At 36.8% G+C, this 139,961-nt stretch overlaps 12 protein-coding genes, 1 long non-coding RNA gene and 1 pseudogene across 18 annotated transcripts; 9 read left to right on the forward strand and 5 right to left on the reverse strand.

Moving 5' to 3' along the window:
* Positions 1–1,166: 1,166 nt before the first annotated feature.
* LOC137738404 (uncharacterized) lies at positions 1,167–3,657 on the forward strand. Of its 3 annotated transcripts, XM_068478042.1 has the most exons (7): positions 1,167–1,468; positions 1,657–1,693; positions 2,085–2,321; positions 2,423–2,470; positions 2,808–2,982; positions 3,067–3,253; positions 3,342–3,657. In XM_068478042.1, the coding sequence occupies exons 1-7, from the start codon at positions 1,167–1,169 to the stop codon at positions 3,412–3,414; spliced, it is 1,059 nt and encodes a 352-aa protein (XP_068334143.1). In that variant the 3' UTR covers positions 3,415–3,657. The 3 variants fall into 3 exon arrangements, with proteins under 3 accessions (XP_068334143.1, XP_068334142.1, XP_068334144.1); XM_068478041.1 differs by having other exon boundaries at positions 2,808–3,253; XM_068478043.1 differs by lacking the exons at positions 3,067–3,253; positions 3,342–3,657 and having other exon boundaries at positions 2,818–3,003.
* A 5,677-nt stretch (positions 3,658–9,334) lies between these two features.
* On the reverse strand, positions 9,335–12,752 carry LOC137737189 (amine oxidase [copper-containing] gamma 2-like). The gene is made up of 4 exons (XM_068476593.1): positions 11,179–12,752; positions 10,845–10,958; positions 9,947–10,497; positions 9,335–9,860 (listed from the first exon to the last, which is right to left on the reverse strand). The coding sequence occupies exons 1-4, from the start codon at positions 12,484–12,486 to the stop codon at positions 9,650–9,652; spliced, it is 2,184 nt and encodes a 727-aa protein (XP_068332694.1). The 5' UTR covers positions 12,487–12,752; the 3' UTR covers positions 9,335–9,649.
* A 15,254-nt stretch (positions 12,753–28,006) lies between these two features.
* On the forward strand, positions 28,007–34,494 carry LOC137736945 (DNA-directed RNA polymerase 1B, mitochondrial-like). The gene is made up of 18 exons (XM_068476271.1): positions 28,007–29,089; positions 29,491–29,748; positions 29,831–29,964; positions 30,074–30,140; positions 30,294–30,352; positions 30,459–30,576; positions 30,757–30,870; positions 31,035–31,166; positions 31,249–31,665; positions 31,780–31,830; positions 31,969–32,039; positions 32,266–32,350; positions 32,594–32,746; positions 32,824–32,898; positions 33,090–33,179; positions 33,349–33,511; positions 33,595–33,698; positions 33,827–34,494. Exons 1-18 carry the CDS (start codon positions 28,268–28,270, stop codon positions 33,935–33,937), a joined length of 3,024 nt encoding a protein of 1,007 aa, XP_068332372.1. The 5' UTR covers positions 28,007–28,267; the 3' UTR covers positions 33,938–34,494.
* A 2,189-nt stretch (positions 34,495–36,683) lies between these two features.
* On the forward strand, positions 36,684–40,178 carry LOC137735921 (putative U-box domain-containing protein 42). The gene is made up of 3 exons (XM_068475273.1): positions 36,684–37,841; positions 37,942–38,251; positions 38,353–40,178. Exons 1-3 carry the CDS (start codon positions 36,825–36,827, stop codon positions 39,936–39,938), a joined length of 2,913 nt encoding a protein of 970 aa, XP_068331374.1. The 5' UTR covers positions 36,684–36,824; the 3' UTR covers positions 39,939–40,178.
* A 2,477-nt stretch (positions 40,179–42,655) lies between these two features.
* LOC137738194 (putative pentatricopeptide repeat-containing protein At1g68930) lies at positions 42,656–46,155 on the reverse strand. Its single transcript, XM_068477825.1, has 3 exons — positions 43,642–46,155; positions 43,055–43,160; positions 42,656–42,892 (listed from the first exon to the last, which is right to left on the reverse strand). The coding sequence occupies exon 1, from the start codon at positions 46,124–46,126 to the stop codon at positions 43,895–43,897; it is 2,232 nt and encodes a 743-aa protein (XP_068333926.1). The 5' UTR covers positions 46,127–46,155; the 3' UTR covers positions 42,656–42,892; positions 43,055–43,160; positions 43,642–43,894.
* A 714-nt stretch (positions 46,156–46,869) lies between these two features.
* Positions 46,870–50,975, reverse strand: LOC137736882 (transcription factor bHLH49-like). The gene is made up of 8 exons (XM_068476190.1): positions 48,827–50,975; positions 48,515–48,727; positions 48,381–48,446; positions 48,205–48,273; positions 47,876–47,947; positions 47,578–47,778; positions 47,329–47,416; positions 46,870–47,247 (listed from the first exon to the last, which is right to left on the reverse strand). The coding sequence occupies exons 1-8, from the start codon at positions 49,715–49,717 to the stop codon at positions 47,210–47,212; spliced, it is 1,638 nt and encodes a 545-aa protein (XP_068332291.1). The 5' UTR covers positions 49,718–50,975; the 3' UTR covers positions 46,870–47,209.
* Positions 50,976–62,230: 11,255 nt separating this feature from the next.
* On the forward strand, positions 62,231–66,311 carry LOC137737200 (WPP domain-interacting tail-anchored protein 2-like). 3 transcript variants are annotated; one of them, XM_068476610.1, is made up of 5 exons: positions 62,231–62,454; positions 63,343–63,912; positions 64,016–65,151; positions 65,345–65,540; positions 65,811–66,311. In XM_068476610.1, exons 2-5 carry the CDS (start codon positions 63,417–63,419, stop codon positions 65,816–65,818), a joined length of 1,836 nt encoding a protein of 611 aa, XP_068332711.1. In that variant the 5' UTR covers positions 62,231–62,454; positions 63,343–63,416; the 3' UTR covers positions 65,819–66,311. The 3 variants fall into 3 exon arrangements, with proteins under 3 accessions (XP_068332711.1, XP_068332709.1, XP_068332710.1); XM_068476608.1 differs by having other exon boundaries at positions 65,345–65,536; XM_068476609.1 differs by having other exon boundaries at positions 63,374–63,912; positions 65,345–65,536.
* An 8,887-nt stretch (positions 66,312–75,198) lies between these two features.
* On the forward strand, positions 75,199–80,967 carry LOC137737767 (serine/threonine-protein phosphatase 7 long form homolog). The gene is made up of 8 exons (XM_068477319.1): positions 75,199–76,029; positions 76,120–76,411; positions 76,498–76,596; positions 76,711–77,870; positions 78,746–78,892; positions 79,522–79,629; positions 79,744–80,458; positions 80,788–80,967. The coding sequence occupies exons 1-7, from the start codon at positions 75,199–75,201 to the stop codon at positions 79,822–79,824; spliced, it is 2,718 nt and encodes a 905-aa protein (XP_068333420.1). The 3' UTR covers positions 79,825–80,458; positions 80,788–80,967.
* A 1,447-nt stretch (positions 80,968–82,414) lies between these two features.
* LOC137736557 (uncharacterized) lies at positions 82,415–84,069 on the forward strand. Its single transcript, XR_011068768.1, has 3 exons — positions 82,415–83,064; positions 83,391–83,573; positions 83,686–84,069. It is a non-coding gene; the product is annotated as an uncharacterized lncRNA (long non-coding RNA).
* A 16,977-nt stretch (positions 84,070–101,046) lies between these two features.
* LOC137736572 (fe(2+) transport protein 1-like) lies at positions 101,047–103,226 on the forward strand (annotated as a pseudogene).
* A 13,152-nt stretch (positions 103,227–116,378) lies between these two features.
* LOC137735932 (basic leucine zipper 43-like) lies at positions 116,379–117,365 on the forward strand. The gene has a single exon (XM_068475285.1). It carries the CDS (start codon positions 116,452–116,454, stop codon positions 117,064–117,066), a length of 615 nt encoding a protein of 204 aa, XP_068331386.1. The 5' UTR covers positions 116,379–116,451; the 3' UTR covers positions 117,067–117,365.
* Positions 117,366–125,134: 7,769 nt separating this feature from the next.
* On the forward strand, positions 125,135–129,403 carry LOC137737745 (ruBisCO large subunit-binding protein subunit beta, chloroplastic). 2 transcript variants are annotated; one of them, XM_068477297.1, is made up of 14 exons: positions 125,135–125,371; positions 125,620–125,745; positions 126,143–126,280; positions 126,536–126,631; positions 126,813–127,055; positions 127,133–127,367; positions 127,443–127,612; positions 127,726–127,803; positions 127,903–127,974; positions 128,056–128,160; positions 128,265–128,357; positions 128,480–128,572; positions 128,694–128,913; positions 129,030–129,403. In XM_068477297.1, the coding sequence occupies exons 1-14, from the start codon at positions 125,219–125,221 to the stop codon at positions 129,050–129,052; spliced, it is 1,845 nt and encodes a 614-aa protein (XP_068333398.1). In that variant the 5' UTR covers positions 125,135–125,218; the 3' UTR covers positions 129,053–129,403. The 2 variants fall into 2 exon arrangements, 1 of the variants encoding a protein (XP_068333398.1); XR_011068837.1 differs by lacking the exon at positions 129,030–129,403 and having other exon boundaries at positions 128,265–128,328; positions 128,694–128,746.
* A 1,405-nt stretch (positions 129,404–130,808) lies between these two features.
* Positions 130,809–131,492, reverse strand: LOC137737843 (GCN5-related N-acetyltransferase 1, chloroplastic). Its single transcript, XM_068477411.1, has one exon. It carries the CDS (start codon positions 131,427–131,429, stop codon positions 130,851–130,853), a length of 579 nt encoding a protein of 192 aa, XP_068333512.1. The 5' UTR covers positions 131,430–131,492; the 3' UTR covers positions 130,809–130,850.
* Positions 131,493–135,807: 4,315 nt separating this feature from the next.
* On the reverse strand, positions 135,808–136,251 carry LOC137736339 (protein SOB FIVE-LIKE 3-like). The gene has a single exon (XM_068475624.1). The coding sequence runs from the start codon at positions 136,249–136,251 to the stop codon at positions 135,808–135,810; it is 444 nt and encodes a 147-aa protein (XP_068331725.1).
* Between the last annotated feature and the right edge of the window lie 3,710 nt (positions 136,252–139,961).

Consider the following 139,961-nt stretch of genomic DNA (forward strand, 5'->3'; position numbering starts at 1 on the left):
ATCATTTGATGTTCCCTCGGCCATCCCCCACCCGGCCACACACTCATTTTATTTTGCTTATTTTTCATCAATTACCCCAGAAATTCATCATTCATTTCACTTTTGCATTTTGGCTCTCTCAATTTTTAATTCTGCTGGGTTGGTCTGCAATGGAAGTCATAAGTTCATAATTAACCGGAATTCTGAGGATTTTTTAAGAGCAAACATTCAAAATATTTTTTTTTCAAATTAAATATTTCTACTTAAAACATCTCACTCACAAACAAATTTTTATTTTTTTAAAGAACATATTTGCCAACAATTCATTCATTTCCCAAGGAACTCCTACTAGAAACTCTTTGTGTTTGAATAATAAGTTTAGTGCTTATGATCAAAACTGTTTATAATATAAATCACTACGTAAAGATCACCACTACAAAAAATGAATTAAAACTATGACCGTTTAGTCAATCTATTGTAGCAAATACATAGACGGTTCGTAATGTTTTTACTAATTTCGTTATTTTGTTTTTATACAGTTTCATGACCAAACGACCTTATTTTTAATTAATTTTTTGAAGAGACAATATTTATAAAGTGATTTATAATATAAACGATTCTGATCATAAATACAAAATTCTATAAATCGGTAACAAACAATTTTGAGTAGAAACTCATGTTCATCATTTCAGTAGCCAAATGTTATTCTTTTCCATTTATTTCAAAGAAATCAACGTATCACAATCCATTTATTAGTTGTAAAATGGCCTCGTTGATTTTAGTTTTACGAAAATAAATTCAAGGGACGATTTTGAGGCAATTGATTTGCAAAAGTTTTGCTCTTTCTTTTTTCTTTTTTTTTTTCCTTTCTTTTTCCCTTTGATTTTCTTTTTTTGTTGTCCCGTATGATTATCCGACAAGAATTCCTTGCTCTATATCTCTTTGTCGTGCCCTTCAAATCTTTCTCTCTTAAAACAGGAATTAATTCAAACACTTTTATCTCTAAAAACCCAAATGGAAAACCTTTTTTTTTCGTTTCAAGAGAATTCAAACACAAATCTTTTAAAGCTGCATGCTTTAAACTCCTATATGATTCAAATATTCTCATAAACTTTACCACGCACTACAATTCTCTCCAGACCACTTAAATAACACCCTCTGTCAAAAAAATTTCCACGGATAAAAAAATGGGGTCTGCAACATCGTCTATGGCTGCAAAGTTTGCATTTTTCCCACCGGACCCTCCGTCATATGACACGTACGTCGACGAACCAACCGGGAAAATGAGGATCTCCAATGTTCTTCCCCGAGACGACGTTGATGTGGTGAGGCTGAGCACAAAAAAAGGGAATGAGATTGTGGCCATGTATGTCAAAAATCCATGTGCTTCACTCACTCTTCTGTACTCCCATGGAAACGCTGCTGATCTTGGTCAGATGTACCACATTTTCACTGAGCTTAGCCTTCATCTGGGTGTCAATCTCATGGGGTCAGTCTATATATATTATATCAGTTTTCATATGTTTTTTCTTCTAATATTTTCCGAAAGTGATTTATGTGCAGAATTATTCATTTTTGACATTTAAATTAAATAAATCAAATGAAAATCATCTCGTTGTTTCTTTGTTGCTTATCCAGATTAGTTTTGATTTTTTTTTTCTTGTGCTATATTTGCAGGTACGATTATTCTGGCTATGGACAATCTTCTGGAAAGGTATAATCTGCCTACAGTTAACTAGTTCCTATATAAATTTCTGTAACTAAATCAATTGTGTCAAATCCAGTGTTTAACTGAACACGTGTCACTATTTGACATGACCTAATTTGGCATGTTCTGAATCCCGATTATTTCGTAAAGAACTGTTTGTTTACTTCTTTGTTCTGGATTGGGAAAAACAACAGTACCATTAGCAATTTGATGGTCCCAAGTTTATGGATAGATTACTTCCATATCCCGGGGGTAAATCCCCTCTTTTTTTCGCTCGTCAGTTAGCTAGGACAAGTGAGAAAGCGAAAAAGAAGATGAGACATATTCCGGGACACGAGAGGTTATTTCTCCAATTTTGTACCATATTGATGATAATGTGCCCTTTACTATCAACTAGCCAAGTGAGCAGGACACATATGCAGACATAGAGGCAGCATACAAATGCCTTGAAGAGAAGTTCGGTGTAAAGGAGGAAGATGTCATTCTGTACGGACAGTCAGTTGGAAGCGGACCTGCTTTGGATTTGGCCGTTCGTTTGCCTAACTTGAGGGCTGTTGTTCTTCACAGTCCAATATTGTCCGGCCTCCGAGTAATGTACCATGTCAAGAAAACATTCTGGTTTGACATTTACAAGGTTTAAACCTCGTACTTTTCCACTTTTATTGAACAAGACCAGACTTTTCGTGGACTGGATTATCGAATTCTGTTATTGAATGTGCTTTGCTTCTGGTGTAGAATATCGATAAGATCCCACTTGTCAGTTGCCCAGTTTTGGTGATACATGTAAGTCTTCATCTTTATTTCTATGTGGTGATTTAATTACTTACGAAGTTACAATATGCATGGATTCCGACTATGGAACAAACGTCTTTTCAATAAAGAACTAATGGAAATTTTTGCTCTAATCCTACCACATCTTTTAGCACTTGAATAGTTGCAGTTTTGGTAATTCATGCATGTCTTCATCCACTAGTTCTTTATAGAATAGGCGTTAATCTTTTAATAAAGAACGGACATCCTGCACAAGAGAATTTATGTTCCAACTATAGCCTTGGAGTTCTCGAACCTACCACATTTCTTGGAATTGAATCCCAAACTCTTTTTTGTTAAAATGTTGTAGGGAACTGAAGATGAAGTTGTGGATTTCTCCCATGGAAAACAGCTGTGGGAGCTTTGCAAAGAGAAGTATGAACCTTTGTGGCTCAAAGGAGGCAACCATTGTAACTTGGAACTCTATCCGGAATACTTGAGGCATCTCAGGAAGTTCATATCTGCCATAGAGAAATTACCCCGTCTTCGAAATTCAACCGAACAAAGCGCAGATCAATCAGAGTCTCCTCTGAAGATTGAAGACATCGGGGACAAGGCAAGATCAAGCACTGACTTAAGGGACAAGTCTAGGTCCAGCACCGGGAAGCGAGACAAGTCTAGGCTAAGCACAGACAGTAGAGAAAGATCAAGTACAAGCACTGAAAAGAGAGAGAAGTCAAGAAAGAGCACCGATCGGTCTGGAAAGTTGAGGAGCAGCACAGATCAGTCGGAGAGGGCTAGAAATAGCTTCGACCGGTAAGTTGATTATCGATGAATCTATGTTTTCTTTTCCATTTCGTCTACAGTTTTTGTTAATGCTGACTATTGAAATCCATGGTGGTAGATTGGGAGACATGGTGAGGTCAGTTGGATTGTGTAACGTTGATTGTTTGAAGCAGGCGGCTTTGGAGGCTTGAGTGCTCTCATCCTTCGGATTGCAACTAGTTTATAGACCACTACATGTTTGGTTGACGGGATGTTTGGCTCAAGGGAAATTGTAACAGCTCACCGAAGCTCCGCTCCTCGTGGGGTTTACCTTTCTAATCCAATCCAATCCGATCCTAAGCACCAAACGTTTGACCCTCGAGACTATCCTAGTCTCTTGTGATTTGTTTTCTTCTGAATTTTTGAATGTTTAACTGCAGAAGTTAAATTATACATTGACCATTTTGGAATCGTTATATCACTTCACTAAAAAGCTATGTTTCAGATTGTCTTGGTTGAAAGAGTTGAGTTGACAAAAGGTGGGGGAGAGTTTCCAAAAACTAATTAGACCCTAGAGTTTTTACTTCTCAGCTCTTGAACTTAAATTGGTATTTAATTGCTAATACAATCAGACAAACGTTTACTAGCTCAATTTGTTAAAAATATTCACTTCTGCATTCATGTTTGATTCTCCTCTTCCCTAATGTTACTTATATCAAAAGAACAAAATTGCAATTACGTATACAAGACAAGGCCGATTGGCGACTATTTTTGGATTTTGGTCATGCTATATAAATTAGTGGTCCCTGCAAAGGTTTTACTTGGTAAACTCTGGTCTTATATTGGGATTGGAATTTTGATCTGGTACTGATGAATTGCACGATGACTGTTAAAGAAGGTTGAAATATCTCTGTGAGTCTTTTCCGCCTCTTGAAGAATGGACTGACGTGGCGAAATCACCAATGAGCCCTTTTTCAAAGTGAAAGAAAAATGGAAAATACAGAAGATAAAGTTGAAGGTGGAATGGCGGATAATATCTAGGCCTCACAAACTCCATAGAAGAAAACTCGGAGTCCAAACAAAACGTAAAACCTCCACAGTGTTGTACTTTCTAGACCACTCCACTCTCCCTACTTAGAACATCCCCAATGGGGGCTTTATCCTCCATGAGCCTACCATATTTTTAGTCTTAGCGAGAAATGTCATCTCCAATGAGCCAGAAAATAGGGCTAGATCCACCACTGGGGTTAGCAACTTTCTTTTTTGGGTAGCATAAAATCAGGTTACATCTAACCCCAAAAAACAGTGGGTCTCACAAAAAAAGTAGAAACCCATATGAGCAAAATTCTATCACTCTCCCTCCACTTGCAAATACACTTATACTCTCCTTTTATTATTTTTTAATTCTTTTTTCTTACTTATTTTTCTTGCAATTTGGCTAATTAATGATTGTTTTAAATTTCATAAGAATTAAAATTTCAAATTGATATAACATTCATGGGCATTGATCGGTGAAATTTTCAAATAATTTTTTTCAAAATTGTATGTGTGTTAGGTAAATTATTGTGTTATACGTGAAAATCAAATTATTTTAGAGGGCAAAGTGGGAGTTTGTTTCTTTCAATGAATGAGATTAAGATAAAGGAATCTAATCCAACGAACGATTCATAAGTGATGAAATCAAACTTTGTCACCATTTAAACTTTTTAGGTTGAAGGGTTCATATAAAAAAAAATATATATTTAAGATAGCACGTCCAAAAATCAACTTAAGAAAAGCTAACAAAAAAAAAAACATCGCTAAATCAAATTACTATATAAATAAATATATATAGCCCCAAAGCCCGAAAGATATAGCCCCTCATTGAGAGATATTCTTTTATAAAGCCCCAAAGATTCCTCGAAGCTCTAAAATGGGCTATATCCACCACTTTTCTAGCTCCATATAGAGCCCCTCACTGGAGATGCTCTTACAAGCTATGATGAAAGAAACTTTGCGCTTGCACCCAGCCTTGCCTCTGTTAGTCTCTCATTGCCCAAGTGAAACATGCATTGTGGGAGGCTACACTATTCTGAAAGGGTCTCAGATTTTCATCAATGTTTGGGCCATACTAGAGACCCTTCGATTTGGGAAAACCTGTTGGAGTTCAATCCGGAGAGGTTCTTCGACACCAAATGGGACTACAGTGGGAAGGACTTCAACAAATTTCCATTTGGTTCGGGCAGAAGAATATGTGTTGGGATTGCAATGGCTGAGAGCATGGTGATGCATTCACTTGATACACTTCTGCATTCTTTCGATTGGAAATTGCCAGAGGGAGAGAAGTTGGATCTTTCTGAGAAGTTTGGGTTGTGTTGAAGAAGAAGCTTCCTTTGGTTGCCATCCCAACTCCAAGGTTATCAGATCCAGCACTCTATGAGTAGAACAATGCTGCTATCAAATTCCTTAAAATACTTCACTTGTAATAATTAATACCAACTTAAGCACAAAAATATTTCTCGAAAGCTGCACGTTTACGATAATGTTCTCTTGTGAGACATCGGTATATCAATTATGAATTTATACCAAACTTTTGTTCCTAGATATTTCTAGGTATAAGAGCATTTGTTTTGAAAACCTCAAGCTTATGTTCCTCTTTCTGCAATTTTCTTTCTCAAGCATTTCCAGATTTGATTTGTTTTATTTATCTTCTTTGTTAAAATGATGAAAAATGATATTTCAAATTGCTCAAGTCTGAAGGGTAGGACTAATCCCCAATAAAACTCGGGAAAGCTAAGTTACACATGAAATGAATATCAAGAATCTTCTTAAATAGAATTAGTCGATGCCTCTATTAAGAAGATTTTGAAGAAATTGTTTTAGTAAAAAGGTTTAACATTAGGATTTGGAGGTAACTTGAATGTTGTTGAATGAATCTATTTGTTGGTTTATATAAAAATAGATGTAGCATGATTAGGGTAAAAATATTGTTAGTCGATGGGCGGCATTATTTTATTATTTTATTTTGAACAAACAATATTATCTTCACAATAGACTAGCAATAATGTGATTCAAATTTATCTTTGACGAGAATCGAATATAAGGCCTTTCACTAACAAGTGAAGAAGAATACCACTAACCGTTGTACTAAGTGGCAAAACATGCTTAATTTATTTCTACTCAAATGATACCGCTGAAATTAGTATCTTTGATGTTATCAATAACCAGAAAAAAGAAATGGAAGCCTTAAGTTTAAGGGAGTGTATTGTATATGACTCTTAGGCCTCGTTTGGCAACTCGGATTGTACAGACTATTTCAGTCGGATAGAACAAATAGTCTAGTATTGACTAAATTAGTCGGGCGTTTGATGTTATGTCAGATTAATTTGTCCATCGCATAATACGTTGGACTATAATTATTATTTTTTTTAAATCACATAATAATTGTTGTTAAAATGAAAAAACGGAGAAAAACAGAAGTAAAAAAAAAGTAATTAAATATCATTAAGACAAAATTAAAAAAAAAAATTAGAAAAAAAGGGAAGGTGAAAACCCAGGTCTCTTCCCAACGTGCCTTCCTTTCTTCACCATCTTACCCAAGCTTCAAATTACACCCTTCCATACGAACCCACTTCCTCATTTCTTCAATCACTCAAAACCCACATCGATTCACCAACCAAAACAACTACTGATTAAATTGAAGATCCAAGTTGATGAAGAAAAGAAATCAATTTGTGGCATTGTCCGAGTTAACCGAAACCGTCGGAGTTGGATCCAACGCTGTTGGTGACGGAAGATGATTGAGTTGCTAAGCTTGTTGTTGTTGACGATCGATCGGGCTTCTTGATCTCAACTACCTCTTCGTCCACATCGTCGTGCTTTGACGTCGACGGCTGAAATGTGACAGAAAAAGAAGCGATTAATAATACCAAGCTTTGGGGTTGTATTAATTGTCAAGTGTCAACCGTACTAAATTTGATAGATGGTATAATTAAGCGGGTGCTTATTTAATATGAGAGTGCACCAAACAATGGCTACCATATTGTGAATCCTCTCCGATGCTTAATATGATGTGCCAAACTAGACTTTAAATTCAAGTGTATTCAATCATGGTTTTGTTGGAGACTAATACAAGTCACCCTGTATTGAATAAAGTTTTTTTTTATGACTTTTAAAAAGTCTACAAAAATCTTGTAGTATTATATTATGACTTTTTTACCAACCTACAAAAGTCTGGATGTATTCAATATTTCATTCATTTTAAAGGATTTTAAAAATGGAGTTTTACCGAAACACTTCCGGTACTGTTCACTTTTAACGAAAAACCACATTTTTACCTTTCCCTGGTACTCTTCACTACACCTTTATTTGTCATTTTTCATTAAAACTAAAGTTTTTTTTAGACTTTTCGTTAGTTTTTCATTTTAAAAAAGTCATGGACTTTCAGAGACTTTGATGTGTTTTATGGTATACTTGTTGTAATAATAAATCCAACCTCTCCTCCTAAATTTTTGATGGATTTTGTTTTATTACTTCTAATGATTACTCCACCATCCGTCATGATGCAATAAGAATCAGATATCTCCACTTCTGCAACACCATGTCGTCACCATTGATACCGCTACCGTCACAATCATCTCACTTCTTCTACTAGCACCTTGTCATACAGTCATCACCGTGTCACAAGCTCCTAGAACCTTATTTAAGCCTCCAGAACCTTATTTAAGCCTCCACCGATACAACCAACATGATCGCCACTTGAAATAATACCATGTTAACTTACCTGCTGCTACCGCCACTCCCTCCACTACCTCTACTACCACCACATTGTCACAACCATCATCATCATAACCTTCTGCGACCATTTTATCGTCGCCGGCCCCGCCTATGACTGTTGACACTGCCATTATCATGATCGCCACCTTTACTTCCCTCTTATATGCCCATCCCCACTCCACCCCCACTCCACCACTCTAGCACGACATTAGAAACACACAATTTACAAGAATTTGGAATAAAAAGATATAATGTTTATGGGTTAAGGATTCTTTCATATGTCTAACAATTTTGGTCATATCAGGAAAAAGTAAATTACATAAGTGTAACATTACTTACTCCTAATTAGTTTCTTAACCAAAAAAGAGGTATAATTATTACAAAGTTTGTTAAATTCTCTTGAACTCTAAAAAAAGTCGAGCATTAAACTCTCAAAAATATATAGGAGTCTATCAAGAAAAAGTGTGTGGATTTCAATAAAAGTCTATGAATTCTACAAAAGTCTTGTCACATAAAAAAGGTTGGAGCTCTAGAATTTTCATGCAAAAGTGATGTTGGTATATCTTAGTCGATCACGTACTACTTTATAATATATTTTGTGTATATATAGGCATATCAATGTTGAATATAAGTTCCACATTTAGGAATTAAGAAAATAAAATACGATATATAAGTTTATGATTTCACTTTTAATAACATCGAAATATTTTGTAATAAAATTCAACATTAGAATATTAGTATGGTTAGGAGTGAATCAAATGATCCGTCTCTTTAAATTTCTGACAAATCGATTGCATTATTAGAAAATATAAAACTTGAGATATATTTGGAAATTTAGAACTTGAGACCTTGTCCAAGTAGGTATATGATACCACTAGAAAAATCAAGTATGGAGGTAGGCATGCATAGAAATGATGGTACCATTTAGACAACCCTAGGTCATCACCACCATGTTAACCTGCCGAAACAGCCGGTCTGTCCATTTTTATTCCACCATGTTAACTAACCAAACACAAAATAACGTCTCACACTAACCAAATCAGCCAAACCGTTGCGATTCCTCCACAGAAAACAGCGGGAAAAAACAGGCTAACCATCCTTCTAAAGGATCGGATCGCGATGAAAACACCAAGACGCACACAGAGATGCATAGAAAAAGAAAGATAGAAAAACAGAGAGAATAAAAAAAGAGGAGAGAGCTAAATGAAAGATGCTTCCAGCATCTTCTCCACAAAACCCGATAGCCACGCACGTGCAACACACATGACCAAGGGCAGAATTAACACCAATGCACAAACTTCAACACTGAAAATTGCAAGTTGCCACAGAAAAGAAAGTTAAAAAAAAATAAAAAATTCAGTTGAAAATCATAATGAATGAAGGGCTAATGAGATGGGAGGTGAGTGGGTTGTGGTTTATTATTAAAATAAGATAAATCATTATAAGAAAGTACTTTTATAGTAAAAATTAGCCACAAACTTCAACACTGAAAATTGCAAGTTGCCACCGAAAAGAGAGGTAAAAAAAAAAAAAAAAAAAAAAAAAAAAAAACCCCAAAATTAGCATCAAAGCTAATTTCATAGAAAATCCCAAAGTGGGCACATATGGAGGAAACTTTCTACAAGCAACTCATCATAAATACATCTTTGAGGTTAAAGCAACGGATTTCATGTGGAATGCGCTCTACCTTAATTAAGCTGAAGCAGCAGCCGTGCAAACGGGTAGATCTGTGGCAACGTTAGGCGGAGTCCGAAGTATGGGGTTACTCTCAAAGAAATTGACAGGTTTGATATCGAAGCTAGATGACACAGTTGGCATTATAGGGAAGTCTTCTTGACAGGGTATGTGATGAAACCCTAATGTGTACCAAACCACAATGTCCTTGTTCTCGATTGGTCGGTCCCTACAATATCAAAATGAATCGAATTGTATCAGTATTGTGTACATGTGATCAGTAAATTCAATGCAAATAAATGAGTATGTAGGTACCTGTTAGACCACACGGCAAGCGTATCTTCGCCCGTGCTTTGGTCTACAAACAACCCACCCGCCCATTGTTCACTCCTATTGTATGGGGTAACCCAAATTTGATTGTTTGTAAAAGCACCTCTCTTTTGGGGAGGGTCGTCAAGATCAAGCAAGCTAGCAGCAGTGCCACCGGGAACCAACTTGTACCCTACAGGGTTTCCAATCCGTGTCTTTTTCGACGGGTTGATCACGTGGAATTCGGACGGGTCGTAGAGTTTGAGCTTAATCTGTGCATCTTTCTCAGTTTTGGCAACGGTTTTAGTAGCTTTCAAGTAGCTTTTCCTTGGTGATTCAGTTGGGGGGTTAGACTGCCTTTGGAGATTCACCTTCATAAAGGAGTTATCTGAGCCGTCCACGTCCATATCAAGATGAAATGTGACGTAATGATCGTGAATAACGCCAATAACGTTCTCCGACAAGAGGGTGCCATAGAGATTCTCTGGGCTAGATGAGACTTGGTTCATGTTCTCATAGGAGGTGCCTTTCACCATCAAAATGCCACTAAGTCCAACCTATATGTTTGTTGCACACACGTATTATATGTAGCATTAACAATCTTAACATACAAAATATTATGGTGAATTTCCTTAAAAATACAATAAATGACAGGATTAGTCCATCGGTCAATTCTAATTATTCAAGCTTGTAAGACTCATAAATAAACGACCACAATCAAAGATATTCATGCTTGCGAGACTCATAAAGTAGAAACAAGCACAATCAATCAGGTGATATGTCATGCACTATTAATCCTAATTACACTCTAAGAGAATATATATATCAGGATTTTAATCAAACTCAAAAGGAAACATAAAATGCAAAAATGATTGTAATTATAGGAGAAGTAATCACCACTAACCTTAACTCTGATTAGTCCGTCTGTTTGGAACTCCCAGTCGACGATATAATCATAGTTAGCAACTGATGCTGCCATTCTAACTACCAAGGTCACCTTTGGCCTCACTTCCCTAACCTGTCACAACGCATTATTTTTGTACTAATTATATATTATCATCGCCAATGCTATTTACTTGCATAAAACCGATGCACTTGCTAAAAACATCCTAATATACTAAATATTTTGTTTAATAGAAATGAAATTACATGTATAGATGAGTCTTACTTCTATTCAAAATATTAATAATGTAACATAAAACTAATAAATACGACACATGTAACATTAAGTTCCTCACCTCCATGCCCGTTATTGGACACTCTGTGTGCCGCCACCCGATATCGCCCGTATAGCTCTCGAATATGCAAACCATGTTTGATCGGACGTATGGTTTTCCATCAGCTGCCGCAAACACACCATCCATATAGTAGGCGTTACGCGGACAATCATTAAGCGGCTCCAGAGGCATTCCCTGTAACCCGAACCCGTATTCGCCGGCATCCATATAGGTCTTAAAGTACCACGCATCGGTGGGGTCCATGTAAGGCACAAACAACTCTGACGTAAACCCTTTGTACATCACATCCCTCAACTCCCCGGTATCCGGGTCCCGAACTTTGGCCCGGGATACGATGACGCCCGCCCTGGCGTCAGGCTTCAAGTGAAATTCCCAATTTGCCCATTTGACCAAATGATCATTTTCTACCGTAAAACTCGGCCCATCCGGCTGTTCTATAGATATGGGCTTGATCACCTTTTTCACTTGATCGGGCCTTTGGGCTGAGTACCTATAATCTGTATTGGCGGCCTTTGGTATGGGGATGCTCCTGCCCTTATCCGAAATCTCCAGCACTTGTTTGGTGTCCAGGTCAACGAGAACAGTTAACCCTTCGATTGGACGCATGTAGAAGTTCACAGTATCCTTGGTGGAGTAGCACTGCACCTTAATCAACCTCCTGTTCTCGTTGGCCACGCCGTACCACCCCGTGGAAAGCGGGAGACACCTCAGGTCCGCCAGATCGACCCCGCGGTCGACGATCGTACGGTTGAAATCAGCGTTCTTGAGGGGGCTGAACGTGGCAGCGGTCAGCTCCTCCAGCGTCATCATCGGGTAACCGTAGTGGGAGCCGGTCTCGTGAACGGTCACCTCGGACGTGGTCAGGTCGACGGTTAGCACGAGCGACTTGCTGTCGACACGTGCGACGATAGAGGCCTTTCTGGGGAAGAGAGGGTCACCGTGCTTCCATCCGAGGACGAGGGACTTGTCGGGCTCCTGGAGCTCGACGGAGTGGAGCGCGTAGGAGGAGGTGGAGGTGAAGAGCGCGTGGGAGTTGAGGATGGTGCGGACGGCGTTGAGTTCTCGGATGGTGAGGGGGTCGAGAGGGTGGTGGGGGGTGTCGGAGCTGTGGTCTTTGAGGCGGCGCGTTGGGATATGGGGTTTGGATTGGATGCGGTTTTTGGAGGAGCACCAGGCGGAGTTTGTTGTGCAGTCGAGGAGGTCGGAGGCGTACGGCGGCGCGTAAGGGAGGTGGGACCAAGTGAAGAGGAGGACTAGGCTTATGCAGAGGGAAAGGGAGAAAAAACGCAGGAATCTCCGACCTTCCATGGATTCTGTGTTTCAGAGTTTGAGTGAGAGTGAGAGAGAGATCGTAAATAATGACAAGCTAGCTGAGAGCTGGGTTGAAATAGAGGGCATAGCTGGGTACAGGATAAGCGGCCGATGACACGAGGAAGATTCCAAACAAAAAGACGAAAAATATTAGGGAATTAGAATATGCAAATGTCGATTGTTGTGCATAACCGATCACCCATGCACTTGTTCATGTACTGCACGGTGACGTAACGTAACTTTCTTGGCTATCACAAACTTTATGAATTTTCGAGGGCTGAAATTATATTCTATGTATACCAAAACCTAAACTTCTGGTTACTGTTCTAGGATAGTGTGCGGATCAAAATACTACTCAAGTTAGTCTTCAGATATTACTTTTTGTTTTTTTGTACAGTAAAATTTCGAATTTGCCCTTTCTATTCACCCGTACCTCCATCTGCAGAGTCTTTCCTTTAGTCTTTTCTTAATTCTTTAAACCTATGTCTAGCTGGTGGGCAAATAAAAAAATATGATTAAAACCAGAGCACGTGGTTTTGTGGCATAACAAACAATAAAAATTTATACCTTCTTGATTTTTTAAACTCACGTATAGCCAGTGGGAAGACCAAAAAAATATTAAAACATGTGATACACAGTGAATTTACCCTGCTTTTTGTTCCGTTTCCCATATCCATCTCTGTTTTTTTCTATTGTTCCGTTTCCAACCTCCTCTTAGTTTTTTCTTTCCGTTCACTTATTTGATATGTGCGCGCTTATTTGGTTTCAAGAAACACTCATGTCCCAATTTTGGGGCTTTCATGCGCAGCTTTGCAAGCCCTTTGTGTTCAAGGTGTGTATATACAAGGTATATATTGATTTCATTTATCCAGATCCTATTTGTTCAGGTTTGTTAATTTTTCCTCTATTTTTATGAAATTGATTGATTAATTTTCGTTCGTTTTCAGTTTATGGCGAATTTGTGGTTTGTTGTTCTCAACTGTTGTCTTCTGCAGTTCGCAACTCTTTCCTTCCTTGGAGAACCTTGCATGCATTTTGTGAGTTTTTTTTTCAGATTTTTATCTTGGTTTCAAAAAAAAAAAAAAAATCTTCTGTTTTATTTAAAAATATTTAAGCTTGGTTCGATTACGTTATGTGCCTTAACAAACCTTCAGTTGCTTAACTTAGGACAGAATAATATGTCGATTAACAACTTCCGCTCCGCAAGCCAACACTCTCTCTTGCTTGCTTAATCTTACAAATTTGACGATATTATCTTTGAGAGAATCCATTAGAAAAATTAATCTTTTGTTTCTCCGATACTTGATTTTGGTGGTTTGTTTCTACTGATCCTTTGTTTCTTGGGCTTATTACACTTCTTTTTCGTTATTTTTGGTGCAGATATGAAGATGATTTGTAAAGATGCTGTGATTTCATGGTAAGTTTCTTTGAACGGATTTGAGAATTTGGGAAACGTAATGTTTCCTCTGACTTGGTTTTTGAATTCTGATATATAATCATATTTTAGAGTTTTCTATTGGGGAAACGTAAGGACCCGATTATCCTACATCGAAAAAATAGCGGCAGCGGGTCCTATTTAAAATGAATCTAATTGAAGAGACTAAGGATTGGGCACCTTTTACAAACTGCAGTACTACTACTCTTGCTGAGGTCGATTTCTTTTCCTCTCTGCTCTCTGAATCTTCATAACTTGCTTTTATGTGCATTTTTTTTTTGTTCATATTTAAAATTCATCTAACTGAATATTTGTAACCAAAAGGATTAATTTTTCTAATTGCCCAATTTTGCAAGTTTTGCATCATTGGAACATCAGGCCTATGTCATTGCTTTACCTAAGGTAGTTGAAATGTACAGATAATATCTTAGCTTTTAGTTTTTTTCTTCTTTGGCTGCTTAGAGATTATGTGTCATGAGCCTGGCTTTTCATAGTATAGCAAAAATTTGCATCTTTTTGTAAGCTATGAATTTAGCTTTTGGCTTCCTTGAACTCAAAATATAACATTTCAAGATTTATGTTGGTATGAAATTGTAATTCCTCACCCGTCATTACATTTTTTAACAGGGATTTCAGTTCATAGAACATTAAACTGCATAAATTTGAAAAAATCTACTTTTACAGATGGTAAAATCTTGGATTGCCAATTGAGGATATAGTTGCAATTTTGAATTCAGTCTACTTTCCGTGCATATGTGGTATGTATGTATGTATGTATGCACTAAAATCTCCAAAATATAAAATTCCAGTTTCATTCTCTCCCTTAAGAACGTTATTACTAAAATTAAAGAATATTTTTAGTTCAAAGTATGACTGCTATGTGTTTCTTTCATTGCTAGAAACTATGAGACATAATTCTGCAGAACTTAATTGATGACCGTATGGAAGCAATGAGAGAACTCTCCATATAATTCTTTAAATTTGGTTCAGTTTTGTCCTAGATATGCATACAATCATTATTTGTGAGATAATTAGTTGCATGGATGGCTTTTAGCTGTTTATTTGTTGATTAATTACATATGGTTCTTAAGGAATTATATATGATTTGTGAGGTTTGAGATCAATATCAATATCCATGGCCTGCCACAATCCCCAATTGTACCATATGGGCATAAATTTTGGCAAAAGTATGATTGATTCAACTACTACTTTTTGTCTTTGTTAGATTTTCTTTGTTTCACTGTGTTTTGCAGCTCATGGAATACTCTTCCCAAACTTCTTAATCAGTAAGCAAGTGGACGACATAAGTTTCTAAATTACAGGTTAGTTATCCATTTTTGAAAATCCTGTGCAGAGTAGTTGATAGATTTACATTATTTGAAAGTTTTTATTATTGTGATTGTGTTGTGCTTGTTGTGTGTTTGCTTAGCTTAATTATAAATTAGGGGTGGTTGAAAAATTGGAAATTTTATTCATGCATGTTTTTTGCCTTCTTCCCAGCATTCAGTTTGTTGTCCGGTGTTTCAGTTTTATTCATCTTAGCATCATTCACTATATTTAATCCGGTTTCATTTTTTAAATAGACTACCATTTTTGCCATTGTGCTGTTTGTGCAAAGAGGAGATATCTCATTACAAAGAACTTAATACAACAGAACATTTACTACTCTTAAAAGCATTATGTGAACTCCAAGCTCACGTCGGTCCTTAATTTTCATGTATTTTTTTATTTCTTTATGTCCAGGTGGTTTACATGGTTTTTAATGTTGGAAATTGGAAAAACTGTTTGTGTAATGTGTCCATCCTGTTGTAATATTTTAATGTTGGAAACTGCTGGTTGTGAATCTTTCGGAAGAAATTAGCCCTACGACGTAATAAAACAAGGTCATTTGTGGAGGAATGAGATTGAATTGTTTGCTTTGCTCAGGCAATTCAGTTTAGATTAATGGATGTTATAGTGCATTTTTGAAACCTAAACCCTATAGTCTATAGACTTCTCCACCATTATACAAAAACCGAAACATGTTATTGAAACTTCATTAATTAATTGATTAATTTCCCTCTTTTCTTTTCTTTTTTTCCGAATTAATTTCTACTTTATACCTATATTTTCGGGTTGGTTTAGGCTCTTTAACAATTAATTAAATTACGGGCAAGAAGATTAAAATACGAAGCTACTTGCCTTAGCAATTAAGTTACAAGCTACTTGCCTTAGCAATTAATTAATTTGAGACATCTTTTTATGTTTTTTTTAACAGACGATATTATCTAAACTAAGAGGGCCGGGTGGACTTAACCTCACAATAGGCTAGCAATAACGTGGTTCGAATTTGCCTTTGGTTAACACAGCTAATTGTAACAAGTGGTTGGAAATACACGGGGCACAAAGCCTAAGCATCAAGTGACCGAAATATTTTTTTCAAGTATCCAACCACTTGTATTTTGATATTTAGTGTACCGGGTTGTGTTTCGGTAAATTGAAAAATTATGGTCGAGAAAGGAGCGATTAGCACTAAATCATCCTTAATTCTAAATCCTTAGAATGATCTTCCTGCACGGTCACCAAAGAAAATTTAGTGTTGATGGAATAAATTATAATTTTTTTCACCGCCGCACAAATATATTTTGTTATGGAATTGGATTCCATCCGGATTCACTTTGTCAGAATTCTAGGAATCCTAATATCTTAGTCATTTATCGTGCGGTCAGAAATCATTTGATTTTTTTATTTACAATTAAACACAAATATAGTATATGACGAAAACTAACCGTATGATGTACGATGAACGGCTAGAATATACAGATCCCTAGAATCCCCATAAAATGGATCCGAAGATCATCCTCTTCCTTTTGTTGTGAATGAAAAGGGAATCATAATAATTATTAGTATTATTTTAAAATAATTTACCTATATTTAAATAAATGTAGGTAAATTGATTTGAATTCTATTTTTAGTTTGTACCGTTTTTAATATGCAACCTTTTTTTAATTTGAACTAATTTTCTTTTTAATTTTAATTTGTACTCATATATTAATTTTATTTTGTGCCCATATTTTTAAATGTTTATTTATACTCATAATTTATTTATAATGTACCCATTTTTCTTTATAAATGTACCATTTTGTTATATGTAAACTGTACCCATTTTTTCTTTTGTAAACATACCCTTTTTTTATGTAAAATGTACCCAATTTTTAATGTAAAATCTCTTATTTATTTATAATGTATAGATATTTTATAATAAAGTGTACCCTTTTACATTTTTTTTTAACACTATGGGTACATTCTTTTGACATTTATTATTTCAAAGTTATATTGTTACATGTTTTTATATATTTATATTCAATCAAAATTGTTGAGTATTTTCATTTTATTGTATTAGTTTTTAATTTATATGTAATTTAATATGGGATTTTAAATCCCATAACATGTCAAGTAGTTCAAACCCCGTTAGTGGCTATTCTAACATTTAATTTAACAAAATTTATCATTTGACAAAAAAATTAATATCAAACATATGAAAATACATATTAATAGCATAATGAGGTGTATAAAGTCAATGGACTTTGATAAAAAATTAAAACCATATTATTTTTCAATGTTTAATCAAAGTCCATTGACTTTGTACACCTCATCATTTTACTATTTATTATATTTCCATACCATCTTTTTTTTTTTTAATTAATAATTGTAATTTAAAATTGTTGATTGAAGTCCAGCATTTAAAGCACTCTGCCGTATTGTGTTTTTCATTTCAAAGTTGCTTTAATCAACAACATTTAAGGTATTTAATCCAAACCACTTAGTACTACGGTCTAGTGGTCTTTTTCTTCACTAGTAAATGAGAGGTCTTAGGTTTGATTCTCACCAAATGTGAATTTAAACCACATTATTGTTAGTCCATTGTGAGGCTTAGGGTTGGTTTGGTATTGCTGTGCTTTGAAAAAAAACTGCTTCTGTTGTGCTGTGAGAATAAGCTCATTTTTGCTACTTTACGTTTTCAGCTTTTTTCACCCAAAACTGTGAAAATAAGTTGCTTTTAAGTGTTTACCAAAAGCATTTTTGAGCTCAACTTTTTTTTATATCCACTTTTTATAAAAGCACCTCAGTACCAAACCAGTACTAAGCCCACCCCTTTCCCTTAGAGTAGATAATATCGATTGTTAGAAAAAAGTATTTAAATCCAAGAATTTATGTAATTCAAAATCCCAATAATTATGAAACTTAGTCAATCGTTCAAATCTAAAAAAAAAATTATGAATTTTAAAATTTGTGGGATTTTAGATTTACAAATCTCATGAATTATGCGACTTAAAAATAACAATGTATACAATAAACAATCGTGCACATATTTCTACAAATTTTATCGAGTAGTGTTATGGGTACATACAAAAGCAATGTACCCTAAATTCCAAATGGATACATACCAAATTTACAAGAAATATATAATAAACATTGTCTAAAAAGAAATAAAAGAGAAAAAACTCATGGGTACAATTAAAAACTCAAGGAAAACAAATGTACCACAATGTTTTGTAGGCATGCATATGGGTACATAAAATACAGCAACCAAAACTATTTGACGTAATATTCTCCAAAAAAACATTGTACCCATATTAATATGTAAAGCGAAATTGAACCAAATAAAACATGTTGTAGCCATAGAGATATTAGCATGAAATATAAAAGTGTAGCCCACCATAGGTTGAACAACCAAAATTAAAATTTCATAATGGAATATGGAAAGGGGAGGATGAAGGATCAAATGTTGCGATAAGCATAGGCTTAGGAGCAGGAAAGAAAAATAAAAAGAAGAGAAGAAGTTGACTGTTGCTAGGGTTGCCGCTGTTACAGAGAGAGAGAGAGAGAGAGAGAGAGAGAGAGAGAGAGAGAGAGAGAGTCTGAGGTATGTCTGGGATCTGGATGATGAAGAAGCATTGGGGGTTGGGGTGCTGTAGATTCCACCTCCTAGAGATCGCAGTTTTCCAGTTCATTTATACAATTATTTTTATCACTAAATTCTGTATTTTAGTATAAGCTCCCAATTTTCTGCTACTTTGATAGTTGAAGATTTTTCATTTGATGTCCTTTAATCCTTCATCTCCTGCAACTTTGATTGATTAGTTTGCAGTATTTACTGGGAATTATGCGGAGAAACTCGGCAAAAAGGTTGGTTCCAGAAAGGCAAATTCTAACTTTTAGGTCTATTTTCTCAAGGATTATGTCTAACAAAAATACGCAAATTTGAAACTATAATACAGTTGTTATAAATGATAGTCATTTTAGTATTTCTTGGCAAAATTGTATTAATCTGCTCATTTTCTTTACAACAAATGAATGTCTTAATAATTTTGAATTTGTCTATTTTTTTTTCAACTACAAGCTAATAATTACATGCATGAATGCTTACATGCGCAGTTGTATGTATGTGCATCTATTACTTTTATTGAACACACCACTACACAACCTATCCAATTAGATAGGTTTTGTATTTATTCATTTCACATACACACCTATATATCACGGTAAGATTTAATAAGGGTTTCCAGGGACGCTACCCACAAACATCACCTGATGATCAAATCCGGGAATGGGCTATAAAGAGATCCATTCGACAAGGGTCAGGGTTTGGGTTCACAGCGCAGAGGATTGAGTCCTCGCCCTGAACACAGTATGGCCTTAGGTAAAGGCCGCTTTGCAGGTGGACTATTCGGAAGATCACATTTTTCCTGGTGTTTGGTCCAACATTCAAAGGCTCGAATAGTGTGCAATCCTCTTCGTCTCGGTCTTCGTTTGGTGTCTTAGCAGTGGCTGGTTTGCTGCCCTCTTCAAGTATATATTTTCCGTTGGCGACATCTTTGATATGCACAAATCCAGTGGTTTGTGCATTCTCAACTCTGAAATTCGTGTCACAATCCTCTACGCAGAATTGGAGATCCCTTTTTGATTGATCTTTGCACAAGGTACGCAGTTCAGGTACCTGTGGTTTTTGTTTGATTTCGACATAAAAAGCGTTTGGTAGTATTGTTGCCATGTTGATTCTCAGGTGAAATTCAGTTACTCCTGTTAATGTAGAGAGGGATTGAGAAAATGATTAGGGTTTCAAGAACTAGAGAAAGAAAGTCTAAAACTGTTGTATTGATTTCTTATAGAAGAAGATATTACAATGAAGTATACATAGAGAACGAAGTCTCTAACTAACTAACTAACTAAAGTTTACAATCTTGTGAGTAGCATAAACCTAACCACTGTCTATATCCTTATAGCTCCAATCCTGCTATCATATTTATAGGCAGGCACAAACCCTCGCCATGCATGCATGCTACGCATTCTACCAAAGAGAATTGATGCCAGCTGTCACTGAAAGAATATTGGGACTGTTTGTTTTATTATTTGATATTCTGATAAGACAAGATTAGGATTATCTGATATTTTGAATAATATATTGCACAGAATATTCAAATTTATAGATAAGAGAGAATACGAGGAATTGAAAGATTAGGATATGGAATTTGTCCTTAGCCGATGATGGAATTTGGTCTTTCTGCGCAATGGACCCTTTCTTTTTTCGTTTGAAGGAAAAAAGTTTACACAAATATACACTACCATAAATTATCATTTGCTCAATGAAAGTTTGCTTTTTATGAATTATTTTTTATTGAGTCAAGACACTTTATCTGACCAAAAAATTTGGTCGGGCAAACTTGGTTAATGTTTAGGTTTTTATCAAAGGCTTTGTGGGACGATAAAAATTTGCAGGACAAAATAAATTTTGTCGGGTGATGCTTTGGTGCCAAGGTAAATATTAGTGCTTACTGTGTCACCATTTGATCACCGAATAATAAGTTCATCGGATTTTTGAACTTTATAGCTGCTGGACAAAAGTCCACAATGAATTGTCAAAAACCCCACGTAAACTTTTTTTGCTCGACATCGTTGTTAACTTTGCACAACGAACTATTTCGTCAGGCAAAACCCTTATCATTAAGGGACTATGGGTTATGTGCCTTCTTTTTCTCCTTCTCCTTTCTTTTCTTGTTCTTCCCCTGCGCTGCTATCCTGGAAAAAAAAAAAATCTATTAGAGATTTCAATAATATATATATATATATATATATGAATTGTAACTTTTGATTAAAAGACATGATCCTTACTCAAACTGTAGGAGTAGAATTAAAAGATGTAACTGGTCAGTATTTATTTTCTTGAAACTCTAAATAGAAGACATAAGTAAGAATGTCCGCACTCTGCTTCGGCTTTTAAGAATACCGTTTGAGAATACTGTTTACATATATAATATGTTTTATATATCAATATGTACATTATTTGATAAACTAAATTAGCAACATATTACAGTGATCAAAAGATTAAAAACATTATTCGAAATATTTTAGATAGATTATGAACATGTTACTAAATGTATATCTTCACTGTTTCCAGCTCATCTTCATCTTCATTATGTAGAGGTTTACGGTTTCAGCTAGTTCCTACAAATTTTTAAAAAGAAGAGTTTTTAGCAGGGCCGGTGTTGAAATTTTAGAGGCCATGTGCAAGACCCAAACGGGGGCCCTTACATGGCCTAAAATTTTGGTTGCTATATTTTCTTTTATACTTTTTATTTTTTATGTGTACAAATTGATATAATGCACAAGAAAATAAATAAAAAAATGAAACATGGTGTGTTGGGCTTGTTTATCTATATGCATCCCTTATGTCTTTGGGTTCGAAACTCATTGCTTTTTAATAGAAAAAGCATGGTATGATGGATATGTACTTATCATATCATCGTTTAAATATTATAATTAGAACCATTCTTGCTCTTTATTATCACTAGAAAATAAATGGTGAAATGATATCATATAAGAAAAGAAAATGAGGCTTTTAAAGATTATATCTTCAAACTTTTAAAATTTTAATTTATTATGCCTAATTATAGATTTATTAGCAAAAGTTATCTTTTATAATGAAAGAAAATAACTACATATATTTAAAACAAGAAAACAATAGTGTAGCTAAAAAAGCCCAGAGAAGGTAATCGTGCGGCACACTCTGTGGCATCTTTTGCATTCAAAAATGGAGGGAAGTATATTTGGGCCTGTATTGGTCCTCAATTCTTGTTTCATATTCTTGCTGAAAATGCAAATGTATTCATTTCTATCTAATAATATCTATTTACCTTTGGAGAAAAAAAAAAAAAAAAAACCTCAAAACATGCCCAATATGAAATAAACACAGCTGAAAAAAAATCATAATTAAAAATAAATGTATCCATTCGTATTTAATAATATTTATGTACCTTTGGAGAAAGATAAAAACCCCCAGAAAATGCCAATTTGAAATAAACACAACTGAAAAAAATTCATAATTAAAAATAGGAGAAATTAGGTTCTCATCCTTCTTTTTGCTACCCCATTGATTAAAATCCTATTCATTTTCAATTTTTGATCAAGGTCCTTGGGTATTAATAACATCATTAATTATTTCAATAATAAAATATTTTTTTATTTCTAAATATGTCACAACCCGTCCCGGAATTTTAATTCCGAGGACGTGAAGTTATGAAAATGCCCTTAAACGGGACTAAGGGGCGTAAAATATGTTGTAACTTGATGATTTGGGGATTGGGTAGGATCCCACCTCCCTCAAATCTCTCCCTCATTCCCGTACCTTGTCTCTCTCTCTCTCCTCCCTCACAAATCTCTCATTCACTCTCCGTTCTCTCTCTCTCCTTCGAACTCACACGGACCACCCACAAACCACCCTAAAACTATACCAACGAAGGATCTAAGATCACCATCGTACTCCTGAGGACCACACGAACACGATGGTACCAATTTCAGGTGAGTTTCACTTCGGAAAACATGGATTTCAATTTCACTGTGCGTGTGCACTGTTCATGCACACGTAAAACTTGATGTTTTCTGGGATTTTGAAGCTTGTAGGAAGCTTGGTGAGGTCCTAAGGAAGCTCGGAGTGCTTCGTTTGAAGGATTTGGACGTCGGGATCACGAACTGTAAGTTCGGCCGAATTTTCGTATTTTTGGAAAAGTTTGATTCCGTTGTTTTTAGGCCCTAAAACTAGTCCAACGTGGTAGATTATGTTTAGGGCTTCATTTTGGTATAAATTACGTGAAAAATGGACATAGGAACACGGAGAACGACAAGTTCAAAGTTTTGCCGGAGCTTTCGAGGGTTTTTCCGGCGAATCCACGGCGAGTTAGGGGTCGAGGCAGGTATGGATCTGTTCGTCTCGTCAATACCTTCATTTTGATATATAGTACGTCGAAAATGGTTAAGAAATGAAGAAGTTATGACACTTTAAAGTTTACCCAGAAATTCCGGCAAAACACCCACCGCCGGCGAAACCAGTCCAGCGACGCGAGGAAGAAGACGCACGCGTGGGCAGCGCGTGAACAGGGCGCGTGGGGGCGCGTGAGAGCTCCAAATTGAGTTCTGAAAATTGTCACGCGTTCGTGACGTCGTGTAGATCACCGTGGTATATTCATACACCCAAATTGAGCAACGTATGAGAAAGTTATGGACGAATGTTTGGTGTATGTGCGTTAAATAACGTTAATTTGGTTACTTTTTGTATAGGTGAAAATTATACAGAGGAAGAATGTAACCAAGCTAGGGGAGGTTCAGGGACCAATGAGACGTCGATGTGATCAGTGAGTGGGCAGTTATTTTTCAGTATATATATATATATACGTATGCTTGACGTATTTTAAAAGAAATACGAATTAAATATCCTGTCATATATGCATCATATTTTAATATGTGCATTACCATAATTATGCATACTGTTGCATGGTGCTGAGGAGGCCCAGGTAAGCTACATTTCAAATACATTTGATATACGTATGAAATACGTTTGGGATACGATTGAAATACTATCATCACATGCATTAGTAGTGGCACACATTTATATATGTGTATTTGGTGTTGTGGGCGCACAGGTAAGTGCCAGGTAAGTGGTATTCATGTTTGTATTCAGTAGTAGCTTGAGATGCTTAGAGAGCTCATAATCTGCACCCCCGGTGTTAGTGCTCCCGCCCGAGGCCAGGGCACAGCCTTCACGTGTATGTTCACCAGCACCGCATGCTCGCCTTGGATCCAAGTTAGGTGCAAGCCTGTCGTACAGACTACATTAGGTGGTTCCGACTTGTAGGTGACCCGCGATTTATCGCACAGCTTCACGTGATCGTAGCACTAGAGCATATATATATTACACCCAGCCTTTCGTACAGACCACGTTAGGTGGTTCCGACTCGTGTGCAGATTCAGTTATTGAGTTTGAGATTTGAGCTCTATATGCAGCCGTACAGGTCACGTTAGGTGACTCCCGGCTGCCAGATTATATGTTATTGACGTGAATTATGCTTGAGCACTTACATTTCATTATGAGGCTTTGACATGGCACATTCTTGAGCATGATTGATATATCTTTGAGCATCACTGGCATATCTATACATACGTATATATGTTATTTTCTGGGAAACTATACTTGTTTTATAGCGAGGGGTTAGTATATGCAAAAGAGAAAAGAAGGTTTTGAATACGTTCGTTTTGCTGACCCACTCAATTTTGTTTTGCGCCCCTCCAGGTTTAAGGAAATGCAAAGGTGTGGTGACTACGAGGAAGTTCAACGGTGTTCTGACAGAATGGACCAAATAAGGACTCACCTTCGGGTGTTTTATTTTAGAAGTTGTATATTTTAAAGCTTCCGAACTGTGCAAATGGTTACGTCACTCTCACGTGACGGCCAGCATGCCCTCCTTCGGGACGGGGTGTGTCAAAATATATTCATTTAATGTTAAAAATGTTACAATTAGTATATTTATATTTATGACTAAATTTTTTATCATATATTTTTAGTTTTACTTTGTACCCATTTTTAATTTGTACCAATTTTCTTTTCAGTTTTAATTTGTACCCATATATTAATTTCTTTTTGTGCCCATATTTTTTAAAGTTTATTTGTATTTGTACCCATATATTTTTTTTATTTGTACCTTTTATTTTGCTAAATGTACCCATGCCAATTATATGTACCCATTCATGTAAAACTTTTTAATCTTAAAATGTACTCATTCTTAAATATACCAATTTGTTATATGTAAAATGTACAAATTTTTTTATATAAAATATATTCAATTTTTTTCTAATCCATTTTTAAACTTATATGGGTGCATTTTTTTTTTTTTTTTTAAAATGTATCCATGTCAAGTTTAATCGAAGAAATTTACTAATGTTATTAAGCCTATTTTTGTTTTTTTTTTTTTTTTTTTTTGTGATTTTGAAGAATGTACCCATGTTTACACACACACACACACACAATAGTATATTTATATTTTAATATTTTTAATCCCACAAATTATGGTTTTTTGTATTTAAAATCTCACCTATATAAACAACTAAAATTTCTAATTTTTAATTTAAAAAATATAGTAACGTACATAGAAATAAATTATCACATTAATTTCAGGGACCTTGATCAAAAATTAAAAACCAACAAGGTTTCAATAAAAAAATATTCATAACTAAGGACCACATCCAAAGTCTCCCTTAAAAATATAGGGAGGCACGGACTCAAACCCGTGCACAGGTAGATAGCAAAAGCAACCCTTGCCAAATCGGCTATGACAACTTTATTTAATATGCTCACGTTTATAGTATATATGTAGTATATTACAAAGGTTTTTAAATTTAGGGGCCTCAAAAAATGGGGGCTCTATGCGGTCGCACTCCTCACACCCCCTCAAGGCCGGCCCTGGTTCATACCAACACACAAAATTGAAATCAATAATCTATATTATAATAAAGTAATGAAGTTGTCCCCAATCATTTCAACAATATCATATGAAAGAACCAGATCAAAATCATATGAAAGTGCCAGATCAGACTCGTTCAAAAGAGCCAGCACCATCTCCTTGTAACTTAAAATCATCTGCCATACCAACCTATGTATCCATTTTAGTGTCTATCGTCTACACATTTGATTTCAGATATGCTAATATTATTGTTAATCGAAAATCGAAAAATTTCAAACACATGAGAATTGACCATTGCAACACTGAATCGAGTTCTTAACATGTACTCTTCTTTGTCTAGCTAATTTCACATGCCTACAACAAATAAAATAGTTGAATAATTTCAATATAACTACCAAATTAAATCATTCAAAACCAAATCTCCTTTTTTGTACCCGCTAAAAGTACATATATGAATATCAAACGAAAACCTCAAATTATCATAGCATTCCCTTTCTATTTTAACTTTTGAAAAAGGAAACACAAATGGAAGAAAAAATTCAACAATTTTATCTTGTAAATCATTACTACAGAGAGTCAAAAGCACTTCAATTATGGAAGGAGGGAAAAGGGGTGCAAATAACTGGTGCTCAATAGAAATCACTGCATGGTCATCAACTCTTTGTAAGCAAAGATTAGAAAAGTTTAGGATCTAGCATGATAGTTTCAGTTACTTAAGATTTTTCAATGTTCGCAATCATTCTGTTGCTATATTAACTAATGTGTTGGCAATGACATATAATGCATATAAAGCTACTTACATCGCAATAAGCAAAACGTGATGAGTGTGACTGAACATGCCATTACGCACAACCTTGGGAGCTTTTGTCCCAATTCAAATCAGTATAAGTGTTTTCTTCATATCATCATATTACGATTGAAACTATCCTATTGTACACATATACTACGATGCAAAGAGGGCCAAAAGATTGCATAATTGGAAACAAAGGATAAAGGGAAAGGAGATCAGAGGCTTACTATTCAGGATCCATGATTGTGAGTCGTTAAAGACCAAGCGATCACGCTGCAAACGCTAATATCTCTGATCAATTGAAGGGGGGTGATAATGCCAAAGTGGCCCCTTGAACAAGTAACAAAGGTGATGTCCATCAAGCCTTTGAAAAGGTGCACTATACTGCATAAACATGGGGAATGCGAAAAATAAGAATTATAAAAACTAAAGTCAATCAAACTCATGGATCTACCTTTATCTGAACATCTTCGACCCAAATTTTATTACATCAGAACTATCATAGACATTCATTGAGTAATGAGTGATTAAGTACTGATTTGGTACTGAGGTGTTTTTATAAAAAATGGGTATAAAAAAAAGCTGAGCTCAAAATGGTGTTTGATAAACACTTAAAAACAACTTATTTTCACAGTTTTGGGTAAAAAAAAAAAATTGAAAACGTGAAGCAGCAAAAATGAGTTTATTCTCATAGCACAACAGAAGCAATTTTTTTTTCAAAGCACAGCAATACCAAACTAGGCCTAAAAAGCTGTCAATTTTGGATTAAGGCCTTTTCTTTCGTATAATGCACGGTAATGAGATTTTGAAATTTTAACAAACAACACCTCTATTCCTATTTAATTACCATTATGCAGCTGATGGCAAGTAATCATATTATTTGAGTCAAGTGTGTTTTCAGTTTTGGTATAGATTAAATATAGCAATGAAGACCGGTGTACAAGGAGAAACAATTTGATTAGATAAATAGAAAATTGTAGCAATGGTCATTCAACTTTAACTTAATTAGAATAATGGTTTTTCAACAAAAAATCTGCGATCATTGGTCCCTTAACTTGTCAATACGTAGAGATATGATCATTTTCTTTAATTCTGTCAAAACTTCAGTAAAAAAATGAGTCACGTTTGTGGCACAAGAGGCTGAATGAAAGGACAAATAAGCAAAACAAAAAGTTTTGACGCAGTTAACGAAAATGACCATAACTGCAAGTTTTGACGAGTTAAGGGACCAATAGTCATGAATTTCTAGTTGAACAACTATTGCTATAATTTCCTCGTAAGTAAAAACAGGGCATTCTTGGAAAAATATTAAATTATTTTGGGTGTGAGAGAATAGTAAAAGAAGTGGGTTGTCCAAAAGAAAAAAAATCAAGGATAAACAGAAATTCCTACAAAATTAACACGAAGCCCACCGCCGCATAAACAAATCAAACTAGTGGGTCAGCCCAATTAGTTTTGAGTTGTAAAACGGGTCGACTCGGGACAACTTGTAGCCGAAGCCGACGGTCCAACGGCTTTATCAAACACAGAGAGAACGTAGGTTTAAGCAGGGTTTAGAGGCGGCCGCTCACCCAGTCACTCCTCCTTCCTCCCGCCACCCACCTCCTAGAGATCCCAGTTTTCCGGTTCATTTATACAGTTTTTATTTTTATCACTAAATTTTGTATTTTTCTTATAAGCTTCCAATTTTCTGCTACTCCGATAGTTGAAGATTTTTTATGTCCCGTAATCTTTCATCTCCTCCAACTTTGATTGATTAGTTTGCAGTATTCACTGGGAATTATGTGGAGAAACTTCGCCAAAAAGGTTGCTTCCAGAAAGGCAAATCTTTCCTCACAGTTTCATTTGGGTTCTGCTACTTCTTCTTCGGTGAAATTTTATCAAGAATCGAGCTTTCTCGAGAAAACCAGGCATTTCGAGGCCCGGAACTGCCCAAACAATGGGTTTTTGGTGATGGGTTATCGACAAATTGGCGATAAAGCTTCCCAGAAGGACGAATTGGGTAGATGCAGTTTGATGAATCCGAGTTACTCTCATGCCGTTTCTCGGTTTTGTAGCTATGCCAGAGGCTATGCCAGTGCCGCCGAGGCCATTGCTTCGACAGATGGGGAGGAAGACTCGTCAGGGTCTGAAGAAATTCAGGAATTGTTGGATGATTTGATCAGAGAGAACAACAAGGTGGAGTCCCATTTCAAGCAGACGAAGAAAGTGGTGGGTGGTATGGGAGTAGGGAAGTACAATCTCCTCCGGAAGAGGCAAATAAAGCTGGAGACTGAGGCGTGGGAGGAGGCGGCCAATGAGTACCAAGAGCTTTTAGTGGACATGTGTGAGCAGAAGCTTGCACCCAATTTGCCATACATTAAGTCATTGTTTCTTGGCTGGTTTGAGCCTTTACGAAACGCCATTGCAGAGGACCAAGAGGCCTGCAGACAGCCGAACAGTAGAGTGAGTCATGCTCCGTATTTTGATCACTTGCCAGCTGATAAGATGGCGGTCATCACAATGCACAAGTTGATGGGGCTGTTGATGACAAATAATGGCGGAGTAGGGAGTGTCAGGGTAGTCCAAGCTGCTTGTGCGATAGGTGAAGCCATTGAGAATGAGGTATGCGAGCTCACTATTTTCTTATTTGGTAAATTTTATAGCTGTGCTGAATTTGACTTTGGTTCCTAAGCTGCCTGTACTTTGAACATTCATTTTGGCTAGGATTTTAGTTAGTGATCAACTATCAGTTTGTTCGGTTTGGTAGAATATCATTACTTAAACTCCTTGTGTTCACACAAATGTGAACTTCGGTTTCTAGGATTATATATATTTGTAATGTATAAAACTGAGTCCCTTGATGTCTCATGCCTTCATGACTAGTTGAAGGCTTTTCTCATGAGGTAGTAATGCTTCTTTCAACATCCAGTGAAATAATAGCGAAATAATGTTGACATTCTATTTTCCATTTATCGTTGGCTTTGAACATCTTAGGAGTTAAATATAGTAATCATGTGTATCAGGTTAGGATACACAGGTTTTTGGAGAAGACAAAGAAGAAGAAGAACCTTACTGATAAGAAGCCTGAAGATGAATCTGATCCTGTGGCCATTGAACAAGAGAAACTAATGATCAGCGAGCAAGAGAAATTGACCAAAGAAAAAGAGAGACTTAGGAAAAAGGTTAACAAACTGATAAAAAAACAGAAAATGAAGCAAGTAAGGGAGATTGTGAAGGAACAAGAAGACTTGAAGCCATGGGGTCAGGAAGCCCATGTTAAGGTTTGTGATGCTTATAGATTTAAATAAGGAAATTATCTTGTTATTGTTGTTGCTATATTATCTTGGTCCTTGTACTTGCCAGGTTGGCTGTCGATTGATACAGTTGTTGATGGACACAGCTTATATACAACCTCCGGTTGATCAATCAGGAGATGGTTCACTCAATATACGCCCTGCATTTGTACATGTTCTTAAGACTATCACTAAAGACACACAGTAAGAAATGTTGAATCTTTGTTTTACTTAGACCCTCTCTTTGTCTTGTGTCTATCTAGCTCTCCATCAGTGTCTATATTCTTATACTTCTGTGGGTTTCTTGTAATAGGAAGACTAGTAGGAGATATGGTGTGATACAATCCGACCCATTAGTTCGCAAAGGCATGGAGAAAACTGTAAGTAGAACAAATTTAAAGCTGATTTGGCTCATGCTCATAATTCTAGTTTGCTTTTTATCTGTTTTTGTTCTTGCTGACTTACAAGACTATTTTTACAAATGTATTTATACCTGAGTGAAAACTCTACTGATTTCTGTTCTGTCCGAGCAGGCAAGGCACATGGTCATTCCTTATATGCCTATGTTGGTACCCCCTATCAACTGGACAGGGTATGTAGTGTTTAGATTAGTTGGACTTTGTAGTTTTAAATTAGCTAGATTAAGCACTCTGCGGGTTTTTGGCCGACTCTTATTGCCTGTTCGTATACTTTGGCAGGTACGACAGAGGTGCATATTTATTCTTACCATCCTATGTTATGCGAACTCATGGAGCAAAACAACAACGCCAAGTTGTTAAAAGGACACCTAGGACGCAATTAGAACCTGTTTTTGAGGTTTGAAATCCACAGGCACTGTTACTGTTAGTTTCTGCACTGTATCTGCTCCTGCCTTTAGAATTCATGCACAAGCTTTAATTCATCAGAAACATCCCTTAAATGTTTCCTCCAGTGCGAGGGTTCTCACTTGTACTTATTAGTTCTTCCCCTAATCTCTTGATTGTTCTCTGTATTTAGGCCCTGGATACTCTTGGAAGTACCAAATGGAGGGTGAACAAACGGGTTCTTGGTGTAATAGATAGGATATGGGCTAACGGAGGCCGTCTTGCTGACTTGGTTGACTGTGAAGATGTGGGTAACTCTTAACTGGTTTTGGTTTTTCGTACTTCCATGTTTTGACTGAAGCTATATAGTTTTGCTGCAATGTGGCATTAACATTTAATTCAGCATCTTGGTAGTTGGTACTACTGGTTTTATCAATAAATAATCTTCATTTTTCTTCCTGCTTTAAAAAGGTTCCATTGCCTGAAGAACCGGACACAGAGGATGAGACAGAAATAAAAAAATGGAAGTGGAAAGTTAAAGATGCAAAGAAGGAAAATAGTGAGAGACACTCACAGCGGTGTGATATAGAACTCAAGCTTGCTGTAAGAATCATTCTCGTTAAGCTAAATAATGCAGCACTCTTGGATACTCTGCTATTAAGTAGGTTTCACTAAATGGATACAGGTATCTCGAAAAATGAAGGATGAGGAAGGCTTCTACTACCCGCACAACCTCGATTTCCGTGGTCGTGCTTACCCCATGCACCCATATCTAAACCATCTTGGTTCCGATATGTGCCGAAGCATCTTGGAGTTTTCAGAGGGACGGCGTCTTGGAAAGTTAGGCTTACGGTGGTTGAAGATACATTTGGCAAATTTATATGCTGGTGGTGTGGACAAACTCTCCTTTGATGGACGAGTAGCATTTACTGAGAATCATGTTGACGAAATTTTTGATTCAGCAGACAGACCTCTTGAAGGGAGGCGCTGGTGGTTGGGTGCAGAGGATCCTTTCCAATGCTTGGCAGCATGCATTAATCTCGCTGAAGCATTGAGAAGCCCCTCTCCGGAGACTACTGTTTCATATATGCCCGTCCACCAGGTAATTTTTCTCTCGAAATTTTAATATCTTAAAAACTTACAAACAATATTCAGTGATTTGGTACAGATGGTTTTGTATCCAATATTGATCTCAGTTCTCTTTTTGCGTTGCAAGGATGGTTCATGTAACGGTTTACAACATTATGCTGCTCTTGGAAGGGACAGGGTAATTAACCTTTTTAATTTTAAATGTTAAATAAGGTTCAATATTCCTTACCTAGCAATTATACTTTATACCTCAACTGCTTGTGTGAGTTCTTGTTTTGTTGATCAAACTGCTCATCTCTTTCTTTGTTTTTTTTAGCTCGGAGCTGCTGCTGTTAATCTTGTGGGGGGAGAAAAACCTGCAGATGTTTACTCAGGAATTGCTGCCAGGTAACTATTACTCTCCGAGATGAGTTGGAGGGAAAACATACATTTTTTGGGTGTCGTTGCATTTTTATAGATGAAAAACCTAGAGGAGTAAGCAACCTGATTCATTCCCTAAAAATATCTGTTCTCAGAAAAGGATTACAATTTGGTTATTTCCCTTGAAATTTACCACTGATTATTGATATCATTCTTATTAATTTGTCTCGGTGAAATTTGTGTTCCTATGCAGGGTACTCGATATAATGCGGAGCGATGCAGAGAAGGATCCTGCCACTAATCCAAATGCATTGCATGCTAGGCTTTTAGTCAATCAGGTTAATATCTTGCAAAAGTGGATCCGTGTGAACCTTTTCATTGGATAATGAAGCTGAAATAGTTTGCAAAAATGTTACAAATTTTGTAGAATTTTCCCAGTATTTATGACTTGGCAGCACAATAAGGTTGCAAACATATTATTTGGCTTGCTTTGTAAAGAAAAGAATTTACTTTAGCTCTGCTCTTTGCTGCTGCTTAATATGATGTTTCTAATGTTTGGCTTTTGTGATGGGAAATTTTAGGTGGATCGTAAATTGGTGAAGCAGACAGTTATGACTTCTGTATATGGCGTTACTTATGTTGGTGCACGTGATCAAATTAAGAGGAGATTAAAAGAGCGTGGTAACATAACTGATGACTCAGCGCTGTTTGCTGCAGCTTGCTATGCTGCAAGGGTAAGTGAATAAAACTATTGTGTTTCTGTGTCCAATATGTCTGTGTAAGTCTATTGATTATTTTACTCTCTGAGCAGACCACCTTGACTGCACTAGGAGAGATGTTTGAAGCTGCAAGAAGTATTATGAGCTGGCTCGGTGAATGTGCAAAGGTCTGTTTCATCTATGTTGTTGTCTATTTGTTCTTCATAAGATGTGTGAATGGTGTAATTGTTAATTGCTTCAATAGCTAAGCACATGCACAAGGGATAGATGTGGATTCTATGTTTGATACTATCACGCCTTTAACTAAGTCTGTATTGTTCTCATGCTAGTCCTGACAGCGATATTTGAACAAAAATAGGTGATAGCTTCGGAGAATCATCCAGTTCAGTGGACCACTCCCCTTGGACTTCCCGTTGTACAACCCTACCGACAATTAGGAAGGCATCTTGTAATATTCTTAACAACTTCTAAGAACTTCCAATATGGCTATATATTTTACTTAATAATGAAAAGACTCAGAGTTATCATCTCTTCTAAAAAAAAAAAAAAAAAAAAACACTAGAGAGTTTTTCGTTTTAAGGCAAGCATGTAAATAAGGTGCTGCTTTGAAAATGCAGATTAAGACTTCCCTTCAGGTGTTGACGTTACAAAGAGAAACTGACAGGGTCATGGTTAAACGGCAGAGGACAGCCTTTCCCCCAAATTTTGTTCACTCCCTTGACGGTTCCCACATGATGATGACTGCTGTTGCCTGCAAGAAAGCAGGCTTAAATTTTGCAGGTTTCTACTGGATTTTTATTTCCTATTGTCTTTTGCTCTCTTGTATAGGGTAGTACATTTACATGTACTGCTAATGATCACAGGAGTGCACGATTCATATTGGACACATGCATGTGACGTTGACGAAATGAATAGGATACTAAGGGAGAAGTTTGTTGAACTCTACAAGGCACCGATACTGGAGAATGTGAGTATCTTTGATGATGCTGATATTTGTTTGCCTAGTGAAAATACGTAAAAATACACATTGTTGGCGTTTGCTGACTGGATTCCCATGTTATATTGCCTATTAATTTGTTACTTTTATGTCTACAGTTGTTGGAGAGTTTTCAAGAGTCTTTCCCCAACTTGACTTTTCCGCCATTACCAGATCGTGGAGACTTCGATCTCAGAGACGTTCTCGAATCTCCCTATTTCTTCAACTAGTCTGATCGAGATGATTGTTAGGCGGGGGTGCCCTTCTTGGTTGATTGAGTTCCCACAGTTCATTCAATCACAAGGTGATGAAATTTGATTTATTTTCTCTCATTCAAGGACGTGAGATGGTCAAGGAGAGCGAGCTCCGATGAGGAAAAAAAAAAACTTCATGTTCGTCTGCTGCTCGTACGTGTACATATGTCGAGAAGGGCTATCTTCACCAATTAGCTGGAGATATCCCACCGGGCTTGGCCGTCTTCTGCATCCACTGTTTTGAACGGATTGGGGAAATAAGATGGTCACCAAGCAGCATTCGAGAAAATTAAGACATCCCCGTGGAAGTATGGCAAAGAAAAATTAAATCACCAAGAGTTGATAGGAAAACGCCGATAGACGAACATTGTGGACGTCACTTGTGTTTGTAAATTTTTGTTTCGTTACGATTCATTTCAACAGGAAATGTAAAATAAGTTGATGTAATGATTGTTGATTCTTGCTCACTGAATTTTGAAGCAGAATTCATATGATTTTATTTGAAATTTACACAGGAAATTACATAGGTTGTACTGGATATACAAATACTGTTTTGTTTTTGTTCGAGATCTTCAACATTATGCATTAAAGCAAGTTCAAAGCAGAACAACGGGCTGGTGACTCATTTCTTATCACATCGATATTGTCCCTCAATTTTCATTTTCATTTTTTTCAATTTTCATTTTTATAAATTATAATAATACATACGCGATGGATCAGAGACAAGAAAACTTGAGTGTTTACTGGTGTTTTCAAATGGCAATGCTCTTCCTTAAGAGTCATTCTTCTTTTAGGACTCGGTCGTAACAAACTTGACTGGACCGGGTCCAATTTTAAAGAAGGTTGGTGGCAGCAATTGAGTCATCTTGACTTCTTCCGTTCCACCTGAAAATTGTTATTGACCTGGGAAATGTTGAACTTGGTACCAGGATTAAAAGAAATTATGGGAGAACTTTGGTTTTAAGAAAATTTCGTAATCCGTCATTTACCACTGAACCACCAACTTGTGGTTAAAGTTTGGTTGTACTGAGGACTCTGGAAATCACAAGTGCATAACAGCCCTGCTGCGTTTCTATTACTCTTCAAAAAGCAAGGAAGAACTAATAAGCGTCGATGATTATGTAGAAAACATGCTTGAGAACCAGAAAACAATCTAGCCCTTGGCATCAGACAGCCTGCAAAGTGCAAAAAGTGCTCCTTTCGTGGAAAAGTTGGTTCAGAAAAGCATTTATGTGTCATGCCGAATTTGTGACTCTCTCACACACGTTTTGTCTCCTGATACTGACGCTGTTCGTCTTAGGTTTTGTACTTAGTTGAACCTATTGATGATACTTATTTGTGTTTTTTTGCAAAATTGTATTAATCCGTCCATTTTCTTCACTACAAGTAAATGTTTTAATAATTTGTATATGCGTTTTTTTTTTCCCGTAAAAATGATATATGATTGATGAACTGAAATAAAGCACAACTTTTATTACGTACAAGCTAGTTAATTACATGCATGAATGCATGCATGTGCAGCTTCATGCACTACTATTATTGAACGAGTAGTGCTACACTTACCATTTATATGTACAATCTCTCTAATAGATTATAGAGGTAGGGCTCACCGACACATATGGATCTTATCTCTATTAAAAAAATGGTACAAATAGATGATATGAATAACATTTTTGTTATTGAACACACCACTACACAAATGACCAATCCACATAGATAGAAATTGTGTTTATTCATTTCTCACACACACACACACATATATATATTACAGTAAAATGTAATAAGGGTTTTCAGTGACGTAGCTACACACACACACACACACATATATATATGTGATAACGCTTTATAGTTATTCTAAATAACTTCGGAATAATACATTGATAGGGATGATTTTGACATTTTCGTGATTACGTATGTAGTGTTACAACTTGCACTGCAAGAAAGTCAAATAACCAACAGTGCTCGAATACTATATTGAAGTTCTGAAGAAAACTCTACCTTGTTAGACCCATTCAAAACCTTCGTTATAAAAAATGCAGACCGTAATTTTCTTACCAACGCAATCCTCAGGGCGTAGTGGAGAACGAAAGAATCATATAATAACAGCGTAACGCAATGGAAATCCTATCCTGTTGGAAGACTAGATGCAAAATTGACCAATACCAGCGGCTTTCTTAGGTGTCCATCAGAAGGAAATTTTTTAACCAAACCAGAAGCGACTGCTAGCTGACCAAATCTTGTGCACACCTGCTCCTAAGTATCCAAGTAAACGATAAGTACTTTCTGCACTGAGATTACAGAAACCTTCAAACGATTGTCGGTGACTGGTAATCGAAAGTCTCGCCTTTCCAGAGTCTTCTGCAGAGCAACTTCAATTTGATGTCGGTAGGAGCCTTCTGATGAACTCGTTTTCTTTTTCGAGCCTTTTACACTTCCTATGTGTCTGAGAATTATGAGTCTGCAGGGAAAAAAATAATAATAATAACAAGCCAATTTTCCGAGGTGCTAGACCGCGATAGAAACGTGATATTTCATTTTTGAGTACACATCATCGAAACTAATCAGCAGCAAAGTATAGCAGATATGTTACTGACTAGGATTAAGTAGATAGCATGAAAAAATTGAAGTGATTAACCTTTATTAACTTCATTAGTTGCAAATCATTTTTCAGTTAAAGCTACCATAAGCGGTACAAATTAACCTGTCTCGTTCTTCTCTTCAGCTCAAGGAAGATCGAAGTCCGATCGAGAGTCTTGCAGAGACCATATTGGCATCCATTTCAGAGATCGCAGTATCGGTATCAAGCCTCGAGGTGGGATGGGAATTTTTTATCGAAACTGCATGCTACCTATATCGAGCTTCCATGGCGATTATGGTGTTGAAGACGGCTGAAAACTGCCCAGAAAATGCAATGGAAATTCTGCAGTCGATATCCAAGAGTGTTTGTTTGGCCAAAGATCTTGTGGGGAGATGCCAAATAGGTGTCCAACCATTTTCAGTTGCTGAACTCAGGGTTATTATAGCAGAGCTGGAGGAGGTCGTTAAAGACATAGGAGAATGCTTGAGCATGATACCGCCATTTACATTTGGAGACCAAGAATACGCAGAAGTTGCAGTTCGGTCCCTTTCAAATGAGATGCAGAGTGCTCGCTTTAGAACTCAAGTGTCTCAGATCAATGAGCTCAATACAAAGATGTGGTCCTTGGAGGAGCAACTAAAGGAAGAACCAACAGCGACAGAAATGGATTTCTACTCCTTAAATTTTGAGATTTCCACAGAGAATCCTCACGTTTTGGATACACCTCAACTGGTTGAAATCCTTAAAAGCGCGAGTTGGGTAAGCAAAAGAAATGATGTGAACATGAGTGGATCTATAACGACATTGCCACAGGTGGGTGAATACATGGAGCCTCTGTATGAGAGTTTTTTCTGCCCACTGACAAAGAAGATCATGGATGACCCAGTAACCATAAGAAGCGGAGTGACATACGAGAGGAAAGCAATTGTTGAGTGGTTCGAGAAGTTCAATGGCTCTGAAGAAATCTTCTGCCCAACCACTGGCCAGAAGTTGGCAAGTAAAGATTTCAATTCCAATAAAGCTCTAAAATCCACAATAGCGGAGTGGAAGGACAGGAACGAAGCAGAGAGGATTAAGGTTGCCCGAGCAGCATTGTCCTTGGCTAGTTCAGAGCATATGGTGCTTGAAGCAGTAAAAGATGTGCACAGTATCTGCCAAAGGAACCCATACAATAAGATACAAGTTCGTAGTGTTGGAATATTGCCCTTGCTTGTTCAGTGCCTGGAGTACGAAGACAAAGATGTTATATGTGCAGTGCTCGAACTTTTGCAGCAACTGGCGGAAGATGATAACAACAGCAAGGTCGAATTTTAATTTCTTAATTTTTCATGAGAAACAACTAAATAAGACTAGAACAAACACTTGTTGGGTCCAACTTCTGACAGAGTGGTTTCTTGTGCAGGAAGAGATTGTGCAAACGATAAATATTTCAACTACAATCAAAATGCTTTCTAGTACTCACCAGTCCATAAGGCATGCATCATTGATGTTCTTACTTGAGCTTTCGAGATCACAATCATTCTGTGAGAAAATCGGATCAGTTACTGGAGCAATCTTTATGCTGGTCACAATTAAATACAGAAGGTATACCGATGTCTTTGCTTCGGAAAAAGCAGAAGAAATCTTGAGTAATTTAGAGCATTTTCCAAATAACATCAAACAAATGGCAGAAAATGGACTCATGGAACCCCTCCTAAAGAATATTAATGAAGGTAATTTTCGGAACTCCACAATCCAGCCAAGCATAAATAACTAAAGAACTTTTTACTAGAATCTAAAGAACTTTGTTTTGATTTAAACATTGAAATATCAGGTTGTGAAGAGATGAAGATAGAGATGGCAAGTTACCTCGGGGAAACTGTTGTTGGACAAGACCAAAAAACATACGTTGCTGAGAAGGCCTCTCCTGCTCTCATCGAAATGGTACGTAACGGAAATACAATGGCCAGAAGGGCAGCATTCAAAGCTCTGGGGCAACTCTCATTGTACCACCCTAATGGAAAAATACTTCAAGAAGCTGGAATTATACAAGTCATGGTTGAAGAGATGTTCATTCGGAAAATTCAAAACGAACCAATGGACTCAACAAGTGAAGCAGCTGCAATCCTTGCAAACATATTTGAGTCCGGGCTTGAGCTTGAGAACCTCCCCGCTAATTCTCATGGTCACACTTTGACTTCTGACTATGTTGTGTGCAACATCATCTACACGCTCAACAACGCAACCACAGATGAACTAAGTAACAACCTTATTAGAATTCTTCTGTTGATTGCCGAGATCCCCAGATCAGCAGCGACCATTGTCTCGACGGTAAAAGAGACTGAAGCAAGCTACACGCTCATTGAACTCATCAACAACCCACACGAAAAACTTCACATCGCAGCGATCAAGCTACTGACTGTTCTTTCACCCCATATGGGCCACCTACTATCAGAAAGACTCTGCAAAACCAGAGGCCAGCCTGAGAACCTTATCCATAAACCAACTGAAACAACCCTCATCTCCGAGAAGCATGCAGTTTCAGCAAAATTTCTAGCGCAACTTCCCCACGACAACCTGACACTAAACCTAGCTCTTCTATACAATAACACAGTGCCTACAATCCTGCAAGCTATCAGTCAAATACAAGGAGATGTCACATCAAGCAGGTTCGAAAGCGCGTACTTAGAAGGCCTAGTGGGAATTCTAGTCAGATTCACAACAACGCTATACGAACCCCAAATACTGTTTCTAGCAAGAACCCACAACTTCACTTCAGTATTCACAGAGCTGCTCATGAAAACATCAAGTGATGAAGTTCAGAGGTTATCAGCAATCGGGTTGGAGAATCTTTCCACAGAGTCAATAAAACTATCAAAACCGCCACAAATCAAGAAAAGCAAGTCCTTGTACCTGCCCAAGTACCTACCTTGTGGATCACCGAGGAGGAGGAAAACACCGCTGTGCCCGGTTCACAGAGGGGTATGTTCTTCACAAAACTCATTCTGCATAGTTGATGCGAAGGTGGTTGAGAGGCTGTTAGTGTGTTTGGGGCATGAGAATGCAGAAGTTGTCGAAGCTGCATTGTCTGCAATATGTACATTGTTGGATGACAAAGTTGATGTCGAAAAGAGTGTGATCATGCTGAGGGAGGCTAATGCTGTGCAGCATGTTTTGAATGTGGTGAAAGAGCACAGGAAAGAGGGGCTGTGGCAGAAGTCGCTTTGGGTGATTGAGAAGTTTTTGAATAAAGGCGGGGATAGTAAGTCGGCTTCGGACATATCAAACGACAGGGTTTTGCCTGCTGTACTGGTGAGTGCTTTCCATCATGGAGCTGGAGAAACCAGGCAGATCGCTGAGAAAATTTTAAAGCATTTGAATAAGATGCCCGATCTCTGTGCTTCCAGCCGTACCATGTAAAACGTTCATGCTCACAAAGCATACATGCCATGTAGTGAATCTATTTTTTGATACAAGCGATACTCGGAGAGGGGCGATTCGAACTTGGGGACCTCGAGTGCAAGGTAGAATATTTTTAACATACAAGCTTCTTACGGCATCTTGTAAATTGTAAATGAAGTTTGATTGTTTTGCCTAATCTTTTTCTCTTTTTCTTTTTTATTATTTGATTGTGTATTGATATATAGGTTCAATCCAGATCCAAATAGATTAAATCACACTCATTCAGAAGCAATTAAGTGCACTCGCGTTTTCGTTATTTTTTTGGTTATTTTTTCCTCACATTTGTTTAATAAGCCATAAGCAAAAGTTGATTTTTAAAGGAAGAACCAAATTTTGTTTGGATAATAAATTATTGGATTTGGATTGAAGTTTTCTTTTTGTATTTTGGATGAAAGTTTCAAAGTATATTTCTGAATAAACAATTTTTCAGAAAAATAAAATAAATTTAAGAGGCATCGTTGTTACAGCATGTCACATTAAAAAACCGAACAAATAAGATTGACATGATAAGATTCACCGAAACGACAACAAACAAGGCACAAGGGAGGAATTTTGACTCCATTGTTTTACATACACCAAACACTTTCGTGAAGAAGTTTTTAACTCAGTTGTTTAAGAGCATACGCCAGCACACTTGAATTCCCGGATTTGATCCAGTTTTCACACATATCAAAATATAAAAATAAGTAAATAAACACTTTCCTCGGCAAGTTGGCAAAAGCAAATCCTCCTTAATCCTTAGACATGAAGCGGGTCTTGGCCGGCACTTTAAAATTGACAATATAATTCCAGCTGATGATCCAAAAATCAAATGTTGTCCATTGACCAATACTTTGATGTCCAACAATATTGTTTCAAGCTTTTGTATTTAGCCTCCATCTTACAACCTATTACAACATTTATACACGCATCTTTGTCTCCAACATAATAATTTGAACTAAACTTTTACATCACTTGCATTGCCGGCATGAGATGCTTTTGAAAAATTCAATATTTTTAAGGGAGTTTTAACGAAAAGGCTACGGTACTGTTCACTTTAACGAAAAACCACATTTTTACACTAAAAAATCAATCTTGGTACTATTCACTTTACTCTTTATTTTGTCCTTATCATTAAAACTCAAAGTTTTCAAGCCCTTTTCATTAGTTTTCCTTATTTTTTTAATGATCTCAGGCCTCTTTATATGCTTTGATCTTGAGTAGCTGAGCCTAACACCAATAGGGTTTCATTTCTACATACAGACTCGATCGAGAAAAGAACTGATTTGTTTGGAATATTCTCTGATTTCTAAAGAAATGGCTTCTTTTTCGATAGAGGAGTTTGTTGGGGACGGGGTTCTGAAAGGAATGATTCTGAAGCTGCTAGATGAAGGCTGGGATGATGTACCGACCTTGAAGATCATGAATACAGATGATATGGATGCATTAAACATGACACAACTGGAGAAGGTTAGGTATTTAGACGCTTATTCAAAAATGTTTTACATTCGGTTCAGTAATCATCTCCTTAACCTATGAACATCTGAGTATGAATCTAAAAGGCATGTCTTGTAATCACCATATCAATCTGCTTCCAAGGCATTTATTTTATTATTATTATTTCTCTAGGATGCATTGGAAATTAGGTCATACCTGCACGACCGCACTTTGATGCAATATGGAGATAGGCTTGAGTCCAGTGGGAAATGTCTGTCCGAGCTCCTTAGCTTAAGCACTGTAGATCTTTCTTCTCAGTTTGGCATGAAGCGTGGTCATATTGCCCGTTTCATGGACAGAACTGGTGCTTGTGCAGATCACCTACCAAAGTCTCATCCTACCCCTGCTGCAACAGAAAGAATGGGCTTACCGTCGAAAAATACTAGGATTCAAAGGAGTTTTCAATCTGTAAACTCTCAAAAGATCCAGAGTAAATTAACAACAAGAACTAGTTCAATTAACAGCAAATCTCTAGAACAATCACTGGCGAGTTTTAAGATCAAAGATGGATACATCTTCAAAGGGATCGTTGCTATGGAGCCAGCCGATCCTAGATTATGTGGTTGTATACAACCCGCTCCTGTAGTTGACAAAGTTGCACCATACTCTACCATTGAAAACATCTCGGTTCAGAAGTTGACACCAGAGTATAAGATTGGAATGGAGCATTTGGTGAAAACCAAAACACCTCCGATGAAGGCTTCAGAACTGTGGAGAAACAAACCAACAGTGATTCTCTGCATTCGACGTCCAGGGTAAATCTTTTACTCTGCGTTACAACATTTCTTCGTTTAACAGATCATGGTTTGTCCATTATGTCAGGTGCTAAATTTTCTGTCATTATTAACTCAGACAAGTAGGAGGTACCGTTGATCATAATTTTCATATAGGGGTGTATTAAGTAAATATAAGACACTTTAAAGACAGAGATTCATAAATTAAAATGAAGAGACACATGATGCAAGTATATTGCTATAGAATGTTATCGTTGCCTTACGGTCCAAAAGGAAGTACATGAAACAGACAAAAATAATGTATGACCGTGAAAAGTTGGCTCGACTCTACCATGAGAAACAGGGTTTTCCAAAAGCTATATCTAATTCAGTAATTCTACGTCAAGGTATGACGCATCTTTCTTGAAACTAAGTTCTTTTGTATATATTGAACTTGAAACAGGTGCATCATGTGTAGGGCTGAAGCTCACCAGCTATATGCCAAAAAACCCATATTTGATTCACTGGGAGTTCAACTACTTGCAGTTCTTCATGAGCATATGGAGTCAGAGGTATAACTACATTTAATTTCTAGCTCTTACCATTAACTTTGGATGACGTATTGTTCTGATGCAGATAAAAGACTTCTGGCCTCGATATTGGGGTGGTGTTGTATTGTATGATCGTGGAATGGAATTCTTCAAAGCACTTGGTGGAGGGAAACTGCTCAAGGAAAAATTCCTGTCAGGTTTTGTTTTCAACCCTCGAGCAAGAGCAAATTACAAGCGTGCAAAAGCTATGGGGATACAGCAAAACTTCAAAGGAGAAGGTGAAATTAAGGGGGGGCTTTTTGTAGTTGGCAGTGGAAGGAGTGGCATTGCATACCAGTTTATCGAGAGGAACTTCGGTGATTGGGCACCTCCAGCTGAAGTTATTGAAATCTGTGCTCAGTTGCAGGTAATTCTTCTTGGACTTTGAATTCTTCCCGAGTCTGCATCAATGATAAATTTATATTTAACAGCTCATCTTTAACGTAATGCAGAACCAACAAGAAGCTCAAGATGACTCTTATAAGAGATCACAGCAGTCCGAATGAAAGTTAGATGACTATTTTCTGCGCACGCCTGAGATTCACAATGAATAAAAACATATATCTTGTAATTCCAGGATAGACAACGTATTACTTCTTATGATTCGTTTATTACAGATGTTGCTTGTACTATTTGTATGGAGTGTAAAGACGTGAGTTTATTGGAAATGCAATTCATTTAACAAACAGTTCAGAAAATCCTTAAGAACCTTCTTTTAAACTTGCAGCAATCAATTTATCTGAGTAAACATTGCATTGATCGAGTTAGCAAAGGGTCCGCAGAGATAGTCCTTCAAAACATAATCCAATAAGTCACCAAGTGATGTTTAATGACTTGCCCTCTCAACCTGAAACAAGTAGAACATGTTTTATCATAACTTACATCTCCAAGTGATGTGATCCTCCTTCTATGGAGCTTGAGCATAGCTGTTGGAATCTTGATATAAAAACATTTCCAGTTCATAACCTTGCAAGTATTCAGAATCTCAGATAAAAAGAAAGTTCTTGCAGGATGGTCGCTTCATTCACAACAGCTCTCAATTGCATTTGTATTTGTGTAACAAATATCTTCTCAAATCAAGGAAATTATATGGTTTGACAATCCTCTCCAGCAGCTTTTGACACTCACAATCTCATCACCAGAAATCTCCGCATGAACAAGTTCCGTCTTTAAATAGATGGTACCGGACAGCATCTCTTACAAGAATCTCTCTCTTGGTGATCTTGGAAATGTATTTAGTGGCATTGTGGCAATCCCCACACACTCGAAGGTTTTTAACTACTCGTATGGGAAGGCAAGGAGGAAGAAATATCAATCCAAACGCAATTGCGAGCTTCTCACTGTGGTAATTAAGCATCTTCATTTTTTCTGATTCCTCAACATCATGAAGAACAGAACTCATATCTGGCTCATACCCCTCTTCTATCATTTTTCTATTCAGTTCCTCCAGCTTAGCATATATCTGATCCGAAAATGGACTTGATTGGTCATCTGCTGAAAAGATGTGCACTCTGTTCTTATATTTGATCCAACTGCACCCCGGTTCTTTTCTAGCCCCCATATCCCTCATTCCTCTCCTCAATTTGGCCACCTCATCCCATTCCCCTTTGGCAGCATAGATGCTTGAAAGCAAGATATAGCTTGCAGCATTCTGGGGCTCTAATTCTAGAAGAGATTCAGCTGCCCATTTACCAATTTCCACATTACGATGAAGTCTACACGAGCTCAACAAGGTGGCCCAACCAATTGCATCAGGACGGATTGGCATCTTATTTATGAAGCTTTTTGCTTGTTCTAATCTTCCAGCTCGGCTGAGAAGATCAATAATGCAAGTGTAGTGATCCACAATTGGTGTAATTCCATGTTCTTTTACCATTGATTCAAAATACTGATGCCCTTTCTCCACTAGTCCTGCTCTACTGCAAGCTGAAAGAACCCCTATGAAAGTAACTCCATCGGGTTTCAAACCATGGGCTAACATCCTTTCAAACAACTCAATTGTCTCATAAACTTTTCCAAACTGGGCATACCCTGAAACCAAGGCCGTCCACGAGACTTCATCCCTGATTTTCATCTCATCGAACAGCCTATGGGAGTCTTCGATGCTTCCGCATTTACCATATAATGTGACCAGTGCATTTGAAACTGTAACAAAAGACATCAAACCCGAAGCTAGAGCTTGGCCATGGAACTGGGCACCTTCTTCTAAGCTTGCTAGGTTTGCACATGAGCTAATTACACTTCCCAGGGTAAAATCATCTGGTTCAACCCCGCTTCTCTGCATATCACAAAAAATTCTTACAGCTTCTTCACTGTACCCATTTTGTCCATAACCCACAAGCAGTGCAGTCCACGATACTACATTCTTGCGGCTCATTCTCTTGAAAACTGTTTCCGCAGATTTTATGCTTCTACATTTGCAATACATGTCAACAAGAGCACTACCAACAAAGATGTTATCTATAAAATCAGTCCTAATGATATACGCATGAACTTGCTTGCCCTCTTCCAAGGCAGATAGGCTTCCACATGCGGTCAGTACGCTACCAAATGTATATTGATCCATACTTAAGCCTTGCCATCTCATTTCTCTAAACTTATCAAGTGCTTTTCCGCCTGCCCCATTTTGGTTAAGCCCGCTAATCATTGTGGTCCACGAAATTGAATCTTTTTCAGGCATTTCACTAAACAAACATTCAGATTCTTCAATCAATCCACTCCGTAAAAGCCCGGTGATAAGCGTATTATACATAACCACATTTCTCTCTGATATTGAATCAAAAACCCGCTTTGCATACAAAATTAACCCCACTTTCGAGTACATGTCCACCAAAGGACTGCCAACAAATACATACGATTCAAACCCAAATTTCACTATCTGCCCATGAAGCTGTCGACCCAAGTTCACACATCCCTGACTCGACGAAAGCACAAGCATCGTGGAGAAAGTAATCCGGTTCAAATTACCCGGCCCGTCCCTTAACATCAAGCTATAAACTCTCACAGCCTCAGCAACGAAGCCACATGACGCATGCCCCGAAATAACTGAATTCCAAGACACCCCATCTCGGCTCGGCATTCGATTGAAGATATCTTGCATCTCAGAAATGTGACCCGATTTAGAGTAAACGGAGAGAATGGCATTCCATGAGAAAAGGGTTCGGTGAGGGATTTGGTCGAACACATGGCGGGCATAGCTTAAGTTGCCCAATTTGCCGTAGGTAGTAACGAGATTGTTGAGAAGAAAGGTTTCGGGATTAGTCACGGTTTTGACAATGTGGCAATGGAGCTTTCTGGCTTGCGCATGGTTTCCTGCTTGGCTGCAGAGCTTGAGTAAGTTGCAGTAGTAGTTTGAGGAAGACGACATCACCGAAAGGCCTTTGGCGGCAAACAGAAGTTAATTGTACCTTACAGTAGTTTGTGATTCCATGTGTTCGTGCTTATAGTAAGCTAGAGGAGGTCATATATTTTTTTTTCTTTTTTTTTTAATATAAAATGTTTGTGGAAGTAAATATTCAAATCATAATTCCAAAATATGTTTTCAAATTTTATCTATCTAGTCATTGTGTTACGAGGTGTGAATTAGGTCAGTCGGTTAACATCTCTCGCTTCTTAATATGTCTCTCGAACCGTAAGTTATAACAATTCAAAATGTCGTTAAGCCATATTGAAAGTAAGTGAAGAAATGCGCTAACATTGGATAAAATGTTCGATTCCCCTCCATTGTAACCGAAAAACATACAAGACGCATAAATAAATGAAATATATGTTAAAAATAGAGAGTTATTATTAATTTATTAGCACTCAAAAAATCTCATTTGGCACTCTAAACTTTCTATAATTAAAAAGAAAAATACACTTATGAGGAGTGTAAAATGAGTTTTTTGGAATGCTAATTATAGTTCCCTAAAAATATAACAAGATGAGAGAAGAAGTAATTATAAACTACTCTTTAGTAGGAAATTCCGAGCTTAGTGACGTTTTAAAATTCATACAGTCAACCTATTTTTTAAGATTCGTACAACCAACCCCACTTAGTAGGATAACGCTCGACTGTTTTTGTATGTGGATTTGAATGACATATAATTAACATAAAACAGCTTGTAAATCTAAAATTAACAAAAACACTACCAGCATTCTCATTGAAAATTTCTTGTTACTGCCCATCTCTATTTCTGTACATTCTGATCCACTCCCTTGAACACAAACAAATTCACCTTTTCTGCCTATATACCATCATATAATGCTTCTTATAATATCAAACATGTCATCTACTTCTGCATTATATTTCTACAGATCGCCGGAAGCTTCGAATTTGACGGCTTGAGCTTCCGGCGTCATCACAGGTGATGGGAAAAGAGAATTATCATGATCATTGTTATTTCTTCAAGGTAGTATTGTGCATATATGGGGGCGGTACAGTGTCGTGGCATAAATATGAATCGTATAATCAAAGTTCAACTTTCATCTGGCCCGGTGGCGCTGATCCTGCAATTTTTGGAAGAGAAATTAGCTGAAGACACGGGAGATATCGGAGAAATCTTGTTCGTAAAACCTAATGATGCATACCATCCACATCTTGGCTACTGGGGGGAGTACCGGCTCCATAGCTCATCTGGACAACGTTGTGGAGCTCATCCTCCCACACATTTGGTAGCTGTAGCCAAACGTAGGATTATGAATTTCAGTCGTAACATTATAAGACACACTGAAAGCTGAGCAGACGAATAACATTCAGGTGTAAATGGTTTATGGGATGTTATCCGGTTCAACATGGAAATTCGTTTAACACGATTTTAGCCATCGTTTGAAAGATACCTGAGAAGGCTCCTTGAACCCTCCAGCGATAGGTGTCATTTGGGAACCCATGGCTCTCCGAAGTAGATCAGAGGAGCTCCCCATCCCGCAAAGGCCAGCTTGGATAAGTCCTGGTTGAGATGGATGTAGTTGTGGATAAGCCACAGGCATATCGGGAGAAAACCCCAGCGTCGATGAAGGTCCGACCCGTGACAGAAGGATCTGTGTGGAAATTAATGTACTAGGGTGAATCAGATGGCGAACATACATGCAGAAGATTTCTTCTACACTCCCATGGAATGTAGGTAAAATGACTTACGTCTTTTGCAAGGAGGCCTTCAATGTCAAAATCGAGTCGCGGATTCACTGTTGCCAGCTTCATTGACAAAAACTACAAGACGAAGAAGTCACTGTCAGATGTGATTGAGTACCTTTTTACTAACGTTTTAGCTCCTCATATATTATTTGCAACCTTTTTCTTAGAAGCAAGACCTTACCAACATAACAAGTTATGGATAGGTCTTATCCATAAACAAAATTTGCAGAAAGTTAAGCACCCAAGTCTACCAACGAAAACTTAAAGAGATCAACTCCGATCCAACAGGCAGGACAGATCAATTACCAGATATACTGAGAAAGTTTTCATACCTCAACCTGCCGTTGTAAAGATTGTACATAGTTAATGATTTCGTCCAGCATCACTGCCTTCCCAGTTACCTGCAATAACCAGTTGATTTTCATAAACAGAAAGTAGGCGACTCTCGGGTGAGAATATGACACAAATTAGTTATATTTAAGTATTAATTCCAGCAAGAGAAGACAACCTTGCTGCATCCGGGCACAAGATCTTGAAGAAACTTCATCCTCTCACTGATTTTCTCCCTTCTGACCTGTTGCAAAAACCGATCAACTCCCACCCTAGTGTAATGATGAAACGAATTTCGACATGATATCTTACTCTTTCTGCGAGACTGTGACTATTTGTTGCCTGGCCTCTTCGAGCTCTAACGTGAATATAATCTTCTTTTGGCGGATCGGATGCCTGAGACCCTTGTTTTCCCGTCTTGTTGGGAGTTGAAGCTGGTTGTTGCTCTCCCTTCTTTTGAAATTCAGTAGTATCCATTGCCGATTCACAGGGTGGTTGTGCATTGGCCTGATCAAGCTCATTAGCCTGCCATCAAAGATAAATTAACCAACATGAATACTGAATAACGAAACATGAATACTGAATAACGAAAGAAAAAAGGCACTTTTCAAGATGATGGTTTACCTGCCCACTCCTTTTCCTTTTCTTAGAGCCCTTAGAAGATGGTTCTGCACCCTCCAGCATAGATGCTTCCTCTTGACCAGCACCAACACCACTGCTGTAATCAGCTTCATCGGACTCGTTACCAGACCCGCCAATAGCGTGTTTTGCTTCATCACGAGATTTAGCAAGACTCTGACTTTTCTTTTCATTCTTCAGTGGGCTCCCTTCAGTTGTCCCTTGCTCCAGAGGGAAAGAAACATCTCCATTTAGCTCAGTCCTTTGAGATTGAACACCGGAAACTCCTTTCGACCCATTACCGGCTACAAGTTCTTGCGTCCATGGCATCATTCCCCCATCCCTAGAATACATACTCATGGTTTCAGGAACACCAAAATGGTTCACCATGTCACTAACATTCCCACCATTGAAGCACGAGAACCTCGCAGCACGCTCGATGAATGCAGAATCGGCTGGAAACTGAGACAAGCTCTGTGGGAGCACTCCAGGCCCATTTGGCAAGAAAATTTCCCCTTTCAACATCGAATTCGGCGGATTCCAAGACATATCAAGTGCTCTATCAATGCCACTTCTCAATGAAACAGGAATACCTTTCCTAATTCCTATTGAGTCCGAAGTGCTTGCACTGTTCTGAACATTCATGTCACAAAACCCCAATTCCTGTGAACTGGTTGGGTGATCCCAGAGTGTCGGGTTAAACGATTCCGCCATTGAAGCCGAGGACCGAGAAGACGAACCAACTGCCAAACAATTTCCAGTGGGAACCAAGCCCATGGATGTAGTTGTGAGATTGGAGCCACCAAATCTCCAGTCTGGTGTAACCCCAGGTGAAAAATTCATAGGATCATCATTCCTATTCTCTAATTCAAATTTATCTTGGTCACCCAAATCCATATTTTCTCTAACAGAACACCAAAAGTAGCCAAAATCTCCCAATTTTGACCACCCCAATTAAAACCCTAGAACCCTAATTTCAATTTGACTAAAACAGCAGAGAAAAAAGCAAATTAAAAACAGGGGAAGTAAGGGAAAGTATAATTTAACTCAAATAATCTCAAAAACGTGAACTTTAAATTTGCAATTGAAGAAACTTCAAGCAGCTCTGAGAAAAATGACCTCAGGAAACCCCAAAAGTAAAGAAATCACGTGCTATATGAAGATAACTACACAAAGAAAAGGGCTTTGGGAGAAAGATCCAGACTTGAATTCAATTAACGAGCAGGAGAATTCCAAAACAGTGAAACAAAACCCATGTACCTAAAAAAACAGTACCAAATATCACTCCAAAGTACAGCTACCATTTCCAATGACCACTCAAATTTGCAGTACCAAATTTGATAAGGGGAAGCAGTCCCAAGGCAGAAGGCTAAAACAAGACAGTTGGAAGAAAGGGCAGGTAAAAGTGTAGGGGAGAGGCAGTCAATTAAATAAAGAACATTGATTTCAGCATAATAAATGCCCTATTCAAAACCCTAGTAAGAGTTGCAGGAAACCCTCTGCTTAGAGGGAGAGAAAGAGACCCAACTCAAAAGTGGTAATTAGAAAGAAACCCATTTGAGATTCTGTGCTACTTTTGGCTCTCTGTCCTGCATTCCAGCTCTCTACTTGAAGCAATCTTTTATTCAATTTGGGTTTTGGGTTGGCTTTGTTCAAAACCCCTTCCTGTTTTTAAGCTCAGCAGCTCTGGTTACACTCGCTGTCACACAACCAAAAAACAGGAGAGAGAGAGAGAGAGAGAGAGAGAGAGAGAGAGAGCTGCATATAAAAGCAAAGGCTTTAAAGTTGTAGAGAGAGAACAAGAAAACAGGTTCCTTTTGATGGGAGCTCGATTGGAGTAGATAAATGGGTAGTTTAAGCCATTCCAGCTTTCTACTTGAAGCAATCTTTTATTCAATTTGGGTTTTGGGTTGGCCTTGTTCAAAACCCCTTCCTGTTTTTAAGCTCAGCAGCTCTGGTTACACTCGCTGTCACACAACCAAAAAACAGTAGAGAGAGAGAAAGAGAGAGAGAGAGAGAGAGAGCGAGAGCTGCATATAAAAAGCAAAGGCATTAATGTTGTAGAGAGAGAACAAGAAAATAGTTTCCTTCTGATGGCAGCTCGATTGGAGTAGATAAGCCACAAGCAGTGATGAGTTACCCAGGCAAAAATGGGTAGTTTAAAAATGGGCAGTTTAAGCCATTTTGATGAGTTACCCAGGCAAAAATATGTTCAATATTGTAGCTAATTGAGTAGTTAAAATTTGCCAACACCCCAATTTTGAAATTGCCATGGAGTCTCAAGTTTCTATTCGTAGAACATGGATTCTCTTCGAATCCATGCATCTTAATTCTAGGGATTCATCAATACGAACCATTGAATTTAGATTCAACAGCTACAAATAGGGGTCCACTATAAAGTTATAATAATTTTAACCATTAGATCAAATTTCAATGACCCCGATTGATAGATCCCTTGAATTATGATGCATGGATCAGAGATGATCCATGTCCCTATTTATAATAAAGTATTTCATGTGAAGGAAGAAGACAAAAGTAAAAGATAAAAGTAGATGTTAGAGATGAAAATAAAATAATAATAAAATTTGCCTACTTCGTTTGCCTATTTCAGTGAAGTGACACACTTTTTATGAGGTAATTGAGTATGCAACTTGTCACACTAGTCCTTATAGTACATTTTTGCGTATGCCCTTTGCACACTATTGGAGATGTAGAGGAGTAGGCAAATGAGTAATCAAACTCTTTTTTATGGGAGTACGATTCTTTATCCTTCCCCCCTTCAATCTCCCCTCACTTTTTTTTTTTTTCCTCTCTTTATAAAAAAGTCAACATCAGATATTAACGTGGCTTAATCGTGACATTCAAATATAAGGAGTTGGAGGGGAGGGAGATTTGAATGAGAGAGAATTCTACTCTCTTTTGAGTTTTGACGAGTCATATAGGCAAAATCAAGCACCAATAGAGTAATCAATTGAGTAGGCAAACTTTGCTTACTCCCTCGAAGTAAACAGGGTTGCCTGCCACTATTACACGGGTAAGCAAAAGTATTCCATGTGACGAGAACAAGACAAAGTTAAAAGATAAGTAAATATCAAATGTGAAAAAAATCGAACCGAACTAAAATTGACCCAAACGGAATCAAACAATAATTTCAGTTTGATTTTTGGTTTTAACGAAAAATCAAACCGATGGAAACCGAATCCACCCATACAGTTTTAGGTCTGCATGGAGGATTAGAGATGATGCTTTTAGAGAGGGAGAAAGATAAGAGTATTGACAATTGGCAAGGGTCTTGCTTTTATACCCACGCCTACATAAAGAAGAGAGCTCTTGATGATTAACCACCGCACTGACCGCACTGACACGGTAAAATATAAATAACACTCTCCCTTCTCCTCCCCAAAACCCAAATCTTTACTTTTACTTACTCACTTTAACCAATCTCTTTATTTTACTTGAGTTTTCTTTATTATAAGTGATATTAATACGATTCTAAGTTACACAAAAAAGCGAGAGAGTTAAACTTGAAACGCAATGAATTAAAGAGAAAATTCTTAACTCATCGAGACAATTCTTCATTTATTTATTTAAATTACTTGGGTGTTTGTTTTTTTTAAACTCTGTTGTATTCGATCAAGTTGAATAATTGCATTAGCTTAAGCAGACTCATTGCATTGTTCTTCATTGCACCTTGGGACATGAGCTTAATAACATCTTTAATCTGGTTTGTTTGATCAAGGGCCTCAAATCTAACTCATTTTTCTCACTGCATTTTCTAATGGAATAATTAATAGTCAATTAAGAAACTAATTAAGCCATCTGGTTTATGTACCCTGCATTATTGTTTGGGAAGATCTATGCTATCTTCATCTTGATAGCTTGACCATCTTATATTAGCAGAGTAGCACATTTTGATGTATCTGTTTGTTTTATGGTGGATCCTATTATATACATTTAGCGGAAAGTGATTTTCATACTTCATTTTTTTCGTCCGCATTATTCCTTTTTGGCCTTTTTTTTTTTAATAAAAAAAAAAAAAAACAATGTACAAACAAAGAAAGGGATGTAGAAAGAGATATACGCCTCATGATCTAATCATCCAAAACAGTATTAAAATCTTTATTTTTGAACAAGTTGTACTAGAGATATTTTAGTGTGCTAGAACACAGGACAATGGATCACATATTACTACAATTTGTAAAAATTATTTTTTTCAAGTGTTCTTGTAATTATATAATCAATGTAATGTATGAACTTGTATTTCAAGCACACTGAAAAATCTGTCCTACCTAAAGGTCATGCAAGAACTATTGAAAAAACAGGAATTGGATCATCTCCTGAGCAGGAGATCAAGATCCTCCTGACCCACTAACATGGACCGTTGAATTTTGATTTAACGGTTACAAATAGAGGACCTCTCTAAAAGTTATAATAATTGTAACCGTTTGATCAAAATTCAACGGTCCATGTTAGTAAATTAGGAGGATCGTGATCTCTCAGGAGGGGATCCAATTCCGAAAAAACATGAGTCGTAGTATAGTAGCTATGGCTTACCATTGATGGACTGTCCCTCTCTCTCTCTCTCATGTCATTATTAGTTGGCATTGGGACTTGCAATCACAGTGACCCAAGCCTTAGAATAATGGAATCTCCCCTCCACTCTCTTTCTGAAAATGATAATTTTAATGAAAAAGTTTTCCGGTTCATTTTAATTAAAAATTATATTTTAAAATTAAAAAATTAATTATAATACTATTTATTTTGTTTTTTATTTTATCTTTTTCGTTAAAACTTAAAGTTTTCAAACATTTTTTATTAATTTTCTATTTAAAAAATCCTAATCTCTTTAAACCTTCAAGCTATAAACAATACAAATTTGACTAAATAGGGACGTGCATGATTAATTTGTGTTCATTTGGTTTTTTAACTAGTTCTGTTTGAGGGAAATTCTTTGGTTTGTACTCTGAATTATCATAAAATTTTTACACTTTGTGTTGGTTTAATAGAAGTATTTTTGCACATAAAATTTAATCAAAATTTCGAGTGCTCGTGTGAGCATCAAACAACACTGTTAGGATTTTTAAACACTTCTAATTATTTATGTATGACATTAATAAAAGTACTTTTGATTATTTAAAAGCGATTTAAACTTTTCTAAAAGCATTTCTACTCCTAGAGAAGGGAAAGACAAGACGGAAAATAAACTAAACACACATGTAAAAGTTAGTCTATATATTATGATTAAATACTACATAAAAAATGATTAATCATCTCGATGTGCAATGTAAGAGAAAGAATGAATAAACTGGGTTAGTGGGGGATAGTCCAATGGAGAAGACAACGAAAACAAAACCCCACAGACTCAGGCTCAGGCTGAGGCTGCTGCCGCCTTGTTAAGGAAACAAATATTTTTCATTGCGAAGGAAATATTGATGAAATACTACGTGTTTTTATATAAATAGTGAGAAATTTTATTTGTTAAATTCTTAACTTTTTAATATACATATCTCTTTATTTGTATAATGATACGTGATGTACTACCTCGTGTGCCGATCAAATAGAAAAATCTCTCGTTAAGGAAACAGAGATTAAGATTCCTCCATATCAATTTCTCCAATTAAATTATGAGGAAGCCAAGAACAAGGCAAATGGGTTATTGACACGTGTAATTGTGTGCTCTTCTGTATAGGAGGCCAATTGATTAGTGTCATTATCTGAAATATACACAAGAAAGTTAGAAATAAATATATTTATAATATATAATAGGAGTATAATATCAACACACTTCATTTTACTTCTTACATATCTTTTTAATTTTCGACCATCGGATCAGTGAATTGAAGAAGATCAACGGACATAAATTATCAAGGAGTATGTGAGAAGTAAAATAAAATGTGTGGATAGTACATCCCTTTATAATATAGTAGTGAGGGTAGGTTCATGGTATTGGTTGGCAATGGATGGCTCTCCTTTTGGGAAATCAAAAACAAAGCAAGCAATCAAATCCCATCCATGGAATGGCAACATGGGATAATAGGAGAGTGGGGATTCAAGATCTCTTAACCAGAGCTTTAGAATTATTTAACCTCGATCAAAGACTCTAAACCAAGTATGTTCATCATGACTTTTAATCAATTGGACAAGCACGTTTCAGACTTCTTCGAATTATGTAATTTCATTATTGTGCTTACAAACAGTGTCATGCAAGTTTAAATTTACGCACGTACAAGAATTTTTAATTATTAAACTTAAAACTTGTCAAAACAATAAGTTATAGTTTGACGATGAGATAACGTATTCACAATAAAATTACGTAATAACAAATCATATGTAATTAAGTATCAAACTCATTACACACTCTTGCTTATATATGTTAATGGAACTTGATACTTTTTTCAGTCAAATGAGCTAGACAATTATCACCAAAACAAATGCTAGTTGATCTTTAACATTCTTATATACATTTCAATTAAAACATGTGTGCATAATTAAGAATTTATAACTAGAAAACCCAAGAAATTATAATTCAAGTTAAACAAATTGTCCAAGTGAGACAGCCATTCAATATATGTCCTTCTTAAGTTGCAAATCTATTTCTTCCTTTCTCTCACCAAATTGTTTAAAAATTAATTAAAGTTACTTTCAAGGAATTAATCAATTAATTAAGGAAGTAAGTGCATGATGGAATATGTAACTCGAATTGCACAGCGCATTTTGTTTGACTTGGCCATATTCCTATGAACGTATATTTAGTTAAGTTAAACCTTAACTAATTAATAATTAGGATGCAAATTAAGATCTTGAAGAGTAGAGGAAAGGAAGAATGTCAGCTGGGCTGGGTCTACAATGGACACAACAGATAATATTATGATCTCCTCCAAAAAAATATATATATTTTGATGATGAATTTCATGCAAAATCATTACATTGAATCATTATAAGATGCTGGTCGAAATTGAATGATTGTTTTCAAGCTTTTTTGGCTTCTTTTGGCTCGCTTTTCTGAAACCCTAATTCCATATGATCCACCTTTTTTATTTTCAAGCTTTCTAAGCAGATTATGCTTCTTTAAAATGTGGGGGTCTTTCCTGTTCCTTTTCCTTTCCTGTTCCTTTTCCCCTGGATTTTTACCTTTTGATCTCTCCTGCAAAAGTTGCAAAATGTAAGAGAAATAATGGACCTTTGTATGGTATAGCATTGTGATAAAAGAGTGTCTGCTATTCCACCTTTCTCTCCATGCATGCATATGAATGGAGAGACCAGAGACTCGTAGGGACTGCTAATAGGACTCTTTAAGCATATAGTAGGTAGGTACAGATAAACGGGTGAAAAATCAGGTCTTGTAAGGTAAAGTGTCGATTCAGATCACGATTTCTTGCCGTAATAGCAGTACTGATCATATATGGATAGTGGTAACACACCTATTTTTACCTCTCACATATTATTGTTAATTTTTTGTCATTGATCTTCTTCAATTAATCCAATTCGACGATCGAAAATTGAGAAAAACGTGTGAAAAATGAAAATGGATGTGTGGATACCACTACCCATGTTTATATTATTAACGGCTCAAAATAATTTGTGATTTGGTATTGTAGACTGTCGACGTTAATCCTTTTTGAGTGTGTAGCGGTCACACTGACTACAATAATTTGTAATTGATATTTCATGAACGTCTAATATAAAATATGAGTCGGTAAATCATGCAGCAGCGAGGGCCAACTATACCGTTAAGAGTTTATCCTTACTCTTATCCATGTGAATTCACTAGCTACCTATATAAGTTGAACCTAGAACTTTATCATTTATCATTATCTTCGTAATTTATCTTGGAATCACTAGCTCCTTATTATGCTATACGGATTCTCCCTTCTAAATCCTCTCCCCTTCCCTTATCTCTCACTTTCATTTTTGTCTTTCTCTTTCTATAAAGAAATCAATATAAAATGTTGACGTGACTTAATTGTGACGGTTCAAATAGAAGAAGATTGGAGAGGAGAAGAATTTGGAACGAAGAGAATCCTACTCCTATGCTAAAACCTTATTAGTGAAATATAATGCTTAAACCCTTTTCCTCCACGTTGCTTATTTCGGATGATGCTCTATCAATGGCTTTCCTTAGTACTTGACACTACGTGTCCACCATTTAAACAAAATTTGCAGTCACATTACAAATATTTGTTCCGAGTACAAGCTCACGAGCAATGTTTCTTGTTTGGTAAGGATAATGTCTTTATCTAATCCAAAACCCTAATTGATCAAAACACCGCAAAAAGTCGATGAAAGAGTAAATGCAGATGCATGGAAAGCTATAGCTAGCAAGTATCGAAACGTCACACCCTAATTTAATAACATGTGGCTTCTGCAGTGTTTGGTGACGCAGACACAGTGGGAGATTTGTTTCAATCCTTTTGTGTTGTTTTTTGCTTAGTTAATGATACATGGCTAACAAAAGATAGATAAAAACACTAAGTGGAGGATGGGTCCAAAAAGATGGAAAATCATTTTGCTTGGATGGGATATGTGTATAAAGACTCCTTAGAAAAGTAATATGGAGGCTTTTGGATTGGAAGAGAGTGTCTCTCTTTGTAGGGCAACGGATAAGAGTACTGTTGTTTGAGCATGTTTTTTCCCTACTTTGACATCCTCTGCTTGCCGCTTGGAAATTAAAGTGAGTGTTTGGGATATCGAATGTTTTGTAATTTAGATTTTAGTGGTCTGGCATGCAGATGTTTCAGTATTTAGGTATTGTTTGGTATACATGATTGAACTAGATAAGAGAAGAGTGATTTGTAATTTGAAGAAATTAGAAGAAGATTAGACATGAAAATAATTTCTCTCTTGTTATTCTCTCGTTTTGAGAAGGATTGTAATGGCTATTTTTTATTTTTTACTTTTTTTTCTGAGTAATCTCTCTCCTAGCTCCAAGTTGGCCACAACTTTTTCATTTCTTCTTTCAACGTGCTTTGTAAATAGTGATTTATCCATTTCATTCAGTCCAATTCTTTATACCAAACGATGATTTAGGAGGCTTTCCTCACATGGATTAAGAGAGAGATGTATATCATTTGCAACTTTTAATAGTATTTCCATTAAGAAAAGTACTCCACCTCTGCGTCGAGGTTCTTAAATAAGTCAATTCACATCTTCGACCTATGCTGCTATGCTATGCATAACTCCATTGAAAAGGGGGAGTTTCTTTTGTATTGGCTGCAAACGAAGTGCTACATCAAACTATTGTCTCAACCGTACAAATTCTTAGGACCGAACCACTGGATCACGTGAACGTCTAGCTGAAGATACATTAGGTGCTGCCAGAAGGGGACGAGTGGACATGATTGGGGTGTTTTTGTGTCTTAAGTCGGTGGGTTACGTAATGGTTTTCCAAACCCTTTTCCTCCAGGTTGCTTAGTTGGGCTTGGTGTGGTGCTGCGATGCTATTTCTGGCCTGAACATCGATTATCTCCTCGTTGGCGGCGACCTTGGAGGCCGCTGACTTAGCAAATGTGGCCGCGGCGGACTACATCTTATTTTGGGAATTAGGTTTATTTTGTAATGGTTTGTTGCCTTTAAATTTTTTTGAGTCTAAACTTGTGTGGGGCTTTATTTTATTTTTTGGTTGTAGTTCTCATTTCATTGGATTTTTTTACGTTTTTATGTCTGCTTTATTTAGAGCAGTTTCACCCCTAACACATATGCGCCAGTATCCAATGCATTTATCCACTCAATGAACAGTGATAGACTCCAATGAACAGTAATAGGCCAAATGCATTTCCACCCCTAAAAAAATGTGTTGGCAAAAAGTCTAAAAATGTGCTGGCACAAACGATCTCCACCTCTACAAAATGCGCTAGCACCCAGCCCATTTAAAATTTTTTAAATTTTTTTATAAAAGAATAAATAAAAAAAATAGTTTTAATTTCGAATAAGATTTTTAACCAATCTCGTCACGCCACGTGTCATTATCCGAAAATACTATTTTGTTAATAGATTTATGCTAAGATTTGCAACCAATCCCGACGCGCCACGTGTCACTATCTGTTTACAATAATTTAGCCAAGATTACGATAAGATTTTCAACCAATCTTATTACGCTACGTGTCATTATCTGAAAGTACTATTTTGTGGATGGATTTCCGATAGGATTTTCAACCAATCCTGACGCACCACGTGTCACTTCTTGTTTGCAATAATTTAGCCAAGATTTCGATAAGATTTTCAACTAATCACGTAGTGCCATGTGGCATTGTCCAGAACCTCATCCTTTATTTTTTTGTCCATATAAACCCTACCTCTCTATGTCCATCCTCACATCAAACTCAATCCTTCTTTTTAGCTCTCAATCCTTCTTCATCGTTTTCAAATCTTGAGTTTTTTTTTACAATGTCTTCTTCAAGGAGAGTGCATAAACAATTTGAGGAGTAACAGAAAAGACTGTTGGCACAACATGAAGAATTAATCAATCTCGAGGAAGGTGGAGGTGGAGATGAAGCTTTCGCAATTGATGAGGATGAGGATGATGACCATAAAAGGCAGAGGGCCTCACATTCCCGCCATGTCATGGAAGTTATGGGTCATATAGCCAAACCCAAACGTGTCACAAATTTCGATAGATAAAGGGAAAGACGAGGTAAAGATCTCTTGGAAGATTATTTTATTCCCAACAGCATATTCCTTGATCATGTTTTTAGACGTCGTTTTAGAATGCAACAAAGTTTGTTTGAAAAAATCATAAGGGCAATTTGCAACCATGATCCATACTTTGTGCAAAAAGATGATGCTTTTTGTGTTCTAGGTCTTTTTCTTGAGCAACAAATTACGGCTGCCTTGCGAATGCTTGCATATGGAGTATCTGCAGATTAAGTGGATGAGATCGCGAGGATTGGAAAAACAACTGTTCTGGAGTCCCTGATACGGTTTTGCTCTGCAATTGAAGCCCTGTACACCAATGAGTACCTCCGGACACCACGCCAAGGGACATGCGAAGGCTTCTGAGGAAGGGTGAGATGCGAGGCTTCCCTGACATGATTGGAAGCATCGACTGCATGCACTGGACTTGGAAAAATTGTTCAAGTGCGTGGCAAGGAGCTTATGGCGATAGAAAATGAGCAAAAAATATCATTTTGGAAGCGATGACTTTATTTGATACATGGATTTGGCCTACTTTTTTTGGTGTTCCAAAAGCTCAAAATGACTTAAATATCCTTGCCCAATCTCCAGTGTTCGACGAATTGTTGCAAGGAAAATCGTCGAGATGCATATATTGGGTTAATGACCATAAATACGACGGACCACACTACCTTGCAGATGACATTTACCCAAGGTGGTCGACGTTTGTCAAAACAGTGCCATATCCACAGAGTGAAAAAGAAAAACACTTCGCAAAATGTCAAGATGGGTGTAGGAAGGATGTGGAGCGTTGTTTTGGTATCCTGCAAGCTTGTTGGGTGATTGTTAGGTTTGCTGCTAGAATGTTTGATGTCGAGGCTCTTCGATCCATCATGATGACGTGTATTATTCTCCACAACATGATTGTGGAAGATGAGTATGATTATGATGTCGTCAATGAATATGAGCCGGATCCGATGAATAACTCAAGAACATGTATCTATTGTGCTCATGACCGGACCGAAGATCCCGTGCAACACGAGCCGTTGGAACTGGATAGACGTTACAATGAATTGATCGTTCAACGGTACATCGCAAAACGCTTTCGTAATTTTACTCCATGAATTGATCATTCCAGACCGAAGACCTTGACTACTTCTGGCGTCTTTTCCATGTACATCGCAAAACTTTTTCGAAATTTTACTCCACATTTCTTGCTTATCCATCTCATTACCCATAATCGGGTCATGAGTTGTGTGAACCCAACATTCACACAACGTAACATCTTCAATGAGCTTCCACGAAGTTATTTTTTTCTCTCAAAGTGTAGAAAATATTGAAATGTAGAAAGTGTAGAAAATATTGAAATGTGGTATAAGGTGGAAGATGATGGTTAGGTATTTATAGATAAAATATTTAAAATATTTCTATATTTAAAAAAAAAAAATTATGTTTTTTTTTCATAATTTTTAATAAATTTTAATTTAGTTAATTAATCTGGACCGTTGGATTTGAAAAATATTCAAATCCATCAGCCTATAAGGCACCACGTGGCCAACGGTTAGAATTCTGACTGTTGGGCCTTTTTTTTTTAATTGTGGGGAAGAACGTGGACCGTTGATATGTGATCAGACGGTCTAGATCAAAACTGAAATTCAAATTTTTTTTACAGTTGGAAATCCAATGGTCTAGAAAAACTAGCCATTGGAAATCCAATGGCGCAGGCCGTCCCATGTGGTCTCCCTGGTTGAGGTTTGAGTGCACTGTGCATGCGGGCCCCCGTCTACAAACTTGTCGGCTACTCGCGCCCACGTGCGCCTATATTGCATGTGCCTGGCGCAAAAAAATTTGAATTGCCCTTCGACGCCATGCTGGCGTCAACATGGCATCAGATGGTCCGGTCCCAAAGTCTGTCAATTTTGGGTTGGCTTGGAGACCAGCTTGGGCTAGGTGCTAAGCAATATGTTAGGCTAAAGAGACTTCCCTAGGTGCTGGGCTATTTTTTTTGCTGTGTACCGGCCTATCTCACCCCAGATGGAAGTGCCCTTATGTAGGGGTAGGGCTACAATATTCTCTATCACTAATATAGTTTATTATTTTTCAACGAAAAGAAGTAAAATATTGAAATCCCAATCGCCTGCACAATACAGATCCTCAATGCAATTATTGCTCAAATATTTAAACAAAATTTAATAACTTGGTTCTTGAGTTCTTAGTCTTATCAGCTCCTCCAAAAGAAAAATACAAAAAAAAAATAAATAAATAAATAAACAAAAGAAATGTCTAGATAGGAGAAATTTTTAGGTTTGACTGTTCAGACAAGGTCACATCCACGGAAAAGGGATATTCTCTGGATCCATTCCTCCTAATCCATCAAGTTTGGAGATCCAGATCGTTGAAATTAGATCCAACGGTTACAAATAAGAGTCCACTTTAAAAGTTATAAAAAATTAACTGTTAAATTAAATATCAACAGTTCGGATCTTCAAATTTAATGAACTCCCTTCCCCACATCCACCAACTACGAGTTCGTATTTTGATTTAATTGACCTTAAGTTGGCCTTATTTGATTTTGTCCGTTATTGTATACGACGGTTGGATACAAGAACTTAACCTAAAATCAACGGGCTACAATAGAATAGAATATGATAAGAGTCATAAATAATCGCAGGTGGACACGATCGTCTGAGTACTGCGTACGTTGTAATGTTGTCGTAGTTAATTTACTACTCAATTATTGGAGTGAAGGAGCTGCTGCCTACGTGGAGTAGGTGCCACCGTGCACCGCACAACACACAACATTCTAAGTACGGCAGCTGTTACTTTCGTTTTGTTTTTGACGAATTGGAGCCCGCGCCTCTCACCTCATCACCTTCACAGATCCCACAGCCCAGCAAACCAGTGAAACCACCACACCCAGCAAACCCCAAAAAGTCCACCTTGGTCTGACGGTTACCGTTAAACCTACTGTTTAGCTCCCCGCTGGGCTCTGAGAAGACCCAGCAAAGCTTTCTTCCCACTCCCAGGTATTTTTTTGAGGACCCAGGCAGAAGTTCAAACTTCCCAGAAAGCCTTTTTTTTTTTTCTTATTTTATTTTATTTTATTTTTTGTATAATTTTTTATTGCTTTTTCTATATATTTAAATTTTGCATTCATTTTTTATTCCTCAATTCTGCAAATTTGTTTGTTTAATTTGCTTAATCATTGGAACTTTGTTGTATTTAGTGAAAGTCTTTAGCTTCAAAACTTTTATGCAGAGCTGTCATGTCACAAATCTGGATGTTCTTCATTTTGTTGCATATTTTGTTGACAAGACGATATTTTAAACTAATCTAATTTATAAGGAGGTAAATTCGAACTTGGATGCAAAGTGGCGTGCTGCCCGACTGGCCTAAGCTGTTGTTTAAGAGAGAGAAATGTGTATGAACGGTCATACATATTAATTTCCCGTAGAGTTTAGATCTATAATCCTGGAAGAATATCTCTGATCCATCAATTTTAGTGGATAGATTTAGCTTAAAGCTTTTGTATCCTTAGTCCTTACCAATTATGAGTAGGGATTCTGAAGGGAATGGTTAATCTAATTTGGTGCTTGTATCACTGAAGTGATAATTTTGGAGAGTAACCTAGTAGCGGCTTTCGCTGCTAATTAGGCAGATGCAATGCCATTCTGAATGTGTTTTCCCACCTAACGCGGGGACATCAATGTCGACAGAATTTGATTGAGTTGTGAAGTTTCACTTTCATTTTTAGCTTACACTGAATTTCAGACGTTTGCTTGTTATTTTTGTTGCTTAATCTCGATTAGTCTCTTCAAGTGGTGGTAATATGGATTTAATTATCTGTACCAATGACTATATTTTGGGGCTCATTCATATCATTTCTTGCTCTAAAATAAGTTTGCCTTGCTCAGCCTTCTCTTTTGGAACTTTTTCGATACTCAGAGAGAAGAGATCAGGTTGCGAAAGCACGAACTGAGCATTTGGCATGGAAGACCACGCTGTTTGTGATATCAATGTTGTGCCATCTAACGAGTCTGGCGTGCAGGAGTTAGAGAGTTCCATGAAAGTTTTAACAAAGGTGGACTTGGACTTGGCATATTCTTCTGAGAAGTTAGCAAATCTCCATGTACCTCTGATGTACCTTTTGGCTCAGCAAAATGATCTTGAGGCAATGGCCACCGCGAATGACTATATTCTGGCAGACTCTATTGAAAAAGTATTGGTATTCAATCTCCTGTCTAGCATTTTAGATTCTGAGGTCAGAGAGCTGGACAGCTACATGGATAATCTCCGGGTGGAAATTGTTGATGCGCATCCAAAAATATCTTCGTGCAGACACTTGGGAGAACTGTACTCTATAATGAAAGGAAAACTAAATGATTCTGAAGAATCACTAAAGCAATCTCGACAGCAGATTTCAGAGGTCAAGATGCAGTCAGAAAGGTTTCAGAGAACCGTTCTAGCTTTCGAGCATGAGAATTGTAAGTTCTAATTTTTCCGTCTAGTTTGGAGATTCTTTAAATTCAAATAGAGACGATGCATTTTTACATGGTTATTATTTACATGAGGCACACATGTCAACAGGGAAAACTGACATTGCCATGGATTTATCCGAGAATGCACAACTGTCGAATAAAAATGCAATGTCAAATTTAAGGATGCCTAGACAACAAAGACATAATCTATGGATGCTGGAGAAGTCTCTAACAAGGGAGCTATATCTTGAGAAGAAATTAGCTGAGTCAAGACAAAATGAAGAAGAACTTAAAGTGAAGCTACATCATACTGAACAGGTATCATTTCGCATGGAAGAAGCTGCGGAAGTTGTTTGGGGAAGATTTTTAGAGGCAGAGAATGCTGCTGAGGTTCTCCAGGGAATTTCGAAGGAGTTATTAGGTAGACTGCAGCTTGTTCATTTTAATCTGAACGGTTCAATTCAACGAGAAAGTGAGTTAAAATCCAAACTTCAAGCTAGTCTGGAAGAGCTTAGAGCAAAAGATACTGCTTTGCAGAAGCTCCACAATATCCTTGCCGAGAACATTAAGAAAGATGTTGAACTGTCTGCTTTGAGAGAAAAGGTGACGCTCCTTGAGAAACAGCTGAAAGAATCACAGCTCCAGTTGAAGAATGCAAATGCCACGAATGAATCAAGTGAAGAGAAACTTGGGGAAATGGAAAGTTTAGTTGCCTCTTTGAAAGGAAACATCTATGTAGCAGAAGTTAAGGCTGAGAATGCAGAACTTAAGGTTGCAGAATTAACAGGAACAAATATGGAACTCACCGAAGAGATGAGTTTTCTCAAAGGAAGTGCTACTGGCACAGAAAAAAAGGTTGGAAGTCTCGAGAAGCAGCTGAGGGAAGTAGAGATACAATTACAGCATGCCAAAGCATCCTCCGAAGCAAGTCAAGAACAGCAGAATATGTTATATGCTGCAATCTGGGATATGGAAACTTTAATTGAAGATCTGAAATCAAAGGTTTCCAAAGCAGAGATTAAGATAGAAAGTACTGAGGAGCAATGTATAATGTTATCTGAAACTAATGCAGAACTAAATGCGGAAATAACTGTTCTAAGGGATAGGGTGGAATACTTGGAATCGTCTTTGGATCAAGCTAACAATGCAAAACTTGCAAGTGCAGAAGAACTCAATTCCAGGATCAAGCTCATTATGGATATGGCAATGCAACTGGCCGTAGAAAGGGAGCGCATCCAAAATCAGGTATGTCTTGTATAACCAACTCCCTCTAGTGCTCAAGTCCCTGTTTCAAATGAGAAATCTGTCTCTTCGAATACGTATAGGAAAATAGAAGTCGCTGAATTGACACCGAAGAAAAAAATGCAAGGTGTCCGAGTTAAGAAAAATTACAAGCATATTCATAGTATTTCTGTTAACTATAGTTTCTTCTGTGCAGATGCATGCCTTAACAATGAACAAAAAACTTCTGGTGGAGAAGATATGGAACACCAAAAAAGATGCAACTGAGTGCTGCAATAAACACATTGACAACAACGAGCTTCCGTCTTTCCAGTGTAATCCTCCAAGTGCTACTTCTATAAAAACATCCGTGGAAGATGTGACGTATTCTTTAGATAAAAGTTTCCAGGCAGGTATTCTTTTGGATCTTCATGCATAACCAGGACTGCCTGCCACTTGTATAACTGTCAATTATTAAGGGGTGACAATATAGTTTTAAGTCGCAGCGGTTGCAACGAAATTTTTAGTTGTCTTTGTTTTCCTTTCAAAATCATAGAACTACATAATGAACAGGAAGACAGAGTTTGAGATGGACCTTTTCTGTTTTTTTTTTTTTTTTTCCTGATTTATTTGCTCATTCTGGATCATTCTTCTCACAAATTCTTCAATATTCACTGAATCAGGTGGATGAAGCGTCAGCAGAGGCACCTGACTGTGATAATGATGCGGGGGCTTCCAGTTCTGTAAATAGTCCCACTGGCTCGGATACAGAACTTGACACTGTCGAAGTGGTAGAGGCCAAACGCCTGAGCCTCAAGCATGTTTTCATGGTAATTGTTCTCATATCAGCCATATATTTGCTTAACCAGGAATCTTTCCTCGTTGACGAATTGTGACGAATAAGCTTTCTCACGCCTCTAACATCACGATAAACCTTTCATACCGGTGACACATTGTTCCATGATATTTTCTTCTGGAGCACTCTAGTTCTCTACACTGAGCGTGGTGTCTTGTTACTAGGATTTCTAGGTTCTGCAGAATAAAACGGTGTTTAAGCAGGACGTATTGTATTGTTCGAGAATTCGTTTACTGTACATATAGGTTGTCTGTATGATCTATCGGCTTTTCGGTGGAATTTGGAAATGAGCAGTGTTTTCCACAGGGTGATTCAAATTCGAAGCTAAGTGTACAATTTAACAAGTGATTAAAATTTAAAAAGGAAAACTAATGAAAAGGGTTTGAAAACTTTGAGTTTTAATGATAAGGACAAAATAAAGGGTAAAGTGAATAGTATCAGTATTGACTTTTTACTGTAAAAATGTGGTTTTTTATTAAAATGAATAGTATCGTGGGCTTTTCGTTAAAATTCCCAATTTAAAAAGGTCAAACTAGTTGCCTTCGGCGTAACGTGAATTTCGAATGGTTGCCACTTGGTAATCGGATTATGTGACGTTTAATCTTCTTATGATCACCAAGATTAGAAGCAAAGCAATAACGCCAATGAAATAATAAAGGTATTAATTACTTTAATTATTCAACTCAGACAATGTCATAGTACTATAGCCTTATCCCCTTGTTCGCATTTCACGGCAATTGGTTTGGTCGAAAATTGGCTTCAACTTGGAGTTGGGGACGAGCGTTGCCACCATCACATATGCATTCGCCGTTAACGCAGCGCCAGGGAAATCCTTCGCACACACTGCTGCAGTCTATCATCCCCGGACACCGGAGTTTTCCCCTTGCTTCAGCTCCCGGCACGTTCCACATTGCCATGCCTGTATAAATTACAAACTAATTTAAACCAATGTGTCAAAGTGAAATTGCGTGTGTGAGAGAGAGAGAGAGGGAGGGACTAACAAGCAATTATAGTAAAAAGAAGGACCAAAGAAGCGAGCTTGAAAGATGGTTTCTTCTCCATATTGTTCTTGATATTGTTGTGGTTGAGGAACTTGTAGAGTTGCTGGTTTCAGTGCTTTGTATAGCGAAGCGGATCATTTTGCACTTCATTTTATAGGAGACGAAATCAAATGAAACGGGAGGTCAATTCTATGTTTAGATTTCAAAAAATCCTCCATATTAAGAAGGGTGTATTCAATTGGGATTTTGAGGGATTTTAATTCTTTTAATGAATCTATGGGTATTCAATGAGGATTTTAAGTGATTTTCTGAAATTAAAGGTGTATTCAATTAGAATTTTAAAACAGTTTATTAAAATCCTTAGAAATCCGGGTGTATTCAATTAGGATTTTAAAGAAATTTATAATATTCTAATTGTATTAAATTAGAAATTGATTTTAAAGAATTTGATAAAGTTGAAGAATTAGAGGGAATTTGAGAGATTTCGTAATGTATTTTAAGCATCTACAAATCTCACCTCTCCCCATGAGATTTCGGGGAAATTGAATCAAAATTTTATATGGAATCTCTACAAATCAATTAAACTCCATAAAAATCCATGAATTTATAAATCCATTAAAGTCTCTCAAATTCTCAATTGAATACACGCCCTAAATTAAATCATGAGAGAATGAATCATTCTCCATAACGAGATATTTGTGAAAAATATTGATGACATTCAGAACCCAATTTTAACGCTTGCAATTTTAGGGTGTATTGACACACTCCAACCGAAGTTGATGCATGCTAGTTGACACCCGAGGGTGGCGTAACCATAAAGGAAAGTGATGCATAAAAATATGGATAAATTTAAATCGAAACTAGGATTTATTTAAGCTAATAAAGTGTGTGCGTAATAGTGGGAAGAACCCATAAAACACAAATGTTTAGAGCATAGATGACAAAGGTAGTGTAGTCAAAACTAATTAAGTACTTAATACATAACCGAGAAATGCTCCCTACATTTATTTAGGTATGTCAGAATCCAACAGAGTTTCCTCATATGCCATAGAGAATTCAACTATCTAAGACCTGAAGGGGCAAAAAAAAAAAAAAAAGGTGAGTGGGCAAACACAAGGGTTTATAAAACACATTTATTTTCTGAACATACTAACCCCTCGCTGTAAAACATGTATAATTTCCAGAAAATCATACTATGTATAAATATGAAATCAAATGCAAATCAACAATAATTCCCAAAATATGCCAATCATAATATCTCAACATTAGCATAATAAAATCAGCTACTCATCGATCTATGCTAGCACACAAGTCGGAGTCGCCTAATGCAACTTGTACAATTGAACTGATGCTTATTAATCTATGCCAACACACAAGTCGGAGTTGCCTAATGCAACTTGTACGACAGGACTGGGTGTAATCATAATATACGCTCTAGTGCTACAATTACGTGAAGACTGGCGCTATTCACGATCACATACGAGTCGGAGCTGCCTATTGCAACCTGTACGACAAGATGTCGAAGTTGCCTATTGCAACCTGTATGACATGACTGGCATCTATTTAGATCCAAGGTGAGCGTGCGGTGTGGATGTGAACATACATGTGAAATACTAGCCCTGGCCCTGGCCCAGGGTGAGCATTAACATTGGGTGCAACAATGATGAGCAGACTACATAAATATAAGCATGCCATAACGATTCAATAATTCTAGTCAACATAATAAACTTACATGTGCATCCCGTAGTATTATTTTAGCATTTCACAACAGTACAACATTTTTTATAACATTATTTAATCATGGCATAATAGGCATGAATCAATTCAAAAACATTTGTAGAAACTATAAAACTTTATATACCATATATATAAAAACAAACGTCTACTCACTGATATGTGGTCGGATCGTAACCTTATTGCCTTGCTTGACCTCGTACTTCTTCAGGATAATTTTCTCCTATATGTGAAATAACTAAAATAATTAATTAATTAACACATACACAAAGAGGCTAGGAAAACCCCCATAGTTTGCTCAAACAGAGGGTTTAATATACAAAAATGTTCTACTCGACGTCTTGGACCCGTACACGTCAAGCACACATCGACCGGAGGCCGGACGCGCCTTCACGCGCAGGTCAGAAACTGACAGACCTAGGGAATATTCCGTCAGACTTGACGGAATATTCTGTTAAATAGTAACGAAACCTAACGATGTCAGAATATTCTGTCAACTTTGGCTGAGAAGAAGAAAAATCTGATTGGGTGCAATAATGTGGGAAAGTGGTGGTGAGGAAAAAGGGCATGGGTCCAATTCTTAAAGGAAGAAGGGGATAAGATTTTCAGATTGTGTACCGTAAGTCGTACATCAAAAATCTTCTCCTTATCAATAATAGTGTCTCCCACACTGATAAATTAACACACGCGTGTACCAAATTTTCCTGTTGTTAACGTACTTTAACTGTGCTTAACTTTTTCGTTACAACTCTGATTTGGGTCTAACTCGTGATCACGCATTCGTAAGAACGAGTACTATTTAATTACGATAACGAAAAAACTAATTTAAGAGTCGAATAACAACGTCCACGTCAGGTTTCACTTTTGCCAAAAGGGCATAAATGTCAATTTACACACTCGGGGAGAAAGTTACATGAAAAATTAGGGACGGATCGTGTCATATCCCAGTCTCGATTCCGCCGGAGCACAATATTGTCTGCTTTAGTCCCTAACCACGCCCTCATGGTTTTGTTTCTGGGAACTAACGAGCAACTTCCCAGTGGATCACCAATCTTGGAATTGCTCTCGCCTAAACTCGCTTAACTTTGGAATTCCGATGAAACCTGAAGCCAGTGAGTCCCCAAAAGGCCTCATGCTATAAGAGGTGGGCATGTACATATAAGGCACATCACCCTCTCTCTATTGGTCAATGTGGGATGTTACAGGTAGTCACATGTATTCAATTGATATTTTAAAGGTTTTTAGAAGAGTTATAAATCCGTGATGTTGATGAATAATTAATAAAAAGGAAAAAAAATTCATTTAGATGCACATATTTTTCATTCAAACGTTCATGTCCAAATTTACTTATTATATCTGTCGTGTTCATGTTATTTTCACGAGTTGATCAACATATAAAATGGTATATAATAATACAATAACTCTTATTACAATTTATTCTTTTTTTTTTCTTGATTTATAACGATATTAGAAGAGAAGAGAATCAAGTTCGGGAATTCAAATACGAGAATAAAAGATCTTAAGCAACTAAGTTAGAAGATCCCTCCGAGTACACATCAAGCAATACTAGTTGAACAATATTAATCAATCCTATAATCATGCGAATAGATTGTCAGCCTTACCAACAATCACGAACGACATGTCGTTTATCCTGCCTGGTAGAAACCCTAACCTCAAAACCCTATAAAAATCTCTCTTCCGGCTGCAACCCTTTCGCAAGTACTAGTGATAGATTTCTCACGTCAGGTACTACGCCGTGACGTATTTATATCCTTTTGTTCCTTTTTGTGTCTCCTAATTATGTATGGATTTTACTGAGATTTTGAAATCATCAAGTTTTAATCTTGTAATTATTGCATTCTAATGCACCAGATAGCCCCTTGCTACTTGGAAACATAGTAGCAGGGAAATTTCGAGCAAAGGGTTGGGTGCAAGATTCAAACTTTGAGATTTTTATCTGAATTAATGGTTTAATTCTTGTGTTTTTCTGTTGCATTTGATACATGTATATGGATTTTATGAAACAAAATTTATATTGTTGAACTTGATGTGGATTTTAAACTTGGCTTATTTGTACCATTAAATTTTGATTTTGGTCGCTGATGAGACGAGTTGAAGCGAATGCGAGCACTAAAAATTTGCGGTCTGTTACGCATTTGTATTTCAGACTGTACGAGCATGGTGCGATACTGAAGGGATCATTGCAGACTTCTCTTGCATTTTTCAAATGACAGCTGAAGCAAAGCTAGGGATACAACATGTGTTGGCATTATGTCCAAACATGGCATGGTTACAGACCGTTAATTATATGCATCAAAACAACATTGCAAACTTGAGCAAAGTAAGCGAACAATTTGCCGGCGGTTTGGGAAAATTGTAGGTACTATATATAACAACATATATATGGATTTATAAATGTATAGAAGGTGAAATTTCTCTAAAATATTTTCATGATATGTAAATAAAAGTTTTATTTATTTTCATGTACACCTTTATAGGAGGTTAAATGTATTTTAACGAACTATGATATACGTATCATATATGATGACATATAAATTTATTTATTTTCATGCTTTCATGATATCCATCATCTTAGCTTTCTCATGTAATTTTGTCCATCAATCTCTTAAGAATAATTTAAACAGAAATAGTCCCAATATATTCGAACAAGATTACATAAGCTTGATGCCCAAGGCAACATACGTTGGTTGTCAATTATTCATTCAGAAGCTACCAGTCATTATCCAATTAAAAAAATTATTTTACTTAATATTATGTACTAGTGTTATTCATTTTCAATTCTAGATGTGAAGTTTTAAATTTCGTGAATGAAGAGTTCGATACCAATTTATTCTCTTACCATTATTGTAAATATGGTTGCATAAGAAAATATAAAAAAATAAACGTTATGGTAAGATACTGCTCATTATGTTGAGATTTTGAAGAGAGTATATTTAGACAGAACTAGTATAAGTACCCATGCATTGCTGTGGGTTTTAAAAGCATATAAAATATGTAAAAAGTTATGTACACATGTACACCCAAATTAGGGGTTCAATGATGGATTTGTACTCCTGGTTAAATGCACTTATAATTTTTATTTTCCAAATCCATATACTCTTCGAAAATACCTATGAGAAGAAAAAAAAAATATTGAGAATAAAAGGGACTCAAGTAGGTACTGTTAATACAATTTATTAAAATTTTGAATAAAGAAAATAAGTACTTCGCCTTACTTCGTATCTTCCTTTGATAATACGCTTGACCCTAGTAATTTCTTGAGAAGTAGTGTTATCTCTGGGGTTATATCAGCCATGCTTTCTTCCTGCAAGGGTTTATTTTTAACTGTCTTCTGTCGTTTGTTTAGACTCTGACAATTTTCTTCATCATCCGGCTTAATTCTATTGGTTGGTGTAGTCGAGTTAGGAAACAAATCAGAGTCACAATGTTCATGTTCATTGTTTGTGCGACAAATTTTTTTTGTTAGACATTTCTATTTCGCTTGCATCAAAAGAACTAGAGCTTCCTTGTATAGTCAAGCTTCTCTTGATGTTCCTAGTTGTTTTCCGCATTGTACTTGCAAATTAATAACCCCAAGCAACAAATTAGTAGCTGGGGAGAAACAAAAAGATATGTTCAACTATATTTATAATCCAACCAAGTAAAATAAATGCAAACCGAGAATATATAAATTAGGATTTTCAAAACACGCTATTACAAAAAATTAATCGCATACAAAATTCTTTTAAACGATCATTAAAAGCACAAAATGAAAACTGAGCTCTTATGAAGAAGCAATGAGAAGGAATGAAGCAACAGAACACCTGTTCAAAAATCCAAAAACGAAATATAGTTCATAGTTCAAAATTGTATGCATCTACAACACCAATATCATTATCGAGTGAAGATGTAGATATTTTCAAGATTTAGAAACATATTAAGATGCAATAGGGATTCGCTTTTGATAAATAAAATAAATCAATGTCTTTTTTCATTTCAGGGATAAAAAATAAAGGTTGAGACTCATAGAAATGAAATTAATTACAAATCTGATATCTTGGGTTTTTATTTTTTATTTTTTCACACAAACTAACGTAATTCCAACAGAAGAGAGAGAGAGAGAAATAGAGAGACCTACTGATGAGTCAATTGCCAATTTTCTGAAGAAATCGATGCTTTTTATGAGTGCATCACAACCTTAAAAAAAAAACGCAAATATCAGTAAAATTGTAAATTAAAACACAAAAGAAACCCTCAAAAAAAAAAAAAAAAAAACTAATTAGCATTGAAGTTACTGAAAGCACAAGAAATTAAAAAAAGAAAAAAATAAAAAAGAATGAGAGAATCCACACTAAACAAAACAGAAAAGAGAACTTGCCCTCTCCCCCCTCAAGTATGGATTGTACACTGATTTCCAGTATCGAGGTTGCTTATTATATCCTTGGGTATGGTTTGTGACTTAGTGTTTGTGGTGAAGTGCAACTTGTCTGTGTTTGTTGTCATATTTAAATAGATTTAAAAATTAAATATCGTGATGTTATCAAATAATATATTTTAGATATAACAATCATAAAATCATACAACAAGTAACTGTTTTAAAGTTCCTCAAATAATCACAGAAGAGAAACAAAACATACATGAAGATAGGTGTATAGATTCAATGGCCACGATCATTCTATACTTATAGATTTGACAAAACTTAGTTCGTAGTTCTGCACTTCCCACGATCATTCTATACTTATAGATTTGACAAAACTTACTATATTGGAAGGCCATTGTTTGTTAAATTCGTTTTTATTAGGAGGGGATCCGTCTTTGTTTCTTAATCAATTGTAATATTGTCTGTATCTACTTTTTATGTTGGAGATCGCATCCATGATGAATAAACTTCTTTTCCAATACGGATCCTAAAAGTTGGAACATTTATTCTAAGGTTAATAGCATCTAACATGAAATTATTTTTTCACTGCTCTTGCTTCTTCTGCCTCCTTTTACTGGGAACAGGGAGAAAATTCAGCAGAAACTAATTCAGGAAAATTCAGTAAGGATAAAAATCAAATCATGCTTTAAAGAGATGCAAGATATTCACAAAAAAAAAAAAAAAAAAAAAAAAATTTGACAACTAATTTAATTACATTATTATTCGAATGCGAAAGAAATTTTTTTTTTATAATCGGCATTACACGACTCTTAAGACGTTTTGAACGTGTTTAAAAATAGAGAAATAATATTTAATGAATAGCTGATTGAATCACATTATTGCTAAGTTATTGTAAGGTACTAGTTAAAAAAAGTACAAAACATAATTATTAAAAAATACTATTAAAATGATGAAGATACCCCTACATTATTATTTGATGTATTATATTAGGCTACTTTTGATGTTTTTTGTTTCATGAGTATTTTTGTTCAAATTTTTTTGTTGAAGCTTGTGACATCAAAAAATATTTTTCGTCTTTATTGTTGGATATATATAATTTAATTTAATTTAAAGTCAAAACTTATTACCCCGAAATTTCATATTCTTTTTCCATTTTTTATTCCAAGATTTACTTGTGTATCATACGAAACAGGTAAATTAAGAATTATCGTTCCTTGGAGTCTTTCAGAATTTGAGTACCCCCTCCCGCTCCCCAGACGGCACTTCTTCCTGTTGGGCTGTTTTTCATCCGTCTTCTTGTAAACCATCATCCTGCCCTATCCCAAGGTAATTTATGCATTAGGGTTTCTTTGTTATTTAGGAATTTAGGGTTTTTAGTTTGCTCAGTTTTGGGGCTGCTTCAATAGTAACTCGAATGTAGGGTTTCTTAATTCTTTCTGATTTAGGAATCTAGGGTTTTTTAGCGTGCTTAATTTTGTGGCTGCCCAAATTTGGTATTGCTTCAATAGTAATTCCTATGTTTGTAATGCAGAAGCTTTGAATTTAGGGTTTCTGATTGCAGAAGCTTAGTTTGATCTGTTTGTAATGCATATGTGAATCTTTATAATGCATATATCAATTTGTTAAATTTATTTCAGAGTCACTTGTTTTGATAATTTGAATTCCAGAAATGTCTCAGTGGCCAAAAAATCTCTGTTTGTAAGGCATATTGAACTGGATATATGTGAATTTGAGGATATATGTGAATATAGAAACCTGCATGTTGCTGGGAAGAGATTTGAGGATATATGTGAATATACAAATCTGCATCTTGCTGGGAAGGGATTTAAGGATATATGTGAATATAGAAACCTGCATGTCTCAGTGGCCAAAAATTTCTGTTTGTAAGGCATAATTTTTTTATGTGCAATTTATGGTTTGCAATGTTGCTGCATCTACATTTCAAATGCTTACTTTAATTAGACTAGTTTAGTTAGAAAGGTATGATAATGAATGTGAAATGAACTTTTGAATGAGGTCTGTTATTGACATGGTTACTGTTATTGCACATTCAAGCTTTGGTAATTTATAAGCATACGTTTTAATTGTTTTTTTGCAGGATGATTGGGTCTCGTGAAAAGTTGTGTAAATTGTCCCAATGGAAAGTGGACCAAAGGGTTCTTGGGGCATTAGAGGGCACTGGGTTAGATAATCTATATACTTTAGCAACTATTGTCGGTAGAAATGCTCATGACAATAGCATGATAGATGCTCTTGTTAGGCATTATGATGTTAGAGATAGGTGTTTTAAGATTAATAATCAAAATTTATTTTTTGGATTAGAAGATGTGCTTTTAATCACAGGCCTTCCAGTAGAAGGAACCCCAGTGATAAAGACAACAACAAGCGTTCATGCCCTTGAAAAGTTGTTAGGAGGAGTGCCTGAAAGTGAGTTGAAGGATAAATCAAATGCGGTGAACCTTAGTTGGTTACAAAAAGAGTTTGAGCATGTACCTGAAAATGTAGATGCCAATAGATTTTCCTGTCATGTTAGAGGATTTGTCCTCTACATATTAGGCACGGTAATGGTTCCCAGTTTAGATCATGTGCACGTGAATCTGGGCTACTTGGGCTGCATGTCCGAGATAGGTGATATAAAGAAGTATGCATGGGGAGTTGCACTGCTTTCCCATGTGCACTATAGTCTAGAGAGTCATCTTAAAAGAAGGAAAAAAGCTATTGGCAGCCACTTGTTCTTCTTAATGGTGTGGGCATTGGAGCATATCCCTGCCTTTGTGATGGAATTTTTCGGGCATGAGTTAGACACCTATCCCAGCGAGTTCCCGCTGTCTTGTGCTTGGGGAAAATTGTTTCATAATGTGCTTTCTAATAGACACAAAGTGAGGGACTTTAATCGGCACTTGGAGCATCTTTGGGAAAATGAAAATTCGGTACACCTTTTTTACCTTTAGCTTGTAACTTACGTAGCTTTCAATTTTTTATTTTAATAATGGTTTTATTTTAATATACATGTCTTGTAGGTTACTTGGCAGCCTTATATGAGGCTTGCTGACAACTTCCTCCCTGAAGAGATTAGGGGGCAGCAGCGGATGGGAAGCTGCCGGGTGATTTTGATTCACCCGATCCACAGGTGCCCCCTCATATTCCATCGTCCTGATCTTTGCCCTAGGAAACTTGGGTTTAGAGAGGCCGATGTGACTGCCTGTTCCCCAATGCTTTCCGATCGCACAAGATTTCGAAGTTGGAAACTTCATCTAGAAGAGTGGGAGAAGTTGGAGACGTGCTTTGTGAGGAGCCGGTTAGATCAACAAGGTATGAATATTTAACCATTAGTACTGAACTAAAATATGCTTTTGTTTTTTCAAATGCTTGAACACTTTCTTTTTAATTGGTATTAGATGGCGGGGTCTCGGTGCCAGAAACGAACCTGAGAGAAGGCGGAGCCAAATCTGGAGGATTTGAAAACATAGAAAGAATCCATATTACAGTACAAGAATGTAAGAGCAAGACTCCTAATCCTTATCATCCTTGGAGTCGTGGACTGTTTGGGTGGCAATGAGATTTAGTGTATCAATATTCATAAAATTCACATTTAATTTGTGTTTGGTTAGGGTCTGAGGCAGAAATTACAGCAACAGCAGCAGCTGCTCTATCTGCATCTGCAACTCAAGTCGTTGAACGAGCAACTACTCTAAATGTTCCATCTGCATCTATACCTGTTCCATCTACATCAGCACCTCAAGATGTTCCAGAACCAGGAGCACAAGTTCCATTTGCATCTGCAACTCAAGACGTTGCAGAACGAGTAGAACCGCCGCCGGTCGGTGATTCATCGTCTTCCTTCATCAAAAACTCTGAATCCAAAGACAACCCATTGTTGTCGCCACCACCACCCAAAATCCCAATTGTATGGCCGCTCAACGGAAAGCTCAGCCTTGAATGGGTTCAAAACCTCATGTCCACTATGGATTGGGCTTCTAGAAATCTTGACCCAGAGAAATTTCTGGACGTGTTTCCTATGGAGGTTTTCGATAGCTTGGTCGTCAGCGCCTCCAATATCCTCCACAAAGAGGCAAATTGCATTTTCGTCGACCGGTTAGGCCTGGAATCCACTGTTGTCGTTGTTGGAGACATTCATGGTCAGCTGCACGATCTCCTTTTCCTTCTAGATGATGCTGGATTTCCTTCAGAAAATCGATTATTCGTCTTCAATGGCGATTATGTAGATAGAGGGGCTTGGGGGATCGAAACCTTCTTGATTTTATTGGCGTGGAAAGTGTTTTTGCCCAAGAGCGTTTATCTTCTTAGAGGAAATCATGAATCCAAATACTGCACTTCCGTTTATGGATTTGAGAAGGAAGTGTTGACAAAGTATGGAGACAAAGGGAAAGATGTGTACCGACAATGTCTCTGGTGCTTTAAGCGTCTCCCTTTGGCATCCATTATCGGGAAACATGTATATACTGCTCATGGTGGGCTGTTTCGCAGCATGGCGGCATACCCCAAGAGATCAAAAGGAAAGAAGAGAAGGAGAATAGCTTTCGATCCTGAACTGAGCAGTCCATTGTCTCTTGGCACGTTTGAAGAATTAAAGAAGGCTCAAAGATCGGTTTTTGATCCTTCATGGGAAGGTTCGAACTTGATTCCTGGTGACGTGCTATGGTCAGATCCCTCCATGGATCCTGGTCTTTCTTTGAATACAGAGAGAGGCATTGGTTTGCTTTGGGGCCCTGACTGCACTGAGGATTTTCTCAAGAAGTCTCAACTCAAGGTTATATACAAGATGGAATCTGCATTTCTTGGTTTTAGGCAATTGAATGTTAGATTACTTGCACGGTTACATGTTGGAAACCAATATGTTGTGGGATATTTTGTCGATGCTATGGTCTTTAACAATATGCCTTTTGTTGTTTAACTTCTGGTGACTTGCTTGTGTTAGTTGTTAAGTGATGCATTCAATCAATAGCATATTGTGACTTCGCAACATGGCATGCTTTAACTATAATCTAGAGATGATGCACATTTCTTTTCTAGAACTAAACCTTTGATTAATTTTGGTTACTGGTGTTCCAAGTGCTTGTGAATTTAAATTTAGGTAACTTTTAAAAACAAATGTGGACAAGTTGTTCAATATAATTTTGAATGTTCATACAAAGTTAATTAGTCAAAAACAATATCTGACGGATGATCAGTTGTTAACCCTAATATAATGTTGACAACAAATAGGTTCTTACAACGGCGTATTTTATGTTCAAATTACATGATGATTGTTAAAGCTTGTTATGAAAGCATGTATAAGAGATGCAGATGCTTATGGTTTTGTTATTGCTTTGATAGTTTTTAACCACCTTGACCTTGGCTCAATAGGTAGATGGTGGGTGGGGTTTGTCTCTGTCTTCTGTTAAAATTTTACTATTAAAGGAAAGAATGTCTAGTTTTAATCCTTTTAAAAATGACTAGCAGCTGTAATGTTTCTAAACTGCACAAAGGCTGTTGCACTTATGTTTCTCTCACATACTAAGCATGAGATGATTTCTTTCTACTCTCTTGTTACGTTCACTTCCTTGTGTTATATTTGCATAACTAGTAATCGTAATAGAGGTGCAATACTAAGATTTGGGTTATTCTATATTGTCAAAACCACAGTTGATTATTAGATCGCATGAAGGCCCTGATGCGCGGGAGAAGAGGCCAGGTCTTGATGGAATGGATAACGGGTTCACCATAGATCACATTGTGGAGTCAGGAAAGCTCATTACTTTGTTTAGTGCTCCAGACTACCCACAATTTCAGGTTTGTTTAGGATCTTCTGAGATGGGTATTTGTTGTGTTCTTAGTTTTGCCAAATTGCGATGCAAAGTTTGCTTGATGCATGTATGGTTATGTTGATGTGGTTTTGCGTGTTTCCTTCTAAGATCCTAAACTCAATTATCTTTATTATTAACATTGGTAAGTTCTATAGGTTTGGGGGGTTTGTGATATCAAGATAGTGATAGAAGTAAAACAGAATGGATACTTTCTTTTAGCCTTGTGACCGGAAATATCAAAGATAGTAACTGGATATCAAGATAGTAAGATAGTGATTGGATGATTCCACCCGTGAAACTTCTGTATAGAAATCATTTGCGTAATAGGAAAAGAGCATAGATAAAGTAAGGTACTTGAACCCAATGAAGAAAAACCAATATAAAACTAAAATTTATAGATGCAGCACATGAAATGTGTTTCTGTGTGTCTAAATGTATAGCTATTGACTATTTGTAACTAGTCCATCTCCCGACTCATGCTGTGATGCTTTCTTAACTCTTGATTGAGCCTTCAAGTTCATCTACGTTTGGTTTTACTTACGGATTTTATGAAATAGTTTGTGTGCCTGTTTTTGCATTCTGTAAATTGACACTAATCTCTTCATGCACATGCAGGGGACAGAAGATAGGTACAGAAATAAAGGAGCTTACATCGTTTTGGAACCCCCAAATTTTGATAATCCTGTTTTTCATAGCTTTGAAGCAATAACTCCAAGACCTCAGGTATTTTTGTTTACTGACTCAATATTTCATAAATCCCTGATAAGTATTTCGTTTTATGTTGGAGCCAAATGTACGTGTTAAAAATATTTCCATGCTTTGTGGCTTCCATTGCAGGCGAATCCCTTTTATGATTTTGAAGAAGTGGCAGATTCTGATCAAGAGTTGAACTTCGCATCGATGCAGACTAGCCCATGAAGTCCTCGGTTACCTGGACAATTTACCGAGTTGGAGACGTTGGAGCTTGATAATACTGCTCCATACGACTTGGAATTTCCAGCCTTACCGCCTCTCCCTTTGCCTCCTTCCCCGTCGCCACCACCACCTTTGAGCCCTGATTTGAGAAAGTTGGATGATAGTCACAGGGAAGAAGTATGCATTGAACTTACGGAGGATGATAGCAGCACTCCACCAGCTCCTTTGGGCCCTAGCTTGTCATGGGAGTCTTGGGACCTCTTTGGCCCTTCTTCACCGGAGCATCATAAACATGATGAAACAGTGGAACCAATTGAGGAAAAATGGGAAGAGGCTAAGATGGAATTTGAGGAAGACGAACAGGAAGAGCAAATGGTTGCTAATGTTGTGAATTCTTCGCCTAAGAATCTGCAGCTCGCAGAACCCATCGTGGAGGATGTATCAGTGAAGAAGCGGCATACTATGGACACTGCAGATATTCCCATGGTACTACGGAGAAGCAAGAAGACCTTGGAGAGTATAGCTAAGTTAGATGATTAATTTCTGAAATCATCAGATGGTTTAAAGGAAATTGCTGTTCTAATAGACATCAAAGGGTGGGACACTTTTCTGCCACTCAGTACTAACGAAAGCAAAAGTAAGATGTTGTCGATTTATGGATTTGGTTTCTCTTAGATGTTGTCTCCTTTTATTTCTTGATAATTTTCCTTTTAACAGAAACACAGACTTTATAACAAAGTTGGAGAAAAGTACTACTAGCATGGTAGGGAAGTTCATAAAACTAAATATATACACTTATAACTTGTAAATACATATCACTTTGAGGCCAAAATTTCAGAACATTAGTTCTCTACAACACTTTGTTATCATGCAGCTTAACGCAGTCTCTATGTCTGTGCACCGTGTTTACTGGCTGTTCCGCTTATTAAGCTCCCCCACATATTTTCTTTGCTATATGATTTGCAGGGAAGAGTCCCAATTCCACAAAGGTCTTTAGTGCATTCCCATGGAGGTGGTCTTATAGGTCACTTCAATTTCCTAAAGATGCGGTCGAGTCTAGTGGTTCAAGTGAACCATGCAGGCCAGGAGCTCATTGCATCACACTGAAAAAATTACATGATCACAAAAAGAAACTTTACAAAGAACTTAAGGTAAGAATAGTTTGACTGTAGTGTATCCAGTGAAGATATTCAGAATGTGTATTTAAATATCACAAACTATCCTTGTCCCCCTCCTAATGTAATCATTTTTATGGTGCAGGAGGAAGAGCATACCAAATTTGAGCATGATAGGAAATCCAAATTACTGCAAAATAAGAGGATCAAAACAATGACTGGACCAAGACTCAGAAAATTCGGCAAAGCATTGAGAGTTTGGAGTCTGAAATATTACGTCTTCAGCACTCAATCAGCACTATTTGTTCTTTTATAGTGAAGCTCATAGATAATGAGCTGTATCCTCAGTTGGTTACACTAACTTCCGGGTATTGTTGAGATTATGAAAAGCCATAGTTTTTTTCGTGGTCTAGAAAAATAATATGGATGCTATTCTATTAGCTTTAAATTATGTAGGACGGTAGAATGTATAAAGTACTCTTGATCACTCAGGGAAACTTATTCTTCACAATGATGGAAATTATCATTTTTTCCTGTTCTCATTCATCTCATTCACCATAGTTATCAGACAGTGATGATATTGTATCCTACTCATGGTTCTATAAATGTCATTAGTACTCCTTCCTCCACACTTTCTCTTGCATACAGTGGGGTGTTTAGTAGTCTTTCTAGTCGATACCAACCAAGTAGCAAATATATGGAACAAGAAGTTGTTTTATCCCTAAGGACCTTTTTCTTGAAGAAAACCTTGATTTAATTGTAGTTGATCTGTCTTCAGAATTAAATTTGCCTTACCTTGAACATGGAATTCTCAACTGCCCTTCCACACGTTTTAATGGAATGTGGTGAAACAGTTTCCGGCTTGTTTGTATCCTGAGATGTCTTCTTTGCATGGCCCTCTTGCAGGCTTTTACACTTGTGGAGAACGATGTATGAATGTCACCAAGTTCAGCATTATATTTCCCAGCAGTTGAATATTCTTACTGATATCCAAAAGCTAGACTAGAGTACCAACTACCATCGCCAAGCTACAAGTCAACTAGAAACCGAGGTTGCTTACTGGTACAACAGCTTCTGCAAAGTCATAGAATCTCAACCAGAGTAGATTAGAACACTCTCCAGGTGGATCCAACTTACTGACAGTCTTGCCGATGATGATTGAAAGAGTACTCATCTTGTATTTTTCAGATGTGTGAACAGTGGAATCTTGCCTTTGAAAGATTACACGATAAGGTACTTCTGTTGACTATCACTGATTTTCCTTACAAGATTTTCAGTCTTTTGCTCTTGTATAACAAAATACAAGGAGTTGGAAGGCTTGCTGTACGGAGGTAAAACATGTGGTTGAATTTTGACAGAAAAATAAATGTACTTACATTTCTTGTTGCATATTATGAGAATCGAGGTGGTATTAAATAGAGTACTAGACTTTGAGGTATTAGGCAATCGAGATGTATTGAGATGTGGAAATTGGATGAATGAATTGTGCTTTAGATTTAGTGCAAATCCTTGTAAGTATTTTGAAGTTAAGAATAACTGATTACTGTTATGAACCATTCTATTTCATAACCTAGTTTGTGGTTGGCGTTGTACTTATAACTTTGAAACTATAAGTTACAACCTGTGCTGTTTTGTGTGGAGCTATGATTTTTTATGCTTTTCATTTTTGCTTGCAAGAGGTAGCAGAGGCCATTAAGAGCCTTATATCAGCCATCCGCTCGATTCTCATGCAGCAAGAAGAGGGGCACAATCTGCCGAAAAAATACGACGAACTTGACAAAAGGCTGCAAAAGTAGTTATATTCTTAAACTGAGATGGAGGAAAAGAGCACTGCTGGAGATGGGTGCTCCAGTTTAGGCCCTAAGCATCCATTGTCGCTTAAGCGTGCCTAAGAATCTGCGGCTCGCAGAACCCATCGTGGAGGATGTATCAGTGAAGAAGCAGCATACTGTGGACACTGCAGATATGCACATGGTACTACGGAGAAGCAAGAAGACCTTGGAGGTTATAGCTAAGGTGTTAGATGATTATTTTCTGAAATCATCAGATGGTTTAAAGGAAATCGCTGTTCTTATGAACATCAAAGGAGGGGACACTTTTCTGCCAATCAGTATTAATGAAAGCAAATGTAAGATGTTGTCGATTTATGGATTTGGTTTCTCTTAGATGTTGTCTTCTTTTATTTCTTGATAATTTTTTTTTTGACAGAAACACAAACTTTACAACAAAGTTGGAGAAAAGTACTAGTGGCATGGTAGAGAACTTCGTAAAACTAAATATACACTTCTAACTTGAAAATACATATCACATTGAAGTCAAAATTTCTGATGTATTAGTTCTCTACAACACTTTGTTATCGTGCAGCTTAACGTATTCTCTGTCTGTGCACTTGTGTTTACTGGTGTTTCGCTTATTAAGCTCCTCCATGAATTTTCTTTGCTGTACGATTTGCAGGGAAGAGTTCCAATTCCACAAAGGTCTTTGGTGCATTCCCACGGAGCTAGTCTTCTAGGTCACTTCAATTTCTTAAAGATGCGGTTGAGTCTAGTGGTTCAAGTGAACCATGCAGGCCAGGAGCTCATTGCCTCACACGGAAAAAATTATGATCACGAAAAGAAACTTCACAAAGAAGTTAAGGTAAGAATAATAATCGACTCTAATGTATCCAGTGAAGATACTCAGAATGTGTATTTAAATATCACAAACTAGCCGTGCCCCCCACCTAGTTTAATCATTTTTTATTGTGCAGGAGGAAGATTTTACCAAATTTGGGCACGATAGGAAATCCAAATTACTGCAAAAACAAGAGGATGAAAACAATGACTGGACCAAGGCTGAGAAAATTCGGCTTAGCGTTGAGAGTTTGAAGTCTGAAATCTTACGTCTTCAGCACTCAATCAGCACTACTTGTTCTTGTATAGTGAAGCTCATAGATAATTAGCTGTATCCTCGGTCACGCTAACTTCCGGGTATTGTTGAGATTGTGAAAACCATTGTTTTCTTCTTGCTCTAGAAAAGTAATATGGATGCTATTCTATTAGCTTCAAATTATGTAGGACAGTAGAATGTATAAAGTACTCTTGATCACTCGGGGAAAATTGTTTTTCTTGATGACGGAAATTATCATTTTTTCCTGTTCTCATTCCTCTCATTCACCATAGTTATCAGACAGTGATGATATTGTATCCTCCTCATGGTTCTATAAATGTCATTAGTACTCCTTCCTCCACACTTTCTCTTACATACAGCAGGGTGTTTAGTGGTCTTTCTAGTCGATACCAACCTAGTAGCGGAGACATGGAACAAGAAGTTTTTTTCCCTAAGCACCCTTTTACTTGAAGAAAACCTTGATTTAATTGGACATGGAATTATCAACTGCCCTTCTACACCTTTCGAGGGAAATATCCTCATTTTTGGGTATCGGGAAAGAAGCCGAACAATGGATCCTACGTTCACTGCGAAAAGACCAACGGGGCGGCCTTCTAGCCACCCCTTTAGAGCAACCCCAGCCCTCTTTAAGAGGCTGGTCCAAAGCCTAAAAAAATAGGTTGGCACCCAAAAAAACCTCTCCATCCCTAAAAATAGACCAGCCCAAAGTCCAAGCCAGTTTGTAGGCTGGCCTAAAATGGACTGAGTGAGGAATAGGCCTATCTGTCTTCATGCTGGCTTCAGCGTTACATCAGCGAAGGCCTGATATTTTTTTTGCTTCAGGTGTATGGGAAACGTGCGTTCCCGATAGCCATCAGACAGTGGGCCCTGCACTGCAGGCGCACTAAAGGGGCGCGGGTGCTTCTTCGGCCGTTGGATTTCCAATGACTAGTTTTATCCAACGGTAAAAAAATTTTGAATTTTAAACCCAACTGCTAGTGACGTGGCAACATCTGCGCCGTCCACATCAATAGCAGCATAGACTGATCATACGTTCACATTGTATGAACTACCCTTCTTTTATGGCCATCTTTAACAACAGCATAGACTGATCATCTCCAAAAACCAGATGTTCACTAGGGTGGTGACAAATGTGGGAGATCATTAACGATTTACATGACGGCGTTGCAACTTCTAAGAGGACTCAAGATTGTAGTGGAGCCGACTACTCTAGCATTCTCTGGAAAGAATCACCAGCATGCTTTCCAGTACTCTAGTATTCTCTGACTCGGTATTTAAGGAATTTGAAACCAATTTAATGGTTTATTGAGCAATAAATATATATTTAGTATAATATTTAAGCTGAAAATTAAAAAAAATAAATGAAAAATATAGTGGTAACTAGTAAGGCCCGAAACATTGCCAAAATGGGATTCCACCATCAAGATTATCAACGGAAAGTTTTAGATTAATTTTCAAAAATTCCCAGTGGGGCGAATGTGAAAATGATAGACTGAATGATGATTTAAGTATGAATTCGGAAGACCGACAAAAATTTGTGAGTTAACCTACGTTTTTTTTTTTTCAAAAATGCAAAATTTTCACTTTCACGAAATATTTTCCATGAGTATGAAGGAAAATTTTATAAGGCATTTTGAAGCGATTTTATGATTTACTGAGCAAAAAATGCATATTTAGTACAATATTTAGCCGAAAATTTAAAAAATAAGTGAAAAATATAGTTGTGAGGCCCAAAACATTGTCAAATAGGGTTCTACACTCAAGAATCTCAATGGAAAGTCTAACCTCAATTTTCAAAACTTCACAGTGAGAGACGAAAGTGAAAATAAATAGATTCAACGGTGATTTATATACGAATTTGCAAAACCGATTAAAAACCGTGAGTGTTAATCCATGTCTTTTGGTAAAAAATGCAAGTTTTTTATTTTCTCAAAATATTTTCCGTCAGTATTAAGGAAATCTTTACAATGTATTTGGAAGCGGATTTACGATTTATTGAGCAACAAGTGTATAGTTAGTAGAATATTTCAGCCAAAAAGTAAAAAAAATGAAAAATATAAAGATTTTTTTTTTTTGACAAAAATGTAAACCTTTTAGTCTCGCAAAATATTTTTTTTCTGAGCATTAAGTTAAACTTTTTACGAAATTTGGAAGCAGTTTTACAGTTTATTGAGCAACAAATATATATTTAGTAGAATATTTAAGTCGAAAACCAAAAAACTAAGTGAAAAATATAGTAGTGAGGCCCATACATCGTTAGATGGGGTTCTACACTCAAGAATCTCGACCGAAAATCTCACCTTAATTTTCAAAACTTCACAATGAGGCGAATGTGAAAATAAATAGATGCAGCGTTGATTCATGTACAAATTTGCAAAATCGATTGACACTCATGATTGTTAATCCATTTTTTGGTAAAAAAATGCAAAATTTTCATTGTCTTGAAATATTTCCCGTGATCATTAAGGAAATCTTTATAATGTATTTGGAAGCGGATTTGAGATTTATTGAGCAACAACTGTATAGTTAGTAGAATATTTAAACCAAAATGTAAAAAATATAGAGATTTTAAAATGTATATTTAGTGTATATATTTTGTTTAAATTATAAATGTAAAAATCACCTGTCAGTGAGGCTTGAACAAAAAATAGCAAAATTTTGTTTCATTAAATGGTCTTTCACCCTCTTTTAGTTGACAAATAGGGCATCATTATTATGTAGTTTAGATTTAGATAAAAGAAAAATTAACAAGAAAGAAAAAAGGTCATTTACCTTTAAATTTTGGTTTTAAAACGTTGATTACAATTGTTCAAATACATTAATAGATTTTGCAAGGAAAAATATATTTTGAAAAACATCAATATGATAGTTTGCTGTAGTGGTAAGAGAAATAAAAGAAAAAATAACAAAAATGATACAAATTCTTAGGGTGCGTGTTCTGCGTGGGCCGAGTCTGCCTCGTTTTGTGTGCGTCGAGCTCTGCTGACCCTCGTTTATTTTGACATAAATGCAAATTTTTTATCTTTACAAAATATTTTTCCTAAGCATTAAGTTAAACATTTTAAGGAATTTGGAAGCATTTTTAAAATTTATTGAGCAACAAATGTATATTTAATCGAATATTTGAGTCAAAAACTAAAAAAATGATTGAAAAACATAGTAGTGTTGCCCATAACATTGTCAAACGGGGTTCGACACTCAACAATCTCAATGGAAAGTCTCATCATAATTCTCAAAACTTCACAGTTAGGCGAAGGTGAAAATAAATAGATTGAACGGTGATTTATGTGCGAATTTGCAAAACCGGCTGAAAACTGTGAGTGTTAATCCACGTTTTTTTTTAAATGCAAATTTTTTATTTCTCGAAATATTTTCCGTGAGCATTAAGGAATTCTTTATAATGTATTTGGGAGTGGATTTACGATTTATTGAGTAATAAGTGTACATTTAGTAGAATATTTAAGCCGAAAAGTAAAAAAAATAAGTGAACAATATATAGACGTTAAAACGTATATTTTGAACAGTAGGAATATAATAGCTTGTTGTAGTGGTAGGAGAAACAAAAGAAAAATTAACAAAAATGATTCAAATTCTTGGGGTGGCAAAAATTTAAGTGTGACCTTGTGGCAGCCAGAAAATCACGCGTAACTTTCTGCCACCCCAATAATTTGCATCATTTTTGTACATTTTTCTTTGATTTCTCTTACCACTACAACAAACTATCATATTCATGTTCTCCAAAATAAAATTTTTTATGCATGGGGCCCAGCTCGTTTTCTGAACACCTAAGAGTTTGCCTCGTTTTACGTGCGCATAGTCTGTCTTGTCTTGTGTGCCTAGGTTTGTCTCGTTCTGCATGTGAGGTGACTGCATCGTTTTGCATGCCAGAGGCCCACGCTTTTTTGCATCAACAGAGGCAGCAGCGTTTTGGGGTGTATGGAGCCAACGTCATTTTCCGTGCCTCGATTTGTGGGACGTATACCGCTAGCTTTTCGTGAGCGAACTCTCGTTGTTTTGTGTTCCAGAAGCCCACCTTGTATTGTGTGTTGTGGTGATATGAACATATTTAGGCGACTTACTTAGCTTGTTTTCGTGCATTTATATTGTTAATTCATAGTTGTTTTAGTAGTTTAAGCCATTTTCGTGTGTTTTTAGGTTCATATGGCTAAGGAAGCAAAAAGATGCATTTTGGAGCAAAATTGGACTTGGAATGGATAGCTTATGTTTGGAGCAAAAGGAATGGACGAAATTGAAGACCTAATGAAGTGAGGATTCCTAATCACAAGAGGATTCCTAATGAGGAATCCTAGTCAAAGAAGGTTTCCTACTTGAAGTAGGAAAGTTAAGCCAAGGTTTCCTATTTTGGTTTAATCTTTCCTAATCCTTAAAGACTCCAAGTTTCAGCAATATCAAGGGCTCCTACCTATTCTAGGTCACAAAACTTGCAACCTTAAACAATGCCATGTGTTTCCTTGTGTCTCCCTTCCTTGCCGTGCAAGGAAGGGCTTTGTTCCTTATTTTAAACACTTAAACACCTTCTTTTCTCATACCTATTTCAGCCGCACCCTTTTAGACACCCTAAGGTATTTCCCCATCCATTGATTCAATAAATCCATCTCAGCCGTACCTTGTTCCTAACCCTAGAGCCTATTCTATTCACTTCTCATTCAGATTATCATTCAGCCACCATGACATTATTCCTTCATCATTGCACCACATTTCAGCCACCATGACATTATTCTTTCATCATTGCACCACATTCCAGCCTTGCCGTGCATAACCCACCACATTCCAGCCTTGCCGTGCACATCACCACATATTCCAGCCATTCCACACACCTTTCCAACCTAATCCACATGCATTCATCATCATTCACCCTAGCTGTCACTCACATGCATTTCCTTCATTATTTCAGCCACATGCACCCATAATCATTCACTCCCCTAGCCGTGACATGCATTCATCATTCAGCAACTTTTCCTAGCTGTTTTTCACATGCATTCCCTTCATTATTTCAGCCACATGCACCCATAATCATAGAGCCACATGCAATCTTAATCATTCAGCCACATATTCTCTCATTCTCCCTATAAAACCATGCATTCCCTCACCAACAAGGAGGACTTCCCTGGGTGCCGTGCCTTCCTCCACCATTTCAGAAATTCATACACACTTCACACCATCACACATCCATTCCTCCATACAAATACCACCCCAAAACCTATCCTTAGACCTTGTGCCGCAACAAAGAGGAAGAGAAGAGGGCCTAAACGTTCATACAATTCAAGTTTGAGTTGTTGGAATGTTTAGGTGTTTCTTTTCCTTTGATTTCAATGTTTAATTTCAATTCTCTTTGTCTTGTACGTATGAGGTACTAAACCCCGCCTTGGCTAGGGGGGGATTCGAAATACATGTTTATGCTTGCGATATGATTTGATTACTTCTAATTGCGTTTCATAAGTTGTGAATTCAATTTACTTATCTATGTGAATTACATTGATTTGTGTGTGTTGGTTGAGAGTGCACGCTTAATTATCATGCATAAATTGGATGCTAGGATATAAGGAAATTTCACCTAATCGTTATGGAATTATATTCACAAGTAGTAAAGGTTGATGATCTCAATCGCGTTAAGTAAATTCTTGGCATAAGTTTCATGCAATCATAGTAACAAGTGCTTCGTCAATGCTTATGGTTTTCATAGAACGTAATGATTCTTGCTTGTTTCTCTATTATGCAATCATGTAGGGGACTTGTGGGGAATGTTTTGGGTTGTCGTATGCAATCATCCAATTCAATAACGTTAGGAAAATCTGATGGTTAATTAGTGCAATTCACGGTTAATCTGGGGCGTTGAGAATTGATGGTTTATTGAAAAGCAATTGGAAATCGTTTTATATGCAAGTATAACATGTGTGGAGATGAACCCCTTAGCTAGCATTCATCCATATTTTCATCACATTCATATTTACATTTTGCCTTTAAATTACAATCTGTGCATTTAGTTTAACTTCGTCAAAACCTCAATCCCCCTTTGCTTTAGTGTCCAATTTAGTTAGAAAGTGTCTTAGTTTGTGTTTATAAGTGTTTTGATTCAATTTGTTACACAAATTCGTCCAAATTCACCAAAGTGCTCAAAACTGCCTAGAAAGTGTTTTTAAGGTAGTTTTGAGTGTTTTGGGTGCTGTTTGAGTCTTTTGGTTTGTTTTAGTGTTTTAAGTGTTTAGTTTTGCATTCTTTGAGTCTAGTTTAGTGTTTTAAACTTTATTTTACGTTTTTGAGTCAGTTTCCAAGTGATTTTGCAATCCCTCCTAATCCCCGGTTAAGAACGATCCCTACTTATACATATACTACAATTGTCAAAAAGAGGGTTTAATTTGTGTGCGTATAATTCCCGTACCATGTGGTTCGCCTCGGTTTGCATGGACTGAGTCTATCTCGTTTTGCATGCATCAAGCTCACCTGTCCCATGTTTTGTTGACAAAAATGCAAATTTTTTATCTTTGCAACATATTTTTCCTGAGCATTAGGTTAAACATTTTAAGGAATTTGGAAGCATTTTTAAAATTCATTGAGCAACAAATGTATATTTAGTAGAATATTTGAACCGAAAACTAAAAAAATGATTAAAAAACACAGTAGTGAGGCCCATAACATTGTCAAACGGGGTTCGACACTTAAGAATCTCAACAGAAAGTCTCATCTTAATTCTCAAAACTTCACAGTGAGGCGAAAGTGAAAATAAATAGATTCAACGGTGATTTATATGCAAATTTGCAAAACCGTCTGAAAATTGTGAGTTAACATCCACGTTTTTCTTTTGTAAAAAATGCAAATTTTTTATTTTCTCGAAATATTTTCCGTGAGCATTAAGGAAATCTTTATAATGTACTTGGAAGCGTATTTAAGATTTATTGAGCAACAAGTGTATATTTAGTAGAATATTTAAGCTGAAAAGTAAAAAAATAAGTGAACATTATAAAGATGTTAAAATGTATATTTTGAAGAGCAAGAATATGATAGTTTGTTGTAGTGGTAGGAGAAACAAAAGAAAAATGTACAAAAATGATTCAAATTCTTAGGGTGGTAGAAATTCACGCTTGACTTTGTGGTAGCTAGAAAGTCTACTATCCCATTAAAACAAACTATCATATTCATGTTCTCCAAAATATAATTTTCCGTGCATGGAGCCCGACTCGTTTTCTAAGCACCTAAGAGTTCACCTCGTTCTGCGTGCGCAAAGCTTGTCTCGTCTTGTATGCTTGGGTTCGCCTCGTTTTGCATGTGAGGTGATCGCATCGTTTTGCGTGCTAGAAGGCCCCCCCTTTTTGTGTCCAGAGAGGCAGCGTCGTTTTAGGGTACACGGAGCCTACCTCGTTTTCCATGCCTCAATTTATGCAACGTAAACCGCCTCGTTTTGCATGCCAGAAGCTCACCTCATTTTCTGTGAGCAGAGCCCGCCTTCTGTTGCGTGTTGTGGTTCACCTCGTTTTACGTGTGTCGAGCCCATCTGTCTAGGGGTGGTTCGATATGGGATTCTAAACCGAAAATGGGATCCTGAATTCGAAATCGAAAATTTTTGGGACGGGAATTTGAAGACCAATCCCAAATCAAAATTTCGGTATTCCCAATTTTCGGGATTCCTAAAATATTTTTGGTATTTCGAGATGGTTTGGTGTCCCAAATTTCATACAAATTGAAATAGCAATCATTCATACAGTTAAATTAACATGCAACCAAAATAAAATAAGTAACCAACCCAAAAGCAAAAAAAATAAGTTACAAACCTAATATGTTTGAAAACTAAAAATACAATTTTTTTATTTCATGTTGAAGAAATAGACACATTTGTGGCAGGTTCGTACCGGCATATGTGGTGATAAATGGCTATGGTTACTACCTATATAACACACCAATTATATTGCAACTAGTAGTTAGCAACAATTCAAATGTATAATATATATATATATATATATATATAATTTATTTTTGGTTCGGTATTAGATTACCGAAAGATTGAGTAGACAATACCGAATTTCGTACAAAAATTTCGGCAATTTTGGTTTAGGATGGGGATTTTTTTGGTTTGGTTCAGGATTTTCGGAAATTTTTTCCAACCCTACGTCTAACCCATGTTTTTTTGACAAAAATGCAAATTTTTTATATTCGTAAAATATTTTTCCTGAGCATTAAGTTAAACATTTTAAGAAATTTGGAAGTATTTTTAAAATTTATTGAGCAACAAATGTATATTTAGTAAAATATTTGAGCCAAAAACTAAAAAAATGATTGAAAAACATAGCAGCGAGGCCCAGAACATTGTCAAACGGGGTTCAACACTCAAGAATCTCAACGAAAAGTCTCACCTTAATTCTTAAAACTTCACAGTGAGGCGAAAGTGAAAATAAATAGATTGAACAGTGATTTATGTGCGAATTTGCAAAACTGGCTGAAAACTGTGACATCCATGTTTTTTTTTGTAAAAAATGCAAATTTTTATTTTCTCAAAATATTTTCCGTGAGCATTAAGGAAATCTTTATAATTTTTTTGGAAGCGGATTTAAGATTTATTTAGCAACACGTGTATATTTAGTAGAATATTTAAGTCGAAAAGTTTAAAAAAAAAAAAAAAAAAAGTGAACAGTATAGAGATGTTAAAATGTATATTTTGAAGAGCAGAAATATGATAGTTTGTTGTAATGATATGAGAAACAAAAGAAAAATTAACAAAAATGATTCAAATTCTTGGAGTGGCAGAAAGTCAAGCGTGACTTTATGGAGACATAAAGTCACGCGTGACTTTCTGCCAGATTTGCACCCCAAAGAATTTGAATCACTTTTGTACATTTTTGTTTATTTTTCCTTGATTTCTCTTATCACTACAACAAACTATCATATTCATGTTCTCCAAAATATAATTTTCCGTGCGTGGAGCCCGGCTCGTTTTCTGAGCACCCGGGAGTTTGCCTCGTTTCGCATACGCAGAGCTCACCTTGTCTTGTGTGCCTCGGTTCACCTCGTTCTACATGTGAGGTGATATTTTTTTGTGCCAAAAGTCCGCCCTATTTTGCGTCTAGAGAGGCATTGTCATTTTGGGGTGCACGAAGCCTACCTCGTTTTTCGTGCCTCGATTTGTGTGATGTATACCACCTCGTTTTTCGTGAGCGAGCTTGCCTCATTTTGCATGCCAGAAGCTTGCCCCGTTTTCTTTGAGCAAAGCCCACCTTGTTTTGTGTGCCGTGGTTCGTCGCATTCTGTGTGGACTATGTCCGCCTCGTTTTGCATGTGTCTAGCCCGCCTGACCCATGCTTTTTTTGACAAAAATGCAAATTTTTTATCTTCGCAACATATTTTCCTGAGCATTAAGTTAAACATTTTAAGGAATTTGGAAGCTTAAAATTTATTGAGCAAGAAATGTATATTTAGTAGAATATTTGAGCCAAAAACTAAAAAAATGATTAAAAAATACAGAAGTGAGGCTCGAAACATTGTCAAACAGGTTTTGACACTCAAGAATCTCAACGAAAGAACTTAGAACAATTCGTGCGTACTTGCTAATTGACGTAACAGTTTTATAGAATCACTTCAAAAGATGCAAAATGAAAACCCCTCCTTTCAGCAAATTTCAAGCACTCCAACGCTGAAAATTAATGTATCATAAGGATCTTTACTCATACAAAAAATGGGCGATTTTTTTGGTCATATATATGGATTACTACAATTATTTCCAATTTAATTGTTTTTTATAGAGACTATTTTTTAAATGTTGATTTAAGAAATAAACTGTTCTAATTATGACATGTATATATTGTGAAGATTAGTTAATAACAAGATTCACAACTAAATGTATAACGAAGTGCACCGAGCACTCTCTATACTGTGATAAGCGGATTAAATTATAACAAATTTGTGGTGTGACTAAAGATAATTGGCTAGCTAATGTTATGCGTAGAGATCTAATGATTGTAATATTTGCCAAGTTTCATTAGATTAGGCATTTATTTAGAGGTGCTTATAGTTGTTTTAAGAGTTAGTTAGCTTCTAAGCATCTCTAGCTAAGTATATATATCTGTAAAAACAAATAGTTTCAATTTCTAGAATTCTCTCAACTCTTCTCTGTGTTTCTCTCTTTCTGTTCTCTCAGCCATGGTTAACAGCTAACGCGTGTACTCTAAATTTCAAGAAATGAATCGATGAAGCATCTCATAGTTTGGAAAGTAATTAAATAACCTGCTAATTTCAGCAGACTTTGGCGTTAAAACTACATGCGAACCCTATAAACACAACCCTATAGAGCTCGATTAGTATAATGCAACGCAAGCCTTGGAAATCAAATTAACCCCAGGTGTGACGGTCACGCAAATCACAACAACATGGAGAAGGCTGCATCTAACATAGTCGTTTTCTTGATCATTGCAACTTGCGAGTTTTTCTCACTATTTCTATTCTTTCATATAATTAATTAGTGCTAATTTGCATTACATTTGCATAACGTTCACTAATGCAATATTATTTGCAGGTGTAGGATTTTCAAGGTTGACAGGAGCACAAGCTAGGAGTTCGGTTCAAGAACGATGTTCTGCCAACTCCGGGTGCAACAAAACCGAATGCTCATCTTCAGGCAGAGTTATTTGCCTCGACAATAAATGCACATGCTTAGAGTTTTTGGGCAGCTCTGCACCGGCACCTGAAATCGCCTAGTCACCGGAAACAGGCCGATGTTCGACTAGCCGTGAATGTGAAGGAAAATTCAAGTGCGTTGGCGACGGTCATTTGTAGCGACGGAAATGCAGTTGCTTAGACAGACAGCAAGCTGGCAATATTCGTTGCTATGTTCTGAATGACTGCCGAGATTTATATTGTAATCACAAATGCATATGCGTCGAGGATCCGTATTCTCCTTCCCCAAGTCCGATTTCTTAGATTTAGTTCTGTTGTCCTCGGTATGCAAAACCAATAATCAAGTCTTCTTTTCAAAAATAAATAATCAAAATTAATTCTTGAGTAACAAGGTTGAGAGTGATTTTAATTTTCCTTACTAAAGAAAATTTCATTAGTGATTTTAATTTTCCTTACTAAAGAAAATTTCATTAGAAGGTGATTGTGAGTTTGTGATAGGTCTGTTAAACATGGTGATGGGTATGCAAAACCATTGATATCGGGCTAATAAACCATTGATCTCAATTCCACAATGGACTACTTACACACATCTCGCATCGATTGTCGCAATCATTATACTCCGTGGTGGATGCACATTGAGATCTCTCAGAACCACTCAAAGTTCGAGAAATATATATGTGAAAGTCTTCTGAGGACTATTTGAATATTTGGTACGGACTCTTTTTATGCAGACCAAGTGTTCGACAAAATACCTTTCGTAGGTTGCATGGACAACACGCGATAAGTTCTCTCAATAACACTCATCAGATTGTTTTGGTATATGCCAATATCTTTTGACTCGTACACAATTTCGTTCAGCTAACGACAATTAGTCCACCAAATGTTCAACAAAATGCTTTTAGCAAATAAACTGAATTTTTTTTGCACGCTTTACGCTTTGTTTGTATCTAAAAGACTTGAACTTTTAACTCTAAAACTTCTCAAAGGTTCGAATTTTGGATCTGTCACTGGTATACTAGTGCAGAACGTAAGAGCAAGTGATCCAATTATTTACCATCTCATAGTCCACGTCTAGCATCAATGAAGACTTCATCAAGCTTTCACGATCAAGTATGAATTGAGGCTGAAACAGGAAACCAATGCAACTTGAGAGAGAGAGAGAGAGAGATAGAGTCTCAAGTATATGAAATTTTAACTAACATCGTATCTTTGTCCAAACTCGTGGACTTTGATGGGATAAGAGAAACCCTTTGAATCTACAGTGAGCTAGAATACGTGGACTTGCTCTCCGGTGAAATTTCTATGAACTACGTTGCCATTTATTTGAAATTTTTCAAGAACTTGATCAGCAACAGATGCTTCTACGAAGCCACTATATAGATTAAAACCTATCTTGAGAGTAGTGTTTACATCTTTTAGCCAGCGGTAAGTTCCTAACCATGGGCTATTGACGGGGCCAATGAATAATTCATCATTTCACAGATTTCTGAATTCTTCTGGTTGAGATAACAGAAAAACCGAATATGCTGACAAACCTAGGCCACTTTCAAACGCAGCACTAACAACAGCCATTTTTTGGTGCTGCTGTGCCCACTGGGCAACGATTGCTGTCTTTCCGAAGCCGCCAACAACGCTAGGTTTAATAACCTGAAAGAACCAATATGAACAACCTAAATCAGGAACACGCCATCGAATGGTCATAAATTTCAGTAACAAAGACACCAAATTGCAAAAGATTGAGATACTAATGAGCAATGTATAAACTGCCACTCACAGGAGCTACTATTCCCGGATGGGTATACTTCACCAGCTTATCAAGCGGATGTTCTCTAGGACTGTCAATAGTTTCATCCAGTGCCACAAGTAAACCACTTTCTTCACAGAATCCGATAATGTCGCCTTCATTTTGAACAGGTTCCTGGAACAAATAGATAGTCTCAGGGTCAACGATGGCATTAATTAAGATACATTGACAACTATCACTAATCCTAACAAATATAGATGAGGCGAAAAGTTAAATCGTTAAAGCATGCCAACCACATAAACTTTGATCTGAAAGAGATTCCATCACTCGAGAGGGAGTGGTAATGTAGATTAGAAATGTTGAGTTAACCAATTTTGCAGAGTGAATGCCTCTAAATACTGCAGATCGCAATCCTTTACCGAGGATCCAAACTGGATACCTTCTTTATGTTGGAGTTTGTGGCCAAGTGGACAAATGTCCAAAATAACTTTCGACTAATAAAATAATAAGGTGGACAAAATCATTGTTGCTTTCCTTGTTTTGAGGAGAAAAGGAAAAGGCTAGCAAGTAGCCTTATTATTTTATGTATTTGGTTGTTTTTTAAAAGGGAAGAAGTGTGCAGCCGAGTGTAGAGTGAGATGGAGAGAAAAGCATCCAAGGAGATGGTGTGAGCATTTGGCTCTACCATGGGCACGGGTGAGAGAAATCAAGAGAGTTAGAGTGAAAAATCTCTTGTGAAAGAACTCTTGGGGTAGAGTGAGGCTCTTGGGAAAATTCTGTGAGTGGGTGTACAAGGGATATGGGATTGGGTTATGTCGATTTAACTCATGTGTAACTTGTATTGTTTTTCTCATAGTGAAGAGCAATATCTCTCCGAGGACGTAGGCAGTTTTTTGCCGAACCTCGTAAATTTCTCTGTGTCTTTATTTCTTGTATTTTATTTTGTTCAACTGTGTGTGATTTTGGTGAGGTTGTAATCTGAATCTCGGTTCCGCACTAACGAACGGGCCAAGGCACAACAATTGGTATCAGAGCATCGTTGGGGGTTTTGGTTCGTTGGAGGTCCAGATTTGTTGTTCACCATGAAATTTTCAGTTGAGCAGTTTAAAGGGAGAGGCGGTTTTGCTCTTGGTAAAAGAGAGTAATGGAAGCCTGAAGAAATGGAAGCCGTGTTTAGGGATGCTTGGATCAACTGCGAAAGTTGATGTTGAGGAAGAAGACAAAGGCCTCTTTCTTCTTACCTCACTTTCAGATTTGTACGAGAACCTTGTGAAACTTTACTGCAAGGAAAGAAACAGTAAGTTTGGAGCAGGTGCAAGCTTCTTTGGTGTGGAATGATACACACAAGAGACCATGGATGATGGTGGGCACAAGACTGCTTAAGCTATTCAAGGTTGAAATCATGGAAGAAAATTGGAAAGAGGATCTGAGAGAGACAGCAGGTTCGGATCCGGTTCTGGAGGCAAGGGTCCACAGTGCTACGGGTGCAAGGCCGGGTTAGCAAGTTTGTGGTGGAAGACTTTGAGTATGCCCTCTAGGTACTCGAAGCAACACTTCTCCTGGTGATGTTTAGTCTCAAGTGTTGCAGGGGTTTTGCAGCAGGTGGAGCTATGGGATTCACAGGTGATGAGAAGGTCCTGAGGTAGGAGGAAGTGTGGGAATTTTGTCTGGCTCGATGGGTTGTTGCTGGAAATAGGCGCGCTGACGAGTTTCCAGGTTGCAGACAATGAAGAGGAGGAAAACCTGCTGGAGGAGACGAGGATGTGTTGAGATCCTGTCTGAAGCTAAATGGTGATTTTTAGCTTGCAGCAGCTGCACATGCATTGGCAGTGACTGAATCGGAACAGGACCAACGAGGTTGATTCAGAGTGTGCATGTTGGTACGTAAGGCCAATGGATTTTGGAACTTGGCCAAGGTGGAGATTGTTGGAGTTTGTGGCCAAGTGGACAAATGTCCAAAATAACTTTCGACTAATAAAATAATAAGGTGGACAAAATCATTGTTGCTTTCCTTGTTTTGAGGAGAAAAGGAAAAGGCTAGCAAGTAGCCTTATTATTTTATGTATTTGGTTGTTTTTTAAAAGGGAATAAGTGTGCAGCCGAGTGTAGAGTGAGATGGAGAGAAAAGCATCCAAGGAGATGGTGTGAGCATTTGGCTCTACCATGGGCACGGGTGAGAGAAATCAAGAGAGCTAGAGTGAAAGATCTCTTATGAAAGAACTCTTGGGGTAGAGTGAGGCTCTTGGGAAAATTCTGTGAGTGGGTGTACAAGGGATATGGGATTGGGTTATGTCGATTTAACTCATGTGTAACTTGTATTGTTTTTCTCATAGTGAAGAGCAATATCTCTCCGAGGACGTAGGCAGTTTTTTGCCGAACCTCGTAAATTTCTCTGTGTCTTTATTTCTTGTATTTTATTTTGTTCAACTGTGTGTGATTTTGGTGAGGTTGTAATCTGAATCTCGGTTCCGCACTAACGAACGGGCCAAGGCACAACAATTTATACGTCCAGTTCCGATTGGCGTCAGCACGAACTTGAATCCGGTATCCAACTTTCTTTCTCACTGCCTGTATAGCTACCTGTTGCAAAAATCATTGGAAAGCCACAAACCAAAGCCTTCACTTTCTTTGATGCATAATAACAAAGTCGTATTGACAAGAATATTTGTAATGGTAACAATATGAGTTCAGAGAGATGAGAATAGTGCCCTCAGCTTTACTGCAGTAAATCCTTCTTCCACAAGTGACGCTACAACATGAGCTACTTGTGTGGGTGTCCCATCAAAATCAACGAGGGCAAAAAGAAAGACAAGAACTAACCTTTTGAACGAAGAAGATGATGATGAAGGTGCAAAGTGAACCGCGGCACCAATTCCGAAAACTCGTCGGGTTTCATTCACGTACAGCGATTTATAACTCGGGTTTTCGACATCCTTGCCCATGAAAAACAGAGGATAAACCGCAGACGACTCCAGTTGACTGCATGCAAAACCAGTTCAGGCTTTTGGCACTCAGCGACATAGCCACCTGTGAAATTCGCCATCAAAGTCCACAATTCAACGCACATTGTATGATAAACCAGTATGAAACCGGAGATTTTTAATTACGTGAAACCTATGAATTCCGGTACAAGTGGAAGGAGGATTGAGCTCCAACTCCTCAACGGCCTCTCTGATCTTTTCAAGTCCTTGAGGAAGAGTCAACGCTGGAGTCAGCGTCCACGTGACGCCGGCCTCGATCACCAAGTCACCGTCCTCCGTTTCTGACACTTCGCGGACTTCGATCTCCGGGCCGTCGAATCTTACTCCTCCAACGGCCTTAAAGACAAAAATAATACGAAAAATCAAATAGAAGTGACATCATTTAAGTGGAAATAAATGAGAGTGGAGAAATTTTTTTTTTTTGAGGGAGTCGAAAATGGCGGGAGTTTGGGTTGAGGAATAAGAAGGGCGGCGGCAGTGGCGTCGTTGTGCGCGGGAAAGACAGGGACCTCTTGCCATGCAGGAAAGAGAGAGAATTTGTGGGCAATAGCATCGAATGTGAGGAAGAGAGAAGAAAAAGGAGGGAGGGGAGTTTCAGAGAGAGAGAGAGAGAAGTGAAAGAAGATGAAGGTGGAGAGAAGGGGATAAGGAAACAGTGTCGTCTCTGCCGCTGGAAAGATTTTTCAATGTTATCTGCACACGAGACGGTACATCACTTATCATTATATAAATTATGAGATTTATATATTAATAAGTTAATAACTTAAAAAATATAATTTTCTACCATTTACAAAAAAACACATGATGTATCATTCGTGTTCCTGTCACAACCACAAATTTTTCCTCCTGCTGTTGCTGTTGTGCTGTTGATGTTTCTGTTCTGGTGACCGTTATGCATTTGCATTCCTGTGGGCTAATTGGGTCTATTGGGCCTACTGGTCCTATTGGGCCCAGTTTAATGTCGATTGTCGGTTTGGTTTTTCTGGAATGGGATCATATTCGGATCCTCTTTATGAGGATCCTATGGAGCAGTTCATCATATCTGTTCATTAGTCATCTTGCAGTTAAAAATTATTTAAAATTTTTTATTTAAAAGTGAACACAAATGGTATCTATCGAAAGTTGGCCGCAAAATATACGATGAACGATTAAAATAAATTGATCCCTAGAATCCTCACGAAGAGAATCTAGAGAGGATTCCGGTTTTTTAAATGGGCGAATTTTGTTAGATCTTCTTATCAAAAGGGGGATTTGAAAACAGGCTGGATAAAAGAGGTTGGAGTTTATCTTTGAGAGGAGTCTTTTTCAAAAAAAGTAAAATTATCCAACAACAAAAAAAGCATAAATATTTCTATAAAAAAAATTATTAATTTCTGTAAGCATTTTAGAAAATGTCTAATTCCAATTTGAATTAGGCTAAACAAGTATATATTTATTTTTTTCTGAGAGATTTAGAATTAAGCTAACAAGTATACACTTTTATTCCTTTTTAATCATTTAACTTTAATAAAAACATTAAGTATTTTCGTTAATTAATTTTACTAATTTCATTAAAGTTAATTAAGTCTCTTTTAGAAATATGCCACGACATCCATGCAGCTGACTAGGACGAGTCCAACTGATGACGTAGCACAGAACTCTCAGTTAAACTCTGCCCATGCCAAAAGCTCACCACACGCCCGTCACAATTTTTCGTCGTCCCAGTCCATGCTCTCCAAACTACCCTTCTTCATCTCAAAATTCAGTGATTCACCACTCCAAACCAACTAAAACAAATCTCGCATCAAGGGTATTCCTTGAATCTATAAAACCCTGATTCCAACAAACTCAGCTTCACACACCAACATAGATATCCCACTACTAAGCAAGTACTTCAATGGCTGCCAAAATCTACGCCCTCGCCGTCATCCTCCTCCTCCTCAGCATTGCCGGCAATGCAGCTGCCGAGGAACCACAGCAATGTGGGTCCAAATCCAAAGGACAATGCCACGACAAATCCAAGGCCTTGATACTGAAGACCATTGCTTTATTTGCCATTTTGGTCACGAGCATGATTAGTGCTGCTTGCCGATGTTTTCACGCAAGGTTTCGGCTTTCCAACCCGGCAAAAACATGTTCGTCATTGTCAAAGCGTTCGCCTCCGGTGTCATACTTGCCACGGGGTACATGCACGTTTTGCCCGACTCGTTCGATTGCTTGACATCCGAGTGCTTGCCGGAACATCCGTGGAGGAAGTTTCCATTCACAACGTTCGTGGCAATGCTTTCAGCCGTTCTTACTCTCATGGTGGACTCGTTTTCGATGAGTCACTATAGGAAATATTTAGTTCGCGGTGCAGCTCGCGGCGAAGATGACGAGAATGCCAAAAATAGCTCTTCTCAAATAGAGCCTTTTGGGTATGGTCATGACATTAAGACTGAAGATGGACTCGACGACAAGGATTCACAGTTGCTGAGATATCGTGTTGTGGCACAGGTATTAATCTTATGATTTTGTGTAGTTTGTTACGCATGCTCGAATACTCTTAACCATTTAAACTTGCTTACCGTATTCAACTAAATGAAACCTATTAATCGAGCATTACTTTGAAACTAAGTTAGGGTTTGAATAATTTTTAACTGAGTTGGAGTGTTGATGCATGCAGGTATTGGAACTAGGAATTGTAGTGCACTCGGTAGTGATTGGATTATCAATGGGGGCATCTGATAATCCATGCACAATCAGACCACTCATTATTGCCCTTTGTTTCCATCAACTATTTGAAGGAATGGGACTCGGCGGATGCATACTACAGGTAATTATTAATTCAGTATTCACCAACTAATCTACCAGCCTTGTATTTATTAAAGAACAATACTTGACTACTCAAAGATGAATAGGAATTCATACTCAAAATTCTTAGTGTTTTAATCACAGAGTTTTGTGTTTATGATCAGAACCGTTCATACTATGAATTACACTGTAAAGACCATTACCATTTCTACAAAAAATAAATTTAAACTAAGGTTATTTAGTTAATCTATTTTAGCAACATAGACAGTTTGTAATATTTTTACCAATACCGTTCATTGGTTTTTTAAACAGTTTAATGACTAAACGACCTTAGTTTTAATTTGATTTCTTGCAGAGATTATCGTTATAGGATGATTTATAATATGAACGGTTTTAATTATAAACACAAAGTTCTATATATACACAACGAACAATTTTGAGAAATTTTGAGTAGGAGTTCCTACTCATCTTTAAGTAGCCAACTAAAGTATAAATTGTATAATTAATCCTAAAACATGCTTCAAATTAATGTGGCTTGCAGGCTGAATATGGTATGAAGATGAAAGCAACAATGGTGTTCTTCTTCTCAGCCACGACACCATTTGGGATAGTGTTGCTTTTCAAAGATTGAATTGTATATCGATTGTAAGTGTTACAAGAGAGAGAGATCACACTTATAGAGAATCACAAGGAGAAGCTGCAAGAGGGGAGCAAACACAATCCCTAAGAACCAGCACTTGACCCGTGAAAAAAGCAAAAGACTTAATTAAGGAAAGAAGCTCCTACAAGTAAGAAGGAAGTCCTAAGAGGTAAGGGACAAGACAAGGTATGGGAAGACAAGAGAGTAGGGTTAAGACCATCACTTTAGCCCATGACTTAGCTAAAGTGAGGATGACAACCCATCCTTGAGATCCTTACAAAACACTTTGGGAAGCTAAATACCAGCTCCATGAATTAAGGGAGTTGACAACTTGACACTAAGAAACCGAACTCAGCCATGCATACAACCAGAAACCCTAAAGTCCATTAGACAACTTCTAATAGATAGCACTAGGAATTGCACTGTCACATATATACAGTGACGACAGTCCGACGGCTCTGATTCTGGTCGGGTTGCTAAATGCTGCATCTGCAGGGCTGCTCAACTATATGGCGCTGGTGGATCTCCTAGCAGCTGATTTCATGGGGACTACATTGCAAGCAAATGTGAAGCTCCAAATGTTGTCTTATATTGCAGTTCTTTTTGGGGCAGGAGGCATGTCAGTAATAGCCATATGGGCATAGCCTAACAGATCAACAATTATGTCAGATGGATTAATAAGATAGAATAGGATTGTGCTAGCTAGCTGCTTAATTATGTATTAATTAGCTGTGATCTGCATGTACAGTAGGGTTAAACTTTTTGAGAATTTTAATTTATTCAGTTTTCAATCCTTAATTGGCAACTAGTTTGTATCCATCCATGGCATTCTCCTGAAATCTTTTATCCAATGAAAGGGACTTGAAAGTTGCCACTCGTGAGTGTTTAAAAGCGTTTACTCTTGCAACTGAATGCAGAAGAAGTTGTGTGTTCAAAATTTAAATCCTCTCTCTCCAGTGTCGTTCTAATCATTTCTAGGACTACTGACCAATCTTATTTTCCTTTTGGTGGGAACTACCAACTAATATTTATAAGTTTTCCAAACCTAACTGCTAATTAACTAGTACAAGGTTACTCAACTAAGCTGAGCCACTCGTTTCCAGCTCTAGAGAAACTTCCATCGCCATTTCCATGAGTCCATCACTGGTTGAATTAATAATATTATTAATTTTGATCTCTTTGCTGTCTTGTTATTATTGTTGGCCTGACTTCTCAACTTTCCATACAATACATCATCATCAGCCTTTTCTTTTCTTGAACAAAAGGGTTATTAATGGACTAGCACTAGCACCTAAAGTTAATGGATCCGAAATAAATTGTTAATTACATGTTATAAAAATCGTTTTGTGAAGAACTATTTGTGAGGATATGAAAGTATAAAGAGTAAAACATTGAAAAATGAAAAACCATGCAACGGTTTATAAGAGATTGAGTCATCATTACCTATATCGTCAATTGGTTTATGATGAAACTTTAATTTCTTTCATTCTCGTTGTGGTGAGTCTAATATATAAGGCCTCGTTTGGCAGCTCGGACTGTACTGATTATTTCTATCGGATAGGATAAATAGCCACCGAAGAGTATTGACTAAATTAGTCGGGTGTTTGGTGCAGTATCGGACTAGTGACCGTATTATTTATATTGTGTTTGGTATTATACTAGATAGGAGGAATCAAACTTAAAAAAAAAAAAATTAAAAAAGTGAAATCATTTTTTTGTTCCCAGATCTCTCCGCACCCCCCAAACACCCTCCCTCTCTCTCTCCCTTCTTCTTCCCCGACTGCAGAAGAATCCCAAATAATTGTTCCCCAGCTCTCTCCGCCACACCCCCCAAACTCCCTCCCTTTCTCTCCCATATTCTTCTTCCCCGACTAAATAATCCGGGCGTTTTGGTTGGTTTTATTAAGCGGGTGTATACCGTGTTATCCTATTCGACCGGTTAAATTAATCCGGCGCTTATTTAGTACGAGTGAACGTCAAACACCTGAGTCCGTATAACTAATCCTATCTGATCCTTTATCCGATCTGCCAAACAGGGATTGTTACATGTGAGTGTTCATGTTGTAAATATAGCTTTGTGAATATCATATTGTTAGTTAAAAAAAAAAAAGGAAATTAGTTGGAATTCCAAGGCTTTGCAGAGTTTAGGTACATTGACTCTGTGAGAAGAGTACCCCAAACTTATAGTTTCCAATGATGAAGATGAGCCATGTGGTACTACTATTAACATTAGTGACTAGAAAGTTAAAAAATTAAAAAAGCTGTTGGCTAGAATCATAAACAAATCTGAAATCGTGGCTATAAATTGTTCCATGCTCATGGGTCAGGCGTCGCAAATAGTGAAAGATGGAGAGGTCTCATTCCAAAACTAAAATTGGAGAAGACAATAATAGGGCCTCAAGAGTGTCCCTCGATGCGGTCAAAGAGACACTCATTCCACTCAAGACCTTTTTAAAAGCCTTGCCTTTAATAAGTGGCTTTTGTTTGCCTTATGAATACATACCACTTTCTTCTCAAATGATACTTTTCTAGATATGCTAAAAACAGTAGTTCATATTTTATATTCTCAAAGTGATTTTTAGTTTTTAATATATGTCGACATGATTTTTGCATTTTATTTTGTTGTCTATTAATTTTTCTTTTAATTTCAATCTAAATGTTATAAATAAACAAAGGTGTGTATGCAAAAAAATAAGTGTATAGAGAAAGAATATTATAAGTGTGCATAAATCACTTCCTTATCTCATAATTTACCATAATTATTTCTTCCTCTGCATGCTTATGTTCTCCTTTTTCATATCTCTGCTTATTTCTAGTGTAATGGTACAATTTTAATCACTCTAAGTACCAAATTGTTGTCGTATTAACTATGGGTAATTAATTAACACAATCGGTGGCTTTTATCCACATGAAATTAAGTGGGGCAATTAATCTAGGTAATGGAGACACCCAGCTTTCAAGTTGACAAGCTTACGCATGCACTTTTTGTGGAGTTAGGTTCAAAGATGACGATCTAAGATCACAAACAACAGTTAATTGCGCATTTTCTACATAATGCAGGTGCATTTGCTGTCATTAGTAAATTAGCTGCCAGTTTTTGGTGGATCAAGGAAAACATGATTGTGGCTCTCGATGCTTAGAGAATCCTCTTAATCATTCTTATAATTAAGAATTCAAATTGATTTATCAATGTTGTATGACTTTTTAGTCAAAATGATCCCTGAGATTTGCATAATACATAACTTTGATTCCTGAGATTGAAAATCAATAGAAATGGTCCATGAGATTGTCCACCATCCATTATTTTGGTCCTTTAGTTAAAAACTCCGTTACTTGTCCCGGAGCTCTTGGCCAGAAGTTTGGACAATTTTCAAGGCTTCATAACTCAGTCGTTTTTTAACCAAATTCAACCCATAATATATCAAAATGACGATAGGAAAGTGTAGAATAAGATTATACCTATTTGAAAGTCCAATGGTTGACATAGATGACCGAAAAATAGTCTGAAACGTGACTGATCTGCAAGAAAACTGGAAAACTCGCCGAAAACTGGGTAAACTTTAAACGTTCATAATTTCTTCAATACTCAATGAAATCAAGTGATTCAAAAACGAAAATCATACTTCTCAATGAGATGAAGAGAATGGTACCTTTTTAGATGGATAATTCACTGTGGTTTGGCTGAACAAAGGCTCGAAAGTGGTTAACTTGAGACCAAGACAGCCGCTTTCAATCCGTTTTCCAGCTAAACCACGATTATTTAGCCATCGAGAAAGGTATCATTCTCTTCTTCTTGTTGATAAGTATGATTTTTGTTTTTGAATCATTCAATTTCGTTGAGTATTGAAGAAATTATGAACGTTTAAAGTTTACCCAGTTTCCGGCGAGTTTTCCAATCTTCCCGCGGACAAGTCACTTTTAGGTTATTTTCCAGCCATCTCCGGCAATCATTGGGCTTCCAAATATGTATAATCTTGTTCTACACTTTCCTATCTTCATTTTGATATATTATGGGTCGAATTTGGTTAAGAAACGATTGAGTTACGAAGTTTTGAAAATTGCCTAAACTTTTGGCTAAGAGCTCTGGGACACTTAACGGAGTTTTTAATGGAATGACCAAAATAATAGATGGTGGACTATCTTATGGACCATTTCTATTGATTTTCAATCTCAAAGACCAAAGTGATGTGTTATACAAATCTCAAGAACCATTTTGGCTAAAAAGCCATGTTCTATAGATGATTTGCTTAGATCAACATGTTAATCTCCATATAATCATCATTTAGTTGAAAGGAACTTGGGGCCTTTAGCTAGCTAGGGAGAAACCAATCAAATGTCAATATTCGAGAATTAATTGGCTAGCTTAGGCTAAGTTGCACCCAAGATTTGGACCTTCATGATTGGTAAATATACCAAAGGGGATTGAGATGGATCACTGTGCCACGTCTTTTGGTTGCAAATTTGGCAACAGTAATACTGCATGTGACTTCAGGATTGTACTAGGACGGTACTCAAAATTCTGGGGTGTATTTGTTCATGGAATCAAGACTAATGTTATAAACCCGTGTTTACTACATAATTAGTTTAGAGAAATAGACATTGGCCACGATATAACCGTGGCTTACAAATGGACACAGATACATGTTACAGCATTCTGGCTATTGCCCAAAAACGCCACTGTTTCGTGAGCAGGACGTGGCCCCAAAATAAGTGGCCTATATTCAAATTTCTAGTAGTGTGACTTCTCCACGGACGTCCAAAACTCATACAATGAAAATAATTCGTACAGTGAAAGCTTATTTTCAAGTGATTCCATAATTCTTTTTGCTACATTAGAAGGAATTGGATTCACAAAATATCATAACATCGTATTTTTTTAAAGTAATGATGGTGGTGTCACTAAAACACCTTTTTCAAACCGGAGAATCAAACTCAATGAATTTTCTCTCACACAAAAAAAGAAAAAAAAAAAAAAAACTTATTTCACATTGAAATTCATATGGCACGACACTTGGCACTATTATGACCTTTATAAAACTGATAATTACACAAAAACCCTTCGTTCTAAAACACAAGGAAATTTTTCAATGTGTCAGAAATATGGTCTAGTACTCCAATTGTTATAATACAAGTGGCTAGAAATTTTATTTTAGAGTTTTTTAATACGGGTCCAATTTTATACATCTGTTTGGAATAGAAGGAGTAGGATTCTCTTTTTTTTTTTTTTTTCCTTCCCTTCTCTCCCTTCCTATTTGAACGGTCAGAGTTAAGCCATGTCAACATCTTATATTAATTTTTTATAACAAAAGAATGACAAAATAAGAGAATGAAAGAGGAAATGATGGAAGAAGATGAGAAGAGGATGAGAGAGAACCTTAATCCATCACTAGTACGACACCCACGTCAACAATTAAAGTGTGTATGACTTATTTAAATCGAATTACATCAATCGCCATCGACTCCCTATGGTTTGAATAACAAATCTTTTTTATCCCTGCACACAATGAAAACAAATTGAACGAACAGTTGATTTGGGATGGATTTTTTATATGAAAGTTAATTACGATTGCATCTGTTTCGGGTTAAATATGTTTGAACCAGAGTCAATTGAGTTTTTAGCCATCATAATTTGAATAAGGGTGAATGAGGTAACGGGGTTCTGTACAGGTAATTTATGTTCAAATTGAATTAATCTCCGTTGTCAACATGTATTATTTATGCTTACTGGGTCCATTGGGTTTGCTGGGGTGGGGGTGTATTGGCTTAAGTACGAAGGTATAAAATAGCGTTGTTAGTTGTTTCTTAGTTGCTGATTTCATGGCTTGTTTATTTGCAGAACATGAAAGAAGGGAACAGATTATGCAGTGGTTAGTCTTAGGTATGTAGAAAGTTTGGAAGATCAGAAATTTGAAGGACGTTCGGTTCTGAATGCTAAATTCTAGAAAAGTCAACCTGGAATTAAGGAGTAGATAAAATACACAAAAACTGCAAGCTAAATTTTAGGAAGCCAAAATCATAATATTCAAGCAATTAAGGGTAAAGATTGGTACTACTGTATTGTGATATTTTTCTTCACTTGTAAGTGAGAGGTTTTAGATTCGAATCTCGTGGATGACAAGAGATCTTAGGTTCGAATCTCGTAGATGGCGAATTCAATACCAAATTAGATTGTCATTGTGTGGTTTAGCCGAACTCTCCATCTCTTTAGTCTATAATATAGCGTTGCACTAAAAAAATTAGTTAAGGGTAAACCACCACGGGATGGCCCAGTGGTTGGGATGAATTCTATACCCATATTTCACATTGCCATCCTGGTTTCGATTCCTGGTGTTGGTGAAATACACGATGGTGGTCAGGGAGATGTTGAAATACCTCTATGCTTAGAGACTCTTAAAAATAGAGTTATATCAAATTTTCTCATTTTTTTAAGTATCCAACCACATGTATTATGACACTTGTTGTATGGACCGTATTCCCGTCACTGAAAAATCGCACCTAAACAACTTTTGGTTTCCACATTGTAAGTGGATTATGACCTTAATTAAGTTGCTTAATTAAGCGCACACAGACAATCACGCATGGATGTTAGGAATATTTTAGAATAATATGGGTCCATTTTCCACCATAAATAATACACGACAAATGATACTCCATAAACAACAACGCCACAAGAAAAGATTTGGAGATATATATTGAACAACATATCTAGCCTAGCAAGCTGCTAATTAGATTATATATTATGGAATAAAATAATGGAATCATATATTAATTAGATATAATCTAGCAAGAAGAGAAAATTGGTGATGAGCTTATCCTATATGAACCAATCACTACAGAGTGTGAATGGTGATGACTTCATGTAGGGCATTTGAGGGAGGAAGAAAGAAAAGTTGAAGTTGCTTGAGTGGGAGGAAGTGGAAAGTGGAGACAGTGCAACTATGGTACAAGTGTCGGTTCTGAGCACTGTTCTAAAAATCTCCGCTTAGCGCCCCCTAGGTCATGCCTGGGCGCTAGGCTATTGGTCACCATCCCAATTAATATCTGGGCATTTGAAAATTAAGAAAGGGCGCCTAGACCTGTTGAGGCGCCCGCCTAGGCACCCACCCATTATTTTTCAATAAATTGTAACAGACTTGTTGAATACTTAAATGAACACACATTATACGCTTGTTCCCCATGTTTTCATTATGTTTCAATACTTCATAATATATATGTAATTCTATTTTGTAGTTTTTGATAAAATTATATACATTTTAAATATAAACAAATACTTATTTACACGAAATATAATAGATTTACTTAAATCCGCCTAGTTTGCCTAGGCGCCCGCTTAGACTCCGCCTAGGCGTTAGGTCCCATCCTGACGCCCGACTAACACCTAACGTCTTTTAGAATCTTGGTTCTGAGAAATTAATTAAATTTGAATGACTGTATATTTGTGAAGGGAAAACCCTAAAAATGCATGAAAATATAAAAATATCGATGTTCATTTGCAGTGGTCTCATGGATATTCCAAGAGCTTCATGGCAGGCAATGACATTGGAAGAAGAAGATCCAATAAGTACTGAGTGGTGAGTACTCTCTCTTACATGTTTTGGATAGAAAATAGGGCTTTTTTTTATTTTTTTTAACTTTAATCATATAAGAATATTGAAATTTAAAATAAATCTGAGGTTAGATTACATAGTGATTATAATCATTTGATGTGTCATTAATTCAAAACAATTAATGTGCATTCTATTTAATATCTCCCATTAAATATTTAAATTATTAATATACAAAATTTAATTTATTTTTTGACAAAAAAAGAGTTTTTTAATTTATTAATTTTATTTAACATTCTTCAAACTTAAAAGACTCAATTAATGTATCTAAATGTTAATATCGAAATGTATTATATTGAATTAATGTATTTAAATGTTAGTATCGAAATGTATGTACCGAAATATATGCACCGAAATGTATTATATTAAATTAATGTACCTAAATGTGTGTACCAAAATGTATGCACTGAAATATTAGTACCAAAATGTATTATGTTGAATTAATGTACCTAAATGTTTGTATCGAACTGTATGTATGGAAATGTGTGTACCTAAATGTATGTACCAAAATGTATTATAATGAATTTAATGCACACAAATGAAGAAGACAAAGTACATCGAAATATATTGTATAACAAAAATTAATTTATCTAAATATTTACAACAATGAAATGAAAATGAAAATTTGTGACATCCCACATCGCAGAGGGGAGTGATCCTTATATGTATATTCTCATCCCTACCTAGCACGAGGTCTTTTAGGAGCTCACTGGCTTCGGATTTCATAGGAACTCCGAAGTTAAACGAGTAGCGTGTGAGAGCATTCCTAGGATGGGTGACCCATCGGAAAGTTCTCGCGTGAGTTCCCAAAAACAAAACCGTGAGGATGTGTTGGGGGCCCAAAGCGGACAATATCGTGCTACGGTGGAGTCGGCCCCAGGAAATGGTCCTGCCCAGGCGGGGATGTGACAATTTGGTATCAGAGCCTAACCATGTTTGTGGTGTGCCGACGAGGACGTCGGGCCCCTAAGGAGGGTTGATTGTGACATCCCACATTGTCCAGAGGAGTGATCCTTATATGTATATTCTCATCCCTACCTAGCACGAGACCTTTTGGGAGCTCATTGGCTTCGGGTTCCATGGGAACTCCGAAGTTAAGCGAGTAGCGCGCGAGAGCATTCCTAGGATGGGTGACCCATCGGGAAGTTCTCATGTGAGTTCCCAAAAACAAAACCGTGAGGGTGTGCTGGGGGCTCAAAGCGGACAATATCGTGCTATGGTGGAGTCGGTCCCGGGAAGTGGTCCCGCCCGAGCCGAGATGTGACAAAATTATAATGAAATAAAATTAATACATTAAAAATTAGGAAGAAAAATATAAATAAAATAAAATATAATTAATAAATGAGGTTATTAATGTATAAAGGGACTAAAATTAGATTTTGATCTTACTCATGGGTTTAATCTAAAAGTCATCTTTGCCAAAGATTAAAATGAAGTTTTCTATAAAAAAATATTGACCAAAACGTCTTCGTTTTTCAAGTTTATGAACAATTATTGTAGTGTACAAAACATGGTAATAATTTTCTACAATTTAGTTCAAATCTTAGTGGATAAGGTGTTGAGTTTGTACTCATGCATCCATAGGTTTGAAACTTTTTCACCTTTTAAATTATTGTAATAGTTTCGAATTATTTCTCCTCCCCAATTTATTGTAACATTTTCAAACCATTTCCCCTTCTCTTAATAATACCAATTTTATTAAATAATAATAATAATCTACAATGTCCTTCTCGAATCCACACTATTATAAGGGGCGGAATGTTAAGGGACTCTCTCAAAAGTAGGGCTCTCCATTAACTTTTTGTCATCTCACAGTTTGACGTCAATTCTCGTCTTAACATTATAAAACATTGTGCAAAAAACATGAGGTGACAGGGAGTCTATGAAGAGTCACACTTTTGAAGAAGTCCCATTAGCAAATCTCTTTAAAGGGACCAAGTAGAAAAAGGTTCACACAGTATAGACTTTTCAATGTGCCCGGAACACAAGGTTGTACACCACATGTCATTATATAATTGGAGGAAATTTTTTTTCAAATGTCCCTCTAATTATATAACGACATGTAATGTATGTATATGAGCCCGTGCTCCAAGCACATTGAAAAATCTCTCCACACAACACGTGGCAGATTCAAGAACTTTTCTTCTCGAAAACAAGATGAAACAAGTACATCATCTTGTGCAATTTCCCTTGGCTTCCCACTCTATGTCGGCCTTTTAAGGCATTTTGTTGAACATCGAACTGCATGCAATCGTGCTTAGGATTGCATTAGGACTGCATGCAATCATCTTATGGTAAGTCCTATTTAATGTTACGAGTATATATATAGAGAAACATCGATCTGTTATCCTTAATGTGAAGTAGAGTTTAAGATCTTTATTTTATATTCTAACTGAGGAAAGTTAGTAATCTTCTTAATTGGTATTGTTCTTTATCTTCTTCCATTTCGTTCTTATTATGCAATTTGATCCAATGAAGAATATTTTTTTTATCTTTTTAGGTAACTTTTAAAGATTATATCTTTTAAAAAATCAACTAATTGGGAATCATAAGTTCAAGAAGAAACTAAAAGGGAAGGTAACAACTAACAAGACATATGCCATAGGTATAATGCCTCAAAAAGGATTCTCATCATGTCCCATGATCAGTCCAATATTAATTGGAGTAGAATTCTCTATCTTCTTATTTCCATCTTTTTCCCTTCTCTCCTCTCACATTTTGTTTTTTGTCTTTTTGTTTTTATAAAAAATCAATATAAGATGTAGATGTAGCTTAATAACCGTTTAAATAAGAGAAAAATAAAAATGAGAGAGATTTGGAGGAGAAAGAATCATCTTCCATGTTAATTAGCTTTGTGTGTGCGTACGAGAGAGAGAGAGAGAGAGAGAGAGAGAGAGGTGGGTTGGTGGCTTCATACTTTGCTCGGGCTTGTTGAGTTGACGGGCCAAGCAAATGGCCGAGAGTGGCCCTAGTGGGTTGGTCCACCGTTCTCCCACGCGAGAGAGGTTGCAGAAAAAAAATAAACAAATTAGACCCCACTGTGCACAATAATCATATTGTTTCACCTTGGTTGCCCTCTAAATTCCCAGATGATGTAATTTTTGGCACCAGAAATAGGCAGCTGTTAAATCCAGTCCCCTCTCTGTAGGCAACACTTTGCTCACTTTTGTGGTGCTCCCTCTCTCTTCTGTGTCTGCATATTTTATCTATATATACCTATCCGTCAGCCATGACAAAACCATAGCTCCTATTGGTTACTGCATGTGTAGATATAGACTAGGCAAAAACACAAAAACTTTGGAAAAAAAAAAAGTAAGAAAAACCATTGTAGCAGCCATGGATGAATGTTCATGTGAATCATGTCTTTTGCTTTCTCTCTTTATTCTTTTGTTGTCTTCTTTTAATGGGTAGGACCCGAAGTTTTCAAATTGTATTTGTTGTCTGTGGGATTTATATTTTGATTTATCATGAGGTTGTGACTTGTGATAAAAAAAAAAAAAGAGTATGTTTGGTCATGGATAGGAGCTATACATAGGGCCTATTTATGGGAAATTATTTGGTACATTCTAGGTGATTCTTTTGTCTTTGTTCATTAACATTTTTGCTAGGGTATCGCAGTGTCACTTCTTATTAGCGAAAGAATTTTGGATCGTGATGCATGATCACGTATAATGTTTGACTACTTAATATCAACAAATCTATAAACATATTATTGATTATCAACATATTATTTATGTTCTTGATATTTCAATTACATCGTATCATTATGTTTGTTAGTAGAAGTTCAATTAGATGGAAAGTAAATCGCGATATAACATCTTATTGGGTGGTCAGATAAAAAACTTGGTGAGGCCACATGAAGATATGCAAAAGCAAATATTGCTCATCTTGAAAAGCATTTCAAACTAATGTCATTACCACTAATTGTACGAAGTTTTGAATCTACACACAATGGATTGTGCTATTTCCATCTTCCTAATGAAAAGTTAGAACACGAGGTTAGGTTCACGTTTAGCAGATAGTTTTATTGGAACGTTCCTTAATCACACTTGATGGTCTTATCCAATTAGCTTTGGAATTTAGAAGCAGAATGGAAGTTTGATGTAGTGGGGAAGCACCTAAACCATGCATAGTTAAATAATTGTGATTAATAAAGGTAAGGATAGGATCACTGGGAGCTGAACTCTGTTTTTAAATGCAAATCATTCAGAAGATTTGTCTGCAAGTTGCTGTCTGGCTCTGAGATTTGGCAACACCACTTTTTTAATTGATCTAATCTTCTTTTGGCATTCATCTTCTCTATAAAAAAAATTGACAAGTAGGTGAGGAAGGATAAATTTGTCAAGAAATACAACTCGGTGCATTAAGTATCATAATGTAAATTGTTAAAATATATTTTTAAGTATCAAAAAACTTATATCTTATAGCATTTGGCGTATTAACCGTGGTACTGGCCTCTCTTGAAATGGCATTACTTGATACGTCATGAAAGAATAATGATGAACTTGTGAACTTGGTTGGAAGAGGAACACTGAACCTTCAAATCATATATAACATGTGGTGGAAGTTAGATCATATAAGTGGTTTTGTATCCTATCAAAAATTCACAGCAGGTGTATATGAATTATAAAATATCAATAGTTGTCTATACAGCACAAGTGCCCTCTTTGGTTAAGTGCCATTTAGTTCCCTTCCAATCACCATAAAGTCTGCACTTCTTGCTTAAGAAACAAAAAGTTTGACCTAAGTAGAATTAATGTGACTCTGTTTTTCGTTATACTTTTATCCAAGAGCACCAGCTTTTGGTTATGGAAATTTGTTTAGTTAATAATCCTGCTTGGTTTAAGTGATTAAAAGTGTTTATGTCTGCAGAGATGTCACATTTTCATACGATATGAGAAGAAAATCATTATGCAAGAGCATAAAAGTTTGCCATAACATGAAAATAACATAAACAAAGGAAAGAGGGTTGAAAAGCCAAGCACTATTCAGTACTATGTTGCCAAAGCTCACTCAAGAATCTGCAAAAGATGTGCTCTTGGCCAGGTTTTTTTTTTTTTTTTTTTTTTTTTTTTTTCGAACAATCGATATTATCTACACTAAAAGAGAAATTGTGAGATTAGCCTCACAATGGGCTAGCAATAATGTGGTTCAAATTCGTATTTGACGAAAATTGAACTTAAGACATCTCACTTACAAACTCAATAGTAATCTAATATTTAAAGAAAATGGATGGGAGGATATTTAGGTATTTGATGCGAACAATTTTAGATAATTTAGTAATAATTCACGTTGATGGGGTCTTCAATCCAAAGGTTGAAGTGCTCAGTGAGTCATCCAAATTGAACAAATAAAACACACAAATTAATTTAGTCATCACAAACTGAGTTTAATTTTAGTCATTTACCTTTTAAACTAACCTTCATTGCGTCATCACATAAAATGTTAGTGACTAATTAAATTGACTTCAACCCCATTTCTCAAAGGTTTTTCCTCCTCTTCCAAACATTCCACGCCATAATTATTACTCCCCCACATCATATACTTTTTTTCTCTTCTAATAAATATCATATATATATATATATATATATATATATATATATGATGCCAAATCATTATCCAAATCTACAAACGCATGCTCATGCACATGAATCTCATGTATATAAACATATACGAGAAATGTTAAGGAGACTCTTAAAGTGGAATTTTTTTATAAACTTTCTGTTACCGATCACAATTAAACATCAATTCATGTGACAATATTATAAAATATTATGCTAAAATTATGAGATGGCAAAGAATTCATAGAAAGTTCTCCCTTTGAAAGAATCTCATTAGTATTTCTGAACACATAAACATCTTGATTCGAATCTCTCTTTTTATATATCCGACTGCTTACTTGAATCTCCCTCCCTCGGTTACGCTCGAATTATTAATTCACAGTAACATTGTCTTCTAATACCACCACCAATAAGCATGGTGAAATATGATCCATGTTAAGATGCATATATATCTCTTCCTCCACATACATTAGACACATTTTCCTGTCCCGTTTCAATAATTGTCCACGCTTGCTTATGTAAGCCCCTGAAAGTGTTGCTCTTTTATTTGTTGCTAAACCTGGCCCACTTCCCTTCCCTCTATAAAACCCCTCCCACTCTTCATGCTGTCATCCCCTGCCTTGCCCTCCAAAGCACAGGTCACAGACCCTTCAACTGCAAGTCCAAAGAAACCTTAAGCAAAATAACTCCGAGCTTTGAGAACCATGCTTCCAGGTGAGATCATTTCAGGACTCCACTACTTTGAACCTGAAATCCCACTTCCAAATCCCTCTGACTTTGCCTTCACGCAGAACCAAATTCCCTCCCTCCATTTCAACACTTTGTTCAACAACTTATCCCATCAAATCCCTCCTCCTATAGGCCATGACTTCACTCAACAATCCTCCAGCCTCAGCAACAACTCCAGTACCTCTGATGACGCCGAAGAACATCACCATCTCAGAGTCATCGACGAGAGGAAGCACAGGAGAATGATATCCAACAGAGAATCAGCCCGTAGATCGAGAATGAGGAAACAGAAGCACCTCGACGAGCTCTGGTCGCAGGTGGTCCGGCTGAGGAATGAGAACCACAGCCTGATAGACAGGTTGAACAACCTTTCGGAGTCCCACGACCAGGTTGTGGAGGAGAATGCTAGGCTCAAGGAAGAAGCTTGTGACCTTCGCCAAATGCTCACAAACCTGCAGATTGGCAGCCCTTACAATATAAATGCTTCTACCTTCAGAGAGCTGGAGGGAGAGGTGCCCTGCAACACGGCTCATCTCAGAGCCGAGTCGTCGAACCAATCCATCGCTGCATCGGCCGATTTGCTCCATTAAGATAGATGAGGATCACTGTTCTCCTGCCATTGTAACTTAGCCTACTTTATGTCCTTTTGTTTACTCTAAATGCTTTCAGTGTTTTTTATCCTTCAAAGCACTTTGCCACCATCCTATCTCAACTTGGCTAATAGAGAGTCTTTATCGTATTAAAGTCGATGCACGCGAACTTGACGAGAGAGATAGAGAGAAGAGGATGTATTATATATCGCTGGTTACAAGCAAGAGTTTGCGCTTCTCGCCGCGTACACATCTGTAAAACGTACTTGCAGGTCATAATTATTGAAATGATTTTTCTTTGTAGCCCACCAAAGAAGTTGGTTGCTGAAGAATCAACAGCCCCTTCTGCTGAGAGCCAATCACGGCTGGACATGTGTCTAAGTTGTGATTTTTTTATCACAATTTGGACAAATGTTATGCTGTAATAAGCTCTCAACATGAGGGGTTGCTGATTCTTTCAACAGTGAAGTTAAATCCATCAAAGAATTATCAAACACTGAATCATTCATATCATCACTTTATTTTTTTTTTTTTTTGATATTTTAACGAAAAGCTCCTGGTACTGTTCACTTTAATGAAAAACCATATTTTTACACAAAAAGTCAATTCTAGTACTATTCACTTTATCCTTTATTTTGTTCTTATCGTTAAAATTCAAAATTTTCTAACACTTTTCATTAGTTTTTTTTTTTTTTTTTTTCCTAGTTTGACAACTGAGAACCCCACCAACCACATGAAAAATGAAATACACAAGACATTGCAGATTTAGAAAGATCAGAACAAAAGGGTTACTAGTTGGTCCTTACTAATCTACAAAATTGAAAATCTCCCATCACCACTATAAGCGAAAAATAGATACTATCCAATGTACTAAACTCGGGAAAAAAAGCGTACAAGGATCAATTCGGGCAGAACAGTCAGTAACTTTGTGGGAACAATCTGAGTGAGTCGGAGACTAGCAGCGGGAACAGGAGAAAGACAAGAAATGGTGGAGGTGGTGGAGGTGGTGGTGGTGCAAGTGGTGGCTCATCATACAAAAATGCATGACTACTATGCGAAAACTAAACATTTGAAAAGGTCTATCCACTAGCTAGCAAAATTACACCCCTCTCAGTAATGTTTTTGTTTTTAACTTTTTATTGTGACCTATCTCTGTTGTCTGGCTTTTTTCAGCCAAACCAAGCTTCCATCTTTGCTTTCGTGAACGAATTCGAAGGTCCTACCAAGAAAGCCGACGCGGAGGGTAACAGTGGATAAATTATCTATTTAAATCATATTTTGTACCTATATAATATGATTGTTGATGATTGGATTATTACTTAAGTGTTGAATAATATGTTTATTTTTAATTGGTGAATATGACGTGATTATTGATAATTGGATTATTACTAAATGTTGATTAACGTGTGTTTATTTCTTATTGATGACACGTCACATAATTTACAATTTTAATCTGAAAAATTGGTATACCTAACATTACACCGACGCTTCAGGGGTTGCTTCAAGAGTAGATTTACCTTTTTCTTCTGGAACTGTTGGAAGCACACACACATGCATTTGTCATATATAATGCAGCATTACCAAGTCCCACCATAAGTTATGCCTCACATTCTAGCCAGGCCCCTCCCTTCAAAGTATGTGTGATCACATTTCCATGATATCGTCAGAAAATAAGCACCCATACATATATATTTAGTCATGATGCAAATCCTAGTATTAATAAGCAACTTGACCTACATCTTAGTCTCGCTCAACGTCATTTGTATCAGTTGTATACAATAATATGTCACGTGATGATGCAGAAGAAAACAAATAAGTTTATATATACAACTAGTGACATCTAAGAATCTTCCGTTTGTCTATATTTTTGGATGACTTTGACAATGTTTTCATCATATAATTTTTATAAATCACAATTAAGACTACAAAAATATGTCAAACCAAATCTCTCCACAAAACCCTAACTTAAACGTCAACAGGGCTACCTCATATTCCTACTAGGAGTTGGACCATCTTTTCTTATGGATGAAAGAAACGGCAGAGACCCCCTCTTGTGGTCATCTTTTGGATGGGTCATTCTGTCAAATATCTGCTGTGGAGATTTTTGACCTTCACACATAGATATGGAACTATGGAAGTGAGTAGAAGAAACAGTGAGATAAAACCAAAGATCAAGTGCAGAGATAATAATTAAGGTTGACAAATCGAATAAATTTTTCAAAGTGCTAGTAACAGAATCCAATATACTAAATGTCATGATATAAGACGTTGGAATATTTTTTTTCAAGTATCGAATCACTTGTATTATGACACTTAATATACTGGACCGTATTCCTAATACACTGAAAAATCCCTCGACAAATGGAGTCCAGCCAGTCTCCAGTGCTACAGCTACATCAAAAAGTTAAAACCTTTGAGTTTAACATTAGTGAGAAAACCCCATTGATGAGAGACATGCATGTACACAAATGATAAAAATGATATTTTCCCCTCCTAAAGTTAGGCTTCATTACATATAAAATAAAACAATTAGGATGATGATAAGTTATAGCTAATAACTAATAATCATGATTATTTATATATTTATCCTAAAAAAAGGTATTAGTTGCAGACTTAGATGTAATCAAATTGGCTAAAACAGTTTGTTTCTTCTCTACACTTAAATTTGAATCTCTTCTTTCGTAATATCTGTCAGATTAAGATATTGCTCAAATAAAAAGATAAATAGGTGATAGCCAAGAAAACAAGAGCACTAACAATTTATTAAATGTGATTTTTGCATGAGCACTTAGGATTATTAGTGTAGAAATTGCTTTGTTTAAAAAGGAGGAATGAACTCCACTTACATATGTAATCAAACTTATCCTAATCTGTACATGCAAACAAGTACTTAAGTTGAATATGTTATCAGTATTGTCATCCTTATATTTATGGCAGATGTTTAACCATATTTGGACCAGCTGCATTGCATGACCTTAGTTTAAACACCTTTTTTGGGAGGTTTTATCTAATTTCGGTTCCAAACAAAACCAAGTGTATTTACTCCACTAATATTGCACTTTAGTACTTTTTCTTTGGTAATAACTTAGGGCTCATTTGCCAAGTATTTTTAGATGACCGAAAGCGTTTTTTGGTGAAAAATATTTTTTGAACCAATCTTTATGGTACTAAAGTGCAATATTAGTGGAATAAACACTTGAAAACCAAAAATATTTCTCTAAAAATGCTTTAAATCATTTAAAAGTATTTCTCAAATTGAGCCCTTCTTTTATGCAAGCAATATATTCGAATTCAAGACCTAGGATATTGGGACTGGAATAAATTTTCTTAACCACCTGAACTATAAATTTCATCCATACTAGAATTAACACAAGTAGTTCTTCCATTGACACCTATTCTTTTTAACGACTGTTAGAAGCTGCTTCTTTGGCTCTTTAACAAGATCCCGCTCAATTGTATATAGTTGGAGTGAGATTCATATCAATAACATATCGATCACAACATTAACAACACATACATATACATAATTGATATGTTGTTAATAACATTGCTGATATGCTATCAATATGGATCCCATCTAAGCTACAGTTGAGCGAGAGGCCTGTTTAGTGGTGTCAAGTGAAAAGAGCCCATTCTTTAACAAGGCCCTTTGGCAAACACAAACGGTCATTTCATTTGGTTTTTAAATTGAACAAGCTTGAAGTCGCCATTAATTGAAATGTGAGAACATATTTGATCAGCTCAAAACACAAAACCTATAATTTACTTGATTACATGATGTAGCAAAATTTACTAAATTAACAGAGTAGCTAGGGAAAACAGATGGATGAAATCATGGTCCAGTAGGACTTATGTCTTGTGTGTAGATATAGTCTGTGTGAGCAACCATGGACCTTCTCATCAAACACTCTTCACTGTTTAATCCCTTACAATCAGCCTCACCATCCAGGCTTCCTTCCTCCTACAAATTAAAACAAAAACATAAATTTTAATTAATTGAAATCAACATGCACCAGGATTAAGATTAACATGAGAGAAAAAAAAGAGTAAAAGGGTAATTAACTTAGGGAAGTGATTTCTTCTATCTCATTTTCTCCTCTACACTATTTTTTTTCCATCTTTTTTGTTGAATCAAAGGAGAATCGAGAGATGGAAAGAAAGAAAAGAGTGCAGAAGGAGAAAATGAAAATGTGTAAATCACTATCCTTAACTTACAAGTGATGAAGATCTGATGGCCATATAAGAAGGAGAAGCACCAGCAGAAGATGATAATGATTCATTTCGACCAGATACAGGCAACGTGGAGGCAGCTGGGATTTCTCTGGCTTCTGCTCTTGAAATATACAATAGAGAAAAGGCCAAAAGGAAGAACAAAATCTGGGCATTCGCCATTGTTTTGGTCGCAAAAGCTTCACAATTTCAGCACAGGTTAATAAAAAAGCTTCCTCCTTTATATGTAAGTATTTATGGAGAACAACCGAACCCTAGAAATTTAAATTGGGTTTTGACTTTCAAATTTTCATAGAGTAAAGGGGCAATGATGGAGTGATGATTTTGTGAGCTGCTGCCATGAACGAGATATTATTGTGCACTGCTGCCTGCCTGCCTACTGTATCAGAGTGCAGAAAGTCAAGACGTTGCCGTTACCAATTAGTACAGGTCAATACTGAGCCTCTTTAATTTCTTCTTCCTCCTTGGAAAAATCACCATTTAAAGACATCATTGAAAAGCGTTTCTTCTTTTTTTATCTCCATCTGATTTGTTTAGTGTGAGTTTGTTTGGGTGACGGGGAGCTAGCTGTACTGTTTACCATGCAGCTGCAAGTGTACTTGTGTAAGATCAAGTCACATGCCTTGGCATGCATGTGATGGACACCTGTTCATGTTGGGGACATCTTGGTCACCTCCTTCAAATAATCATTATACACAACTAGACAGAGAAGCTTTGATAAGGTTGTCTAACTTGAAAACCATTGAAATTAGTAATCCGAGATAGAGTCTCATATTTTGTTGAGATGTCTTTAGAATGAAGTGATTAAATTTCTGATCAAAATTTATCTCGTAAAAATAGCATATCGTCACATGATTTTACTAATTCACATGATATAATAAATATCTTGATGAATAATGGATTTCAAATTAAAATATATTATTAGTAAATATATATGGGTTCAATAACATTAGTGAATTAGTTACATTACATGACACCTAATTCATAAACTAAACCCTTGGAGCTTAATCCTGTACCTAATGTGATTATCCTAATGGTCAAAGATTACTGCCTAAACCCCCACAAGTCCCTAAGCAGCGTGCAGTGATGAGTGAGCCTTTCCACATTACCAGAGCTGGTAATTTAATAATCATACGGATAATGGTGTTCTTCAAAACATAATTAGTAATATATAATGTGATTATCGGGAGGGACGTCACAAAACTGTCGACCACGTTTGTAATCTATCGATCCCAGACCAAGCAAATACAAATTTGTGATTTCCTTCACTACTCACTAGTTTTGTCCCCTTGGGGCCAAATATTATTTTAGTGTACAATATTTATTTAGTTCCGATTAAAAGAAATTATAATCACACACATTTTGTCTACACACTTTAATTCAATTTTGTTTGTTGTTTTCGTTTAATTAATTCAATCTAATATTAGAAAAGGATCATTTTGGTTTTGGTCTCTAATCAACTTAATTGTTAGACAGAAACCTTATTTGTTTAAATATTTTGATCGGGATCCTTAACATTATTTAAGATATTTAACTCATGCATTTATGTGTTTAATGTCCCACAAATTATGAAATTTAAACAAATTCAAATAATATTTTAAAATATAATAAATACTTCAAAATAAATAATAGAATAATATTGTTCTTCACAAAATTATAGCAAAGAAAATAATGTACCCACATAATTATTAACATATTTTAAAAAATAACTATTGATATATTTTAAAACATAAAATAAAGACATATAATTAGTATGGGTACATTTAGTAAAATTAAAAATGGGTACAAATAAATAAAAAAATATGGGTACAAATACAAATAAAACTTAAAAAATATGGGCACAAAAAGAATTTAATATATGGGTACAAATTAAAAGTGAAAAGAAAACTGATACACATATAAAAAAAAAGGTTGCAAATTAAAAATAGGTACAAAATAAAAATAAAAATATATGATAAAAATTTTAGAATATAAATATATCAAATGTAACATTTCTAACACTAAATGAATATAATTAGAAATAACAAATATTTTATTATTGAAATAATTAATTATGTTTATTAATACCTAGGAACCTTGATAAAAAAAAAATTTTAAAAGTAAAGTTTTAATCAATGAAATAGCAAAAAAAGGGATGTAAACTTAATTAATAAATGTGTATAAGAAAAAAATTACGGGTGGTTATCATTTCTCCCGCTTAATTGTCATGTTTTTAATAAATAAGAAATGATCAGTACTTGCATCCACTACGTCCATGAATATTAAGCTGGATGCAAGTATTTTCCTTAAAGTGATTAAGGGTTTTATTTAGCAATTGGTAGATAACCCTAATGAGTAAAGCATTCTTCTCCATCCCATTTCTTTTAGAATTCGAACACTTTCTCTTTCCTTAGTGTAATTTAGATTATAAACATGGTTTATATTAAAAAAATTAATATTAATTTTGCAATTTCTTACCGCGAACATTGCAGGACTAAACTGATGGAAAACTATTATTAGCAAAAACATGGTGGATGTATCTTATATGAAGCATTCAAAAGACATAAATAAGAGAGCTTCTTCGGGAAACATGATTCCCATTTCAAAATCATGATTAAAATTAAAAAAGATAAAAGATGGTGCGTCATTTTGTTACTTGTTTAGACAGATTATGCAATCGAGGCCCGTTGACTGTGTACTGTATGGCTTTGACCTGACAACTCCCTTATTTGGATTTGATTCTTTTCACCCACCAATCAGTAATTTAATCAAGTGATATTTTTGTTTTTCATTTATTCAAATTGACATGACATGAGTTCGGGAATGAAGCTTATAATTCAAATTGTTCAGAGTGTCTGTTTACGTTAACGTTCAATAGTGGAATGTCAACAAATACTAGTTTAATCAGCTATTGATAAATTGATAAATAATGAAGTTTAAGTGGTTCACTTTCAAAACTATATTACGTTTACTGTAGTGATATGTATATATTTGATGTGTGATTACAAACGCGCAATACAACAGTGTAATATTTCTCTTCTTTTGTGTGTCTAGCCATCTATAAGGGTTACTTGACCCTGTGAGCCCAAAATGTCTTGTCTCTCAAGTACTCCACCACCCTAGCATTAAATGAAGTGACATTTGTTTAGGGACATGTGGAGATAAAATGACATTTGTTTAGGGACCGCTAGCAAACACATATTGAGCATTTCGCTTGGCCCTGAGCGACCGAGAAAGAACTTTACCGAGCACTAGGTCTAACAACCCTTCATATACTTCTGCTTTTGTTGATGGCCAAAGCGTGGCTTAGAGTCAACATCTGAGTAGGCTTGTCTCTAGGACTTTGTGTCGTAAAATTGTCAATTTTGCCAACTTGCTTGAGTGGTTGAAAGTACTTTCTGGTTAAGCGCTCGTCTTCTTTGTCAATAATTGATCCAAACTAGCAAGTGGTCACTTTTAGCAATTGTTATTCTGTCCTTATGATGGTCCTCTGTCATCTAATTCCATTGGGGTGGCTCATAGGCGCAAGGCCTTGATCTTTTATTCCTCTCGCGGACTCATAATGAGTCCAACTTACAACCATATACCATTTTAAGGTCTAAAAGGATCCTGCGTTAACAGCTCCTACCACACCCAAAATTCTGTTTTTGAATTTCTCATTTCCGAATATCATTTGTACAAGAAAAACATGATACGAGTTGAAATGGGTTGGGAGTGGGCTCACTGGGCTTGGGCTTACCTTGACTGTGGGCCGACTGAGTCTAGCCCAATAAGTTCTAAGTTTGTTTTTTTTTTTGTCCTCCTCATATTTTTCCCGTTAGAATTATTCTCTAGTCTTCTCTTATCCTCCAAACAAAAACTTCATCAACTCTCTGTTGAAAGTTATCTCCAAAATTCCAAACTCTAATGATATTTTCGTAATTCCAGGCTCAATTGGGGAACCATGGCATTTTCTCCAACTCCCATCTCTGCTTTTTCCTTCACCAACATTCAGAAACTGCCCAAAAGGCTCTCTCCACCTTCTGCTGCCAACTCAAAAGGCATACCCAAAGACCTCATCTTTAACCATGATGGTTCAGCTACAAAGAAGCTTCTGGTACCTGTCACAACGCTCTTCAATTGGTGCCCCAATTTCGGATGGAAACTTACCTACACCTAGAATGTCACTGTAGCGGTTTCTCAAGCCATACCATGCGTCTTAAATCTTAACTTTCTAGTGTGAGTGTGCGTAATTGGCTTGGGATACCGACACAGCGTAGGTAATTTCTCTCCGGAATTGGGGCTTTGTTTGGGTTGATATGAAGTGGGTTATTTTAATGGTTGAATTGGTGGTGGTGGTGGCAGGCAGGGGTGGACATGGTGGCAGAGCTTGTTGGAGTGACATTGGGTCCAAAGGGAAGGAATGTGGTGCTGCAGAATAAATATGGACCTCCCAAGATTGTCAATGATGGTGAAACTGTACTCAAACAGGTATTGCACGCACAACCCACACATTTGTCATCCCTTGCTTTATCATTAGCCATTTGTTGGTTTTAGAGACTAATCACTTGGTAATCAAAGTTAATCAGACTTAACACAAGTATTTGCATCAAGAAAGGAGCTTTCTTGTTAGTGAACCAAAATGTACAGTAGCTTTCATCAAAATTATGATTTCCCTCATCAGCTGCTTATCAATCACGGATTTATCTGAATTCCATTGTCTTTACATTTTGCTCCTGGTTCACTACACCTGCATTTACAGCTACAGTCTGAATAGAAATTGTTGCTGCACAATGAATACGTTGTTAAGTTTTTCGTAGTTACTAATACGAGTGCGAAGGTATGTATCTCTTTTCTTAACTGGCTTCATTTTCCGTTCTTTCTTAAGATTGAGTTGGAGGACGCTGTGGAGAATGTTGGTGTTAAACTGGTGAGGCAAGCCGGCGCGAAAACAAATGACCTCGCAGGAGACGGTTCCACTACAGCTGTAGTTCTTGCTCATGGTTTAATTACTGAAGGTGTGAAGGTATGAATCTGATGCCATCCATTGCTTTGTTTCTTGGACTAGAAGAAAGAAAGTACTTATTGTGATGGTTAAGGATCCTACATTGTTATAGAAAGGCTAGGTTGTTCTTAGATGTCTGTGACAACTGAGCTAAGCTGCATCGTATCCAAATACTATGTTTAATACCGCTATTAAACATGTTGTTTAATGGAATGCAAGTCGGCATTCAATTAAACCTTGGCAACGTTTTTGTATTGTACATAAACTCTCTTCTAGGTTACTGCAGCTGGCATGAATCCCATTCAAATTGCTCGTGGGATTGAAAAAACCGCTGTGGCCCTCGTTTCAGAACTCAAATTGATGTCCAGAGAGGTAACCAGATTTGTTTTCCCTCTTCTAATTGAAAGATTGAAAACCCTATCGATCCAAGCATTATTCAAAATCATGAAAAAAGTATAGCGAAAATGAAGACATTGTATTAGGCTGTACAAAAACATTTGAAGAAATATTTTTTAGTTAATTCAGTTACCATCCTACATATATTGCTATGCAGATTGAAGATCACGAGCTAGCAGATGTTGCTGCAGTTAGTGCAGGCAATGATTATACAGTTGGGAAAATGATTTATGACGCTCTTCGTCAAGTAGGAAAGAAGGGTGTGGTTACCATTGAATCAGGGAAAAGTACAGAGAACGACCTACAAATTGTGGAAGGAATGCAGTTCGATCGTGGATACTTATCGCCTTATTTTGTCACTGACCGGAAAAAAATGATAGTGGAGTTTCAGGACTGTAAGGTAAGAAGTTCACGTTACTTATGGACTGCAATGCTCTCCGATGAAGTAATTAGACGTCATAAATTCTTTGTTTGCAGTTACTTTTGGTTGACAAGAAAATTACACACCCAGAGGAGCTGTTCAAAGTATTGGACAATGCAGTACAAGAAAAGTATCCTGTCGTGATAGTTGCAGAGGGCATTGAGCAGGAAGCTCTGACTCCAGTGATCAGAAACAAACTCAGGGGTGCACTGAAGGCAGCTGCTATTAAGGCTCCTGCCTTTGGCGAGCGCAAAAGCCATTACTTAGACGACATTGCCATTTTGACTGGAGGTAGTAGGTTAAACATCGAAACTCAGATATTAAATGAGCTCCGGCACAGTTCTTCACATTGCATGTATTTTGCAGCAACGGTCGTGAGAGATGAGATGGGCATTGTCCTATATGATGTTGGGAAGGAGGTTTTGGGCACTGCTACTAAGGTTGTGATAACAAAGGATTCTACATTGATAGTTACCGATGGCAGCACCCGGGAGGCTGTAGAAAAGAGAGTTTCACAGATACAAAAGCTTGTTGAGGTACATCCGACATCTCTTGGCACTCTTCTTTATTGCTGAAGTGTAGAAGGAACTCGACACATCGTTATTTCCTCTGTCAAATACAACACAACTAAATTTTTTCTTTTTTTCAGAATACTGAAGAAGAATTTCAAAAGAAAATATTAAATGAAAGAATAGCAAGATTATCAGGGGGAATTGCTATTCTGCAGGTAATGAAAAGCTTAATGCACTTAGACGTCTTTAATCTGAATGCCGGGAGCCTGACTTTCTTTCAAGATGACATATTGGTTCTGATAATTGATTCATAGGTAGGAGCACAAACACAAATTGAGTTGAAAGATAAGCAACTTAGAATTGAAGATGCTTTGAATGCAACCAAGGTAGTTTCCCACTGTTCTTATTTTCGTAAGAAGTTGAATGCCAGTCGATAATGGTTGTTTTCTAACTGGATCACAATATAGGCAGCTATTGAGGAAGGTGTGGTAGTCGGCGGTGGCTGTAGCCTTCTGAGGCTCTCTAAAAAGGTGGATACTATTAAAGAACTTTTGGATAATGAAGAACAGAAGGTACCTCCCTGCCACTCCATTTTTAATCATTTCGTGCTCAATTCATGCTGTTCAACCTGTTTTTACTAAGTTTTCATAGTGGTCGTTTATCTGTGTTTGCGCAGATTGGAGCGGAGATCTTCAAGAGAGCTCTAAGTTATCCTGTAAAACTGATAGCTAAAAATGCAGGTGCAAATGGAACTGTTGTAGTAGAGAAGGTCTCTGCATGTTAAATGCATTTTCTTCTTAAAACGTAATTTTAGATTTTGTGCATTTGTCATGCCTTATGGCTGGATATCTTGAATCAAACTGTTCTACTGAGACTTGTTGAATTTTGCAGGTTCTGTCTAACGATGACATGGGGTACGGATACAATGCTGCGAAAGACTGCTATGAGGACCTAATGAAAGCCGGGATCATGGATCCGTCAAAGGTTTTGTAACACTCAATGACTTTGGAACAAAATTTCTACACTTCATGACATAACTAAGCTACAATCCTGCGGCATTTTAAAGGGTTATTCAACATGAAAACGGTTCCTTATTTTTGGACAGGTAGTTAGATGTTGTTTGGAGAATGCAGCATCAGTGGCCAAAACTTTTCTGACTTCGGATGCTGTTGTTGTCGAAATTAAGGAAACACAGCCCATCCCAAAAGGAATGCCGCCAAAACTGCCGGATATCCCAAGAATGCCTCCACCACCACCACCAGACCTGGCTAGTATCCCAAGAAGAAGAAGAAGGGCAGCACCACCAATGCCCATGCCAACCACAGGTAGTTCCTTGCCTTTCCAAAGAAGGGTTTTTGGTTTCTATGGTTTTCCTGCTTCTCATTGATGTAATGTGGCTGTTGAAGTGACAAGAAACTAATTCAAACGTCTGATGATTCAGGTGCTGGGCCCTTGGGCTTTTAAAGAGGGACTTGTAGCCGTATTGGTGAAGAGCACGCAATACCTGAGGTTCAAAGTTCGATTTTCTCCCATCCGTCAATAGTGCTTGAATATAAAGAATGACTGTACAATGTAAATAGTTTCATTGTCCATCTAAAAGTCTGCAATGTGGGAAGAATGCCACTCGATGTTCATATGATATACTTGATTGTTTTTCTGTACAAGATTGACGCGTCATAGGCATTGATCTTTTTGTCCATGATCAAATTTATCATTAATTATGAGGTAACTAGTTAAATGTAACTTTATCTGGTACCATTGATGATGTTTATATCGTTTTTAATAAGTAATAAAACTGCTATCGTTGGTTTAAAATAATTGTGACCATATCTAGTAACATTGTGAGGTGGGGTGAAATTTAAAGGCATGGTTCCGCTTGTTTGTGAGAGCTATCATGCACATAACATGATTAGATGGCCATATTGATGATTTGATAACAATAATAAGTGAATTTCACACTTTTTTTCCTTTCACTTCTCCGTCTTGTCATATTAGAAATTAATTAATCAAACGAAAAGTAAGGGAAATACAGTTTTACGGTATTGACAGCAATTTTTAATACCTCTACATTTTGAAGAGAGTACGATTTTTATTTTGTTAATATTAATAATTTATCTCAATAATACTATAGTTTGTGAAAAACGAAAAATTGAGATAAAAAAATGAAAAGAATGAGAATAGAAGAAGAAAGTAGTAAAGATCATTGGCGTTTCTCATCTGCGGCAAGAACATGACACGTGCAACTGCAACAACATCACAAAGCACACCATCCCAAAAACTGGAAGTCCCCTCTCCCAAATTCCCAGAAAATTTCTTTGTATTTTTGCTGCCGTTCTTTCCTTCTTTCACCTCCTCAGCTTTTGTATAAATGTCGTCGGAGCAACGCGATCCTCTCACAAGGTGAAATTAGAAAAAACCCCAATTCGGATCTTCCCGCTTGCCAATCAGGAAATAGAAAGATGTTGATGATGGGATGGAGCATCCAGAGCTTACTGGATTTGGCGGTGGCCGGAATTTCAATGATGGTCGGGTTGGGGATCTTTGCGTTTATTGCTTCTATCCTTTGCTCTGCCGCGTTCTTGCACACCGCCACCGCCAAGGACGTCTCCTCTTGATCCACCCATTACTTGAAAGGTAACCGTTCCCAATTTCAAATTGAGATTCAGCTTCACTTCGGCTGCATAAATCTTGATCTGGGTATTCATGAATTGATGCGATCCAGGTTTTATCTCCGTCGAGGTGAGTTTTTTTGTTTGATTGATGATGTTGAATTGGTAGGCTTTTTTTATGAACTTTTCTTCGTGATGTGTTTTATAGGTTACCGTAGCATACAGAAGGAATGACATGGTTGGCAACGAGTTATGATTCAATTCAAATGTAGCTCTGATCAGTGGTTCTGGTTTTGAAGATTTTGTAATTTGTATCCATAATAATTGCAGCGAGGTTGTTCAATAAAAAGTCTCCTCCTTTGTTTGAAAAATGCAAATAATGTAAAAGTGATTTCCGCACTTCTTTTTTCTCGTTATGCACTCGCGTTTAAAATATGCGCACCATTTTTGCCATAAAATACTTCAACATTTGTCACAAAACTGTACTTTCTAACAGACGCTAAGCGCTACGCGTGAGTAATGAAACAAAACACAATGATTATGTGAAATTACGAGTTATCATGTTTTTCTTTTGGTTAAAATTGTGTTTTTTAAAAAGCGCTAGTAAAGAATTACGAAGCAAAACTCAGTGATTAATATGAAATTACGAGTTATCATGTTTTTCTTTTGGGCTTTCTTGAATACACCATTCCCCGGATCCCATCCGGATCCGCCACAAAACCCAACGGCCTGTAAAACCCGAGAACCCTGGGTTCCGAATACAAAGCAATATTACAAATCCCTTTCCCTACCAGCTCCTCTATCAACCTCTCCATCACCGCCTTCCCCAGCCCCAGCCCCTGAAACGACGGGTCCACCACCACGTCCCATATGATCGCGTTGAACACGCCGTCTCCCGTCGCCCTCGCGAACGCCACCGGCCGCTTCGTCTTCCTGTACTCCATCCACAGCAGCGAGTCCGTGTGCTCCAGCGCCGTCCGGATCTTGTCCGGGTCCCGCTTCGGAAACCCGACGGCCACGAACACCTTGTTGAGGTGGTCCAGGTTGAGCTCCGCGATCGTGCGGTGGAGGTTGAAGCCCCGGGTGTCGAGGTCTTGGTCGGAGATTGAGTATTGGTTGGTAGTTAGGGAGCGGCGCGACAGGGTGAGGCTTTGCGGGGGAGTGGGAGCGGCGGCGGTGCTTCTGAGGCTTAGACAGGGGAGGGGAGCGGAGATAGTGCCACGTAAGATCATGTTTGGGAAGAGGTGAAGTGATAAGTCGGTTAAATGAGGGAGAGCAGCATTGGGTTTTGTATGAATGCGCTGTACCGTGGTCAGTTTGTGGTGGTGAGTCGCCCCTTTTGGATACAGAAAGCGTGCCGACAAACGACGTCGTACGATGAAGTAAATTCAACGGGTAAAAACACAAGTGGAAAAGATAAAATAATCTGTATGGATGTATTTTTAAAATGATAGAAAATGTTTTTGATAAAATTGACTTTAGGTTTAAAAGCACTTTAATATTTATTTGGAAGAAACACTAGATATGTGTTTCTTGCGGGAAGCACTTAAAATTTTTTTTTTCAAAATCTACTTGGATTTTTACTAAAAATTGATTTAAAAACATTTTTATTAAAAACACCTTCAGTTATTTGAAAACTCTTAGAAACGAGACCAAAAGCATTGTACGTTGTGTCTAATAACACTATTACTTCGGTGATCGACAACTATTTATCACCAATATAAATCGACCATTTGCTATAACAAACTAATGAATGAGGCTAATGGTTGGATGGGTCGGATTAGGGATGAAGCGAAAGATATGTATGGATGACGATTAACAAAGTTATAAATTAAAAGTGAAACAATTTACTACACAAAATCTTATATTTTAATCTATAAAAAAAATTCTAGAATCTATGACACACCCAAAACCAAAAATTGGAGTGTGTTGGCCGTCACGTGAGTGTGACGTAGCCAAGTGCGCAATACAGAAGTAAAAGAATGAAAATGCGAGAAAATAAAGTCAACAAGATAATTTACAATAAAAGATCAGTGAGTGCTAGTGACAAACACGGAAGGAAAACTGCAAAGTAGGAGTTCAAATATCCTAAGTGCAGTCCAGAACAAACAAACACTACACAAGTGACCACTAGAAAATCCTACATGGAGGGTGCTCTGTCAGAACTGCCTCGATGCCTCATTCGCCACCCACAACCTCGCTACCTAAAACCTGGAGGTACGCAAAACAGAAAATGTGAGTGGGTAAAAACAAAGTTTGCTTTTCAAACCATTCCAATAACAAATACTAACCCCTCTCTGTAAAACCCATATATTTTCTAGAAAATACTATAAGTACTCGTATCTCAAAACATGCTAAAAACGATAAAGCTCAAATATGTCATGCCAGAAAAATATGCCGTGTCAGAATATTCAATCAACAATGTATGTATCAAGCAAGTGAGATAAAACAATAATAATATGCCAATAATATGTCAGCTGGAGTCACCTAAAGTGACCTGTACGGTTGAATCTATAGCTCATCAACCACTATCCTGCACACAAGTCAGAACCACCTATTGTGGTCTGTACAACAGGCTGGTGTAATATAAATACGCTCAGTGCTACGATCACGTGAAGGTTGTGCGATGTATTTCAAGTCACCTACAAGTCGGAACCACATATAATGGTCTATACGATAGGCTGGCACCTGCCTTGGATCCAAGGTGAGTGTACGGTGTGGGAGGTGAACGATCACGTGAAGGTTAGGCCCTACTCTAGCGGAGCACAATCATCGAGGTGCAGGAATATAAGGTATAACTCAATCTCATCATCACCACATCGATCACTAACAAACATACTCACTTGACTTACCTGAGCGTTCGCATTACCAAAACATACATATATGCAAATATTAATGCATAACTAAATATGCAAACGCTAGGATGGCATTTTAAAACATATAAACATTTAATTGCATTTTCTGGAAAAATATTGAAGTATATAGGTATATACGAAAAACCAAAAGCCCACTCATTGATACGTAGAAGGGTCGTAAGTCTCGAGCCTCGCATGGCTTCGCTCGTCCTCCTGATAGTCCTCACCTATATGCGAAACAACTATAAAACCGTCAATTTAAAGCACATAACCAACCTTAGATAATAACTTCTCATACATTGCTCAAATGGGGTGTTTGAATATACCAACGTGATCAACTCAACCTCACGAACATCCCCATATTTTTAAAATAATTTTCTGACCTCCCACGCGCTGCCACGCGTGGGCACGTGCCTGGCACGCGTGTGAAACCCTAACGGCGTTAGGGAATATTCCGTTAAAACCCTAATAGACATTAACGGGCGTTACCTAACGTCGTTAGAATATTCCGTTAACTCTGATGGAATATTCTCCTCCTTCTTTGGTGAGCCTCGTCGGTCGCCGCCGTCCGCCTCCATCAACACCGTCGTCTGCAACTCAATTTCTCGCTGCAAAACTGGGAAAATTTCAAACCTTAATATCTTCTTCATTTCTCAACTAAATTCCATGAAATTTGTACCAAAATGAAGCTTACAACAAGTAGAACAAAACCTTACCACTTTGGGGACCTAAAACCAACGGAATCTTGCCTAAAAAACCTCGAAATTCCAACTAAACCTGCAATTCACTGAAACTGGGCTTCCCAACGTCCAAAAACCCTCAAAATTGTTCCCCAAGCTTCGTGAGAAGGTTCTAAAGCTCCCTATAACCTTAAAAACTTCTAAAAACCTCATGATCACGTGTGCATAAACAGTGCACCAAAACTGGGTTCATGGGTTCTAGGGTTTTCGAAGGTTTCACATCCAATCAACACCACTAATCGACTCTTGAGCTCAAAAGGAGTCCAAAAAAACCAACATCAAACACGATCCGTGCCTGGAAATGGTTGGATGAAAGTCGTCCGTACGATGAGGAAGAAAATGGAAGGAATCCGAGAGAATGAGAAAGAGAGAGTCACGGGGGAAAGGTTGGGTGTGTGTATGAGTGTGCGGTCCAGGTGACAGCCCACCAAACAAAAACAATTCAACCCATACACCCAACAACATAAAATACGTCCAGAGGTAAAATCGTATTTTCACACTAATAGTACAAAAGTTCGGGACAGGATGTCACAATCTACAATATCACTTGACGCGTTTTCATGTTTTGAAGCCTTTCACAACAACTTCTTTACCAATACCATCAAATATCACACTATCAAATAATCATATTATCATTCATTCATTGATCTTCTATCCGGTTTTCCAATCAATCTTCTGAAATTTTATGGTTGAAAATGTTGTTTCATTGTTAGCAAAAACAACTAGAAGAGTAAGTATTAATGTTACAAGTAAAAAAATTAGTCATACACCTCACTAATATCATAAGCATATACATTTTTTTTTGCCAAAAAACTAAGCGGGAGCATCTGGGGGCAGGAGAAGGATTCTCTACCTTCCTATTCTCATCCACTCCTCTCACGCATTGTTTTTTTATCTTATTATCTCTATAAAAAAAAATCAATATAAGATGTTAACGTGACTTAACCGCGACTGTTCAAATAAGAGGGCATAAAAGGGTAGAGAGATTATAAGGGTAGAAAATCCTCATACCTGAAGGCAAAGTGGCTTCGTCTTTTGGTGGGATCCACTTGTGTAGCAATCAACACCGACCTCACTAAGAACCTTATTTTAGTGCATAACATGTACTCAAGAAATAGATAGTGAAATATGCAATTTAAGTAGGGGGTTTAGCTTACAAATTAGATAGGAATGTGCTATCAACATACTCTTTTTTACTTCACACATTTTTTGTTAATTTATATTCTTTGATCTTATTCAATTCAATCAAGGTTAAAAATTAAAAAGTTACAAAAAATAAAAATAACTGTATAGATATTACACCCCATTAGATATTCCCACTTAGTACTCTTGTGCATTCTTGATTCTTCTCTTTCGTTTTCATCTCTCTCTGATAAGTTAGATATTTTTCCCCCTAGCTTGCGACAAATCCGAGGCAATTTAGCTTACACATGTCGGACGCAATCGTGCAAAATTCAACGCGATGTACTGATACATGGTGGTATTTTAACCACGTTTCGAAATTCAGAGACATCTTAAGGTGAACTGTTGCAAGATAAAAATAACCATCCAAATTCAAAGAGATCTTTTGGTTTAACTGTTGAGAGCTAAACTTCTTTTTTCTCTTGCGAAGCGATATTTTACTGTAAACTAATTTGATCAAATTAAGTTTTAAACTTTCAAATGCATTTAGAGTAAGACCATCCGATGTAGTTTAGTAAGCTAAACTCTTTTTATTGATAAAACGGTATTCTACTGTAAACTAATTTAAGCGGACTAAGATTTGAACTTGAATCAATTACAAAGACACCACCCTCTTTATTTCGTGTCTGTGCCAGTTTTCTCAGTTACAGCGCTTTGATTGTTTTTAGTTGTGCATTATTTGATAAGCTAAGTACACAACCCCCGCCAAATATGCATCTTAATTAACCTTAAACTCAATACTAATCATACTAATGGAAAACTAAATTCTCCTCTAACCCTCTAATTAATCTTTCTTAATTACCTTAATTGGCTGCTCAACTGTACTCCAAACTTCACACCTGACTTTCAGCACTATCTGCCTTGTGCAGCAACTCCTCCTCCTCCTCCCCCTTTTCACTGACCCTTAATCTTTCATCCTCTCTCTTCTTCTCCTTTCTGCAAGTTACTTTCTTATCTCTATCTGCATGCCTGAGCCGCCATCCGCCGCTGCGATTTCTGCCGCCGATCCCACGTGGAAGTAGTACTTCTTCACGGTGGCTTGGGCCGGAGGAGGCGTCTGAAACCATGGAGTCATCACTCTCACCATCATAATGACGATCAACAATGCAGTTCCTGCCATTGATTTTTCCACCCCCTTTTTTATGATCACTAATATTGTAGTAAACTTCGTTACTTTCGCTACGCATGATGGGGGAGCCAATATACATTGTCCACCCAGACTCGCTACTCCCACTCCAATTCTTCGCATCGCCTTCAACAACTTGGGAAGATTCCATTCCACAGAGACACAAAGCTCGGAAGCTCACCCCAACAACTTTCGAGATTAAAACTGAAAACGAAATGATTAACGAAGCGAGTTCGAGTTGGTAGAAACTTTTGAGACAAGATGTTATGACTCTTATCACAGAATGGAAATGCACTTATATATTAGTCTGTTTATTTGCCTTCGATTCTCACAAGAAAAGGACAAAGAAATCCATCTCAGTACAGTGGGATTTGAAAAATCCTCCCCCTTCCCTCTCTTAATTATTGAATGAATATTGCCAAGGATGCGTTACCACCTGGCAAACCTATCACCATATTTTCCATGGTCACTACAGGACAAGGTCTTGGATAAATGGTGGTTCACTACGGACAGAGATCTTCTTCAGATCTCATTGTCCGGATTTCAATGACCAAATTGAATTCGATGATTCTCATTAATTCATTTTGCTAACTCATTTCATACAAATTAATTAAGAGCTTTAGTTTCTCTTTCGCACAAACTAAGAACCCTAATTGTCTAGTTCTTAAGCTCCGAATGGTCAGGTGGAAGATTCAAATTCATTCACTACTCACATCTGAAAAATAAACGGGCAGAGCTAGGTAGCTCACTTGTCACCGTCATCTGCTCTCTCTCTCTCTCTCACACACACACCCTTTACTTCTCTGTGTTGCTTATAAATAATGACCAGTTTTTGGTTGGGGAACTGGCAGGCCTCTATTTAATAGAAGAGTACATATTCAACTAGCTTTCAATAGTTTGATGAGGTTTTAAGTTCGACTCACACAAATGTAATGAGCGATATATATTTGTGATAGTTCGAAAACTAGTTGCAGCTGATCCGGTTGTAATGGTGTAGCTTCATTTTTCCTTGAATTCTTTGTGCCCTGCCATCATCAAGAAAGAGCAGCTTTTTAAGCCTGTGAAAGTTTCAGTCTTTGGCATTTTTTACAGTAGACAATTTACACTAGATTGGACGAGGTTATGTGGTTGGGGGAAAACTTGTGAAAAAGGTCATTTAATTTGCTTCTTTTTTGTTCTTGTAATTGCTGTGTTTCCTTTCCTCCCCAACAAGCAAAGCCCCGCCTTCTTCTCTCTCTTCTGAGAATTTGTCTGCAGATACAGAGATGCTCGCTTATGCAGCAATCACACTGTTGGGATCACTAATTTGGGGTTTTATTATGTTAATCATGATTAGGATTTTGATTAAGATGTAATTAAGTAAGTGATTATTTGGCTTCTGTCAAGGGATGTGATATCCACACATCTCATTTTACTTCTCACATACCCTTGATAATTTCTGTTCGTTGATCTTCTTCAATTCATCCGATCCGATGGTCGAAATTTAAAAAGGTGTGTGAGAAGTAAAATCGAGTGTGTAGATATCACACCCCTCTTTCAAATAAAAGGTTGGATTTTTCTTCTTTGGATTGTGTTTACAGTATAGTCAAGGGGATTTTATCCAAACCACAATAAATTCAAAGGCAGTAATGTTATTTATACCATGTTTTTATACCATCTTGAATGGCATCTAACGTGGACAGATATATCATTTGAAAAATTTGTAAAACTTAAGAAAATGAGGGAGAAAGACTCCCCTATATACCACAATCATAATTTAATTAACTAGTTTTTTTAATTATTAGTTTATTAAATAATGAACTAAATTTAAAAATCTGATTAATTTAAATGATGTGACTGTTCACATCAAATATCATCTAAAGTAGTATGAAAATATGATACAAAAATATGATATGAATAATATTTTTGTTAACAATCCATAAGATTCGCCCAAGTGTTTGCAAGAAGCCTTAAATTGTGTAGTAAGCCCATTGCCACGTGGCGCAGAACAGAGTGATCCACACAGCCAGGTTATCTCATGGGGATCCCAGATTCAAAGTCCACTCCTAAGTCTCCTCCCACAACAAAAAACCCAGAAGGGTCAATTTCGTCTACTACTCAAAAAAGTTACAGTGGCAAGCAACTCAAGAAAATCAAAAGAAAACCAAGAAAATTATGAAAAGGCCACCATCCAATTAAATTTAAAAAAAATTCTTGGGTTGATTCCAGTCCTTAGACCATCTCCAACACTTAGGTTAAAACTTAAAATTTTTAGCCCAGAAAATTTAGATTTTAACTCAAAAATAGTTTTTTTTGCTCCAACTCTTCTGGATTAAACTTTTAGCCTCACATCATTAAAGAATGAATTTAGACTAATTTTTTTTTCATAAAAGTAACTTTTTTAAAAAAGAAAAAATTATGTAGAGTATCATGATTTAATTTTATGAACATTTTAACTTTAAAATATTTTTATTCTAACAAATATTGAAAAATCAGTAATCGACATCATGAAACTCGTGAAATATTATGAAAGAATATGAACACATAAAATAATTTTTTTTTTAAATTACTTTAACCGTTGGATTTAAATATGGACCATTATATATATATATATATATTACTAATGGATTCAATTAATTTATAAATATAAAACTAAAAAAATATACATATATGGTGGACCAACCTCACTAACCCAAGGGGAATCCTGGGCTAAATTTGGCCCATTAACTCATATTTGCGCCCATTAATGAGTTTTGAGTTTTAACTCATATTTGCCCCAAGAGTTGGAGCAAGTTGTGATAAGTTTAGAATCTAAAATTTGAGTTTTACTTCAAGGATTGGAGTAGATCTTATAGATTAAAATTTTAACCCCAAATTATTAAATAATGAAGTTAGACTAATTTTTTTCTCAAAGTAACTTTTTTAAAAAGAAAAAATTATGTAGACTATCATAATTTAATTTTATGAATATTTTAACCTAAAAATATTTAGATTCCAACAAATATTTAAAAATCACTAATCAACATTATGAAACGCGTGAAACAAAAGAATATGAAACACATAAAAGAAATTGTTTTTTTATTTGCTTTAGCCTTTGAATTTAAATTTGAATCGTTAGATTTTTTTTTTATCGTTGAATTTAAAAATATACATATATGGTGGGCCAGCCCCACCAACTCGGGAAGAATACTGGGCTAAATTTGGCCCATAAATAAGTTTTGAGTTTTAACTCATATTTACCCTAAGAGTTGGAGTAAATTGGAATAAGTTTAGAACCTAAAATTTAAATTTTACTTCAAAAATTGGAGTAAGTCTTGGTCCTAAATAGAACCCTACTGACCTTAGGGGGCGTTTATTTGCCCTCACTAACTCTCACTGGATTGGACTGGACTAATGGTTAGTCCAGTCCCATGTTTGGTACCTGCTGGGACTAACTTTAATGACACTAACCTTCACTTGCCTCGACTAACCATGGGATTAGCTGGTCTTAGCGAAACCCCTCAAAAACTATGAGATTGCTAGTCCCGTTTTCAAAATTGTCTGCATGTCGTATGAAAGTTGCAAGTCTACAAGCTTGCTTCTGGGCAATTCCATTTGCCCTCCCATGCCCAGATCTGAAACACAAACCCACTCACAACCTAAATCTCAAAATCCAACCACCAGAATCAGAAAGAAAAGAAAAAAGCAAAACAATAACATCAACAATCTCAATAAAAAAATTCTACCTTACTTTTGAAATTTCCCATAAAGTTCCCTTTTCTCTAGAAAATTCCAAAGAGAAATGGGTAGAGAAGGGGAGAGAGTTGGGGACGAAGAGAGATTAAGAGAGAGAGAGAGAGGAGAAGGTAGCCTTGGGGACGATTTTGCAGGAAACTTGGATTT

This window comes from Pyrus communis, chromosome 6 (genome assembly GCF_963583255.1).
Source record: "Pyrus communis chromosome 6, drPyrComm1.1, whole genome shotgun sequence".
Classification (NCBI taxonomy): Eukaryota; Viridiplantae; Streptophyta; class Magnoliopsida; order Rosales; family Rosaceae; genus Pyrus; species Pyrus communis.

Bases quoted from the DNA above. Each gene is read 5' to 3' on its own strand.
- LOC137737767 (XM_068477319.1), top strand. From the start codon at position 75,199: ATGATTGGGTCTCGTGAAAAGTTGTGTAAATTGTCCCAATGGAAAGTG. The intron at 76,030-76,119 runs GTACACCTTTTT...CATGTCTTGTAG, and splicing joins TTTGGGAAAATGAAAATTCG to GTTACTTGGCAGCCTTATAT. The intron at 76,597-76,710 runs GTAAGAGCAAGA...GTGTTTGGTTAG, and splicing joins CCATATTACAGTACAAGAAT to GGTCTGAGGCAGAAATTACA.
- LOC137738194 (XM_068477825.1), bottom strand. From the start codon at position 46,126: ATGTCGTCTTCCTCAAACTACTACTGCAACTTACTCAAGCTCTGCAGC.
- LOC137737200 (XM_068476608.1), top strand. From the start codon at position 63,417: ATGGAAGACCACGCTGTTTGTGATATCAATGTTGTGCCATCTAACGAG. The intron at 63,913-64,015 runs GTAAGTTCTAAT...ACATGTCAACAG, and splicing joins AGCTTTCGAGCATGAGAATT to GGAAAACTGACATTGCCATG. The intron at 65,152-65,344 runs GTATGTCTTGTA...TCTTCTGTGCAG, and splicing joins GGGAGCGCATCCAAAATCAG to ATGCATGCCTTAACAATGAA.
- LOC137735921 (XM_068475273.1), top strand. From the start codon at position 36,825: ATGGCGATTATGGTGTTGAAGACGGCTGAAAACTGCCCAGAAAATGCA. The intron at 37,842-37,941 runs GTCGAATTTTAA...TTTCTTGTGCAG, and splicing joins AAGATGATAACAACAGCAAG to GAAGAGATTGTGCAAACGAT. The intron at 38,252-38,352 runs GTAATTTTCGGA...TTGAAATATCAG, and splicing joins CCTAAAGAATATTAATGAAG to GTTGTGAAGAGATGAAGATA.
- LOC137736882 (XM_068476190.1), bottom strand. From the start codon at position 49,717: ATGGATTTGGGTGACCAAGATAAATTTGAATTAGAGAATAGGAATGAT. The intron at 48,447-48,514 runs GTAAGATATCAT...TTTTTGCAACAG, and splicing joins GTCACAGTCTCGCAGAAAGA to GTCAGAAGGGAGAAAATCAG. The intron at 48,274-48,380 runs GTTGTCTTCTCT...TGGTTATTGCAG, and splicing joins TTGTGCCCGGATGCAGCAAG to GTAACTGGGAAGGCAGTGAT.
- LOC137736945 (XM_068476271.1), top strand. From the start codon at position 28,268: ATGTGGAGAAACTTCGCCAAAAAGGTTGCTTCCAGAAAGGCAAATCTT. The intron at 30,353-30,458 runs GTATGTAGTGTT...ATACTTTGGCAG, and splicing joins CCCCCTATCAACTGGACAGG to GTACGACAGAGGTGCATATT. The intron at 31,167-31,248 runs GTAAGAATCATT...AAATGGATACAG, and splicing joins ATATAGAACTCAAGCTTGCT to GTATCTCGAAAAATGAAGGA.
- LOC137737189 (XM_068476593.1), bottom strand. From the start codon at position 12,486: ATGGAAGGTCGGAGATTCCTGCGTTTTTTCTCCCTTTCCCTCTGCATA. The intron at 10,498-10,844 runs GTTAGTGGTGAT...ACAAACATATAG, and splicing joins ACGGACTAATCAGAGTTAAG to GTTGGACTTAGTGGCATTTT. The intron at 9,861-9,946 runs GTACCTACATAC...TTGATATTGTAG, and splicing joins CTTGCCGTGTGGTCTAACAG to GGACCGACCAATCGAGAACA.
- LOC137738404 (XM_068478041.1), top strand. From the start codon at position 1,167: ATGGGGTCTGCAACATCGTCTATGGCTGCAAAGTTTGCATTTTTCCCA. The intron at 1,694-2,084 runs GTATAATCTGCC...ACTATCAACTAG, and splicing joins ATGGACAATCTTCTGGAAAG to CCAAGTGAGCAGGACACATA. The intron at 3,254-3,341 runs GTAAGTTGATTA...CCATGGTGGTAG, and splicing joins GCTAGAAATAGCTTCGACCG to ATTGGGAGACATGGTGAGGT.
- LOC137735932 (XM_068475285.1), top strand. From the start codon at position 116,452: ATGCTTCCAGGTGAGATCATTTCAGGACTCCACTACTTTGAACCTGAA.
- LOC137736339 (XM_068475624.1), bottom strand. From the start codon at position 136,251: ATGGAATCTTCCCAAGTTGTTGAAGGCGATGCGAAGAATTGGAGTGGG.
- LOC137737843 (XM_068477411.1), bottom strand. From the start codon at position 131,429: ATGATCTTACGTGGCACTATCTCCGCTCCCCTCCCCTGTCTAAGCCTC.
- LOC137737745 (XM_068477297.1), top strand. From the start codon at position 125,219: ATGGCATTTTCTCCAACTCCCATCTCTGCTTTTTCCTTCACCAACATT. The intron at 127,613-127,725 runs GTACATCCGACA...TCTTTTTTTCAG, and splicing joins AGATACAAAAGCTTGTTGAG to AATACTGAAGAAGAATTTCA. The intron at 128,161-128,264 runs GTACCTCCCTGC...GTGTTTGCGCAG, and splicing joins TGGATAATGAAGAACAGAAG to ATTGGAGCGGAGATCTTCAA.